At 41.8% G+C, this 144,179-nt stretch overlaps 2 protein-coding genes across 2 annotated transcripts; one reads left to right on the top strand and one right to left on the bottom strand.

Annotated features, from left to right (window-relative positions):
• The first annotated feature begins 17,719 nt into the window (after positions 1-17,719).
• On the top strand, positions 17,720-46,078 carry LOC147458054 (uncharacterized protein At4g37920-like). Its single transcript, XM_086512808.1, has 6 exons — positions 17,720-18,008; positions 18,235-18,593; positions 44,098-44,266; positions 44,892-45,136; positions 45,332-45,519; positions 45,607-46,078. The coding sequence occupies exons 1-6, from the start codon at positions 17,834-17,836 to the stop codon at positions 45,764-45,766; spliced, it is 1,296 nt and encodes a 431-aa protein (XP_086368934.1). The 5' UTR covers positions 17,720-17,833; the 3' UTR covers positions 45,767-46,078.
• Positions 46,079-69,461: 23,383 nt separating this feature from the next.
• CXIP2 (CAX-interacting protein 2) lies at positions 69,462-116,003 on the bottom strand. The gene is made up of 2 exons (XM_086512807.1): positions 115,562-116,003; positions 69,462-70,209 (listed from the first exon to the last, which is right to left on the bottom strand). The coding sequence occupies exons 1-2, from the start codon at positions 115,952-115,954 to the stop codon at positions 69,697-69,699; spliced, it is 906 nt and encodes a 301-aa protein (XP_086368933.1). The 5' UTR covers positions 115,955-116,003; the 3' UTR covers positions 69,462-69,696.
• Between the last annotated feature and the right edge of the window lie 28,176 nt (positions 116,004-144,179).

Raw genomic sequence — 144,179 nt, 5'->3', positions numbered from 1 at the left:
ATATGCATTTCTTAGATGATAAGAAGTGTGGGTCTAATGCGGGACTTTATGTCAAAACCAAAGATACTATGATCTTCAACAAAAATAATGATGAGTATTATTTAGAGACTCGGTGGAATGTTTTCAGAACTTACCTTCAGTGTGCATGTTGCATCCTGGATCCTAAGGCTGCATGTGAGTCGAGCATCATTTAGTTTGACCATGCCACTTGGTATGCTCTCAACAGCTTGGAGAGAATATTGACGCTTCAGAGTTTCATCTTTCCCTCTTGTGTTTGTGGCTGGGAGGGCAAGCCAAGGAGCTTGTGTTAGCACAGATTTCTTTTATTCAATATCGGTCATTAATATTTGACATTCTTAAGGAGCTAGGGTTTGATAAATGTGGCACTATTCTCACATCATATGGAGGCTACAATGGGATTAAGAACATGGTGAGTCTCATCAAACCGAATATTGAAGATGAGGAGTCACAACGCCTCAAATGCCCCAATACGCTTATCTCATTGTCCTCTTCTTTTACTACCCTCTTTGTCTTCTGAATTTGTATTTGGGAGAAGCAAATCTAAAAGCTTTACGAGGGGCAGAGGTAGAGGTTTCCCAGTCAAACATTTACTAGATATGTGAATGTGCAGGTTTGGAGAAAGGAAGGTGGATGACTATGCCTCCCCGAGAAGGATGGTGTAGTTGATGGGATGTTTATTCACTGGCTATTTACTAGCAAACTTCTGGAATTTTTTTCACTTAGAAGTATTATGACTGAGTGCTTTGATGTGGTTTTTGGGACTCACATTCTACTTCATAAATTCACCTTCGGGTGGAAGTTTCATGATTTGATTAAATCTATTGTGTCCTCCAATGAATTTCTTTGTAGGGATATGGTTTTTAAATGTCATTGTCATATGTTTTGAACTACTGTTGTTGATTTAGGTGAACATGTTTGCAATACTGATTTGAAGATTATTGTGGATTCTACAGCTAGAGGCCTTCTTAGTAAGGGTCTTAATCATATTCTTCTCCACCCTCTTAATCCACATCTAGCCTTTGCGGCTTTACTGGATTGTCTACCAAACTTGGGCTTAAAGCTCCAACTAGAGAAAGAAGTTCAATAGAACTTAGCCCGTACACTGGGTGTTGTCTTACCCAATAAAATTAGTAATATACCTCAAAGCTGGCTCAGCACTGAAACAAGTTGGCTCACACCTGAGGTTATGAGCTCATTATCTAAACTCATAGATGATTGGTTTGTCGTTGGCTTAGATAAAGCACCTAGCACAGCATCTATTATATGCAAACAATTGGCTTGTTGTGGCAGGTAATTGCCCACTTAACAGAGATGAATTTTATAGACTCCAAGACTCACTTGGACAGACTACAACCCTTCTCAATGAAGAAATGAGGGGATTGGACTATGAGTTGGGCTCGGCTAAACTTCCAATCCTATTCCCTACTTATGAAGTTCACAAACATAAATTTTGCTAGATCTCAGATGCATTCAAGGGGGAGTTTACTAACATCACAAATGACGTTACGGAGTGCTTAAATTTAGTATTTCTTAAACTTGAAGAAATTTGTACTACGAAAAGGAAAGCCTTAAAACGGTTTTAGAATATTGAGTATTGTCCTTTTTGGCTTGTAAAAAGCTCAGGTGACGTGTCCATTAATCTACCACAAAACATATTTAGTATCTTCATTGCGGACATCACATGGTGTTATGAGAATATCCCACTTACATTTGCAATTGGCCTTCCTCAAGTTCTTCGTGAATAAATCTTACTAGCCTTTACATGCAAGGAATCTCTAGGTTACAAGAGTATTTCACTTTGCAGACAAGCATGCTGGGTCAAAAAATCTAAGCTCAAACCACCTCGTAATTTTGATGAGGCTAATCTTGGGCAATATATTGTATGGATCATTAATCACTATTTCATTCAATTAGGTGGGACTTGCTCTACAAGAAAATTATGGGCATTATTATGGGTTTCTCTTGCTCTCCGATAATGTGTAACCTATATCGATTCTTTTTTGAATATAAATGGTTATTGAAAATGATGGCTGATGTGGATAGGGTAGGACTACTCTCTAATTTTAATCACACATTCCGCTTCATGGATCTGTTGAGTATTAATAATCCTCTGTTTTTGGAGTATCTTAGTGACATATATCCTACTTTCCTAAAAATTGAGCCAACTCGGCTGCATAAGGAAAGAAGGAATGATATGTGTTTTGTCACCCATTATTACCAATTACTTAAATATTGATTTCATTTTATCACCACCCTTTATGGGAATCTATTCCAATCGTTTTTTCTGGAAACGAGATAAATTGGGTCTACTGGCATCTGAGTTCGTCAAGCGTAAAAGTAATCGACCCTTTAAGAATGCCTTGCACACGTGTCTTCGCATGGTTTTTCTATTTGTTTACTCTTCCTCTAACATATTCACTGCATATGAAGAGTTGTGCACTCTCATATGTAAATTTAGAGGTAATGGATTCAAAAGAAGGGACTTAATTTAAATGCAAGTCTCTAATTACTCACGATGACTAGCCAGGAGTCAAGTTTGATCCGGCTAGATTATGTACACTAATTAGGTTGTAGGCCCATACTCTATGGGCCTACTACCTATCAGAGTATGGTGCCTAGGAATGGGTGGGCACACACACACACGCACACACACATTGCCAGATTTTGACCTCATGATATATCTATGCATGCATGGAATCACTAAGCACTATGCTATTAAAGGACTTTCAAATGGTTCCTTTACAAAGTGAGATAGCAGCTCTCTCTTCTTTGTATCAGTTCGTGAGATACAAGCTCTCTCTTCTTTATCAGCTCTTACCCATTGTCCCCCCACATAAACACCCACATTATGTTGTATCAACACTCTATTCACTACTGTCAAACCCCTACTCATTTCTGACACAATTCTAGCGAGCTGCTGAGCAGTTTTTGGATTCTATAATATTTTTCAACGCCTTTGTATCATTTTTTTGATATTCAGACACTTGATCAGATTCACCGTAGTGTAACTTCTAGGTCTCATGAGTCATTTTTGGTCTTTTGAAGATGTTAATGGTATATAAGTATGAAAAACACACCAAGTGTGGTGATGGCGATTAATATTTTTTTGTCTAGAATCTGTGGGTTTGATAATTGAAGTAGTTTTGTTATACTGGGAATGAAAAACTACTTATTGTTGGTAAATAGCAAAATGTTAAAAATGGTTTTTTTGGCTTTGTAGTATCTAATAGATTATGCAGGCCTAGGAGGGCTGATGATATTATGGACTTGTTGCTCACAGAGGACTCGAGGTGATTACAAGCAAAGGGTACACTATTCTATGTAGGACTCTGGTGCACTTTTAGGTTCTCTTGAGATTACCTGTTCTAAACCCAAATTATTTGTGTGTTTGTGGCTATATATCAACTCAAGGTGCACAACAATGATGCCTATTGGGTTTTTCTAGGCTAAAGCTTACATGTCTATTGGTGAATCAAGTCGTTATGTTATCAATAGTAGGGGACTGATCTTTGTCAAAAATAGACACCTGGCGTTGGGTCGATCTACTGGTCGGGCATTAGAGGGGCTGAAATAAAATTTTATTCCAATTACCTCTTGAAATACATTGCAGATGGTTCACAAAAGGTTTGAAAAGTGACTTGTGATACAACTATTTGTCTAAAGTCAAAGGTTTGATAACTGATGTGTTTTTGTTATAATTGGTTATTAAAATCTATTTATTGTGGGTCAAAAAGATGTTGAATAAGGTAATGTTGAGCTTTGAAAATCGCCAGATAGAAGAGGATTATCTAACAATTTGAGGGCTGACTGCCGGCCCATCAAGACTAAGAGTATTGAAGTTTTGTTGCTCACGAAGAACCTAAAGTGAATGCGAGTGACGGATACAATCACCATGATATGTTTTTTTTTTTCTCTTGAGATTGCATGAACTAACCTGTGTGGGCTTAGCGGCTCATTAAGCTATACAGGTACAAGTGGTGAGTATGAGATTATTCAATTTTTGAGTACATATCTGAGTATAGCTTGGGATCTTCTACTTGGCTCAGTTTTTTCCTGACTAAAGCTTCACTATTCTTGGAAGTCAGTCTAACATTGGGCAATGTAGGTGACTCCTCGTGACCTTAGACCCTACTATATATAATGGTTATTCAAGTCTTTACTTCGCTAACGATAGAGAATTTAGCTTTGACTAATCGGGTGAAGAAATCAGTGCTGGAATAAGTAAATTGCAGATGATTCAAAAGAGGTTCGTAAGATGATTTCTAATATGGATTAATACAAGTTTCATGGGCTAAATTTTGAATTAGATATGTTCAAATTGGGACACATGCTTAAAAAGATTTATTTTTTGGTTGCTTTTTGCTTTGAACCACTCAGGTCGTGATTGACGTAAAACATCCTATCACATTTGTGGGTGGCTTTGTAAAAATACATATATTTCATAACAGTACGCAATTTGGTTTTTCGCTGCATTGGGTGACATGAATAACAACTGGGATGCCCAACATCACATGCGTATAGTCACTTGCTAACATATTGTTTTCTTGTGGCTATGGGTGCAAGTGAGGGCGACCTTCCTTGATGTGTGTTGAGATGGATTGTTGTTGTTTAAATGGTTTGATGCAAGGACGTCATTGGTTGTCATAGGGTGGGTCTCTATAACCTGTTTTAAACTGAGAGGTTGTTGTACAAATATTATTCAAGCAACAAGTGGTATTTGTACATGAACCCTATACTTTATTGGTAATGGTTTGTCTTTGAACATGTAATGTTCATTTGTGATATTGTGTATATATAATAACTTGAACACATACACCTTTGCCACTACTAAAATACTCATCATTGGGACACATGCATTAACATTAGTAATGACATTTGATCCCTTACCACGTGATAAGAAACGGCTTCTTTCCTACCCATGATTTGGTTTTCAAAATCTGTTTTGAGAAATGTGCTTGTAGATGTCACTTTTAATTCATAGAAAGCTTCTTTCTGCCATAGTAAAAGGACTCCAAATCTATCTGTTTTAGCATTGGAATGTAAGACACGTAAGTATGTGATTTTCTACTCACCTAATTTTGAAGGCACACATGACTTAACCACTTTGTGCCATAAAAATGACCACAAGGCATAATCTAAGGACAAACACATGATCAAAAAGTATGATAAGTTTTTTAATCATATAATACACCCAAATTTGGCCATAATCATTACCTTTCTCGCAATCACTCAACCATAGGCCCATGGGATATATGTTGTAGCACAGATAAGCATTGAATATGATGGAAAGATATTGGCACGTACTAGGAAATAATATGTAAGGTTTAGCCACTCTAATGACTGTTTTTGTAGGACAAGCAAGCTGCCACAAATTTGATTGTCAAAATGTCAATCGATACTAGCCACACTAAGATTGATTTTGTAAACCGTAAACTTGCTTTAGCTAGAGCCAACCTAACCATATGTAAACAAGCTCACACTAGAACCTATCTCCTATGTAAAGCCAAAAGCCCTAATTACAAATAATCATCGATGGATGTTTGTCTTGTTACGACATCAATAACACGTGGTGAGATAATTGTGTACTTGTCTTCCCACATTAAATGGTGAATGTTCTAACAATCTCGTTTTTGTAGATTGTGGTAGGTACCTTATCTCACTTCAACAATTTTTAGGGCCCTAAAATCTATGTAATGAGGAATTTATTGGTTGTACATGGATACGGAATATAGTTTTGTTATCAAGAAATAATTTAATATTTTTTCTAGCATCAAATGTTCTATAGTTCCTCTTTATGTTTTCTGTTTAAATTTCAATTGTTTAAATACCATAACACAATGGCATTTGTTATTTCTATGAAAGCTTTAATATTAGATTATAACTACTCATTTGTAAGTCTCAATTTGAGTATGGTTCAATTTGAAGGAAATTTAAACATAAAAACGCACATTTACGTCTCCGTGGTTACCTTTGGATGGGTAATCACCATACTGTTATTCAAAATTGTAGGTATAAGTATGGTAGCCTTTGAAAAAAAAAACTATCTTTGTTGTTCACACAGCTTCCTTTCGTGAATGATTGGATTGCCCTTTTGGTTAAAGCTAAAAAGAACAACTTTGACCTTATTTCTCTTGTTGATGCCTTTTTGAATTCTCTCTATTTTTAGACTGTCAAGATAATTCCAACCTGGACTTCTACTTCTCTTCTTTATTTACTATAGTTAATAAACTCTTTTTTTTATAATATCTACCTATTATTCCTCATGAGATAAAAGATCAACCCAAACTCATCAACCCTCTCTTAGATTTGGATCTTCTAAATGAAGAAGAAAGGGATGCCCTTTCCTCTGTAGTAGAAAGGGATTCGTTTGGCAAAGTAGAGAAGTGTGTGCCAGCCTCCCTTTTTGGTGTGATACCTCTTTTACCTCCTAGACAAGTGGAACTAGATGCTATCAGATTAGAGAATAAGCTATGGGACTTTGAACATATTAATCATTGTGTCCCTTTTCCTATTCATCTTGTAGGACTGTTATGTAGTGTTGCTAATGAAAGGGGTTGATCAATGCAAGACCTATGCTTCACAAGCCAAAAATTTGCTACCTACAGACTTTTTCTTTGATTTGGGGGGTATTAAATTAGATATTGACCCTAACAAATGTTCCAATAGTGTCGTTATTTCCAACACTGAAGGACTTTCTTTAATTGAGAAAGCTAAGGACCCTAAGCAGTTCCTTAGAAATTATTGGAATACTTACATACCTTTTATTAAATGCCAATGCAACAAACAAGACCCTCAATCCTCTTGCAATTTCTCTATCATTTGTTTTGACCATCTGCTTTGGTTTGTCTTTCAAATCCTTCCCAAAAATTTTAAGTTTTCCTCAGGCCCGTGCCCAACTTTATGCCTTAATAGCCTCGGTCGCTTCCATACCTATTGAGATTTGCCACGTTGTTATTGTATATTATGCTTTTCATGAGCATGTGATAGAGACTATTAAAAGCCTAATCTTATTTACTCTTGGATCTCCCCTTAATCCCAAGTTATACACCGTGCCTATTGCCAACACCATCCAGACTATTTTGAAAACCTTGAAAACCAAAGAGCCTAGAAAAAGGATCACCAATATACCAAGTACATTGTCTTGAGCTTCAAGAAAACGTCCTAGATAATTTTGTGGTTCTAAAGAGTTTGGTTATACTTCAAAACTGTCGACTTCCAAAAAGACACAAATGAGGTCCATCATTTGATTACTTATAAGAAATTCTTTGAGAAAGAAACCTATTAAAAAGAAGAGATTTATTCATTTGCTTTACTATAATATATTTTGGGTTATATTAATACTACCGGTTGTTTTCAAAAGATATTAGTGCATTTGAACATCCCAAAAAATTACAAGCTTTCAACATAAGATATAGTTAGAAATATGGAAAAGACCGTAACTATACACTTTATAAACCAGAGTGTTTTTGAAAAGTGGCTTTGATAGTAACTTTGAATGCATTTGTTGTAATTCAAAAAGGTTTGCATCCTTCCTACAATGTTACAAACATTTTGGAACACATATACTTACTCATGACTCAAACATATGTAGACATTCAATCCTAAGGGAGATGGTGATGAAATATCTTAATCATATTCCTATGGTCCATATTAACTCCAAACCTATCATTTAGGAATTTAAGAAGACTTGGAAAAAGACATGGCAACTTATATGCATCAATGTTTAAGAAACACACCTTCTTTATAGCAAGGAAACTATCATGACCACATTTCACGAGAAGTTCCCTAACCATAGAGTCAATTAGAAACCATGGTTTAAGGATAGAACCCTTATAGTATGAAATTAAGTACCTTCTTGAACATATATTCATTTGTGGCCTAGACAAATCAGCACAACCATCGTGTTTATATGTAAAAAACTACCCAGGATGGCGGCTTATGAAAGCGCATTGTCTCCTGAGTTTAAGTGGGTACTTGATTGTGAAGAAACATATCAAAATCATCCTTGAAATTTATGTATAACATAGATATCCCTCCTCCATACACAAGAACATTATTAAAACTTTTATAAGAGATGACCATTAAGTTGACATTAGGATTTTCTTACATACTCGTCTTATTGGGGTCCATACTCAATGAGCCTACTACTTCATTGAGTATGGTGCCTAGGAAAGGGTGGGTGCACACACACACACACAAACACACACACACACACACACGCACACATTGTCATTGTATTGGATCTTGCACTCGCTCCTTCTTGCAAAAACCTTATCCCTAATTTGACTTGTATAATACTAAGGAGTGCCTTTGGGAAAAATGGCTTCAAATATTATCAAACTAGGAACCCGTGATTTGGTTGTGGTGCCTTTGGGAAAAATGGTTTCCAATCCTATCAAATTAGGAACCCTTGATTTGATTGTGGGGCTTTTTTGCTCTGCTTGGCAACTAAAGGATGTCTTTTGATGGATACAAAAATATATAGACAAATTGAGGTTGAAAATATATACCTTTTAGAAATGAGACACACAATTTACCAAAAGCCCTAGAGGATGTTATGGCCTCTTTGGTTCTCACGTATGTTTATCAAAATTATTTATTTGACAAAATTACTTCTTTTAAGTATTAACATAGATAAAAAATGATGGGCCCTTTGACAATTGTAAAACATCTCCGAAGCTAGCAAAATCTGTTGTTTTGTGTATGAATACAAATGACATTTTTATCTTTGCTTAAAGATGTTTAGGTTTGCCACCAGTCCAATCTTGAAGATGAGTATGAGTTCATTTATAGACCTACTAATCTTGTTGTGATGTATAGGATAATTGGAACAAGTATTCATTCTGACTAAAATGTACAAAAATGTTTTGAATACAAGTCTGTTTTTTCTCGTCTGCATTGACTTTCTAATTGTCTCTAGAGCTAACTATCCTTTGAACATGGTGTTCTGTTGCATTCAAGTAGTTTAGTTGAAATTGCAACACACACACACGTGTGTGTGTGTGTGTCCGTGTGTAGTAGGTTGGCAAACCCTTGTGAGTTTCTCATAAGGTTCTAGCCTTGTTTATGAATGAAGAGTAACTATTTGAGGTGTTTGTTATCTTCTTCATGTATTGCAGGTCAACCTACCCCAAATGGCTATAATTTGACTTGAGTCTATGGGAGAGATTTATCAAAGAGCAAAAAAACGCAACAAAATAAAGTGGGAGAGACTTGTCAACTATCCACAAAACTATCTCACATCCATAAAACTATCTCACATGGGCATGATCATTATGGATCTTGGATGGAGGCAAAAAACAAGGTGCGTGTACATTGTGGGTTGAATCTACATTTACAATATTGGCACTCCCAAATACCATAGACTTTAACAATTGGCTGAATGTAGTGATTAGAGCACACCTATATTACTCTATTATGCATAAGCAAATTCAAGCATGCTAGTGGCAGTGTACGAGAACTCAAGGGCAGTGATGTTTCAGACTTGGGCACCCCAAGTCATAAATCTGGCTCGACACACGAGAGAATCATTTTAAAAAACTTCGCAAACTTTATCACAATTTTTAAATTGAGTCGACACGGCCCGGAGTAGTTCCATGCCCAGAGGTATTGGCCCCAAAAATTTGGCACCCCTTTCGGCATTTATTTTTATATTAATACTTGAGCAAAGTTACAAGGCCCAAGGGTCCTCTCTGCTCAATTGCTCCTGAACTCAGCACACTTAGTTCATGAGTGGCCCTAGGGTTCATATTGAAAGGCCCTTGGCTATCAAACTGAAAAGCTATTAAGTGAAAAGCTTGCAAACTCAAAAGCTACTGGCCCAAAAGCAACTAGCGGGAAATCACAAAAATCCGTACAGCCTTCCACGTCAGCATGTGAATGCTATTTTTGAGTCATCCGTACAATTTTGTCACGTCATCAAGGATGCCACATCATCAATTTGTGACATAGCCCCCTCTTGAAAGAATTGTAATTGACCTCAATTACGTCTGCAAAATCAACCATAAGCCATAAGCCATAAACCAGTTCAGTAGAGACTGACTCTAAGTACCGACGCACTAGACGACACAAATTTAGCACTAGTACAAAGACGATAGTCATGTCACATTCACATCACATTCAAGTAAAAATTCATCTAGAGAAAGACCATGATTCCTAGCAACGTATTCAGCAATCGAATCTAGATCCACACCGGACCTCATTGATGTCGGATTAACTAACTCTTATTGCGATCATGTCCATAGATTTCTCTAGACCAAAATGTTGTAGTCATTCGGTCTTTCAGTCCTACACTCAAACACAATCACGTGAGTGAATACTCAAAAATCAGATTCATTTCCAAGAATTCCAGTTCAAATCACACACTTAGTTCAAACTGAACAGATTGCTTCAATCATTCAGCCTAGTCATCTTATCCCTATGTAGCCATCTCATCCCTTGGGAACTCTTGATGCGCTTACCACAATATCCACTCATATCAATCATCATCATCATTCAGAATTCATGATTCTTATCATGATCAGGTTCATTCTAGAGCTGCCATTGCTCTCGATTGCATTCATATGCAAATTTGTCACCATCGCATTCTCAATTCCACCTGTTATTTAAACACAGATCTTCCACCAACATTAATTTCACACATAAATCATAGTCATCTTCCTATTTCAAACGTGTTCATTCATAAAATCATAAAGCGGAATATTGTCAGCACATCAGTATCCTTTCCAATATCTGTTCTAGAGGAAGTCTCTCCTTGACCAATTCTTTTCAGTATGTTGGTCACTCTCATGCTTGTGCCTTTTTGGGGCACCGCACAATATATGTCCTTGTTCCCCACAGTCAAAAAACTTCTCTGTTTTGAGGTATTTGTCTTTCTGTTCCTCTGTCACTCCTCCTCGAGTTGGAGCCAACCCTTGCTTTGTAGGCACATGACGTCTCGAGCCAGTGCGTAACAATAGCTAGACCTTCATTTGCAGACACCCCTTCTTGCACGCCAACAACTAATTGGTAGTGCCTTCTAATCGAGAGTGGGACTAGATGCCCTCACCACATGCTAGCAGTTCAAGAGCAGCCCATGCCTACAACTCAAGAGACCGCTCCTCTCTACCCTTCTCTATACATAAGCCCCCCCCACTATTGCAATCATCTTGAGTTTAGGGGGGGGGGGGGGAGAGAGAGAGAGAGAGAGAGAGAGAGAGAGAGAGAGAGAGAGAGAGAAGAAGAAGAAGAAGAAGGAGAAGAAGAAGGAGAATAATGGGGGTGCACTAGCTGAGAGACGAGGGATGGCCGTTGACTCAAGGTTGACCATGTCGGTGCGCTGGCTGATTAGAGTGTAGGAGATGCATGTGAGTTGCAACTCTTATGATGCTTCTCTTTCTCCTCACTTTGCTTGCCCACAATGCCCCTAATGTCTTCCTCTCCCACCCTTTGGCCCACCTCTTTGTCCCTCTCCTATCATCAGGTGGGGTGTTGCAATAGGGTGTGCCAATAACAATCTAACTTTTCTAACAAAAGAGCGTAAGGACACACTTAAAGTTTTGTTTTTAGGTTAAATTTTGAAGCAGTTGCCTTCATTTTCACTAAAGCCTATAAAATTTTCTAAATTTAGACATCGAATCCTGTTTTATTACAAACATTGGGCCAAAATCTATTTGATAACATAAGGGACAACTATTTTCAAGTCATTGATGTGGCAAACCTTGCGAGCTTAGGCAACAAGAGGTCGGAAAAAAATAAAATGGGTAGCCCAATCGTTCATTTACTATGGAAGCCACCTCACCTTGGATTCTTCTTGCTCTCTCTCCCCACCTGCTTCCTCTCACTTCTCTCTCTCTCTATGTGTGTGTGTGTATGCTCTTGTATGTTCCTTGTCCTTATTTCCATCTCTCTCTCTCTCTCTCTCTCTCTCTCTCTCTCTCTCTCTCTCTCTCTCTACAAATAGAGGTATAGTAGACAGTTGAAGAAGGCCTAGGTGGATGTTTACGACACTTTTCTGATAGGAGGAGGGTGATGGGAGTGTTTGCAAGTAGCAACAAGGGTCAAAGGGGGTTGCATCAGCAATCACAACATGCATGTGGCCAACAACAATAGGTGAAGTGATGACAGGCAGTTATGAACTTCAAGGGAGAGTTGGGTGTACTAGTGGGACTCATTATGAAGGAAACGCTGATGGGTTGTGCAGCTCAAAGAGAAGCTTACCTCCCAACTAGTCCTCATGCTTTCGGATCTCTCAAAGCCATTCGAGGTCAAATGTGATGCTTGTGGTGATTACCTTGGAGCAGTCTTGCTTCAAGAAGGGCATGCCATAGCATATGAGAGTCGAAGGCTCAATATGGATGAATGAGTTCTGGGCATTTATGAGAAAGTGCTTTTAGCTGTTCTACATGTCCTAGAACATGGAAGCACTATTTATTGGGGACTCCATTTCTCCTATGAACCGACCACCAAAGTCTCAAGTACTTCATTACGCAAACCAAGCTTTCCAACAAAAACATGAGGTGGACAAATTTTCTTTCGCAATTTAATTTCCATATTTCTCACATTGTTGGTAAGCACAATCAAGTGGCCGATGCACTTTCACGATGACCAAAAGTTAATGTGGTGTCTATAGCTACTCAAAATTATCTATCTTCTATGATAGATGAGTATGCTACTGAACTTGACTATAGAGATATAATATCAGCCCTTGCTTTGGGGAAGAAAGAGGAACCATTCACCTTGAAAGATGGTTATCTTCTCCACGACAATCGGCTATGTGTTACCCACTCCCTTCATGAGAAAGTCATGTATGAATCCCATGCTCCTCCCCATGCGGGGCATAGAGTCATTCAACCTACTCTACGAGGAGTAAGACGTATTTCTATTGGCCTACCATGAAAGTGGACATACAAGAGTATGTTTCAAAACGTGTGGTATGCCAAAAGACCAAGTATGATAGAGGGAAGCAACTTGGATACTCCAGCCATTGCCTATCCCAAATTCACCATGGGAGAGTATATCCATGGATTTAATCTTTGGATTACCCAAGTCTATCCATGTGAATACGAAAATATGGACAACAATTGACAGGTTTAGCAAGCAAGCACACTTTATTCCTGTCAAAAAGACTATTAAGGCACACCAAATGGCAACTTTCTTCATATCACAGATTTTCAAACACCATGGATTGCCAACATCCATCGTGTCAGATAGAGATCCTAGAATGACCAGTAATTTTTGGAAAGGTCTCTTTGAAAATCTAGGAGCAAGATTGAATTTCTCTTCGGCTTATCACCCACAAACGGATGGCCAAAGTGAGATAGCCAATCTTCAATACTCAATCTACTAAAGACTTATGTTACAGAAGTAGATCAACGCTCACAATGGGAAAAGTACTTACCTTTTGTAGAGTATGCGTACAATAATACTGTACATACTAATACAGGAAAAGCACCTTTCAAAATCATTGAGGGAAGACCTAAAAGTCCCTTGCTACTCAAAGTACATGGGAAGATCTTCTTTGCCAATGAGTATAGCCATGACCTACAAGAATCTTTTCAAAAGATTAAGGAGACTATATCCATCCCTCAACAAAGGCAAAAAGCTGTTGTTGACAAGCACATAACGGCCTTAATGTTTTAAAAAAATGATTGGGTCTTACTTAAGTTTCCCAAGGCTCAATTGGGAAGCAAATGATGAGCAAAAATCCTACGGGCCATCAAAAGTATTATGCTAAATTAGCAAAGAGATACTATGGTCCTTTTCAAATTTTGAAACCAATCAATGAGATGGCTTATTAACTCAAGTTGCCCAGCCATTGGCTCATACACAATGCTTTTCATGTGAGCCTACTTAAGCCCTACAAAGGAGAGCCACCAAGTGAACCAATTGTTGAAGACCCTCCCGAAATTGAAGACCAAGAAGAGGTGCTACACCCTAAAGCTATCCTTCGGCATGAAGACAAGGTACTATGACATGGTAAGATTATTTGACGGTATCTTGTTAAGTTTAAAAATTATCCTTTTGAAGATGCTAGATGGATAGAAGGAATACAGCTTAAGGATAGTATGAACCTTAGGATTTCTATAACCTACTATCCACTTGACCGTTGAGAATATCTTTCAATATGAAGCCCGATATGATGATGCAAGTACAATGCTATATATAGTGTAAGCTTTGAATGTGGGGGCTATACTGTAAATCATTCTCCTCTTCACGTATGTTTAGAAGTCCTTTGCCACATTCATGTAAAGATTTGTCTCATTGGTGCACTACCAGAGTCGTTGCTTGTTATTTTGCCTCTTCGACATAATTCTTCGATAACAAAAGGAGGAAGAGAGCATGGTCAAACCATTTCTGCAGCTCATTTGTAATGGAAATTGCCTATGAACTTTGAGAGTAGCGAAATTAGGAAATTAGATAAAGCACTTTAGTGAGATTACTTTGTGAGCATAGAGAGTGAACTTAATTGATGGTAGCAACATAAACATGGTACTTAATTAACTTGGCATGAACAATACTTTTGCAAGAGAGAGAGTTTAGAGAACATGACAATAGTTGAGGACCGGATTTATGTGGAGGCGGTCCCCCCTCCAGTAGGCATTTGTATTATAGGTTCTCCCATTAAGACATACTTGGTATAATACAATCTTCCTTTGGGACCTAGGTGATGCAATGAAGATGGAAAGCTTCATGCATCACGAGCATAACATAAACTTTGTAGAAAGCAGTAACTATCCCAAGCCTCAAACACCTTTGAAAGTAGCGGGGAATGAGGGTAGGGAAGAGGAAGAAGAAACATTTCATAGGAGAAAGAACTAGTTCCTCACTTATCATCACTCTTCTTGATAGCTTACATAATAGCATAGTAATGAAGATGGAGAAGATGACAAGCTTAAGCATTGAAGCATGGCTCTTGGTTGGATTTTTATTCCATAGCCAAGAGTATTGGTGTAGGCTCCCAGCTTCTCTACTAGCTTGGAGAAGGAGATGGAGCTCTTGATCTTTGCACTTCACACAATGAGAGTGTGTGTGTGTGTGTGTGGGAGAGTATACCCCTCAAGCATGCCCCTAGCTTGACCCCCCCCTTGTAGCACAAGCTTGAAGCTCATTAGACCCCTGCAAAACGGCCAATCACATGCAAGATGCATTACAAGCAACAGAGGGGACTTGATAAATGCAAAAACAATTAATTAATTCCACTAAATTATAATTGGACCCCTTGGGAGGCCAACCAATAGGCTTTAGGCACACCATGAGGGCAACATGAGAAGGAACTTGACAAGTGTCCTATATGATTTCTTTGTACCAAGCTTGCCTTGTGTGAGGGTGTGTGTGTTCTCTCTCTAGCCCCCTTTTGTAGGACTCGCCCCCTCCTTGTAGGGATAGTTGTTTACTTTGTGCACACCTTACCCTCAAGCACCTAGTCAGCAAGCATGACAAAGCACCTCAAGCTTGGGTAATGTTCCCACAAGCATCTCAAGCTCCCTCGTCGGCAAGCACAACAAGCACCTCAAGCACCGTATTCAACAAGCACGACAAGCATCTCAAGCATCTTAGTCATCAAGCACGACAAGCACCTCAAGCTTGGACCAGGTTCCCACCTCAATTTCATCCCTAGCTTACCTAAGGTCAAAGGACTTTTTAACACTAATTTTTGGAGGTCTTCAATGAAACTAACCCTAAGGTCTTTTAAGCTCCATTGGGTAGCCTTGCTCTTTGACAGACCATCCCTCATTTGGACCCCTTTACCATTGGCCCCATGGTGAGATAGATCCGTAAGCACATGTCTATATTCTAACCCTTGTTCTCGTTTATTCTCCCTCATTAAATGATCAGTTTATAATGAGAAAATCATTTGGGTTGGTTAGATATTAGATTTTATGACATTACCTCTCTCTTGAAATCATAGTCGTCCTCGACTATGAGGTAGAAGAGATAAAGCCTTAATCACTAGTCAATCTTGCTTATCGGGTAGAGTATCCCTTTTTACCCTACGACATCTTTCCAAGATGGATGACTAATCCATTTGGTGCTTGGGAGACATGGCTGCCGCAAGCACGTCTACTCTTTAGTCCATTTTATTCTTCTAAGTAGAGTGACAAGTTCTACTTGGTGTTTTAGAGACGCCGTCATCACAAACATGATTCTAAGTATGCATACTACTTAAATTTGTGCACAATAAAAAGAAAGAACTAGTCTTATAAGACAAAAACATTGATCATTCGAAAGAGATTTGTACATTTGCTTACTCTAATGTAGCATTGTAAGCATTGACATATATCTAATCTGCATCTATAAGTGGATAAGGCAAAAAACTCCATGAGTGCCGCGTCTCTACCCCAAGGATGTGAGCAAGAAGACTAGATCCGTAGAGAGAGAGAGAGAGAGAGAGAGAGAGAGAGAGAGAGAGAGAGAGAGAGAGAGAGAGAGAGAGAGAGAGAGAGAGAGAGAGAGTGGGTAGAAGATTGGCCATTGCAAAGTGTGCATTGCACTATGTTGGTAAGAGCGAGCAAGATCTGCTATATGCGGGTTACGCGAGCTCGTGGCTTATTAGGGAGAGGTCATGGGCTCAAGACAATCGGGAGGAGAAGTCCCGCATTTGCTTTTAGCACTTTGCAAAGTTTTTGAATTAAAAAATGTGCATCGGATGGCCCACATGCTCCAAACAGTAGATCCCATTTGAAACACGCCCATGAAAGACTCACTCTAGCCTAGGAGCCTAGCCTCAGGACTATATGACACGGGCAAAGGGGCATGGGATCTATGGTGAGAGTATCGAGTGTCGTAGATCTTGTCGGCACCGCAATAAATAATCTCGAGTACAGTAATCTCGGGTACCCAAGATTACTTTTTGTACACGAGATAACTTTCAGTCACATTTGGTATAAGAGTAATCTCGGTCCCATACCATCACAAAAAATGCGCGGGTGCTCTTGAATAGGACATAGGGGTCGCAAAGGTGAGATCAAGGGCTCGAGGCTTGGGTGTGAAGTAATCTCGGGTACAAAGTAATCTCAGGCACCCGAGATTTACTGAGCTTACTTTTTGTAATCTCGGGTACTCGAGATTACTTTGCCACGCTAGAGATTACTTTGCCATGATCTGCGTCTCTCCTTCTTCCCATCGTAGATCCCACCCGCTCAATGCCCGTGTCACTTAGTTCCCAAGCCACCCTGGGCTCCCTCCCCTCGGGACTAAGTGACACGGGCATGGGAGGGTGGGATGTACGGTGTGGGAATTGTGGATCGTAGATCCCACCCTCCCATGCACATGGTAGAAAGTAGCCATTGTAGGTAGTTTCTCTTGTTGTGGAAGTTAAAACCTTCTATAAATCTCCTGCTTGGTCTCGAGACTAAGTAACACAGACATGGGAGGGTGGGATCTACGACGGGGGGATTGTGGGCTGTAGATCTGGAATGCGAGTACCTTACATTACAAAAGTAATCTAAGATAAAAAGTAATCTAAGGTATCCGTGTTTCAAAAATAAACTAGGGTATCCCATTTTAAGGGCATGGGGTTTGAACTGGTGACCTTACCTATGAGAGAAGCAAGCCCTAACCACTTCAACATGCTCATGTTCTAAAACATGAGGACCCTAATTTACTTATAACATGTATGCAAAGCGACGATAATCGAAAATAATCCAAGGTACTTTTTGTAATCTAAGGTACCCTAAATTACTTTCGAAGTCGCCACTTAGATCTGTTACCCACAATCCTCCTGCCGTAGATCCCACTCTGCGATGCCCGTGTCACTTAGTCCCGAGGCCTGCTGGCCAGGGTAGAGATTTATAGAAGGTTTTAACTTCCGCAGCAAGAGATACTACCTACAATGGCTACTTGCTACCATGTGCTGTCCGTCTCGTCTCGAAATGTAATGTCTGCCTGTTTGGAGCACCTTGCTGCTTCAAATGATCGCACCCATTCTTCTCTGCTCTGCGCTCCATCCTCCTCTTCTTTCTCCCCTTACAATCTTCCAGAGAGTGAAGCCCCATTGCGCAGAACGGGTAACACACACACACACACACACACACACAAAAACACACAAAAGAGCTCTCTTGCTTGCTTGCTCACGATTTCAAGGTTACAGATTACGCACAACTCAGCAACTTTTGTTGATTCTCTTTGCTAGAAGGTTTTTTAGTCCAAGACCTTCTCAGTAACCTTGTTGATTCCATTTTCTGCTTTGAATTCAAGACCTCTTAACTGTTTGTTTTTCGTTTCTCTCTTCAGTGTTTCGTGCTGGGCAATCAAAATCAGAGACTTTGACGACTCCTTCCCCGCCTTCATCTCGCAAGACAAAAGCCAGGCCCTCTAAGAAGCAGGCCAAAGAAGAGGGTCTTCTGTTTGAGGATACCACAGATTTTGAGTTTGAACATGGCTACACAATGAGACAAGTGTGTGACAGGCTCATCGACATTTTCACGCAGGAGAAGACTAGTGAGGTTGAATGGCGCAAGCTTCTCCTTCTTGGTGATGATTGGGATAGAATAAAGCCTTACTTCTTCAAGCGCTGTAATTACAAAGCAAGTTTAGAGACAAACAAGCTCAAAAAAGCAAACCTTCTTTCTTTTTGCAGCAAAGTGAAAAAGGTACGGCTCTTTTTGTTTGAATATCTCAGTGAAGTGCACAAGTGTCTAGGGAAGTATTTGTCAACATTCCAATGTAGCGACTGGGAAATAGTAGTAAGAACCTAAATTTGGGGTTGGAAATAGAAAAAATAGTGCTTTCTTTGAGACGAGGGAATTGCTTCCAATGAATTTTTCACACTTATCTATTGGTTGTTTTGATATATCAAGTGAATGAAAAATTCAGTCAAAAAGATTCTTGGCAATTACATGAGTTTGCTTAAAGGGAGATGAAGTCATTAGTCATGGCATATGATACATATTCTCTCCTCATGGTAAGGCCTCCTTGGGTGGAGGTTCACATCACAATGTCACATTGTAAAGGAGGGAGTGCATTCGTACATAAGCTGCATTGTAAGAACCACATCAAGTGCGTGAGTACTCTGTGAGTAGGTGTGGGTGCATGATGCATGGTTTGCTGAGTGTGGGTGTGTTGTGTTTTTTCTTTTGTTTGTGCCCTTGTTTAGGGAGGATAAAATAGAGAACCATTTATGGTATTCACATGCTAATTACTAAATTAATCACTCAAAGAGATTGGAGTAGAGTGTAGATACAAATTGACTACTAGATTGAATAAAAGTGAGTACAATGAGACTCATGATATGGAGCTAGAGTAGGCATCTCATATGGTATCATATATGATATCATAAGAGGCTCCAAATCAATCCAAATTCTCTAGAGAACTCGTGGGTGCTCTTAAAGGCCTTTAATGAACCCTTTTACTAAGTCTTAAGTGAGTCCACACCCTCTAGAAATGGGTCCCATGGATATTTACACCCTTGAGGTGTCTTTTGCAAATGTTATCACACGATTTGTGCCACCTAAGCATTCGATAGATAAGAGGTGATACACACAAGCATAGGATAAACCATAAACCTAACAACCAACATCGAAGGCTTGTAACATTTGTGGAAAGAGAAGGGGCATCCTCCTTCCAAGGGCTTCAAGAAAGACAAAGGCAGTACTAGTAGCAGTCCGAAGCCTAGAAGATCTATTTGTTTAGCAAAAGAAGACAAAGAAGAAGATTAGGAATAAGCCAACAACAACCTTCTAGTTTCGTGCGACTACAACTAGGACGACATTCTCTAGCTTATTTTTTTGCCTTTACCTCCAGTGTATTTTGTTGGAGATAGCCTATATTAGTTTGGTCTCGGTCTTTATACATCTGTTCAAGGGGAGGTGTGCAATGTCTCTTTGATTAGAAAAGTTTTGTCTGCTAGATTAGGGATGGTTTCCTGGCTTCGCATTGTTATTTTGCTCTTGGATCAGAGTGTGTCAAAGTTGTTAGATATCATAGTCTACACCCCAAGGGGAGAAGCGATCTCTCAACCACTCTTGAAACAAGCTTTATTGCTATAACTAATTGCAAATGCTCATCCCCTTGAAGTTGAGTTGTTCCTTTGCTTCTTCTCCTTGGATTGTAAAGAGTTGATCACATCTTGCAAGTTAGGGCGTCGAGTCCTCTTCAATGATGGTAACTATTTGATCAAAGCTAGATGGCAAGGCTCCCAATAGGACGGTAGTCTTGTCCATAGGTGCACCACAATTTACCTAGGTGAGTTGTTTGATCATGCTTTTAAGGCGCTTGACCAGGCTCACTATATCTTCATCGGGCTAGCTTGGAGAGATCCTTCTTTAGTCTTACGCTACTCTTCTTTCTCCTAGCCCTAAAATTCTTCTCCAGTGTTTCCCATACAGCTGATAAGTTTCACAATCATCTTTTAAATGTACATAATTGTCATACAATGATTCGATTATCATTCCTAGTGCTTGCTTATCCTTTGCTTGGTTCTGTGCGCTTATAGCATGTGTAGGCACTTGTGCCCCATCAGTCAACGAGGGATTACTAATTGTTGGCTTGACTATTCTCCAGTGTTTCCCATACAGCTGATAAGTTTCACAATCATCTTTTAAATGTACATAATTGTCATACAATGATTCGATTATCATTCCTAGTGCTTGCTTATCCTTTGCTTGGTTCTGTGCGCTTATAGCATGTGTAGGCACTTGTGCCCCATCAGTCAACGAGGGATTACTAATTGTTGGCTTGACTATTCTCCATGACCCCTTCATTAGGTAGTCCTTCAAATTTTTTTGCCATGTGTAATTTTCTGATTGCTTTCTCTTCCATTGTGCAAATTAGAGAGGGCTTAGCTTAGGAGACTCTTAAAACGACAATGTCTATGTCAAGTGCAATAGAATTGAAAAGGTGAAGATATAGGTTTTACACTTTCACAAATCCCTTCTTCTTTCCTTGCGTTAGTGATTGCTTTTAACTTGAATGATGGTTCCTTTCACTTTCCTAAAGAGAGGGAATGAGAGAGAGAGAGAGGTAGAGATGTGTAGAGGGAGAGAGAGAGAAGAGAAGAGGTGAATTGACACCTAATGGGGTCCCAATCAACCCTTCTCAAGGGCCCCCCAAACCGTTGCTGATGTGGTATTTGCTTTTGATTGTGCAAATGGAATGTACACACATGAAATACCTCAAGTATAGACTCTATTGACTCGAACGGGGATTGTTGCCTCAATAACTCCTCAAGATGAAGCACCTTTGAGGCTGATTTGATGCACCTTTGGATTCGTCTTGATGTGGGATTGCAAATGGCCACCAAGGGGTAGATCTCGGGCTGAATTGCACTCCCGATGTGAGAGGAATGAAGGGCTGAAAACGCAGACCTCGACGATGCCGATGATGGACATCAATGGGAGCACTCGAGGCGGTGAGGAAATGGCCGAGGAGAGGCTTGTTGGTCTACCAAAGTACCGGATTGCAACGGGAATGCAATCGTGTGTAGATCCGAGCCATTTCCCGGTGATTGAAAGGGCTGAAATCTGAAATCGCTAGGGTTGATCTACTGGAGAAGCTAGTGCTAGGGCCAAACACTGGCAGAACTGGACCAAAAACGTTGGGGCTGATCTGGTCCAAAAACGCTAGGATGCTCAGCTGCTCGCACTAGGTCAAACTGATGCCAAAATGTGGGCTTGTGCTCTTACTACAAGCGGTTGATTTGAAAGTTTGCGAAGATTGCTTCTCGGTTACATATTTTGACACAGAAATGGGCTCCTTTTTCTTGGGGATCATCAGAGATTGCAGCTTTCAAAACTCTAAAAGAGAAGTTGACAATTGGTCTAGTGTTGGTATTACCAGACTTGCAAAAGCCATTTGAGGTTTACTGTGATGCGTGTGGTCGCAGACTCGGAGCAGTCTTAATGCACGAGGGCCATGTTGTAGCTCATGAGAGTAGAATGTTTTCGGTACCAGAGCGGGTTGTACAGATTTATGAAAAGGAGCTGTTGGTAGTCATCCACACTCTTACTCAGTGGCACCATTTTCTACTTGGAGCTGATTTTACAGTATTCACCGATCAACAAAGTTTACGATACTTCTTGTCTCATCAATAGCTCTTGGACAAACAGATGAGATTGTAAATATTTTGTCGCAATTTTACTTTCAGATGGTCCATTTAAGGAGAAGAAGAACTTGGTGGGCAGACACGATGTCTCGCAAGCCACAAATTTTGGCTATTTCGGCGATTCATCATTAGAATTTTGAGGATATGGTTGATCATACACCACAGATGGAGATTTTGCAGACATCTTTGATGAGTTGTAGAGTTGGGCGACAGTTGCGGGCTATGCTCTAAAGGAACGTTATTTGATGCGGAAGACTATGTTGTGTGTTGCTGTCACAAGACGGGCACCACGTGCCAATAGAGAAGAACAGATTGAACAGACTGTTAGTGTTGGGTTTAAGGCCTATGTGCCTTGACCGGTCGCCCAGGTCATGGGCGCCCGCCCACTGTTATCCTATACTTATAGTGAGTATACTGTATAGGGGGAGCTTCCACTTCACAGTCTCTCCACCCACATCGTGTGTCTCCTTCTCTCTCTCTCTCCGTCTGTGGTGCTCCCCGATCCCCTTCAATTGGTATCAGAGCTATGGTGACCGTGGAGAGCACGACGGCTTTGAGAGCTTCGAGGCGATAGCTCGCTCGCTCTCGACGGTAGAGAGATTAAGAAAGCTTGGAAGCTTTGTGAGAATGCAATGGGAGCTTGTGAGCTCAGTTGAGAGTGATGTATGCTCTTGTGGAAGCTCAGAAAGGAGTGTGGAAGATTGTGTGTAAGTAAAGGTGTTGCCCTAAAACTGTGTGCGTAGCAGCACTGTTTTCAGATTCGTTTTTCTCCTTATAGAATGCAGATCTGAGAATTCTGTCTTGTGTGCCTATCCGTTTCGACGTGGTCTACATCTTTGCAGAAGAAACTTTTTGCAAATCCTCACCGTTTTGCTGATATTCAGCTCAGACTGACTGTATACAGAAAATTCCAGATTTTTTGTTGTCGCATTGTGTGCGAGTTTGATGCACTTTTGGAAGCACGGGAGATGCTTGAAGTTGAGTGCATAAATTCTGAGCTGAAGATGCAATTGCAGCTTGTGTTAAGCTTGTGGTTTGAGGGTTTTTTGGTAGACTTGTGCAATGAAGTACGGAGGCGTTTACACACCACCGAGGCGGTCTCTTGAGAGACGCATTTTTTTGGAGCACACAGGTGGAGCTTCTTTCACTGGTTTTCACAGGATGTGATTTTGTGCTTGGATTCATGGTCTTTGCGGATGGTTTGCATATGGTTATGGCGCATGGTTGATGCCCAATATACATGCATTTTGGCGAGCACTTTCAAGTGCCGGTGAGCTCTCTTGAGAGCATTGTTTTCGCATTGATCAAGTTTCCGGATTGCAAATCTTTTGGCGCTTGCTTATGCACGGTCACTCCGTTGACGTACGTTGAGTGCGGATTGCCATTGTATGTGAAAATGTGGAGCCATTTTGGCATTTCTACTCATTGGCATTGAGTAGTGTCATGGTTTATGGTAGAGATTGTACTTGAGTTTTTTGCTCAGTTTTCAGGGGAAATTCTGTCGGATTTTTCCCAGATTCTCGCCATAGTTTGTGATCGAGTGTTTACTCTCACTTTGACAGGTTTTGTCAGTTTGGACACAGTTTTGTGTTTTTGTATCCACTCTCGCAAGAGTGAGGAGTTGTGTATCTTTCTTTGCTTGAGACAGTGGTTTGCTCTCGGATGGGAGAGTCTTGTGATCTCGAGCATTGTTTGCCATAGTTTTGCAGAGCTTATGCATGTATGTTGAGTGTAGTTTGATGCGCATTGATTGCTCATTGTATTGAGCTTGCAGAACAATGGTTATTTTGTGTTGATAGCCATTGTGCGTCGAAACTTTGGCGAAATTTTCCCAGGAGTTTTATGCGTATCATTTATGCGATCTAGGTAGAGATTGCAGGTTGCACTCAGCATTTGCGTGCGGTGTTCTCTGCATGTGGGAGATTTGTGCGTGTGTATGCATTGATACCGCACAGTGTGGGCTTGGTGATTAGCTCACAGAATGCAGTGTGATACTAGAGCATGCGAGGCTTGTATTGACATTGCGGGAGCTCTATTTTGGAGTGTGTCTCACAGGTTTTACATTGTGTTTCTTGCCATATTTGTAGACAGTTTCCAGGTGTTGTTGGTGAGGTGGTTTTGCTTTCTAGTTTGCTACATTGTGCTCATGGCAAAGACAGGTGATCGCTCAGATTATGATCTCTCCGAAATGTGCATGTTTGATGGGTCAGACTTTGCAGCATGGAGAGAGTGTATGCTTGATGCATTGACACAACGAGGGTTGCATCGACCATTGAGTGGTGATGCAGGTAGACCTTCAAACATGTCTGACGATCAGTGGCAGGAGCTAGAGGAGATGGCACTATCTACACTCTCTTTGCACCTTGCGGAATCTGTATATGCTCTTGTTATGTATGAGACTACTTTGAGAGCACTTTGGCGCAGATTACATGATATGTATGATAGATCTGAGTCATCACGGACTCGTGTGAGACATGTACATTCACGAGTACGTCGACAGGTGATATGTTGGTATTGTGGTCATTCTGGACACGTTAGACGGCGCTGTTTTCGTCGTATGCGACATCGTAGGAGACATGGCAGTCTCAGAGATGTATGTAGTGATGCCATGGATTCAGTTCCTTTGACAGTTGAGGCAGATGTAGTGTCGGAGTATACTAGTGACGGGAATGTCACTTTTACCTCGAGCTATGCACGAGATGCTATACATGTGGACAGTGCACTCCCTTCGCAGTGGTTGCTAGACGCAGATGCTATGTTTCATGTCACGTCGCATCGTGAATGGTTTTGTAGCTATTCTAGCGGGATGCTTGGCAGTGTACGTTTGACCGATGGATCGGTGCATGCGATAGCAGGTGCAGGAGATGTGAGACTGCTATTACCGAGTGGTGCATCTTACTTGTTACGACATGTGCGCTATGTACCAGATTTGACAGTGAGTTTGATCTCGATTGGTCAGCTTAGAGATTGTGGATGTCAGATTTCGCTACGAGAGCGAGATTTTGTGATGCATTTGGGTTCGCTAGTGATTGCGAGAGGTGCCAGGAGTGGTATAGGTTACCCATTGCATGTGGATCACGGGAAAGACAGTGTTGTCTCTGTGATCATGCAGCCAGGTAGAGAGCGAGAGAGCAGGCGTGTCTCTTTTGCTTGTGGGTTGCAGGATGCTTTACATGGAGTGCAGAGCAGTGACCTTGTTGTGCAGGTTGCGTCTACGGATGCACAGGTAGAGCGTGACAGCTCTAGTGAGTCACAGCAGGATGAGTCATCAGAGGTGATGACAAAGATGACTCACATGGATGTTGAGATGTCGGCTATAGTGGAGTCATTTCTTGATATGCTTATGCCAGAGCTTGATGCAGATTCAAGACAGATGGATACTCTTGGTACACATGTGATGTGGTGGGCACGAGGAGTCACTCCAGAGCTCGGAGTCAGAGTGCCATGGTCTCTATGATAGGGGACAGGATTGCCATGAGTTGAGTTCTGAGTTGGAGGTGGCAGAGGTTGCCAGGGTTGCATCAACGTTCGGTGTCCTCATGTACGAGATGTTGATCTCGAGGCCCGACATAGCAGCTGCAGTGGGAGCATTTGCAGCAGGGTTGATTAGTTGTTCGATGACAGATCTCGGCATAGAGCATAGGGGAGGTTTACAGGTATTGAACCGATACTTGCAGGAGTGCATGAGCTCTTGTAGACTCTTTGCAGAGCTTGGAGCTAGCTCTGTGTGGCTTCCGCAGTGGGATGTTTGTCTATCAGTAGAGCCGGATGCACTAGCTCATCGAGAGTCAGTGGGAATAGGTTGAGAGAATCTCTCACCTTCTATTGGGTGTACACTAGTAGATCTTGCTTAAAGGCACATTGGCCTTTAAGTGGGAGGTTGTTGGGGTTAAGGCCTATGTGCCTTGACCGGTCGCCCAGGTCATGGGCGCCTGCCCACTGTTACCCTATACTTATAGTGAGTATACTGTATAGGGGGAGCTGCCACTTCACAGTCTTTCCACCCACATCGTGTGTGTGTCCTTCTCTCTCTCACTCTCCGTCTGTGGTGCTCCCCGATCCCCTTCAGTTAGCACTTCAATAACAACTGAACTGAGAAAGAGAGACGACACGCGACACGGAGCGGCGGAATTCCACCCCAGGGAGTATTGGCCCCAAACCTTGGCGCCCCTTTCGGTATTTCTTTATATTACATCAACACAGTACAAGCTGGTACTCCAGACTTTGCACCTTCTCCAGGAAGCATGCCAAAGAATGAGCCCATGGCCTCATATTTAAAGGCCCTAGGCCCTAAAAGGAGTTTACAGTGAAAAGCCTTCAAATTCAAAAGCATCTGGTCCAAAAGCAATGCCAAAAAGCTGCCAGCGTAAATCACGGAATTCCGTACAACTGCCACGTCAACACTGTCAGCGGGTTTTGCGAAAATCTGCCACGTCAACATTGTCAGCGCTAAATCCGGGTTGTCCGTACAACTGCCACGTCATCAGTTTTTGGCACAAGTCTTTCTTTGTGTTAGTGTGTGGGTCCTGCTTTATTTTAATTCTTTATGTCACTTGGGGCCCCATCAGATGGGTCCCCATAAGTTGGTAGGACTTCTTCTTTTGTTACTTGTTCTTCTTAGGGTTTAGGCCCCTCGGCTGGCATCTGTAAGTTGGCTCCATTCTTGAGGGCTTTGACACGTCAGCAGTTTGTGACATCTCCCCCCTTCTTGAAAGAGAGTAATCGTCCGTGATTACAGCATATTTGCAAAACTTTAAACAACTCAAGTTAGCTCAAAAATTTCCGAGGGACAATCATTTCGCTCTTTTTGTTAAGGAGTTAGCTTCTCCTTTCGGCTCTTTTGATCAAGGAGTTGGCTTCTCCTTTCATCCAGATTAGAACTCTTGATATTCCGACGTAGTAAAATTAGCCATCACACCCAGACCGTACTGATCTTCCATGGGTGTCTTGATGCACTAAAATTACATACCCAGGCAATCTCATCCAATTAGAAATATTCAGTGGTTGGCACATCACAATGCAACACAAATGCTCACATATGCATGTTACAAGACAAAAACATAAAGTCGCCGACGAACACTCCTCTCGCATAACCTAACAAGGTTCGGGGCGGGAGATATTCAACGAGACCCTCATCACTCCTCCCGCATAACCTAAAAAGGTCCGGGCCGGGAGAGAGAGGCCTTTTACAACCAAACGCCCCCCAGACCGCAGCCTGCGTCTTTTGGAGGTGCTGAGAGTAACCACTGCTCAGACTTTTTAATACTCCTCCCGCATAACCATCCAGGTTCGGGCAGGGAGTCACAACAACAATTATTTTACAAGCATACAACCAAACGCTTCCAAGCATCGGCCTGTGTCGTTCTGAGGTTTTCTAGCATACAATGAAACGCTCCCCAGGCATCGGCCTACGTCGTTCCGAGGTTCAAACAATACCAAAACAATATTTCTCACTTATCCACCCGGGAGTAAAATCACCAATCAATGAAACCAGTATTAAAACCAGAATCAAACATTTCAAATCGGCACCAAATGTAACAGACTTGGACACTCCAAGTCAAGAATCTACCACGACAACACCAAATAACCACTTCAAAACAGTTCACAGTTCACAATTTATTCGACACTGGTCCGACGGAGTTCCGAGCCTAGAGATATTGGCCCCAAAGATTGGCGCCCCTTTCGGTATTTCTTTTTGTATTAATCTGTGTTCAAAGTACAAGAATGCGGGCATGCGCTCATACTCAGCCTCTGCGCAGTGCGTCCAGATGCTCTGAGTTGTGAGTGGCCTACCCACTTATTTAAAGAGTACAAGGGATGCCAAAAGCAGAGCCCCAAAAGTTGAAAATCAAAAGCTCATAAAGCTTTGCAAAAATAAAGCAGTTTCTTTTTCTCTCTCTTGCTTAGTAAATTAAAGCAAAGAGGCTTTCTCTCTCTCTTGCCAAAAGGCGTAGCAAAAAGCAATGCTCAGAAACTGTCCAAAAGCTGAATTGCTGCAGGTGCTTTTTTCCGGAAAATCCACTGCGTTTTGCGGGCTGCCACATCAGCAGATGTACGGAAACTACCACATCAGCAGGTCTGATTTTCTGCAGCCAGCCAATTAGGGTTTCTGGCAGAATCAGGGTTTCGGTTTCCCTGCATTTAGGTTTAGGGTTTTTCCGAGCTAGGGCAGCCACGTCATCACTTTGTGACATACCCCCCTCTTGAAAGCATTGTAATCGCCCTCGATTACGCCTGCAAAACAGACAGAGGCCATAAACCGTCTTAGCAGACACTGACTGTTAGTATCTACGCACTAGAAACACACATCTAGCACATGTATCAATTGATAGTCACATCACAGGACATCACTCGACATCACGGGACATCACATGACATTCAACATTCATTCGGATCTTAGACCATGATTTATCGGCAATGTAGCTAGCAATCGCATCTAGATCTAGTCGGGACCTCATTGATGCCCGATTGCCTAACCCCTATTGCAACCATGTTTATTCGAGATCATTTAGACCAAAATGTTGCAGTCATTTCGTCTATCAGTTCCTGCACTTAAAAAACAAGTCAAGAACAAATCAGTTTCATATTTCGGAATTTCATTTCATAAACTCATACACCATAATACTCTCAGCTCTTAGTATCCCTGAAGCTCAAAGAGACATCAGTGACTCTAGTATTGTAAAATCAAGGCATGTGTTGACAAAGGAGCGGAGTAACTCCCCTCTTGTGCACCCCACTGCACCAGATCTGTGGCCAAGCTGAATTCTGGGTTCCATTTGGAGTAGACTATGCTAAACCAAAAGCTTCGAGGTAAAGTTTCTCCTCCTCCATCCACTTCGCATCCAATGCAGGATAGTTCTTGAACTTAACCAAGAACCGCCTTCGGACTTTACCTTTATTCTTTGTGTCCTTATGTGCCCAAATCTATTCAAGAACAAGGCTCTCCTCGTTTTCCTCTACTTCAGGTTGCCATCGGGCTCCCCATCATCAGGCACATCACCTTTGAAAGGTTTCGAGAGACTCACCTGAAATGCATTGTGAATCCTCCAAGTGTCAGGCAGTTTCAGTCGGAAGGAGACATCATTGATCTTTTCGGAGATCTGGAAAGGTCCGTAGTATCTCATACTAAGCTTTGGAAAAAGCCTCTCCTTTCCCTTCTTCTTTCTCAGGCGTGCCTTCTCAAAACGTAAGAGCACCCAATCATCCTCCTTCAATTTCAAATCGCGACGATGGCGATCCGCTGCCTTTTTCTGTCGTTCTTGAGATTTCTGCAAAGCCTTGCGAACTTTGGCAAAAGCCGTATCTAAGTCGCGCATATACTCATCCGCTTCAAAAATCTTATCCTTCGAGCTTAGGAAGGGTGGAACCTTTGCAGCACCTTCAACAATCTCAAATGGCGCCTTTCCCATCGAAGAATGTATCGTGTTATTGTAGGCTAATTCCACCAAAGGTAGATACTTTTCCCATGGAGTCTTTTGATCTCTGAGATATAAGACTTCAATAAATCTAAAACCACTGAATTGGCAATCTCAGATTGCCCGTCAGTCTGCGGGTGGAAAGATGACGAGAACTGCAACCGCGTGCCAATGTTCTCCCAAATTGCCTTCCAAAACAAACTCGTAAATTTGGGATCCCTGTCGGAGACAATCGTCTCAAGCATGCCATGTAATGTGAAAATCTGGGCCACAAAAGTCTCGCTAAGTGATCCGGCTTGACTGTTTTCTTCACTAGAATGAAATGAGCCTGTTTGCTAAATTTGTCAATAAGAGTCCAGATACTAGTCGTGACCTCTCTGTGTTCTCGGGAGATCAAAAATGAAATCCATTGCAATATTTTCCCAGGGGCGGGTGGGTATGGGCAAAGGCTGTAGCAATCCATGTGCTTTATGCCCGTCAAACTTGACCTTCTGGTATACTAAGCAACTGCGCACAAACTCTTTCACATCCTTCTTGAGTCTTGGCCAAAAGAAGTATCTCTCTACCCCTTTCATGGTGGTAGCAATGCCGCCATGACCCGTAAAAGGTGGATAGTGGCATTCAGTCATAACCTTTTTCCTCAATGGCTGTGTAACGCACAACATGGTTTTTCTCATCAAGTAGCCATCCCGAATGGAATATCCTGCTACTGTCTCCCCATCCCGTATCCGTGTGAAAACGTATGCAAAATCCAGATCTGTGGCATACTGGTCGACCATATCCTCGAAGCTCCTATGATGTATCGCGGAAATAGCTAGAACCAACGGCTTCTAAGACAAAGCATCTGCCACCACATTCTTCTATCCTTGAACATGGACAATCTGGAAGTGAAACTGTGACAAGATGTTCGCCCACCGCATCTGCTTTTCCGATAGCTGCTTCTGTGACAAGAAGTAGCGTAAACTCTAATGGTCTGTAAAGACAGTAAAATCCGCTCCGAGGAGGTAATGCCGCCATTGAGTAAGAGCATGGATAACCGCCAAAAGCTGTTTCTCATAAATCTGTGCTGTCAATTCCGGCCTTGAGAACAATCGGCTCTCGTAAGCAATGACATGGCCTTCTTGCATTAAGACCGCACCCAAACTACGACCACAAGCATCACAATATACTTCAAATGACTTCTGCAAGTCCGACAAAGTCAAAACTGGTCCCGTAGTCTATTTCTCTTTCAATGTCTGAAAGGCAGTCACCTTTGTGGGTCCCCACGAGAAAGGGATTCCTTTTTGTGTCAAGATATGCAAAGGGGAAGCAACCTCTGCAAACTTTCGAATGAACCGCCTGTAGTACGAACACAATCCCAAGAAGCTTCTAACTTCATGGACATTCTTCAAATCGGGCCAATCTCGGATAGTCTCTATCTTGACCGGATCCATTTGCACTCCCGTTGCTGAGACAATGTGTCCCAAAAAGTGTATCTCTGGTAGGAAAAATTCACTTTTCTTTGCATTAATCACTAACTTGTGATCTCGTGATGCCTGAAAGACCTGAAGCAGATGATCTCAATGTTATGCCTCATTCTTGGAGAAAACAATGATATCATCAAAGAAAGTGCCAACAAATAGTCCGTACTCTCGAAAAATCCTGTCCATCATCCGATTAAATGTCGCAGGAGCATTGGTTAAGCCAAAAGGCATCACCAAAAACTCAAATAACCCAAAAGTCATCCAAAAGGCTGTATTGTAGACGTCTCCCGGTGTGATTCGGATTTGATGATATCCACTCTTCAGATCAATTTTGCTAAAGCAAGAGGATCCTTGTAATCTGTCGAGTATATCATCGATCCTAGGAATCGGAAATCTGTTCTTGATGGTGATTTTGTTGAGAGCCCTATAATCAATGCACATTCTCCAAGGTCTGTCTTTCTTCAAAACCAACAACATTGGAGAGCAAAACGGTGAAGTACTAGGCTGGATAAGACCCTTTTCCAAGAGGTCTTTCACTTGGTTCATAATCTCTTCGTTCTGTGCTCGGCTCACACGGTAAGGTGGTCGGTTCGGTGGCGTGCTTCCAGGAATCAGATCAATGGTATGATCTTCAGGACGAGTAGGTGGTAACTCGCCTGGTAGGCCCTCTAAGAAGCAATCGGCATGAGAGTGGAGAAAATCTTGACGTTCTTTATCAAGTTTAGACATATTTGTCCTATCCTCATCACTCAACTCTTTCATAAAGATCGAGTAATCAAACAGACTGGATTTCATTAAATTAAGAAGTGGCCGAAGCCGATACAATAGGGACAGACTCGCCCTTCAGTTTAATATTAAGTACAATGGTTCTACCCTTCTCTGTAGTCAATGTCGCTTTCCTCGCCCGATAGTCGACCACAACGTTGTTCTTGTGGTACCAGGGAATTCCCAAGAGAACATCACAACCTTCCAAAGGCATTATGTAAAAGTCCTCATGCCCCAAATACCCCTGACAATGCAACCGAAGTTTGCGAATAACAGGTGTGATGGCTACGTCCTTGTCGGGTGCCACTAGAACTGCCTCCGCAAGTGGTCCCATCCGATCAGGAGTGATCTCGAGCCGCGCCGCCAATTCCGGTGAAATGAAGTTGGCCTTGGCTCCTCCATCAAAGAAGATCAGGGCTTCTTCGTCTTTCGCTTTGCCCCAAGCTCGGCAAAGTTCTGTACTCTCGTCCATCGTGCTAGGATCGGTACCCACGCAATCTGGAACCAGTCCTGTTTTCATCTTGCCTTTTCTTACACGTTCCTCAGCTGCTCTTGAGCTCTCAGGCCTTTCGTCGTCCTTGTCATTCTGTTCTTTCTTTGCCTTTTTAGGGCACTTCGTTGAGATGTGTCCAGTTTCCCCGCATCCAAAGCACTTCCCCTCCCTCATGAAGCGAGCCCGCTCCTGAGGAGTAAGCTTGGGTTATGCATCTTTCTTTTCTGAGTTACTCTTTCTCTTTCTACTTTCATTTGTCGAAGTCTGCTCAGCTCTTTGTTTCATGATCTCATCGGTGGGGTAAGTCAGACTGCCAGAGTGAATGGCAAAACCCTGTTTCTCATGACTAATCAACTCCCGAATAGAAGCTGACTTCTTTTCCAAGCAGTGATCTCGGATCTCTGTAGGAAGACCCAAGGTAAACCGCTCAATCTGCTCCTTGAATGAGATCTTCTTAAATGAAGAGGCGGGTAGAAAAGAGCTCCAGAATCTCTCGCAATAAGCGTCCATTGTATCTTTCTTGGTCATCCGAAGATGGTTCCAAGCAGTTCGAATATCCCGTTCATACTCTCGAGTCAACCAAGAAGAAATAAAAAGCCTCCTGAATTTCAACCATTTAACTGGCGTGGTCTTGCTTAATAGAAGCGTGGACCATCAAGTTCGGGCATTCCCCTTAAAGTAAGAGGTAGCTCTCTGAATCTTAGAGTGCTCTGAGTAACGTCCTCCCGCGAAAGCGATGTCAAACTGTTGTACAAAAGACAAAGCCTTTGAAGCATCTCTATAGCTAGAAAAGGTGTCAAATTTAATTGACTATCCTCCTTCCTTAAATTCTCGGACTTTCTTGCTTTTGTCTTCGAGAAAGTCATACTGGTTGGCTTTGTAAAAATTCTTCTTCTTTGCATAAAAGTTGCTCTCATCAGAGTCCGAACTGTCTGAAGACGAGTCCTCTGTAGAATTGTCACTCATGGGGCGAGATTTAGACTTCTTTGTCTTTTTCTTGCCCTTTCCGAAGCGTTGCTTCTTGCTTCGCTTTTTGCCTTTTCTATCTTCTTCGCTCGAGTCAGATGAGCTAGAAGAACTGTCAGAAGAAGAAGAGGAAGAAGATCTGGGTACTCCTTTGAATCGAACACACTTCTTCTGTTTTCTTGCTTTTTTAAAGGTAGACTGATGACCCAAATAACCCGGGAAGTCAACGCCTTTCTTCTGCTTTTTGCCGTGCTTTTCAGCTTTGTTTTACGCGTCAAAAAGCTGAGCAAGTCGTGCATCCACCACCTCTTCTAATTCCTTCTCTGTATACTTCTTGGGAACAGGAGGTTTCTTGAGAGCGGGTTTTTGGGATGGTGTTGTGGTTTTCTACCACTGCGTGTGCACCTCCTCTAGAGAGGTCTTGCTCATATATTTTGCCATTTTCGGGTCCTTGGCAAAATCATCATCTTTGTTCCATCGCCGATCAATTGTCGGCGCTCCATCTCTTGACGCTCCACCTGAGTAGGCCGAGGCGGGTCATACTCATCGCATGAATCTTCGTTGTGATCCCTTCCCGCATCTTCGGATGCAGAGGGAGTCGACTGATCCTTGCTTGAAGCCATAGGTGCCGCGGAAAAAAAAATTAGGGATTGGATTTTCCGTAGAAGGGAAATCGGTCGTGCTCTGATACCAGTGTAATAGACTTGGACACTCCAAGTCAAGAATCTACCATGACAACACCAAATAACGACTTCAAAATGGTTCACGGTTCATAGTTCACAATTTATTTGACATTGGCCCGACGAAATTCCGTGCCTAGAGATATTGGCCCCAAAGACTGGCGCGCGTTTTTCGGTATTTCTTTTTGTATTAGTCTGTGTTCAAAGTACAAGAGTGCGGGCAGGCGCTCACACTAACCTCTGCGTCCAGATGCTCTGAGTTGTGAGTGGCCTACCCACTTATTTAAAGAGTACAAGGGATGCCAAAGCAGAGCCCCAAAAGCTGAAAATCAAAAGCTCATAAAGCTTTGCAAAAATAAAGCAGTTTCTTTTTCTCTCTCTTGCTTAGTAAATTAAAGCAAAGAGAAAGCCTCTCTTGCCAAAAGGCGTAGCAAAAAGCAATGCTCAAAAACTGTCCAAAAGCTGAATTGCTGCAGGTGCTTTTTTCCGGAAAATCTACTGCATTTGCGGGCTGCCACATCAGCAGATGTACGGAAGCTGCCACATCAGCAGGTCTGATTTTCTGCAGCCAGCCAATTAGGGTTTTTGGCAGAATCAGGGTTTCTGTTTCCCTACATTTAGGTTTAGGGTTTTTCCCAGCTAGGGCAGCCACGTCATCACTTTGTGACACCAAAACAGGTTCAAAACAGATACTATCCATTTCAAACAAATTCCAATAGGAACACCAAACAAGTCCTCAAACAGATTTCAAACTTAAATAGTAATCTCAACATCAGTCGAGCTCGAAAAGTCGACTGACTTTCCATCCTGAAACCTGCACCAAAAATTAAAAATTAGGGTTAGGTTCATTCCATAAGGTCGTAGACTATGCGAACTGGAAAGCATTATATGCTTTCAATTAGATATTGTGGTCCGTTCTTAATCACAAAGAAAATTGGCCAAGTTGCCTATAAACTAGCTTTTCCTTCAAATGTTAGTGTACATCCAATGTTTCATGTCAGTCGCCTCCTTGATGAAAAATCAAGCGAAGCCGACATAGTTGTGCCTATCGAGGAAAATGTATCGCAAGATATGCAAACTGAGTATATTCCTCGAGAACTAGAGGCTGCTTTAGATCATTGTACTGGTCATTCGCGCCAAAAAGCGTATGAAGAGTACTTAATTAAATGGAAGGGTCAATTTGAAAGGTTTGCTACTTGAGAATCAGTTAGAGCTTTGAAAGCTCAGTATCTCCTCTTCATTGATGATGACATCAATGGTTCTTAAGGGGGGAAGTATGTTATGTCCCGCTTATAGGAGAGGGGATCTAGCCTAGATGTCTAGTGGTTAGCCGAGGAGGCTAGGAGTGCGTGAGGTCACCTCGAGGAGGTGAGGCCATGCGGTATAGGACGCTCGGTCCTATAGGTGCACGCCTACGTCCTCGGACGTTGGCCCTAGCATGGAGGTGTTGCCGGATGGTGGCTATGGTTGGGTGGTTCGTCCGACGCGTGTCAGTAGGCGGTCCGTGTAGCCGAAAGATCCTCTCCGCGTGTTTGTTTCACACATCTACCCTACGTGACCCCTCTACACTTCGTTCTAGCTTGCTTCTGTTCATCGTAGCCTTTGAGGTTCCAAGCCTAGAGATTGTTGTTGTCCATCATTGAAGAGGTTTTACACATGATGCCGTTGTTTTCAGCATTTTCTCCGTTGCCACTTCTGTCATGGTATCAGAGCGCTCTCTTGGTGGAACCAATCGTGCAACTTGGTTTGTGTTGTGTTTTGGTGCTTTTTTGGCAGTTATGGAGAGGAGATAGCTTGCTCTTTTGCAATTGATAAGCAATGACATGGCCTTCTTGCATTAAGACCGCACCCAGACTACGACCACAAGCATCACAATATACTTCAAATGACTTCTGCAAGTCCGGCAAAGTCAAAACTGGTCCCGTAGTCAATTTCTCTTTCAATGTCTGAAAGGCAGTCACCTCTGTGGATTTCACGAGAAAGGGACTCCTTTCTGTGTCGAGATATGCAAAGGGGAAGCAATCTCTGCAAACTTTCGAATGAACCGCCTGTAGTGCGAACACAGTCTCAAGAAGCTTCTAACTTCATGGACATTCTTCAAATTGGGCCAATCGCGGATAGTCTGAAACTGGCCTGTTCAATCCAAAAAGGGCGGTAGACTTTACTTCAAACCTTGATTTAGCTTTCACCCATTATTAGTCGTCTATTTTACCTGCGCTATAGTGACACAAGAGAGGGGAATGGGATACAGACGCTAGAATGCACCTGTATGAGAAGACCAACACCAGATTGGCCCCTAACTTAGGCGCCCCTTTCGGTATTTCTTTATTGTTTAAAAGAGGGAATATACGCTGTGGTTCTTTCCAAGCTGCCCCGTACAACCTTGGCTGAATTTTGACTGTTCTGGCTTGATTTCGGCAGCATAACTGTACTAGAACCCTTCACAGTCAGTATTCCCACGCATTGGCCGACTTTCCTGACGCATATGGGCACTTTGCAAAACCTGGCGAGAATCTGCAGCACGCTGAATTCTCTGTTTTCAGCCCTGAAAATGCGCCAGATCACCTGTACAGCGGTCCCCTTGCATCCCCGAACCACCTAGGGGTATTAGGGTCCGTTTAGGGCCAAAACCCTAAACCTGCAAAAATACACAGCAGGCTGTAATTTACTGTTTCGGGCTCCGTTTCGCGTGCCGGTCGCATCCGTAGCAAGTCCTCAAGCTCCCGCACCTGTAGGGCTACTTGCCCTTTGAATCGGACGAGATTTTTGGCGTGAAACCTCTCCGAATTCACCTGTACCTGCGGGGGGATTAGCCGCTAGCTAATCCAGTACCTGTGCAAGAGGCTCTTGCCTCGGCAATCGCGCATGAACCCACACAACTGTACATTGGTCAAATGAAGAGCCCACTAGAGGGGCATAACATACTGCCAAAGGGGAGAGAGAGGGCAGTGCGTAGCGTGCAGGGCATCACTCTTGGCACCGCACTGTGCATAAGAGGGAAAGCAAGCACTCCATAGCTCTTAACCTGTGACAAAATCTGAAAATGAGGCTCTCTCTCCTTCAAATCAGCGCCACTTCTTGTTGCATGAGGAAAGTGCACCAGAAGGTGCCACTTGGCACATTTACAAGCATTTTCCCGTTTCGGGGTTGCCGCCTAAAAATCTCCCAACCGGTTGCCCAGTTGACTTCACGACAGAGTAAGAAAATGTTCCCTTTGTCATTCCGAAGGTAATGACGCCAACACATTTTCAGGTCTCAAAATAGCAGTTCCCTAAATTTTAGGAGATGCTGCCATTGTATCTTTCTAGGTCATCCGACCCTCTTTGTACACTGTGGCCACATCCAGAACTGAAATGTAGCCTCTGTAGCAAAGGATTCCACTTTGGCTAGTCAATGACCCCACTTGGCTAATCATAGTCCTTGTTCAACCTTAGTGCTCTCTTGCCCTCAGGCCTGGACTCCCTCTGGACAGTTCCACACTAGCTATGCAATGCAGGGCAGGTAGATTTCCCGAGGGGTGTTTCCAAAAAGTGAAAGTAAATAGATAATAAGAAAGAAATCAACGAAAAGGATAGATAGTAGTCACACGTTGGTGACATAGTCTCTATCTTGGCCGGATCCATTTGCACTCCTGCCTGTTGAAACAATGTGTCCCAAAAAGTGTATCTCAGGTAGGAAAAATTCACTTTTCTTTGCATTAATCACTAACTTGTGATCTCGTAATGCCTGAAAGATCTGAAACAGATGATCTCTATGTTCTGTCTCATTCTTGGAGAAAACAATGATATGTCAAAGAAAGTGCCAACAAATAGTCTGTACTCTCTAAAAATCCTGTCCATCATCCGGTTAAATGTCACAGGAGCATTGGTTAAGCCAAAAGGCATTACCAAAAACTCAAATAACCCAAAAGTCGTCCGAAAAGCTGTCTTGTAGACGTCTCCCGGTGCGATCCTGATCTGATGATATCCACTCTTCAAATCAATCCTGCTGAAGCACGAGGATCCTTGTAATCTGTCGAGTATATCATCGATCCTAGGAATCGGAAATCTGTTCTTGATGGTGATTTTGTTGAGAGCTCTATAATGGATGCACATTCTCCTAAATTCGTCTTTCTTCAAAACCAATAACACTGGAGAGCAATACGGGAAGTACCAGGCTGGACAAGACCCTTTTCCGAGAGGTCTTTCACTTGGTTCATAATCTCTTCATTCTGTGCTCGGCTCACAGGGTAAGGTGGCTGGTTCGGTGGTGTGCTTCCAGGTATCAGATCAATGGTATGATCTTCAAGACGAGCAGGTGGTAACTCGCCTGGTAGGCCCTCTGAGAAGCAATCGGCGTGAGAGTGGAGAAAATCTTGGCGTTCTTTATCAAGTTTAGACATATTTGTCCTATCCTTATCACTCAATTCTTTCATAAAGATCGAGTAAACAAACATATTGGATTTCATTAATTTAGAAATGGCGGAAGCCGATACAATAGGGACAGATTCGCCCTTCAGTTTAATGTCAAGTACAATGGTTTTGCCCTTCTCTGTAGTCAATGTTGCTTTCCTTTGCCCGATAATCGACCACGGCGTTGTTCTTGTGGTACCAGGGAATTCACAAGAGAACATCACAACCTTCCAAAGGCATTATGTAAAAGTCCTCATGCCCCAAATACCCCTGACAATGCAACCGAAGTTTGCCAATGACAGGTGTAATGGCTACGTCCCTGTCGGGTGCCGCTAGAACAGCCTCCGCAAGTGGTCCCATCCGATCGGGAGTGATCTTGAGCCGCGCCGCCAATTCTGGTGAAATGAAGTTGGCCTTGGCTCTTCCATCAAAGAAGATCAGTGCCTCTTGGTCTTTCACTTTGCCCCAAGCTCGACAAAGTTCTGTACTCTCGTCCATGGTGTTGGGATCGATACCCACACAATCTAGAACCAATCCTGTTTTCATCTTGCCTTTTCTTCACGTTCCTCAGCTGCTCTCAAACTCTCAGGCTTTTCGTCGTCCTTGTCATTCTGTTCTTTCTGTGTCTTTTTAGGACACTTCGCGGAGATATGTCCGTGTTCCCCGCATCCAAAGCACTTCCCCTTCTTGATGAAGCGAGCTCTCTCTTGAGGAGTAAGCGTGGGTCGTGCATCCTTCTTGCCTGGGTTGCTCTTTCTATTTCTACTTTCATTCGCTGAAGTATGTTCGGATCGTTGTGTCATGACCTCATCGGTGGGGTAGGTCAGACTGCTAGAGTGAATGGCAAAGCCCTGTTTCGCATGACTCATCAACTCATGAATAGAAGCTGACTTCTGTTCCAAGCAGTGATTTCGGATCTTTGTAGGTAGACCCAAGGTAAACCGCTCAATCTGTTCTCTGAACGAGATCTTCTTGAATGAAGAGGCGGGTAGAAAAGAGCTCCAGAATCTCTCTCAATAAGCGTCCACTGTATGTCTCTTGGTCATCCGAAGATGGTTCCAAGCGGCTCGTATATTGCGTTCATACTCTGGAGTCAACCAAGAAGAAATACAAAGCTTCTTAAATTTCAGCCATTTAACTGGCACAGTCTTGTTTAAAAGAAGCGTGGACCACCAAGTTCGAGCATTCCCCTTAAAATAAGAGGCAGCTCTCCGAATCTTGGAGTGCTCGGAGTAGCGTCCTCTCGCGAAAGCGATGTCAAACTGCTGTATAAAAGACAAAGCCTTCGAAGCATCTTTATATCCTGAAAAAGTGTCAAATTTGATCGATTGTCCACCTTCCTTAAACTCTCGGACTTTCTTGCTTTTATCTTCCAGAAAGTCATACTGGTTGGCTTTTAAAAAATTCTTCTTGTTCGCATAAAAGTTGCCGTCATCAAAGTCTGAATTGTCTGCAGACGAGTCCTCTGTAGAACTGTCACTCACTGGGCGAGATTTATACTTCTTTGCCTTTTTCTTGCCCTTTCCAAAGCGTTGTTTCTTGCTTCGCTTTTTGCCTTTTCTGTCTTCTTCCCTCAAATCTGAAGAGCTATAAGAACTGTCAGAAGAAGAAAAAGAAGAAGAACTGGGTACTTCGAATCGAACACTCTTCTTTTGTTTCTTTGCCTTATCAAATGTCGACTGACGACCCAAATAAGCTGGGAAGTCAGTGCCTTTCTTTTGCTTTTTGCCGTGCTTTTTAGCTTTGTTCTGCACGTCAAAAAGCTGAGCAATCCATGCATCAACCACCTCTTCTAATTCCTTCTTTGAATATTGCTTGTGAGGAGAAGGTTTCTTGAGAGTGGTTCGGGGGTGGTGTTGTGGTTTTCTGCCACTGCTTGTGCACTTCCTGAAAAGAAGTCTCGCTCATATATTTTGCCAATTTTGGGTCCTTCACAAAACTGATCATCATCTTTGTTGCATCGCCGATCAATTGACGACACTTCATCTCTTGTTGCTCCGCTTGAGTAGGCCGAGGCGGGCCATACTCTCTACCGGAATCTTCGTTGTGATCCCTGCCTGCATCTTGGGATGCAGAGGGAGTCGACTGATCCTTGCATGAAGCCATAGGTGCTGCGGAAAAGAAAAAATTGTGATCGGATTTCCCGTAGAAGAGAAATCGGCCGTGCTCTGATACCACGGTAACAGACTTCGACACTCCAAGTCAAGAATCAATCACGACAACACCAAATAACCACTTCAAAACAGTGCACAATTCACAATAGATTTGCACTGGCCCGGCGGAGTTCCGTGCCTAGAGATATTGGCCCCAAAGACTGGCGCCCCTTTCGATATTTCTTTATGTATTAATCAATGTTCAAAGTACAAGAGTGGATCGGGTCTCACTCTCAGACTTTGCGTCCAGATGCTCTCCAGAGTGGGAGCCCAACTCACATATTTAATTTACAAGGGATGCCAAAAGCAGAGCCCCAAAAGCCTAAAATCAAAAGCAAAGTTTTTTTTTTTCTCTCACAAGCTCTCTTGAGCTTTAGTAAAAATAAAGCAAAAGTATTCTCTCTCTCTCTCTCTCTCTCTTATCTCCAATTGCGTAGAGCAAAAGCAGATTCTGCCGCAGCCCGTATACTGCACCGCAATTTACGGAATCATGCCACGTCATCATCACGAAATTCTGCTCTGCTGCCCTTTTAGGGTTAGGGTTTCTGCTGTTTTTAGGGTTTCTGGCAGATTAGGGTTTCCAGAATTAGGGTTTTCAGCAGCAGGTTTTAGGGTTAGGGTTTCCAGAATTAGGGTTTTCAGCAGCAGTCAAGGTTAGGGTTTCCCGCATGCTCTCGGGCAGACACGTCATCACTTTGTGACAATTCTCCCGCTCATTGTAAACTTCCACATCCTCGACTTTGACATGGTATCAGAGCGCACGGAACTTTGATCCCCAGAGAAACCACACGAAGAAGAGGAAAGGAGCTCGTTGAAGGGAGGAACTTTGAGCTAGTGAAGGAGTAGGGTGCCGGCTAATTGCTTCTCCAAATGCTGGCGTTTTTGGAGTGTCTTGGCGGCAGATCGTAAAGTTTTCAAGATCCCATCTATGCGTTTCAAAACGCAGTCGGACGGGGTGGTCAGGAGAATCTTGGGAACGACAAGGCAACATCAAGAAGTGTTTTGAGAGAGCCCGTTAACTATAGCGTTTTGAGATGCTGTGAAAAAAGGCCGTTTGCGAAGCAATGGAAAGCTCCAACAGTTGGCGACTTTGCTAGCATTTTGAGATGTAATCAACCATGAGGTTCCTTTGGTAGCTCAGTTTCTTTGCAACGTCTTGAAACGGAGAGGGATTATAGCCGCTGGCAGTCGATTGGTGTGAAGAAAAGCCTTCAAAACTGTGGCGTTTTGATATGTTGAGGAGATTGTCCTGTTTTTGGCCTACCTCTATGGGAAGCATTGAAATGCTACCCAAAGGAGACTGGTTACACAACTAGTCAAAATGGAGATTTCCCGCTTCAATGACTGCCACAAAGAGCGAAGATCAACATGGGTATGGAAAGTGGATCGACGAGTATCCAGTTCGACCTATGCACGGATGAAGTTCTCTAGGAAGCCGTCAATTTGTTTGGCTTGGGATTGTGAAGCCAAATGCAAATGCACGAGCTCGCTAGAGGACAAAGGCAAAGGCAAGCTTGACAAGGATGGCATGGCTAATAATGACTTAGCTGTCTCGGCTCAGTTGGTGTTCTCAAGGGGGATTGAGACGCTTTGTTTGGCTTTGGAGTTTGAAGCCAAAGACAAAAGCAAGAATTCATAAGAGATAAAACGCAAAGGCAAGCTTGACAAAGATAGCAACGATAAGATTTGACAGAGGAGATCGGCATGGCACATGTGGTGGCGCCCATAGTGGCCGCGATGCCAGATTTCTAGCCAGGTGGCAGTTGCCACAACTAGCTTCAACTAGGAAGAGGCTCGTGAATGGCAAAGAGGGGCAAAGAAAGCTCCCTACAAATGCTTTGGACCCATGTGTTGGAGTTCAAGTTATCGGTGTTTGAATCCATGGGTTGGAGTTCAAGGCACATGCATCTAGCAAGGAATCAACGCGACATATAAAAACACTATGGATGACTGCATCAATCCATTTTTATAGGCCGGATTATGGACATGATGTGTTTAAAAGTTCATTGTCTAGGAATGTTTGGACGTGATGTTTCACAGTTCACAAATGGGGATTCTTGGACATAGTGTGGTCCACAATTTAATTTTCTATAAGGCAAACGGTGCTCAAGATGGCATTCTTCTAAGGTAAAATGTTGGAGGTAGCATAACCGAGGTGTACCTAGTATGAGGCCTCTTCTGGGGTGTTCATGGTATCTTCTTCATCGACTTGGTCTTCCTACATATGTCCACTATTAGCTGCAAAGAGGGTGTCAAAGTTATAGCATCTCAAGTGAGTGGCCCAATGTGATCCCAATATTTATTTTGGCTTTAGGTATTTATTCTGCTTGTTTGTTAAATCTTGGGTAGGGGAATTTGCTAAGATGAGTACATAAGCACCACCTTGCCCCCAATGTAAATAATCGATTCATTGCCCAGTTGGTTGGTTCAGTAGACTCTCTCTCTCTCTCTCTCTCTCTCTCTCTCTCTCTCTCTCTCGTATTCTCCCACTTGTTGTACGCTTCTGCATTGTTGACTTTCATTTATAAAGGCCTCAAAACCAAAAGCAACTGATACAGAAAAGTGGCGCTATGAATAGCAATTGCCAAACATAGCGCCCAAAAATGATGTGGGGTTTTTTCTTGTCCAGATTTGGTCCAGCCGGCGGCCTCTTACTGGCCGTTTAGGTGGGCGCCCAATTATTTTCCCTTTCCCCCCCATTTATGGGTCCTATGGTATTTCATGTGGCTTAGGCATTTTTGTAGGCTCCCTATATAGGGAGAGGGGAAGCCCCCATTTTGGCAGTGTTCAGAGCCTTGTACTCTCTTGTTAGCAGCATTTGTGCCTTAATAGGTTTGCGCCACTCTCTCTCTCTCTCTCTCTCTCTCTCTCTCTCTCTCTCTCTAAAAACACACACACACACACACACATCCCCATGTTCCCTTGTCACCACATCTTCTGCTGCACTTTGACAGTTTATAAGCGAAGAAAGCTTTTGTTATTTACCTTGTCTATTTCTGTCTTATTTCATAAATTTGAAGTCGTTCTTTGTATGAATATTATGTGTCTCTTGTTTGTACGTGTGCAAGAGTTCTAGTCTTTTTAGACCCTTGGGTCTTCTTAGAGTTTGCATGTCCAAAAAGAACATTGGACACTGTCTTTGTCTGTGTATCTTCTTCTAAGTTGTACATTTATGGTTTTTCTAGCATTCTTACCCAATGAAGTTTTGGCAGCTGTTCTGTTTTTTCAACTTTCTGTCAATGAGGATTGTTTCTTTCAACGTTATTGATCATCTTATTTTGACTGTCGATGACTGAATGTGGTCAGTAATGCATGATTTTGATGGTCTTAACATTGTCAGAATGGGGTTTTAAAAGGAGCCCTTAGTTGATCTGACAGCCTTAAATTTTTGAGTACTTAGGCAGGTTGGCAATGCTGGCTTCGCCATCTACATTACATGGAAATAAATTTCTCAATAAAGAATATCTTTAGAATGCACATTGAGCTCATTCTGTATTTAGATGCTCAAACTAAAGCTTTTCTTTCTTTAACCTGTCTCCTCATTGACAACCTGATGCTCTTGCTGGTAAGCACTTTGTTGATTTCTTCCCTCCTTTTGAGCTGCATGGTTCTTGTAGTCTCCAATCTTGTTTTAACATATTTTTTGTTTCCTCCTGACATGGGGGGTCTAATGTCGGGGTTAAATTTGATACCCTTGTAGAGAAACTAACTTCATTGATCAGCTCTCAGGTGGATGCAGAGATGGAGAAATGCAAGCAGCTGTTTGATTATGTGAAGGACAACTGGCCTGAGCTGGATGTTGTGGTTGCTGGTCGACGCAAGGAATTCACTAATGCATTTTTCCAGCATATGACATTACTTTGTGAAGCATCTAGTAATCGATTGGACAGACGTGATGGTGAGATTTGAAATCTATGTAAAGGAAAGCTTTTACATCTGGATATGTGTTTGGATCTGCTCTCACATTAGAAGGTGCTATTTCAAGCACTCGGTATTGCTAAGGGGACATGGCAGCACTGTTAATTTTGGTGTGACTAGAATTCTATGTAGGCTGAGGTATAATTTCTGAATTCTAAACTAAAAATCTTTTCAGGTTTTGGGCCCTTGATATGAGCATATCTATTGATTTGAATTTGTATCCTGAGATTTTGCTTTGAATGTTCGAAATTATTGATCAAGTACACAACAAATTTCATCTGCCTGATTGCATCAACATAAAACATAGCTAAAACTTTAGTACCTAGTTGTCACTTGACTTTTTTGCAATGCAGACTCATGGTTGAACAGATCATGAGTCTTTCTTGTCTTTCTGACCATAAATTTCACTGAAAAGAGGTCATTTGGTTTCTTTCCTACTTGAGTGGGTGGTTGAACAGGTCATGAGTCTTTCACCTCCTCTTTTCGTCTTTCTGGCTGTAAACTTCAACTCAAAAGAGGTCATCTAGTTTCAGTGGTACTTGCTAATGCAAGCCCTGGTTGTAAGCATGACTTTCCTCTTGTGCTTATTCCACATTCTGCTGCAGATCTCGCAAGGATTGCCGCCAAATGTCTTGCAGCAGTGGAGGCTCATGATAGGGCTTTAGAGGATGTTGTAGCAGTCACTATAGCCCAACAGAAATTCGACAAGATTTTGGATGCTTCTTCCCTTGATGAGGCCTGCAGCAAACTTGACAAACTGGCTGAAAAGAAGCAGCTTGATTCCACTTTGATGCTGCTTTTTGCAAAGGCATGGGCTGCTGCAAAAGATTCAAACACAATGACAGATGAGGTTGGTATATTTTGATCAAGTTGTTTGCTTGGTTTTGTGTTTTGCACAATTGTTTTAGTCCCGCTTATAGCTCATTTGTCCAGGCTTTCCTGATTTTTTGAAGATATATATATATATATATATATCTACCTACCTACCTACCTATCTATCTATCTATGAGAGAGAGCCAATGGTTTCCTCCTGGAATGAACACAGATCAAAGATTTGATGCATCATCTCTATATGGTGGCTAGAGGACATTTACAGCGACTGATACCAAAAGAGATAAGAATCCTGCAAGACATTCTTGCTTGTGAGGATCCAACTTCGCGTTTCAAGGCCCTTACGGAATGCTTCTCTCCTGGAGATGAACACACCGAAAAAGAAGCAGATAAGCTGTACACGTAGGGTGGCTACTCTTGACACTACCTTAGCTTGTGAAGTTTTCAGTTGGTGCTCAAATAGTCAAGAAGTTATGTGGTGCTGAACAGGAAACCGGAAAAGCTTCTAAAATGGATCAAGCTTGTGCTGGATGCTTATCATCTCAACAAACAAGAAACGGTCATGGATGCAGCCCGTCAGCTCATGACCCCGCAAATTATAGATCGATTACTCCAGCTCAAAGTAATTGTGGAAGACCAGTTTATATGATTGTGCCAAGGACACTGCCATTGTTGGAGTTGGACTACAGCCATAATGATGGCACATTCGACTCGAATGCTTATAAATTCTTGCTTATGTTTCCTAAAGTCATCTATAGGTTCTTTCAAGGTGTGTGTCATGCTTATACCTAAAGCACAAAGTTGCATGTGTAAGCTCTTCTATGTAATCATCCATGTTGTGCTTTCTTGTTTTTGGAATCCTAAAGGGGAGAAAGGCATACAAATTTTTGTATGCTTTTATGTAGTTTGTAAATGGGTCGCTTCATTTAAGTCCTCAATTGACTTCCTTTTCCTTTCTTGGTTTTAGAACACCAATGTGACCCTTCACCTTGTTCAATTTTATGGCCTTGTGCAGAGAATCTTTCTAGAACTCGACTTACGGACTCATGCACGTAAGTTGCATGTGTATTCCACCACTTGCGCTTTTTCTTTTTGGGTTCTTTGGATAAAATGGCTTTATGTCAAGGAGAAAACTCTGTGGGAATTGATGTGAAGGGGTATCTCTCTTCTGAGAGGATTTTCTATTCAGGGTACCCCCTTATTTAAATTTAGTAGTATCTATATGGTTTTCAAATTAATAGAAGGTAAAGTGGGTGCCCTCAAATTCACTGAAGAGCTCGACATTGAGGATAAAGGATGCTCTTTTAAGGAATCTCTACCCCTGCCAACTTTATGAAGGACAAGAGCTGAGTTGATTAAGGCAAGCGCAATTACAGTCTTCCTTGAGGCGACTTGGATCCAAATGGACATCGTCTTGTATGAGATACACACACCTCTATACTGAATAATTGGATGATATTTGTTTTGAAAATAAGTGATACATGTATCTTGCCCTTAATGTCAAAGATAGCAAATAGAAGGAAAGAAAAGGGACTACCAAGTATCCTCACTCAATACTTGTGCCAAACAACCATCTTCCTAAGACCGCGAAGAGGTTATAATAACGATCTTGCAACCAAGATGCGATCAGAAAAGGAACTACTTCACAACTGTCTTTTCAAATCACTAAAACTTGGAACTTGATATCCATTTAGATTGAATTTCTAAGACCATGGGGAGCCCCGTTAAGGAGGTACTCCTTACTTGTATTTGGATTATGAAATCGTCCATTTCTGCAATTTTGCACAAGAGGGGCAATTGGTGATTCTATTCAAAAACACACTTCTAATACCACCAGTTTTTTTTTGGCATAACGATTTGTTTGGAGAATCATTCAATTGTAAGGAGAGAAAAACAAGTAACTAAATTGTTGAGGACAGGGTCCATTGGATGCTACTAGGAGCTTGTCATTAGGACATAGGGCAAAGTCTCTTATTGGTGGTGGCACATGAGAATAGTGCAGATGAGCCACCAAGGGGGGGCATAATGCCTACAAGTTGTCCCCGAAAGAAGCTTTGAGACGGGTGAGGGAATCTAACCAATGTCTTTCCTCCACTACAAGCCTATGCATGTACTCACTAGCAATCCTACATGTGCCATTTTTTGCATGAAGCAGATAATCCCTCAGTAGTTGACACGAAGTGCCCAATGGAGCCCAAACGTGAACACGGAAAGCTACGGAAGTTTGTGGCTATGCCAATGGTCCGTGCAAGTCGGCTAGTGGTACTAGCTATGGAGGAGTATATCTCAATCTTGAACCAAGATTGATTGTGTACTCAAGGGAGACCGAAGACCTCAGCACATTTGCTATAGATAAACACCACTCTCTTGGTCCCAATAGATTTGGGACAACGGCAATCTATCCTACAACTATGATTCCAACTACAAACATCATCCTTCATGAATATCACTCTCCAAATGATGGCTTCAAGCATTTGGAGCAGCATCATCACAAGGCAATACATGGGTTACTCGTGGATTCTTTGATCATAGAGGGGAATGATTGGGTGAAGCAAAGTATCATGTCTGATGTAGCAAGCTCCGTAGGAAGCAAGCATTGGCAAGTTGAAGTAGAAGATATTATGACAAGGATCTAAGATCGTTACAAGCATTATATTGTTGCATTAGACACCATTTATCATGAACATATATTTATTAGCACTATCTTGCATACTCTAGCTGGTTGATTATTACTTTTGGATAGATGGGGGCCTTCCATCATGGGAGCTCCAAAAAAATCCTTGAATCCTCTTTATGTGGTCTATTATGATGGACGCATGTGACCTTCAAGGCATCCTTTTTCAAAATCCATAGTTTCTTTGCATAATAATAATGCACCACTTACTGATGGTCCCAAACCTCTACCTACTCATAAATAGAGAATGACAAACTCAAAGCAAAAACAAGGGAAAGATTTAGCACTATTAGTGCTATAGGTGAGTTGAATTGATTATATCTTGAATTAGAAAAAAAGGGCACCATCTTTAAAACTACCACGTAAGGCCTATGGCAAGTGATTTTTCTTCTTTAATGCAGATTAAGAATAATGGATTAGGTGGTTGGGTCCAAAGATAATGAACTAGAATCTGTAAATTCTTTTGTAAACAAGCAACTCAATACTCTCGTGATGACACTTCTATATACAATTTCTCACAAAACGATTAACTTTCAACTAGAGCTCTTAGCCAATTAGGATTATACCTTTATAGTAGTTTTCATATCAACGGCAATGATGCCATGGCTATCAAATAGGAAACTTGAACTTTTTCATCTAGATTTGTGCTCTTGAAGATAGAAAAGTATTGTTTGAAGTATTCTTGTTTGAAAGGATATAGACAAAATTATGCACTTGATTTTTTTTTCCAATGTTTTGAAACAAAGTGTCTTTTCTTGGAGATCACAAAATTGCTTGTTTTTCAAAGAAAGCACACATTTTCCTTGATCGTGCAAGTATTTGTAGGTGAATGTATCAAATTGAATTCTTGAATCTAGTAAAGTTGCAACACATCATGGTTTGCACATTATGGGATGTGTAGTCATATCCTGAATATCATTAAAAACGTTCTAGCACGCAACACATCTAAATTTCTTGCTCTGCAATAGTTGTCAAGTGACGAGCTCATTCCATCTTAAGAGATAACATACACATTAGCATACTATGAGAGTAAAGATGTGCTCACAATGAACCCCATGCCCCTCCTTTGTAGGTCCACCCATAGAGGCTATCGACTATGTACCATAAGAGGTGATATCCTCGTAGTCTAAAACAAATTCTTTCTCTAAGATGTTACCTATAGGTCCCTTAGAAAGGCCACTCCCTTGACTACTTTGAGTAGAGGCTTTTGAAGGAACTTTTGAGCTTGAAGCATGGGTTATGCAAAAACCTTGAGTGTATCTAGAGCTCTTGATATACTGCTCCTTGCTCCCTAAGCCCTTGTACTGCAATATACCTTGATCTACTTTTGGTGCAACAATTTTTTGATGGCATCATGTTATTTTAAAATATTTTTGGATTTCTTTTAGTGATATTAGTGCATTGCAGTGGTTATTTACCTTCAAACGACTAATCAATAGGTTACGACCTACTTTTTTACCTTTAAATGACTAATAGGTTATTTAACTTTAAATGATTAATCGATAGGTTAGGACCTAAATTTTTAGGTGTTAATGGTATTTTTGACCCTTAGATTGTTTCCATTAATAAGCAACCTCTCATATCGTTATAAACTCAATATGTTGCTCATATCAAATTTGCGTTTGTCAAGCTCTCACCAAGACAGATACTATACCTAGTAAAGATAAAATTTGAGTGTTCACACCCCCTTGCTTTCAGTAGAATTTGGAGTTACACCAAACAATTAGAAATCCAAATTTTTTGAGCACCTTGTATATTTTGAATATGGGTTCAATAGATTGCTCCCCTTAGGGTCTCAAGGGTAGTTAGACCTAGCAAATTTTAGGGTTTCAATCCAAAAAGTGCTTAGTTTGTTTCTAAACACCTGGTCTCTAATTACATCGATCTCTAATTATAGCTTTAGGGATAACTTTGTGTCCCAAGGAGTTTGTAGAACCCCTATCCCACTATATGTTTTAATAATACCCTCTTTGCAAAGAACAAATTGAGAGGCCCAAAACAGTCTCAACAACAAAGAGTGATTTCAAGTTGTCCACAATTTACAAAGGTGTCAGGCAAGGAACCTGCACTCTCGAGTTCCTTCTTGCCTTCAAAATTCAACCTCAATCTTGTCCAACTCCTTGCTAAAACTTAGCAGTATTCCTTCGTTGTCTACCGATTGAAATATGAAATTTGTGCTTCACAAACTCTAGCTCCACTTTCCATCATCTTGTTGAATGTTGCAGGAGAATTCATGACCAAAATGAATCACCAAATACTCGTAAAATCCAAAGGATGTCCTTAACGCGGTCTTGTATACATCTATAAGAGAAATCTTGATCTGATTAAAAAAAAAAAAGATCAATTTGTTGAAACATGTAGAACCATTAATCTATCAAGTATCTCATTGATCCTAGGTATTGGAAACCTATTCTTTGTGGTAATCTTCTTATGATCTCGACTTGGTTGGTCACTCATTAAAATCTCCTTATATCACATGCATTTAAGAGATAATTAATGATACCCCAATATACATATTATATTCACACTATGTGCCTATTTTAAAATGTTGGAAATAGGGTTGCGAGGAAACACACATAGCTTGGAGAAGATGAAGAAGCTCAAGGCACACAACAGAGAATAATATTACTTAGTGTGCAATGGAAAGATAAGCTAGCCCTAGAATGATGGGCATATATACAATGCACACGGAAAAAAACCTCCAAGTGAGGGAAAAAATGCCTCGTTGGTCCTAAGTGTGTTCACACACATCATTACCCCATATATATGGTAACAAATCCCCCTTGGGAGTGATGCGGTCAATGAGAGCTGGCACGTAGGGTATAGGGAAGTGCCATGCTTGAGGACATGATCAATCCACAAAGGGCAGTAAGCCCAAAGATTTGCAAAAAGCTTTAAATTTCTCACAAGAGAATGCCTTTGTGAAAAGATCTACAAGGTTTTCCTGTGTTGGCACATAGGCCAAGCTGATCTCTCCTGATGAGAGTCTCTCTTTGACATAGTGGTAATGCACCTCAATGTGCTTTGTGTGAGCATGGAAAACTGGGTTCTTCACAACTGCCAATGTGCTCTGATTGTCAGTGTAGATGATGTTGGAAGTGTCTTGTCTAACACTCAAATAAGCCATAAGGCGTCTGAGCCATACACACTCAACCGTAGCTGTGAAGACTGCCCTGTAATCAGCCTATGGTGGCCACAATAGGTTGCTTCTTGCTCAACCACGATATGCACGAACTGTCGAGCATGAAACAAAAACCACTCGTATGTCATAACAACCAGCCCAATCCAAGTACAAAAAAGCATGTAAATCTGGTGACAATGATCCCCCCTTGGGATAAAACAAGCCAAGTTGTGTGAAGTGCTAGTCAAGTAGTAAAAAATCCTTTTGATAGCCTACCAATGCTTAGACCTTGGGCTATGCATAAGTCGATGACCTGTGAGACTGCAAATTGAATATACGCCCTTGTATTGCATACATAAATAAGGCATCCAATAGAAGTTTGATAAAGAGTGACATTGGCAGGATCACCAACATCATGAATACCAAAATTTAAACCTATTTTTATGGGAGTAGCAATAGGTTTGCAGTCCTCAAGTTCAAACTTACATAGCAATGTCTCTATGTAACATGTTTGACACAAGGAAATACCACCATCACACTACTTAAATTGTATGCCCAAGTAATGATGCAACAAGCCCAAATATTTCATCTTGAAAGTAGCACTCAAATCAGACTTAAATTCAACAATATGTGTCTCATTCGGACCCATGATCAACAAGTCATCCACATATAGAACAACAATGAGAAGTACATCACCCTCACACTCTACATAATAAGTGCTTTCTGTTGGATTGTTATGAAAGCCTCATTTAACCAAACCAGTCTCTCCTTTCTCATACCAAGCACGAGGAGATTGTTTCAACCCATACAAAGATTTCTTATATTTGCATACTTTATCCTCTTGTCCTTGGTTGACAAAACCGTGAGGCTGCATTACATAAACTTCCTCAAATATGTCACCATTCAAGAAATCAATAACAATATCCAAAAGTCTCTTCATAATCTATGCCTTTTTGTTGTGCATATCTTTTTGCAACAAGTCGAGCCTTATAGCAATCAATCTTACCATCCGGCTTACGCTTCAACTTATAAACCCACTTCGTACACGAATGGCCTTTTGTTTCAAGAGGCCAATCACACAAAGTCCATGTGTCATTTTCTATAAGTGCATCATATTTTGATTGCATGGTAGCCATCCAATTTTTAGAATTATGTGCTTCATCAAAAGACAGAGGTTCCTCAACATCACATAAACTAGAAATATCCAAAGCATAACAATTTGATGCATAAGATGCATAGCGAGAACCTGAACGAATATGACTAGACAAAGGGGCATCTAATTTACTATCACACAAAGTATGCACCGGCCATTTTGGCATACCTCTAGCCTGCTCATTCTCAACCCCTTCCACATCAAGTACATCATGACATCTGTGTGAGTAATAGGCTGATCCGTAGTATTTTTGGAAACCCCCACATGCTGTACATCTGCCTCATTGGAATTTACATTCTAGTTTCCACCACTGAAGAGGCAAAAAAGTTTCATAAATGTCATGTGAGCTTATATTACTATCTCTAGTACATGACAACAAAGGCTGAACAAAAGCTTCCACAAACACAACATCTCGTGAAACCAAGATATGCTTTGATTGTGGATGGTAAAACCTTTAAACTTTGCTTTCAGTAATTTAACCAACTTAAAAATGCATTTGACAGCCTTATCATCCATTTTTTTGTGCTGCATTTGTGGGACCAAAGCATAAGCCAAACAACCTAAAACGCACATGTGATGAATAGATGGCTTCTTATCATGTCATGCTTCATAAGGATTCATAGACTGCAAAGCTTTTTTAGGATACCCATTAAGTAAATAAGTAGCACAGAGGATGGCCTCAAGCCAAAACGAATGTGGCTTGGCATTGTACATTGGTGTTTTATCCCATGACTAGCCAAAGATGCTTTAAACTCATGAGACATATACACTCCCCCTCGATATGAATGGAGGGTGCCCATTGTATATTTAGAGACATTTTAAGTCATAGCTAGAAAATTTCTTGAAGCACACAAACACTTTGGGCTTAGCTTTAAGTGGATACACCCATGCATGCTTGGAGTAACCATCAATAAAAGTCACAAAGTAAAGGTAATTGCCCAAGGATAGAGTTTTCGTAGGACCACAAACATCACTTTGCACAAGTTACAATTTGCATTAGCCCACACTAAACCATCCTTTGGAAACTTTGAACGTTGCATCTTACCCAAAATATAGCCTTCACAAACATGCTTCATAGGTGCTTCAAGAGGCAGCAAAAAAGCAACCATATCAAATTTTTGCAAACATAGCAAACTGGAAAAATACAGATGCCCAAAACATGCATGCCAAAGTTTGCATCTAAAATAGCCTTTGAATCCACAACTATATTTGCAGAATTTTTCACACACTTGTCAACAAAGTGAGCTTATACAGCCCACGGCATAAAATGTCAGATGCAACAATTTCATCACCAAAACTGAGATCATGAACTGTATATCTATCATCCACAAATTTCACAACAAGAGCAAGTCTAGCAAGTGTAGATACAAACAAAAGGTTCTTTTTTATCCCAGGTACATAAAGTGCATCAACAAGTGCAAAAGAACTACCATTCACAATAGTTAATACAATCTTTCAAACTCTCTTGACCGGATAAGAGGCACTGTTGGCACAAGTGATTGTATTCCCATGAGGACAGCCTTGAGAGAGGTAAACAAGTCATGATGTCATGTAATGTCTTTGTAGCACCACTATCTAAGTACCACACATAAGAATCTGCAGCAATTGACATTCATGCATCATGGACATAAGGATCATAAGTGCACTCTACACTAAATTCCCACTCTGCATCTATATCCACATCACAATCTCCTTTCATAGAAGATTCTACAATAGTTGCACTTGTAGTGGAACTAGCCTCTTTTGAATTCAAGACACTGCTTAATCAAGTGATCATTGGCCTTGTAATAATGACGTCTAATTCTTAACCTTTTCACCAGAATTCTCAGACAAAGTGCTGTCAGTGGAAGCATAAGGAACATGTGATTTGCCACTTGCCGAAGAACCATGAGAAGTGGCTGCATTATTGTTACCACTTTTTCTTTGAGTAGCAACAAAATCCTCTTTAGCTGCACGTTGTTTAGCCATGTTCTTTCTTACTCTTGTAAGAACAATGTGCATAATGCATCAAACTTGACAACATTAGGATTTCCTTGGATCATAAGTCTCCAAGTACTAGCAAAAGTTTGGTAAGAATCTGGCAATGCATTAAGAACAGTCTGCACAAGGGACTGTCTGAAATGGCTTCGCCTGTAGAAATGAGTTGTTTATTTATATCGTTGATTCCAACAAGGAAAGTTTCCATGTCATCTTTCCCATGCATAATCTTTGATTCTAGCTCTTTATACAGTAATGCAATTTTAGTCTTATTGCAACTTGCATAAAGACCAACCAGAATATCCCAACACTGTTTAGCTGATTTAGTCGAGTGAATGTGAGGAGTAATAGTGCATGTCACAAATAATGCAATTAAAGCATGATCCTATGTATCTTTATCAACTCTAGCAACAACAATCTTGACACCAAATCATGCAACATGCTCAACATCGCATGTATCCACAAAATGAGGACGTACATCAATGTCTTGCACAACATTACAAATGCCCTTTGATACAAGAACATGTTGCATCATGTAAGCCCACATTGGGTAATTGTCCCCATCTAATTCATGCTTAGCAACAAACATTTTGAACACATCTGTGTTGTTGTTAGCCATGGCGAGTGCATCCACATGATGTGAACACTGCCTGAAAAGAGGAGAAACAAAGCGTGACCAACACGTGCTATATAACACAACCCACAAAAGACTATAAGGGACTTGATATGCAAAAAATGGCACTGAAAAAAATTTGCACAAAAGGACAAAATTGCCTGCATAATACTACTGCCTAGAGAGAAAACAAAGGCCAGAATGAGCTTGAATGGACATTCTGAGTAGACCAAGCTCTATGAGCTTACCCAAAGTATTTTTTGACCTATTGATGCTCATCAATGCTCACTAAAATCTGAGAAAGTGAGCAAGCGTGTGCTGGCGACTAAGCCCAGGGAGGACACAACTTGCTTTGATACCAATTATTGGAAATAGGGTTGCAAGGAAACACACTGAGATTGGAGAAGATGAGGGCACACAACAGAGAGCAGTATTACTTAGTGTAAATGGGAAGGTAAGTTAGCCCTAGAATGATGGAAATATATAAACTGCACGAGGGAAAAAACCTACTAGTGAGGGAAAAAATGCCTCGATGGTCCTAAGTGATGTGTTCACACACATCGCTACTACATATGTATTGTAACATAAAAAATCAACCCCTTTCTAATGTATATATAAAATGATACATTTCTAACTATTAAAAATTCTCTCCAATTAACTCACTTGATATGATACACATTTTGAAAAGTGACCACCCCGAGAGCCCGAGAATCTATATGCATCCTCCATGATCCGTCTTTCTTGTGTACCAGTAGTACTAGGAACAAAAAGGTGAAGAATAGTGCTAGATCAACCTTTTGTTTTCCAAATCACAACTTCTAGGGACTCCACAACTCCAACTAGGAAAAGTCTAGAAGATCCTTCGATGAATCTCGTTGATCCCCTCAATTGAGATGGGGGGTGACGTGTAAGAGAGTTCTACAAGTGTGAGATAGTTCTAAATGTGTTCTTTGCATGCCCTTCCCTTATAGCCTGTCAAACTTCAATTTTTAAGTTACACTATTTTCACAAGCGTAGATTGGTAGTGCGCAATCACTGATTGTCATGTGGATATGCACTTGGTTCTCAAAATCCATCTTAGGCTAATCACATTGTGAGACAGATTTTTGAAATAGAAAAAAGGGAATTTTTTTCTTTCCAACTTGCTCTTATGCATGGTATGTGGATAGTGCGACGTACATAAACTTGGTGTGTTTTTTTATGGAAATTGCCTATGTAGAGGTCTTTAGGTTTATGTAGAGGTCTTTAGGTTTGGATCCCTAGATGGGATCGTTTTTTGCTTGAGACGCTTTAGAAAATTGTTCTACAAAATTCTGATGTAAGTAATTGATGTGAAATGTTGCTCAATTGGCATCTCCCCTAGAAAGCTCTCCATATGTTGTCACTAACTAAATGTGGAAACTAGCACCCAAGCCTATTAAAAATACCATGAGAAGTGTGACCATGTGGGGTTTCATGAATTTGGAGCTAAAGTATGATTTTGAACTTGATTGAGGAGCTTATCCCATTCGTTGTGGATTTATTGGCTCAAAATGTCCATTTTCGGATGAAACTACCAAAAATAGCAATAGAATGGACTAAAATGATTCAAGAACAAGTCAAAAGTGGCCAAAATTGCCACATGATTCATAGCTCCATGATTTTCAAGCTAGAATAGTGCTTTCTTAGTTCAATTATCATCACTTTGAGTGCTTATGAAGAAAAAGACAAAATCTTTCAAGGTAGTGCTCCAGTGACGTCCTGTTTTTGGGTGTGTGAGGGAGTGAATTAGGGCTTCCTCTTTTAAAACTTATGTGTAGATTAGGGTATGAGAGTTCTCAAATTCTCAAAAAGTGTTTGTTGATGGATAATTGAACGAAGAGGCTTCGATTTTATGCAAGGAAAATGGGAGCTATGTGTGTCTTGTTAGAGGCAAGGCTACACAAAACGGTAGGAGAGATTTGAGTTTTGGGTTTTTCTTGGAGGTTTTTTGAAGGTGAATTTTGTTGGTTGAGAAAATTGTGTTTCTTTTCTAGTCTCTTGCTTGGCGTGTGCTCGTAATTCCAAGCCTAGGCCCTACAATTGGTTATGCATGGATGTTTTGGGTTGCTTGCCATTCCCAAAAGGCAAGGTTTAAGTTGGGCAAAAGGAGAACATCTCACGTATTTGGTTGATGTTTTGAGTTCAGAGAGTGTGTTTTCCATACTACAAGGAGGCTTAGCTATCGAGGTGCCCCACATTTCACTCTGCTTGTCAGTTTTTAATGCCCCTTGAGGAAGGTCTTGTAGTATGTGCCTGTGAGCGTGGTGTTGTATTAAAAAAATTTGGTTTTGTTTTTCATCCTTGAAATATATACATATGAAACATGTATTTCCCAAGTTGCATGGTCTTTGGCAAGAAGATGCAAATGGCTATGTGGAAAATTTTAAATCATTGTGAGGGATACATGCTTCACATGTTATGCTATGTTTATAGGGTGCTTGTGGAGAAGTTTTACAATCTCATGCTATGATTGACTATGTGTCAAAGTGCATAATTCTTCTTAGCAAGATTTGAGTATCTTTTGAAGTTGGACAAAACCAAGATGATGCCATAATGTATGATGAAATGAATAGCCAAGCGCAAGTCGATGAGGTTGGCATGGATGATTTTGATGATTTGAATGTCTTGGGTGATGTTTGTGATACACATGATACCGAGTTTGTTTATGCTACAATTTCTAATCTTCTTGCAGAGATTGTGATATGTCTGCCAAAGGTGATGCCCCTATTTGAAACAAATGTGATCAGAAGGTATCTTGGGAGGAGGAAGACTTGATTGTGGATATCTTGCTTATGGAAATGCATGTTCATATGGAGATGATATAGGCCAAAGTTGATGTGGAGATTGATGGAATGGCAAAAGCTTATGTATATGATGTTATGGTTGACTAGTCTCCATTTATAGTTTACATTGAGAGCATATGTTGCTCTATAGTTAATGGGTTTATGCATAAATCTTCTGCATTGGTGGTTTAAAAGAGTTGGTGATTGATCAAAGAAAATAATAATTTTCATGTATGTGGATGCTATGTGCTTTGGCCACTTGATCTTGGTGGATTATCCTTGTACATAGACTTGCTATTGAGCATGAAATGCTCTAGCAGACAAGAGGGTTGGCAAACTATGCGAGGCATTGTTTGAAATGATGAAAAAGAAAAAAATTTCTTTGTAACCTTGCCAACTTTCTCTTATGCATGGAATCTGGATAGTGCAATGTATGTAGTGTAAATAACTTTCTCTTATGCATGGAATCTGGATAGTGCAATGTATGTAGTGTAAATAACTTGGTGCGCCTTTTGATGGCAAATTCATGTGTACAAGTTTTTTGGGGAGTTGAGTTTCTGGCTACGGTGTTTTTTTTCCTTGAAATGCTTTAGGACATGAAAAGGTTTTTCTAACATAAATAAATGATGTGCTACCATATACATGTGGTAGTGATGTGTGTGAACACACTAGGATTGCTGGGGCATTTTTTCCCTCTTTAGGAGGTTTTTTCCCTCGAGCATTGTATATACGCCCATCACTCTAGGGCTATCTATCTTTCCATTGCATACTAAGTAACACACTCTCTATCGTGTGCCTTGAGCTTCCTTCGCCTTCTCCAACTTGTGTGCGTTTCTTTGCAACCCTAATTCCAACAATTGATATCAGAGCAGGTTGCGTCCTCCTGGGCTTAGTCGCCACCTGCTCTAGTACACGCCTGCTCACTTTCTTCCATTTCAGTGAGCTTTGGCGAGCGTTCGCAGGTCGACAAATATTTTGGGCAGGCTCGTAGAGCCTGGTCTACTCAGATTTTTTATTTGGGCTCATTTCGGCCTCCGTTTCCACTACCGGCAGTACTGCACAGGCTATTTCGTCATTTTGTGCAAAATTTCTATCAGTGTCATTTTTTGCATAACAGGTGCCTTATAGTCTTCTACAATTTGTGCTATATAGCACGTGTTGTTCCCGCTCCGTTTCTCCTATTTTCGAGCAGTTTTCACATCAGGTGCAGCATTTACCATGGCTGACAACAACAACACAGATGTGTTCAAGATGTTTGCTGCTGAGGACAGGTTGGATGGGGACACCTACCCTGTGTGGGCTTATATGATGCAACATGTTCTTGTGTCAAAGGGCGTCCGGAACATTGTGCAGGGCATTGATGTACGTCCTGGTTCTGAGGATGTAGGCGGTGTTGAGGATGTTGCAGGTCTTGCTGCAAGGATTGCTACTGTTAGAGTTGTTTTGCCTACGACAGAACAAGCTCGTTGGGATGTAAAGGATGCACAAGCTCATGCATTGATTGCGTTGTCTGTGAAGCGCACCATTGTTCCTCACATCCGTTCAGCAAAATCTGTAAACATGCATTGATTGCGTTGTCTGTGAAGTGCACCATTGTTCCTCACATCCGTTCAACAAAATCTGCAAAACAGGCTTGGGATATTCTAGCAGGTCTTTATGCAAGCCGCAATGAGGCTAAAATTGCTTTGCTGCGTAAAGAGCTAGAGTTGAAGATTATGCATGAGGAAGATGATATGGACACTTTCCTTGCTAGTGTCAAGGATATCAATGAGCAACTTATTTCTGCAGGTGAAGTCATTTCAGACAGTTCCCTTGTGCAGACTGTTCTTGATGCCTTACCAGATTCCTACCAGACTTTTGCTAGTACTTGGAGACTAATGACCCAAGGAAATCCTGAAGTTGTCAAGTTTGATGCATTATGCACATTGCTGTTGCAAGAGTCACTTTCTAGAAAAAACAAGACTAGGCAGCATGCAGTTGAACAGGCTTTTATTGCTTCTCAAAGAAAGGGTGGTAACAGTAATGCAGCCACTTCTTATGGTTCTGCTGCGAGTGGCAAAAATTCTGTTCCTAATGCTTCTGCTGGCAACAATTCATTTGGAAATTCTAGTGATAAGGGAAAAAAGAAGATGTGTTGCCATTATTGTAAAGCTAATGATCACTTGATCAAGTCCTGTCCTAAGTTGAAGGCCAAAGAGGCTAAGAAGAAAGAGGGGGTTCCACTGCAAATGCTGGTTCCACTACAAATGCAGCCATTGTTGAGTCTTCTGTGAAAGGAGACTGTAATGCTGATGTTGATGCAGAATGGGCTTTTAGCGCAGAGTGCACTTACAATCCTGCTGTCCATGATGCATGCTTGTCAGTTGTTGTTGCAGATTCACATGTGTGGTATTTCGACAGTGGTGCTACAAAGCACATTTCCTCACATCGTGAATTGTTTACCTCTCTCGAGTCTGTCCCTCATGGGAATTCAGTCACTTGTGCCAACAATGCCTCTTATCTAGTTCAGGGAGTTGGAAAGATTGTGCTTACTGCTGCTAATGGTAGTTCTTTCACACTTGTTGATGCACTTTATGTACCTGGGATCAAGAAGAATCTCTTGTATGTATCCGCACTTGCTAGACTTGGACTTGTAGTCAAATTTGTGGATGACAGATGTACAGTTCATGATCTCAGTTTTGGTGATGAAATTGTTGCATCTGGCCTTTTGTGCCGTGGGCTGTATAAGCTCATTTGTATGACAAGTGTGGACAAAATTTTGCAAATGCTGTTGCAGGTTCAAGGGCTATTTCAGATGCAAAACTTTGGCATGCACGTTTTGGTCATCTGAATTTTGCCAGTTTGCTGCGTTTGCAGAAATCTGATATGGTTGCTTCTTTGCCGCGTCTTGAAGCACCTGTCAAACATGTTTGTGAAGGTTGTATTTTAGGTAAGATGCAGCGTTCTAAGTTTCCAAAGGATGGTTCAGTTCGGGCTACATGCAGGTTGCAGCTTGTGCATAGTGATGTTTGTGGGCCCATGCAAACTCCGTCCTTGGGCAATTACCTGTACTTCGTGACTTTCATTGATGATTACTCCAGGCATGCATGGGTATTCCCGCTTAAAGCGAAGTCCGAAGTTTTTATGTGCTTCAAACAATTTCTGGCTATGGCTGAAAATGTCTCGAAATGTACTATGGGCACCCTCCGTTCCGATCGAGGGGGGGAGTATATGTCTCATGAATTTAATGCATTTCTGGCTAGTCGTGGGATAAAACACCAATGTACAGTGCCTTATACACCTCAACAAAATGGTATTGCTGAGAGAAAAAATAGGTCACTTACGGAAATGGCACGATGTATGGTCAAAAGTCAAGCTTTGCTGCATTCTTTTTGGCTGGAGGCCATCATGTGTGCCACTTATGTACTTAACAGGTGTCCTACGAAAGCTTTGCAGTCTATTACTCCATATGAAGCATGGCATGATAGAAAGCCTTCTATTGAGCATATGCGTGTTTTTGGCTGATTGGCATATGCTTTGGTGCCACAAACACAACGCAGAAAATTGGATGATAAGGCTGTCAAATGTATTTTTGTTGGTTATAGTGCTGAAAGCAAAGGTTGCAGGTTGTATCATCCGCAAACAAAACGTATTCTGGTTTCACGGGATGTAGTGTTTGTGGAAGATTCTATTCAGCCCTTGCTGTCATGTACTAGAGACAGTAATGTAAGCTCACATGACATTTATGACACTTTGTTGCCTCTTTTCAATGGTGGTTTCTGAAAATGTTACAGATCAGCCTATTACTGATGTAGATATACATGATGTACTTGATGAGGAAAGGGCTGAAAATGAGCAGGCTAGAGGTATGCCAAAATGGCTGGTGCGCACTTTGCGTGACAGTAAATTGGATGCACCTTTGTCTAGTCGTACTCGTTCAGGCTCTCGCCATGCATCTTATGCATCAGATTGTTATGCTTTGACTGTGTCTAGTTTACATGATGTTGAGGAGCCTCTATCTTTTGATGAAGCACAGAATTCAGAAAATTGGATGGTTGCCATGCAATCAGAATATGATGCACTTATAGAAAATGACACATGGACTTTATGTGATTTGCCTCCTGGCAAAAAGGCCATTGGTACGAAGTGGGTTTACAAGTGAAACGCAATCTGGACGGTGAGATCGATCTGACTACTGTGCGTTTTCTATGTGCATTGGCAGCTCATTTTGGTTGGGATGTACATCAATCAGACATTGTTACTGCTTTCTTGAATGGTGACATATTTGAGGAAGTGTATGTAACGCAGCCTCGCGGTTTTTTCATAAAAGGACAAGAGGACAAAGCGTGAAAATGTAAGAAGGCTTTGTATGGGTTGAAGCAATCTCCTCATGCTTGGTATGAGAAAGCTGACACTCATTTGGTTAAACGAGGCTTTCGTAACAGTCCAACAGAAAGCACATTGTATGTAAAGCGTGAGGGTGATATACTTCTCATCGTGGTTCTTTATGTTGATGATTTGCTGATAACTGGACCAAATGAGAAACATATTGCTGAATTTACGGCTGATTTGAATGCTACTTTCAAGATGAAAGATTTGGGGCTGTTGCATCATTACTTGGGTATACAGTTTAAGCAGTGTGATGGTGGTATTGCCTTGTGTCAGAAAAGTTACATAGAGACATTGCTATGTAAGTTTGGACTTGAGGATTGCAAACCTATTGCCACTCCCATGGAAACAGATTTGAAGTTGAGTCTACATGATGCTGGCGATCCTGCTGATGTCACTCTTTACCAAACTGCTGTTGGCTGCCTCATTTATGTATGCAACACGAGGCCAGATATTCAGTTTGCGGTCTCATAGGTCAGCAGATTCATGCATAGCCCAGGGTCTAAGCATTGGCAGGCTGTCAAGAGGATTTTCCGCTACCTTAGTGGCACTTTACATCTTGGCTTGTTTTATCCCAAGGGGGGATAATTGCCGCCAGACTTACATGCTTTTTCGGACTCAGATTGGGCTGGTTGTTTTGACACGCGAGTGTCCACAAGTGGTTTTATTTTCATGCTTGGCAGTTCATGTATATCATGGTTGAGCAAGAAGCAACCTACTGTGGCCACTTCGAGTTATGATGCTGAGTACAGAGTAGTCTTCATAGCTACGGTCGAGTGTGTATGGCTCAGACGCCTTATGGCTGATTTGGGTGTTGGACAGGACACTGCCAACACTATCTACACTAACAGTTAGAGCGCATTGGCAATTGCGAGGAACCCAGTTTTTCATGCTCGCACAAAGCACATTGAGGTGCATTACCACTATGTCAGGGAGAGGCTCTCAACAGGAGAGATCATCAGCTTGGCTCATGTGCCAACATAAGACAACCTTACAGATCTTTTCACAAAGGCATTGTCTCGTGAGAAGCTTGAAGCTTTCCACAAAGCTTTGGGCTTACTCCTCTTTGTGGACTGATCATGTCCTCAGGGCATGGCACTTCCCTTTACTCATGTGCCAGCTCTCGTTCACCGTATCACTCCAGGGGGATTTGTTACCATATACATGTGGTAGTGATGTGTGTGAACACACTAGGACTGTCGGGGCATTTTTTCCCTCTTTAGGAGGTTTTTTCCCCCGAGCATTGTATACACGCCCATCACTCTAGGGCTATCTATCTTTCCATTGCATACTAAGTAACACACTCTATATCGTGTGCCTTGAGCTTCCTTAGTCTTCTCCAAGCTGTGTGCGTTTCTCTGCAACCTTAATTCCAACATGATGGTCAATGTGGCTAGCTTGTCCACAAGAATAGCTAAGCACAAGACAATTTAGATAAGATAAGACATCTTCCTTCCAATTGAGATGTCACGTGTTGTGACAAGTTTGGGATTATCATTGTGGAATCAACCACATGGGCACATAACACTTTTCCAATGTCCATGTTGGCCACTAGATGCTCACATGATTGTAGGTTGATGTGGGTGGAACGTTATCTCAAGGATGCTTGCATACAAGGATTTACATATCCATGAGCGTAGTGTTTAAGGTGTCATCAAGGAAGATGACTCCGTGGGCCACCATAGTTGTGCACTAGAGTAATTAAAACAAGTGGACCATAGAGTTAGAGTTTGGTAAAGCTGTAAAATGAGCTTGTGATTGACTTAAATACCAACATTAATCTTGAAAATCTCTCAATGTCATCGGTTTAAAAATTCAACATGAACATTTAACATCACTGAGAAATGAATCAAAAACCGTTTTGTATTATTGTGGAGGGCAATCACCCCATCTTCAAAGACTTTATAGTACAACATCAAATTTTAGGCATCCAAGAAGCACAATGTCCTTTTAAAAATTTGATTTGTCCTTCCAAACTAGAGATATTTCATCCAATACTAAAATTTAAGCACTTGAAAATGTGTACGATTGATCATTGACAAAGACCCACATTCTCATGGAAGAAAAATGTGTAGACTATCATGCCTTGCAGGAAACAATATTGGAGTTCAATGCCTCACTTGATCCCATGGCTTGCTCCCACCCAGGAAAAGTCCATGACATACATTGTCTTGTGAGATGGTATGGGATAACCATCTTCTTACCAATCATAGTAGATTTGATGGTTTGCTCCACATGCTTCATTGATTTGGTTTCCTATTCACTTTTAAGAAAACCATTGATCACATCATCATCTTTGCAAATCCACAATAAGAGAAACACACAAAGAAATCCAACGAGAAAACATTGTAATAGTTGCTTTGTGTGAGCCATAATGTCACATAATTGCAAATTATAAATCTACCTATATTTGTGTTGTGGTTGCCAAACTCATGGCAATGTTAAGTCTAGGCCATTCCAAACTCACCTAGGCTGATGTTAGAAAGAGATACCCATCTCCCCACTTGTTACAACTTGGTGTTAAAGGGATGGACTCTATAAAATTGGACGGAAAAATGCATGCACACATCCTAGGTGTTCGTTAATTGTTTTTAGTCTATGCTTTGTTGCAAGTCAATGATGTTTTCCTTTGATCATGTGCTCGTGGAGACGTGTGTTCTTGACCATTTGTGTGCACCCCTTGTGCTTGGATGTATCATCGTCCACATGAACCACTATATTCAACTACAACCCACCTACCACTATTGTCTTGCATATTGTTGCTAGATATTGATTCAATGTCACTCCTAGGTTGTTGAGCACGTGGTTTGAACACTTTAATTTGACATTGGAGATTGAATAAAGAGAAGCTTCTAGACTTAGGTTAACAAAAACACTACAATGAAGCTCCATTGACGAGGTGGAAAAAAAATATGTAATTGTAAGGCCAACATTGAAAATGAGAAGATTAGGGATAAATATAAAGCTTAATGTTCTAACCAAGCAATGAATATTGTTATTGCCAAGCACAAAAACTCTACCTTGAGGAGAGCTCTAAGCTCCAAATATAAGTTACAATAAGAAGGTCAAGGTTTAACAATCAGATGGCAAGGAAGGAGCAATGATGGTGGCGACAAAAGCCATTCCATGTGAAAGAGATACTCTAAAAGCAGCCTATGCCTCAATTCAACAACTCAATAGAGAGGTGTGACTGTGAAGGCTATTGCAAAGAGCGATGGGGATTTCAAGAGCTAGGCATAGATGCCAATGAGTTCAAAAGGAAAAAGTCCTTGATTCAAGAGCGAGAAGCATAGATTCAAACTTAAGATGCAAATTGTTGAGCTAGAGTGGAGAGAGGGAGAAGATTAGGGCACATTGTTTTTAAGGGACTCTAGTTAGAAGAACAGAGAGAGAGAGAGAGAGAGAGAGAGAGAGAGAGAGAGAGAGATGACACACTTAAGAGAAAGAAGCAATAGGCTTTTGTCTACACTCTTGGAAGAAAAAAGAGATTTCCTCCCCCCCCCCCCCCCCTCCCCCGCCCCCCCCTACCGCCCTTGTGACACAAACAAAGAACTACTCCCTTGCTTCTGAACTTGCAAGTTTGACCATACATTTTGAGCTCTATCACACAAACAATTTGGTCACGTGTAAATTAACCGTTATAAGCCCTATCACACAAACATTTTGCTCGTGTGTGAACCAACAATTTGTCCCTTTCAAAGTGAAATTTGAGTCCCATGGCATATAAAGCAGCCCTCCTAGATCCCATCTCCCCATATAATTGGTGCACAATTCAATATTGTTACTAACGAAACAATATATGTGTTCAAGTGAGTCTATTCATTGTGGGATGATAGCTCACCGAAAATGGTTTTGGGCAATATTAATTTTAAGGCGAGAGTCATGCATGTTCCTAACCTAAATTTCATTTAGAAAGAAGAAAGATGCCTTCTACTAGCTACTATTTTGTGCAAGCAAAAGGCAGCAAAGTCATAACCTATATTGCAATTTTAAGAGCATACATTCTCTACACAAGACTAACCTATTAGTTAATGATGAAATATTCGAGTACTTGTAATAGTTCCCATATTGCACAGCTAGAGAGTACATTGTGGTGCAAGGAAGATTCCAAGGAGCAAGACAATTCTCACTTTGAGCATGTGTAAAGGGTGTCTAGATGTTCTACCCCCATAGCTTTTATTAGATTCCTACAATAGAGACATCTCTGACATGCTGCCTTTTATCCTACCATTGCCAGTTTGATTAAGGTGAATGCTTACTTCAATATTATCTTCCTTCCAAACGGCTAGTTTTGTCCCTATCATCATCGTCGCGTGTATGCGGTGAGGGCTTGCTAGAAATATGATCCCTCCCATAAAGGGCGAATTCCATTTTGTGTGGAATTTAGATTTACCATAGTTGTAGGTTTTAGGACCATTTTTCCATCCATCTTTCATTCTGCTAACATTAGACTGAAACGTCTCATGGTGAAACACCACATTTCAAGGGTCAAACGTTTCAACGTTTAAAGGCGGTGACGTGCCGCACATATTACTTTTGCCTTACATCACGATATTACACCAGAATTTCCAAACTTAAATATAATTAAGTTAAAACATCGACATATGTTCAGCTCGACCAACAACCATTCTTCTATTAAAGTTTAAGCATCTCAAGTGAATTGCCCAATGTGATCCCATTATTTAGTTTGGCTTTTAGGTCTTTATTTTACTTATTTGTCAAAGTCTTGGGTAGGGCAATTTACTAGGATTGTTATAAAAGCAACCCCTTGCCTCCATTGTATACACGTTCAGTTATTCATTGCCAAGGTTGATTCGTTCAAGAAACTCTCTCTCTCGTGCTCACTCCCCTTGGTCTCTACGCTTCCACATCGTCAACTTTGACATGGTATCAGAGGGTGTCGATATTGAAGCCCTTGGCGTGGAGGAGCAAACAAGAGAAGAGAAGAAGCCAGTGTTTTCCCTCCCCAACTCCCTGTGTCACTGCCCCCTTTTCCTGCTTGCATTTTAAAATGATGTCCCCAGTGCTGCCAAAAACACCCCTCTTCTCTTGCGTTTTGAGACGCTGCACCCAGCAGCACACTGCACCCCCCTCCTACGCATTTTGAAACGCTCATGTGCAGCAAGTGCCCTTCCCCCCTCTCCCGCCGGCGGTGTCGTCTCTTTGCCTATTGCATTTTGAGACGTTGCCCAGCAGTGCAACCTCTTGGAGCCGACGTCCCCAAGTGTTAAGCCAAGCGTTTTAAAACGCTGTGGTCTGTGGAGGACACCTTTTGAGAAGCATTGAGAGTGTAGAAAGCCCAAGTTTAGCTCGTGAGCCCAACGTTTTTAAATGCTAGGGGCTAAGAGGCATAAGGAGAGTTGGATGGTGAGGTTTTGTGCCCAATCTTCCAAATTTTGTGGTGTGGCTTGGGAGTAAAAAACAACGGGTAATTGTAGTTGAAGAGAGGGATAGCAAAGGGTGTGGAGCAGATTGGCATAAGCCGTGGAGTGGAAAAATGGCTTGGAGGAGGTGAGGAAATTGGAGATCTTGCGGCTTGGTTCATACGGCCACACTTTGAAGTGCGAGAAGGTTCCCAGAGTTCCAGATCTCGCAACTTCACCATGGCCCCGCCTTGCTCAAGCTCCAACGACAAATTGAACGGGAATAACTACACTCATTGGAATTTGATTATGCCACTCTGGTTCTCACGAAAAGGTTTATAGGATGTTGTCAACGGCTCGGAGTCTCGCCCCACTCGGAATTCCCACAAGTACACCCGCCTTCAAGATGACAAATATCTCAAATCGTGTGTCGATTGGGATGCGGCTAATGCGAAGGCAATGTCGGCATTGCGAATCCCTAACAAATGACCTTTCTCCAGCTATCGTGCCAACGAAATGTGGTTCGAGATCGTAGGTATGTTTGATCGGGATTCTACGATGCGAGCAGTCACCCTTCTTGGACAGTTGTGTGCCATCTGCTTTCCCCGAGGAAGTTCCATGTAATCATTTCTTATGAAGACTAAAGTTATTCATGATCAACTATTAGCTATGAAGAGTGCACTGACGAGTTACCCAATTAGCTGCTTTGGTTCTCACGAAGTTGCCTCAAGAGTATGAAACAGTGGCTAGGGCACTACAGCTACAAGTCACCAAGGAAAAGCTGGAATTTGTTGATCTTAGCTCTTTTCTCATTGAGGAGGAAGCTGTGTTGGTAACTCAAGGCAAAATTCAGATTTCTGAGACAATGGAAGGACATGGTGAAGCACTTGCTGCTTCGGATTCCAAAAAGAGGACAAAGTACCGTTGTTACAAATGTGAAAAGCGTGATCATTTGGCCAAGGATTGCAAATCCAAAAGCAAAGATAGAGATTCTACAAAGGACAAAGGTAAAAGCAAGCAATAGGAGGAAATCAGTGCTAGTGACTCAAGGAAGGACAACAAGGAGATTGCTAGTGTGGTGGTGACTACACTGGCATGGACTCCCACCTTCTAATCACATGAAGATCGGTGTCACCACTAGCTTCAACCAGAGAGAGGCTTGTGAGTGGCAGAGAGGGGCAAGCAATGCTCCCTATAATTAATTTGGACCCTTGTGTTGGAGTTCGAGTTATTGGTGTTTTAGACCCATAGGTCGGAGTTCAATGCACATGCATTTGGCAAGGAACCAATCACACGTCTAAAATACTATCCAATAGTTCATTATCTTGGAGTTTTATATATTGGATGTGATGTGTTCACAGTTCACGGATGGGGATTACTGGACGTAATTTCTACAAAGGCAACCCATGCTCAAAATGGCATTACTTTCAAGTACAAAGTTGAGGAGAGCAACACCGAGGTGTATCCAGTTGGTGGCCACTTTCTAGGATGTCCATGATAGCTTCTTCATCGACTTGGTTTCACTATTGATGTCCACTATGAGCTACAAAGAGGGTGTTAAAGTTTAGGCATCTCAAGTGAACTGCCCAATGTGATCGCATTATTTAGTTTGGCTTTTAGGTATTGATTTTACTTATTTGTCAAAGTCTAGGGTAGGGCAATTTACTGGGATTGCTATATAAGCAACCCCTTGCCTCCATTGTATACACATTCATTTAGTCATTGCCAAGGTTGATTGGTTCAAGAGACTCTCTCTCTCTCTCTCTCTCTCTCTCTCTCTCTCTCCTTGGTCGCTACGCTTCCACATCGTCGACTTCGACATCTTCACCCTCACATTACTAGCATCTAAGTAATCCACCATTAAAATCCCAGCTCATCTCCAGCAGGTTTTGTTGGCTCCTGTCTCACTTACTCCTTCAATAATTCTGTACACGATTTAGGTACAACCCAAAAGAGAGCAATACTCATGGCATACACACAAACCTCTTTATCCAAGCATTACAACTGCCATGCGGCTACCCTCGTACAGTTCACACCATCATCACATCTTCTCAGTATAGCAATAAAATTATAAATACTCATTTTGTTATTAATATGAGTCTTTGTCTTGAGTCTCATTACACAATAAAAAAAAAGATATGCAAATGCCTTAGCTCACTTCAAGTCTTGAACCACCGTGAGCTGTCTCATGAAAGGGCACCCTAGAGTAACATGATAATTCAGGTCCCTCCCAGAGTCACACAGAGAATTGGATGTAAGCACCCATCAGCATGCAAAACGTTGACGAACCAAATTAAAATATTGTGGTGGCAAGGCAGGTAAAACCCTGCTTACCGTCACCTCATTAAAAAAAAGAGCACCAACAGTTTTTCACCACCCTGTTGTAGTGCTAATTTGCTAACTCCCTTTCCTTACATTTCCCCCCAAAAAAAATTAACACTTTCCCACGGGTGGCTTATTAATACTGTGAAGGACATAATTTACACATAATGATAGAACTTTCACTTCAAGTAGTCTTTTGTAATACCTGCTTAATCTTCCCATTGCTGGCCAACTCATCAAGTATATCCGCACCGCCAACAAACTCGCCGTACGCATATATTTGTGGTATTGTAGGCCATTGGCTGTAGACTTTCAAAGCTTCCCTTAGGCCAGCATTATGCTCCTCATCCAGCACATTAACGGACTCATAGTCTATCCCATGCTCATTTAATATGGTTAAAACCCTGTGAGAGAACCCACATTGAGGAGCCGTCCTGGTGCCTTTAATAAAGGCTACAACTTTGTTCTCTTTGACGACTTTGTCTATTAGCTCCTCAAGAGGGATGTTTAGCTTTGTGTTAGGTCCAGGAGTTAACCGAACATCCTGTTTGCTTGGTTTGACCTTTCTCTCTGTCCAGGTTGTTACACCCTGCACATTACCTGGCGGTACCTTCCCTGTGACATTTATGTGTTCTTCCATCCATTGCTTCCATGCATCCAGCAGTGCTGCCTTTTCTGGGGCATTTATTATGGAAAACTGCATTCAACCATTCAGCTGTAATGTACTGTATCTAGCACCATTAGCTTCCAATCAACCTACATATACCTTCATAAGGTCAAAAAGCTTTGAATTTACTACTATGAGAAGGGCTAAAACACTCACACAGAACATACACTCAAGAGGCACGTTGAAACATACAGAAAAACTATTCATGCTGTGAAAACATACGGAAAGACGACCCAATTGACTTCAAATAGTCGCAATAAAGACAAGTCCAAGAAAACCTTTAAAAATGGTATCTCTGGCACATACCTAGATCTACAAAAACTTACAACAATCTCGAAACAATGCAAAACATTATGGATTGCCAGAAAGTGATGATGTGGCCAGTCAAATGGCCCGGGGGGGCCGGGGGGGGAGAGGAGAGAGGGAGAGTTGGGCTGATGACATGGCATGATCGTGCTGATGTGCAGCCCATAAAACCCTCCGCAGATCGCATATGATTTACGGAACGCTGATATGGCAGCTGGGCAGTAGCTTTTTGGCAATTGTTTAAAAGCATTGGGGGCGCCAGTTTTTAACAATGATTGATTTTCAGGGCACCTAGCTTTTGGAACGCTCGCTTTAGCCTATAATAGAGTGCCTATTAGCAGATTCAGTGCATTGTTGCACATTTGCAGAGCGTCTCCCTGGAAATTGTAACTCTACGGATAAAGACGTACCGCTACAGTTAGGGGCCACTGCATCTGGGTAGAGAACTACACTCTACCTTGTCTCTACTCAAGTTTTTTACAAGTTGAAGTGTTGATAGATTTTAAGTTCTGACGTGTTTGCTATTGATTCACCGGCTTGCCGGTTACAGTAATATCGGAGCTTAAGCAATCCTTATGTTAGAGTTTCATATTCCTATCTAGTGGTGGCTCCAGTATCTCCAAGAAGCAGATCAGGGAGTGGGGGCTGTTTTATGGATGTGCCCGGCCGTATCTGGGGTAGGCTTGGCTCGCATGAGGAACCCATGTTCCTAGGGTTACCTGGTCAGAGTCTCTAGTGTTCTACATTTTCCCCTGCTAAAAATGTGAGCATTATGTCACCAAAGTGTTTTTTACACATTCATCAGCATTTTCAACATGTTTTAGGGTCATGGGTTTTTCTAGCTGAGGTAGGGAAAATCCGTGATTTTCCTATATATGCAGACCTCCTCTTGTGTATTTGCATATCAGTTATAGTAGAGCTTGCCAGTGTTTGGGTCTAGAGCACTCTCTCTCTAGCGTTTTGTGCTATCTGACGTTTCCTCTCTCTACAATATTTGCTCACCAACAATTTTTTCTCTTGTGCTTGTTACCAACTCTCTCTCTCTCTCTCTCTCTCTCTCTCTCTCTAACACCCTACACTACAAGTTCTACTGCAAATAGTCCTTGTGCCCATTCTACGCAATAGGAGGTCATTCCAAGCCTTGTGCCCATTCTACGCAATAGGAGGTCATTCCAAGGACATCTATTGCGATAGATCTGAGATCCATTTGTTGCCCGGTCCAGGGGAGCAGGTTTGCTCGCGATTGCAAATGAGATCATCACCCTATTCACCCTTTTTTAATGCACCTTTGATATGGTATCAGATCTATGGTGTGCTCTCAAATTGGATTGGTGATCTATGCTAGTTTTTGGTGCTAAATGTCTCGAGGAAAAGAGATGGTTTGATGTTTTTCTGTTGTTTTTCACTCATTTGGGGCTGATTTCAACTGAAGTGGGCGTGATTTGAAGGTTTCCCTTCATCCACCTCGACCTAGCCTCGTCACATACCCAAGAGGAGTGATTTTGATGTTAACTTAGTCCATGATGAAGAAGTGCAATGAGAGGAAGTTCACGATGGAGCCTTTGACAACAAAGAGTAGGGAGATTAGTCCCAACTATGGCCACTTCTGCCAATAATGGCCCTTTTTCCCAGAACGATAGCAATGCCGATCCGCCTTCAAGGCATCCTTTTCAGCATCACTCTTCTTTAAATTGTTGTTGTTTTTCTTCTTACCCTTCTGCTTCTTGTTGTTGTTGTTGTTGTTGTTGTTAGAAGAACAGGTCAAGGCTGCAGACCCTTGTTCTTCCCCATATTGAACTGCTCCTCCTTGTCTAACACCATTGGAACAATCTCGTCCCAAGAAATAGTATTTAGCAGGCCACTTGCAATCAACAAAGAATAGAAATTGGTATATCGACGAGGTAATTGGGCAAAATGGATGGATGGCCATGTCCTCTGAACTAATAAGCTTCCTACATGAAGTATCTTCTGTTAAAGCTCCTATATCTTTTTGATGTCCTCACGGATAAGTGCTTCCCATCCAAGGTCCTCAACTGCACCTCTGGCTATCTGCATCATTGGAGAAACTTGATCATATAGAGAAGAAAGCCGAACCCAAATCGACTTCGTGTCCTTCATCAATCGGATCTAACTAATGGCAAATGGTGTACTATTGAGGATTTTGAAAGATCGGATTCAAGCATTCACACGTTGCCATAACTTCGCTCCCAAAAGATCCTTTGGCTTTTGAAAGTTGCTCGAAACAAAGCCTCCAAGCTTGTAAGAGTCAAAAACCACCATCATGGTCGCTTTCCATATGGCATATTGTCATGCCGATCCGATGGGAAGGTAGGGAGAGTAGGTATACCTACTCAGAAGTAGAACTCCAACCGATCTCCCCACTCCTTGTTGACGATGGTTCACCACCGCCGGTTGCTACCTTAGGTTGTACTTCTTCATCACGGACCGAAGTCATACCAAAATCATCACTCTCCATCGTATGAGAGAACTTGGGCATGTGACGAGCATAGGTCGAGGTAGAGAAAGGGAATCCTTTAAATCTGCACAATACAGCCAAAATCGATTCCAAATGACATCACAAAATTTCAGAACCAAAAACTTGCACAAATAACCAATCCGATTCGAGAGCAAGCTATGGCTCCAATACCATGTCAAAGGTGCAACGGAAAAGGGTAAATCACGTGATGATCTCGTCTCCTACGACGAACAACCCTCCTCTCTGGACTAGGCAGCCAATGAATCTCGGATCTATCGAGACAGATCTCCTCGAAAACGATCTCCTATCGCGTACCGCCCATCAAATGGGCACCGACAGTAATCTGCAAATGCAAACCTGCAAGTAGGCTGTCAACAAGGAGGGGAAGGAAAGCGCTAGAGAGAGAGAGAGAGAGAGAGAGAGAGAGAGAGAGAGAGAGAGAGAGAGAGAGAGAGAGATCGCAAGGAAATCTGCAATAGAGAGAAAATGCTGGTGGTTGAGAACGCTAGAGAGAGGAGAGAGAAAACGCTATAGCATCTAGAGAGAGAAAACAATAGAGAGAGCGATACAACCCAAACACTGGAAGCTCTGCTCACTAATTACAACATGCCATAAAGTACAAGGGGGGATCTGCATATATAGGGAAACTATAAAAGTGTCCTACCCAGCATAAAAACCCCACAATCCTAAAAATGGCAAAAAATGCTAATATACGTTGTCGTGCCGTGGCACGTACATAGTGTGAAATAAAAACATTCACCTCATTCTTGACACTTCTTGATGTATGCAAATAAAAGCAATCATGTACATATTGTGATATATGTTGAAGCGTCTACTGCGGTCATTATTATGTACATACCTATCCGGGGAGTCGTGGCCCTGGATGTGGCGCATTTGTGTGCTTTTCCACTTGATAAGATGCTTAATTTGGTTTGACAATGTATATATTCCAAGTGTTTTATGGTGGCACACTCATCTCGCCTATAAAGACTGATGCGGGCAAAAACTGCCAAAAATAGCAGCTAACAAGCGCCGTTGTAGAATTGCATGGAAAGTGACCCAAAATGGTATATTGATGAAAAATGATGCATATCTATGCTTTTTATGCTTATACGAGTGATCCCACAAATTTAGGGATTTTTTTGACTCCGTTTGGGATTTTTTGCATCAAAAATGACATTTTTTGGGTCAAAAATGACCTGAAAATGACCTAGAATTGGTCCGAAGTGGAAAAATGGCCCAAAAATTGACACATCAGCTGAAAATGTCGTGGGTAAGAGAGAGAGGGATGCTTTTTACAGAAAAAACCAGCAATTTATCACTACTGTGTAATGGCTTCCATGGTTGCTCAATCTATGTGTAGGGCAGTCCCGCCTCTTCGCAATCTTGTATCTGAGCTGGTGAGGGAGTGAATTAGGGTTTCCCCTTATCAAAATGGTGTGTGGGCTTCACTTTAGAAGCTCATAAATCTCTGCAAAATCAAAAAATTATCGTCATGAAGGTGGAAGCTCGAGCATTCCTTTCAACTGTTTGATGCTACGACTATGTAATTGGGGACGAGGCTACATGATACCATGAAAGAGGTTTGGGTTTTGATCGAGAATTGTGCTTGTATGAGCATTGAAGTTTCATGGCTGAAACTTTAGTGTTTTCAAATGGTCTTTTAAAGTGAAATTGAATGTGATTTGATGATCCTCTTATCATAATCTCAACTACGAAAACAAGCAATTTCCAAGCACGATAGGAAAGGGGGTTTGTGACTTTGCTGTCACGAATGCTCTTAGATTCTTTATCACCCTTAGAAAGAGGGTTGGTGATTCTCCACAAACGCTTTTTCACAAAGTGTTTGTGACTCTTATCACGAACTCTCACAACCAAGGTTTTGCACCTTCCTAGCTAGACCACACACATTCCGACATTTCTGATGAACCCGACCTGAAGCAGATAGGGTGGGGGTTCAAAAAATTGTTTTGAAAGGTTTAATTACAAATAATTAAAGCTATGGATTAACAAGAGCAACAAGGTATGCGTTTTGATCAAGGCACAATGCAAATGTTTCAAGCATTCGCCATGTTTATGCAACAACAACAGGCTGCAGAAAGAAGGGAGGTGTCAGCAACCGAAGCCCTTCAAGCTATTGTGAACAAAATGGAAGGGAAGATGTCACAAAGTTTCTTCGTGGTTGTATAAAGGAGATGGAGCTACAATGGGTTCCAGAGGTGGACATGATTCGTAGTTTTGAGCTTGTGGTGGTCCCCGAGATTAGAGACCATGTAAGAGGAATCAGGGAGCATGGAGAAGGTTGGGAGCAATTCAAATTAGCCCTAGAGGAGGAATACTTCATGGAGGACTTTGAAAGGGTTACAAAAAGGACCTTCTTGGAATGGGTTGCAAAGCCAAAAGAAGGACTTTCCATCACTGAACTGTTGAGAGAGTTTGAGCGGCGCTATGCTCAGACAGAGCGAGCCAATTTGGATAGTGAAAAGACCAAACTGTTCCTTCAAGCTGCAGGTCATGAGCTCCAAGAAAAGCTAGAGCTACTCCTTGAAGACAAGAATACAGAACAGGGTCTAAAGGCTGAGTGGAAAGAGGTTGAAGACGCAGTCTCATTGCTTGCTAGGAGGCAACGTCGTAGGGACAACATGGTGGTGAATGGTACTACCTCTCCTAATAGCACGTCAGAGATTCCATCAAAGCCTATTGTTGTGAGTCCAAAAGGAGATAATTCAATGCTTGATGAGCTTGTTAAGGGCATGCGAGAAATGAAGTTAAAACTAATAAGGCTTGAAGAGAAAGGACAACCTGCTGACAGGACAAAAATCCCAAAGCAAAGAAGGATTTGTGCACAGATACATATGGTGTGATGGCACAGACCATGGTAGAAGGGATTGTGATAGCTTTAGTGATGCCTTAATAAGAGATCTTGTGTTTTTTAAGGATGGCAAGATCCATCTGCAGGAGACAGGTATGCCATTAGGAACTAACTTTGGAAAAGGAGGTATGCAAAAGTTAGTGGAGGATATGGCCACTAGTCATGCTATTTCTGCAGTGGAGGCTGCTACCTATGGGGCAAAGATAGAGCTAATTCCAAAGAAATTGTTAAAGTATACTCCAGATGATTTTGAGGAGGTTGATAGCTTGTGGCCATATGCAGTAGCCTCAGCCGAAAAAGGGAAGGTAACTAAACAGGTATTACATGAATCTGGTGATTGCATACGCCATACAACAGGCTGGGATGACCCTGTGGACTCTTTATCAGTGCATGACTATCTTGCAAAATGCTATAACAATGAAGCAATTGTGGAAGAGAAGCGCAGACGTGAGAATCGAGATGCAGGTCCTTCTACATCAAAGAGGGTTACAAGAGCTGGTGGAAGAAAGGATCCAGGACCTTCTTATGAGGCTTCACCACATGTGCCTTCTCCTCCTGAGATTCCTATGGAGGAGGCATCTACAAGGAAGAAGAAAGAGCAAGGAAAAGCTAAAGCAAAAGGCCCTGCATACAAGCATACAAACTACAATTTGACATTGAAGCTGCCACAAACTTAAAGCAGGTATTGGAGGAAAGGATTTTGAATAGCAAAGTTGAGTTTACCTTGGGTGAGGTTCTTGGCATTGCTAAACGCGAGTTTCATGAAGAAATTATAGACATCATAAAAAGAAGGAGGCAAACTCTCACCGAGTCTATTCCTCCACAGTCTGAGTATGAAGGGGAGTCACTTAAGGCACATGGAATACATGTCCAAGAGAGTGATTGCGATGACAGTGTGGTAGGATGCTACCAGTCTTCTCGAAGAGATGTACATGCTAGATTTACAGATGATGATGATGAAGATGAAGCCTCCTATAAAAGCCACTACTCTAAAAGTCGTTGGGCAAGAGCTACAACAGAAACCTTAGTCGAGGTGGCTGATCTTGAGGAGCCATATGTTGCATTGATAGATCATGCTCTGAGATCAATCTTATGTCCAAGAGTCTTTACATGAAGGGTAAGTGGCCGATAGACACAGACCATGGGTGGATGATTAGAGCTGCAAATAACTCATCAGGAGAGCTGTATGGGGCTTGTCCAAATGTGAAAGTAACGATTGGTAATGTGAAGGATGAGCAAAATTTCTTTGTGCAGGAGATGTCTACCTATCCTCTTATCCTTGGGCAGCCATACATCAAGGCCGTTCGCATGGAAACAAAGGTCTTGGATGATGGTTTTGCTTATGCTAGGGTAAAGAGCAGAGATGGGAAGCGAGTTGTTCAATTTTTGATTGTGTGTGTGAATCACGAGAGGAACCGCAATAGTCTTCGTGAGTATCCTCTACCATAAGCGAACAAAGAGTGCAGGGAGACAAGGGGTTTTGGCCATGTACCATTGTGAAGCAGGATTGCAATGGTACAAGAAGAAAAAGATTCTCGCCTAACCCAAAGCGAGAAGAAGCTTTTTCTACAGGTTTTCAAGGATTAACAGAGCATGGGTCAGTATGTTTTATGAAGCTTGAGGATATGAAAAGAAGTGCGCGACAACATGTATATAGTGTACAGAAATACGTGAAAGAAAATGGTTTCATAGAGGATAGTGAATACATTTCACGTTTCTTTGAACAAGTTTCTCATGTAGATACTATGCTTGAGCTTGAAGCTATAATGGATTCTAACATGCAAGGTGGATCCCACATTGTGGAAGTATGCTCTATGGAAATGTATGATGTGATTGAGGCTTTTGAAGATAAAAAAGATTTCAATGCTAATGAAAGACCGGAAGCGCGTGTGGAAACCAAGTACAAAATGGTGGCAAAGAAAGTGAGACCAGTGGCCTTACCTTTACCATCAGATTGCAGGAAAAAGCTAGAGCAAGCTTCTTTGCAACAGAGTCTCAGGGAACTGGACACAAGTTCACAATGGAATCCCTAAAAGAGATAAAAGTTGACTGTGAAGAGTTTTTAACAGAAGAAGAGAAGAAGAGTTTTAAAGAAATGCTTTCAAGACATGGTAAGGCTTTTGCTTTCCAGCCACATGAGATAGGGTGTGTTGATCCTAATGTTGTTGCACCTATGGTGATCTTCACTATCCCTCATGTACCTTAGAATCTACGCCCAATTCCGGTTCTGAAAGCATATTTGCCAAAGTTAATAGAACTACTCAATGAAAAGATTAGCATGGGTATCATGGAGCCTTCTTGTGCGCCATATTCAAACAGGTGGTTCACTGTGCCTGAGAAGAATGGAGCTTTGCGGTTTATACAAGATATGCAACCTGTAAACAAGGTTACCATCAGGAATGTGGGTACAGGACCTATAGTGGATGAATTTACAGAGGCGTTTGCAGGAAGGTCAATTTACTCAATGGGAGATCTCTATTCAGGGTATGATCAATTTCAGCTAGATGTTGAGAGTAGAGATCTCACAACTATGAAAACACCTTTGGGACTGGTAAGGATGTGTACCTTACCTCAAGGAGCAACAAATTCAGTTGCATATATGATGAATGGGATGAACAAGGTTCTACGTGACTTCATACCTCAAATCACAATGCCATTTCTTGATGATGTGCCCATCAAAGGATGTGAAGACAAAGATAAAGATGAAACTATGGATTCAAGGGGGTGCCGTAAGTTTGTTGCAGACCATATCAAAGTTTCTGAGAAGATTTTGTCAAAGCTGGAAGAAGTTAATCTTACCCTGTCAAGGTAAAAATCTGTATTTGGTATTAATGAAGTGTTGATTGTGGGGCATATGTATGGTCCTTACGGTAGAAGGCCTTGTCCAAAAAAGATGGATGCAATCAAAAACATGTACAACTATAACTGAAGTTCGAAGATTTCTTGGTGCTTGCGTCTTCTATCTTATTTGGATACCACATTATGCACATGTAGCAGATCCCCTTTATAGGTTGTTGAGAAAGAATCAGAAGTTTCGATGGGAAGAAGAGCAAAAGCCATGAGAAAGCTAAAGAAGCTACTTCTTTCATCGCCAACCTTGAGAAAGGTAGACTACGCATGTGAGAGACCTGTCAGTGTGACAGTGGACACGAGTCCTACAGGGATAGGATGGGCAGTAGGGCAAGATGATGAGGAAGGAAAAAGGTATGTTGTGAGATTTGGAGCCAAGATTATGAGTTCTTGCCAGCGCGATTATGCACAAGTAAAAAGGGAACTATGGGGGGTCGTTACAGCATTGAGGTGTGATGAGGAGTACTTGATAGGGGCATCAGTGGTTGTGGAAACTGATTGTTTGCTTCTTCTTGGAATGATCACAAACTGTTGGACTCTTGATATTGCAATGATGCGATGGATAGCCTACATAAAGTCCTTGAATCCCGAGTTCAAGCATATTGCAGGGAAAGACAATCCAATGGCAGATATGCTATCTAGGGCAAGGTATGAAGATGAGCAGGATATGATTATTGAGGGAGATGATGTAGGCGCAAAGTTTTACACTATTGATCATGCAAAGAGTAGTCATGCATATTTTGTGTCTTCACTTGAGTCCTTTTCAGAGAAACTATATGAGAATGAATGGCTCTTGATAGGTCGCTACTTAGGTATCCTGCAGAAGCAGGATGATTGGACTAAGCAAGAATTTAAGAGGATAAGAAGAAAAGCATATGGATACTTCTTGAGGGATGGCTACTTATGGAAGCATCCTAAACGAAGAGATGGAACACCATTGCGTGTAGTATGCGATAAGGTTACTCAGCAACAAATCATCAAGGAGTTCCATGAAAGTTTATGGGCAAGACATCGAGGTGTATGGGCAACATTTGCCAAGGTAAAAGAAAGGTATTGGTGGAAAGGGATGTATAAGGATGTGGCCGAGTTTGTGGAGTCTTGTGTGACATGCCAAATGTATTCAAATGTATGGCATCGTGATGGACTACATCCTACTTATCCATTAGCCATGCATTATAAATGGGTTGTGGACTCGGTTACAATGCCTTTGGGACTTTGGCAAATGAGGTATTTGGTGCTTGCAAGAGACGATTTGTCTAATCAAGTTGAAGGGTGTGCATTGAGGACAAAAAGTACACAAGCTGTATGTAAATTTCTTCTTGAAGATGTGATCTGTCGCTATGGGTGTGTGGGAAAGATAACTGCAGATAGAGGTGAATTGGATGCTCATGAAGCAAGGGAATTCTTCTCTAGAATGGGCATCAAACTAGCTTTAACTTGTGCTTATACCCAGAGGGAAATGGCGAAAGTGAAAGAGGGCATCCTCCAATAATCAAAGCTTTAGCTAAGGCTTGTGAAGGTAAGCTTGGAGACTGGCCAAGGTTACTGTGATTTGCATTGTGGGCTGACCGTACAATACATAGTTTAGTCACGGGCTATATGCTTGTTGAATTGATGTATGGTCAGAAAACTGTGATGCCAATTGAGGATGTAGTTCTTACATGGAATGTATTGCCATGGGAAGATGGAATGAGTAGAGAAGACCTTCTTGCATTGCGCATATGGAAATTGGAAAGAAGGCCTAAAGACATTGAGCTTGCAAAAGCTCGACTAAAGAATGCAAGGTTGAAAAACAAAGACAAATTTGACAAGATGCATAGGCTCAGACCAAAAGACATTGAAGAAGGTGATTGGGTGTTGGTGTACAATAGTAGCCTTGAAAACCAACACTCTACAATAAGGAAGCTTGCAAAGAGATGGTTTGGTCCTTATGTTGTCAAACATGTGCATGGAAATGCAACTTACACCTTGCGTGAACTGGATGGGACAGAATTGAAAATTCCCATTGCAGGAAAAAGAATTAAATTATTCAAAAGAAGAGGGAATGTTGATCCATTCGATGCACAACTAAGTGAAGAGGATGATGAAGCCAACTACATGCAAACTGAGGATGAAAGTGAGAATATGGCGTCTGACCATGAGTTTTAATGCTCTACAAATATTGTTGTGGCACATACCGGAGGATGTGCAGGTTCAGAGAGGGTGGATGTCGTGCCGTGGCACGTACATAGTGTGAAATAAAAACATTCACCTCACTCTTGACACTTCTTGATGTATGCAAATAAAAACAATCATGTACATATTGTGATATATGTTGAAGCATCTACTGCGGTCATTATCATATACATACCTATCCGGGGAGTCGTGGCCCCGGATGTGGCGCATTTGCGTGCTTTTCCACTTGATAAGATGCTTAATTTGGTTTGACAATGTATATATCCCAAGTGTTTCATGGTGGCACACTCATCTCGCCTATAAAGACTGATGCGGGCAAAAACTGCCAAAAATAGCAGCTAACAAGCGCCGTTGTAGAATTGCATGGAAAGTGACCCAAAATGGTATATTGATGAAAAATGATGCATATCTATGCTTTTTATGCTTATGCGAGTGATCCCACAAATTTAGGGATTTTTTTGACTCCGTTTGGGATTTTTTGCATCAAACATGACATTTTTTGGATCAAAAATGACCTAGTTTTGGTCCAAAGTGGCAAAATGGCCCAAAAATTGACACATTAGCTGAAAATGCCGTAGGTAAGAGAGAGAGGGATGCTTTTTACAGAAAAAACCAGCAATTTATCGCTACTGTGTAATGGCTTCCATGGTTGCTCAATCTATGTGTAGGACCGTCCCGCCTCTTCGCAATCTTGTATCTGAGCTTGTGAGGGAGTGAATTAGGGTTTCCCCTTATCAAAATGGTGTGTGGGCTTCACTTTAGAAGCTCATAAATCTCTGCGAAATCAAAAAATTGTCATCGTGAAGGTGGAAGCTCGAGCATTCCTTTCAACTGTTTGATGCTACGACTATGTAATTGGGGATGAGGCTACATGATACCATGAAAGAGGTTTGGGTTTTGATTGAGAATTGTGCTTGTATGAGAATTGAAGTTTCATGGCTGAAACTTTAATGTTTTCAAATGGTCTTTTAAAGTGAAATTGAATGTGATTTGATGATCCTCTTATCATAACCTCAACTACAAAATCAAGCAATTTCCAAGCGCGATAGGAAAAAGGGTTTGTGACTTTGCTGGCACGAACGCTCTTAGATTCTTTATCACCCTTAGAAAGAGGGTTGGTGATTCTCCACCAACGCTTTTTCACAAAGTGTTTGCAACTCTCATCACGAATTCTCACAGCCAGAGGTTTTGCACCTTCCCAGCTAGACCGCACGTGCACATTCTGACAATGTGTTAACTCATTGAAAGTGACCTGCAACACAACACACATTTAGTAGCACAAGTGCATAACACTCCAGACTTTGACCCCGGAAAACCCTAGAAACGGGGGGTCCTGCCTCATGCTAGTTTACCGTGTGGACAACATCGTGGATTGCAGCGTCGAGAAAAGGTAGATCTACCTCAGATACGGCCACGCACAACCACAAAACAACCCTCACTCCCTAATCTGCTCCTGTGAGATATTGTAGCCACCACCAAATAAGAATCTGAACTCTAACAAGACCAACCGCAAGAATTACGTGCTTTAGATGCCGAAATATGTAGTCCCCAGATTTGTACTCCCCTAAAGTGTCCACTGACTTCAAAAAAATACCATGGATAGAGTATGCGAGGAAGTTAATGATTGGACTACGCCTTGTGTCTATCATCTATCACGAGGAAGTTAATGATTGGACTACGCCTTGTGTCTACCATCCATCACATATGATGGTACAACCATACCTCTTCCACCTATATCTCACATGCCCATGATTTCTTTGGCAATCCATTTGACTTCATCTAGCAACTGCTTTCACGCAACTGATTGCAAGGAGGAGGCATGTAACTCGAACCCGCATCTTTTACTTGCTTGCACCATCTCTATAAAATAGAGGCTCCTCACTTTCCTGTCACGTGCGCATTGCACTAGAGGCATGTGGTGTCACAAAGTGATGATCTGGCATGCCCAATTGGAAGAGAAATGGCCGAGTGGACAAGAGAAACTGAGCCAACCAATTGAAAGAACTTATGAAGCACCGGCCGTGGGGTCCAAAACCCTAAAAAGACGAAAAGCTTGAATTCTGAGGACTTCCGTAAAAGGCGCTGATATGCTGATGTGGTAATCCGTGCAGACGATAACGTGGTAGGGTTGTACGGATTTTCTGCGTTTTGCACTGCTAGTGCCACATGGCAGGCTGTACGGATTTCCACAAATTTCGTTGGCTCCTTTTGGGGGAAAGTGCTTTTGAACCTCATTGCTTTTAGGGCTCTGCTTTTGCGTATACCTTGTAAGTTTATAAGAGCCCTTGGGCCTCTCGCTCTACAGAGCATCTGGACGCAGAGTCTATGAGCAGAGGACCCTCAGGAGTTGTACTTCATAGCAATCAATAATAAAGAAATATTGAAAGGGACGCAAGTCTTTAGGGCAAGTGCTTCTAAGCATGGAACTCCGTCAAGCCGTGTCCTCTCTCTCTCTCTCTCAAAGTTCAGTGATTTTGAAGTTTCTGGTTGTGTGTTGCTATTGATTTCTCGCTTGAAGTGTCCAAGCCGATTACACGTGGACAAGCCACTGTTACAGGTTAGCATCAGCCTTTGTATAGCTTAAGATCTAGTTTGGCACCCTTACGAGCCTCTTAAAAAACCTACATGCCCAGACAAGTCAATAAATGCTAATCCTGACTTGCACAATGCAGTCAACAAGTCATCTTAGCATGTGAACAGTCTCCAAGTCACCCAAGTCATTTTATTAATAAGTCGGCCAATCATAGGTGAAGTCGTGGGGTTATTATTACTGCTCGACTCACCCCCTTTCTACTATTTGCGTGAGCCTTGGGGTTCACCTTGGGGGATTGGAACAGAGGATCAGAACCCACTGCCCCTTGCAAAGGCAGTACCCAGTAAGTTCATGAACTACTAGTAAGAGGTGCATACAGGCTCACAAGCGTGCCAGAACACTTCCTAGGATGTCCTTAATCCTAGAAAATGTCCTAAATCCTAGAAATAGGAGTTACAGCTTGTCCACATGCACATAGGGTTAGATGTGCACGCGGCATCCCCCCTTTGCAAGGTGAGGTATTGGTACCGAGCTGCATGGCTTCCGTGTGGTCCATCAACAACTCAGGGGGATCTACGAAATTTTCGTCTGCCCACTCTATTGCGTGGGTGCCGCGATACTTGAACGCCAAAAAGGACTGAAGTGCTTGCTTCTTTGAGCCGCGCCAAAACTGATGCAGAATAATCTGCTTCGGCTCCATGTCTTCAACTTTGTATAAAATCTCGGATTTATCCTCTTCGAGAATCTCCTCCGAGGGATCTCCCTAAAACAACTTCAACCACAATTTCATATACACATCTTTTACTTTTTGGATGACTGAAAAAGTACTATGCTTCCTAAGTGACCCTGGATGGAATGCATATGAAAAATGTCACGAAGCACAAAACTTTTCAACAAGTATATACCAAAAATGTGATCTAAACTTTACTTTTCTACCTAAAACAATCACCTCAGGCAAACCATATAGGGAATATCAATGCGTGACGGACAATCGTGTGAATGCTTTTGTTGTGACTATGTCTTGCCAAGAAATGAGCATGTAAAATTGATTGACATAACCTGCAATGATGAAACATTGTGTATTCCCAGAATGCAAACTTTCTACCTTTCCTAAAGTGATCTTCATGCTTCTGAGCTTATCCGTGAGTGAATCATGTGCATCATGCAACATGGCTTTCCTATGACAACGTAACACACAAAGACAGTGACGAAAATACAAGAGACCGTCACGAATGAGACACTCGAAAAATGCATGCTGACTTTTTATGCGAACAAAAGATACATCCTGAAGAGGTATTGTGTCACAAGGACGTGGCAATTGTTACCTATGTCACGAGGACCTGAATCTACTAACCTTATTTGTTGGTTTCTTTCCAATGATTTTTGTTTAATTTTTGAGACCCTCTTTTTGAAGTTGCAAATGGTCAGACATTGTATGGCCAATGTGAACGGTAGTTTCATCCGTAGACAGAAAGTTGGTCGGCACTGGAACTAATATAGTAAAAGGATGTCTAGGCTCAATTCAAGATCACGTAGGTCCCCCCGTCGCACTTAGTAAGTCGGTGGATACTAGGAAGTGAACTCAATAAAGGCACAATGCTAAGGTGGGGTCACCAAAGGAAAGTACCCGACACCTGGGCTACATTGCAGTTTTGGATGCGGTCCCAGTGGGGATAGATGGTCAGATTGTCAGTGGGAGTCCAACGGAAGCATCCCATAAAATTTAGGGAATTGCTATTTTGGATCATGACATCTGTTCGCGTCATTACCTCCAGAATGACAAGGGGAACATTTTAGAACTCTACTGCAAAGTCAACTGGGCAACCAATCGGGAGATTTTTAAGCGAGAAGCCCAAAGCGGGAAATTGCCTGTAAATGTGCCAAGTGGCACCAGGAACATAGGCGTCACTTGACCATTGTGTTCGAAGAGCTGTGCAGTCATAGGTTACTGTCAATCCTAAGAAAAGTGAATTCTTCTTGGAAGAGATCCACTTTCTTGGCCACATAGTGTCAAAGGATGGTGTCAGAATGGATCCCGCAAAGGTCAAAGCTATTAAGACATGGCTAGACTTGAAGACTGTGCACGATGTTAGAAGCTTCTTGGGATTGTGTTCCTACTATCGAAGGTTTATCAAGAATTTTGCAAAGATAGCATCACCTCTTCACGCTTTGCAAAAGAAAGAGTTCACTTTCAGATGGATCCAAAAAGACATTTCAGCTTTTAATCTCTTAAAGGAAAAGTTGACTTCAGATCAAGTAATTGTTTTGCCAGATCTCAAGAAGTCATTTGTGGTCCAGTGTGACGCGTGTGGCAATAGCATCGGAGCAGTGCTAATGCAAGATGGACGGGTAGTAACTTATGAAAGTCGAATTTTGCAAGGGCCGGAGAAGACTATGCAAGTCTATGAGAAAGAGCTCTTGGCTGTGATTCATGTGCTCTCTAGTTGGAAGCACTACCTATTAGGTGCTGATTTTGTTGTCCAGACAGATCATCAGACAGTGCGATACTTCTTGACACAGTCAAAGCTATCCGAAAATCATATGCGATGGGCAAACATTCTTTCTATGTTTCACTTCCAAATTATGCATGTGGAAGGTAAGAAGAATGTTGTGGCTGATGAGTTATCAAGAAAGCCACAAATTTCAACCGTGTCAATTCCTTATCATCATGAGCTTAATGACATGAAGGAACAATATGCCACAGATGAAGACTTCGCAAGGATTTTTAAACAGTTGCAAGAGGGGCAACATCATGAGCATTACCTCCTCAGAGACGATTTTATAATGATGAATGGCAGACTTTGTGTCACTAAGCCATTGCGACATAGGGTCATGGTAGAAAGTCATGTCCCACCGTATGCAGGGCGTCGTGGTATTGATGCCACAGTTAAAGCGGTAGACACGTTCTTTCATTTAAAACTTATTGGCCTACTTTGAGGAGAGATGTGGATGCCTTTGTGCGAGCATTCGAGATTTGCCAAAAGGTCAAGTTTGACAGGCAAAAGGCACCACGGTTGTTACAACCACTGCCGATTCCGGATAAGCCATGGGAAAGCATTGCTATGGATCTATCTTTGATCTTCCAAGAACCCCAACAGGGGATGATGGTATATGGATCATTATCTGTAGGTTCAGCAAGCAGGCCCATTTTATCCCTGTTAGAAAGAAGATAAAATCTGATCAAATGGCACGCTTGTTCATGTACAATGTGTTTAAGTACCATGGTATGCCACAATCGATTGTCAGTGATCATGATCCTCGCATGGCAAGTTTGTTTTGGAGAGGATTGTTTGAGAACATGGCACTACGCTCAAATTCTCTTCTTCATTCCATCCACAAACTGATGGATAATCAGAAGAGGCTAACTCTATTATTTTGGATCTGCTAAAATGCTATGTGTCATATAATAAGGGCAAGTGGGAACAGTATTTGCCTATGCTTGAGTATGCGTACAACAATACGATGCATTCGTCGACTGGTAAGGCACCATTTAAAATTGTTGAGGGCGGCAAAAAAGTTCCTTCCGTTTTGCATACAAAGGACAAGATCTTTGAGGCAGATTGATATGTTGAGAAAATGGATGAAATGTACAAGAAAATTAAAGTTGCCTTGGAGAAGACTCAATCAAAGCAGAAAAAGGTTGTTGGTCGTCACCGTCGTGAATTGTTGTTATCACCTGGTGATTGAGTTCTATTAAGGTTTGATAAGGTGAGGTTAAAGAAGATGAAGGGCAAGGAACCGTTGTTTCCTAAGCTCAGAATGCGTTACTATGGACCTTTTCAAGTGCTTGATAAGATCAACAATGTTGCTTACAGGCTGAAATTTCCCGATGCGTGGAAGATTCATAATGCGTTTCACGTGAGTCTTCTAAGACCCTTCGTGGGTGATGTGCCAGAAGATATGCCAGATGAGGATCAGCCAGAAGTTGAGGAACTTGATGAGATCCTGGTACCTGAGCAAGTTTTGGCACATAAGGACAGAAAAGTTAAGGGACAGGTTGCAAGACGCTACTTGGTGAAGTTCAAGAACTGTAAGGTGCAGCGGAATGAATCTTGTATTTTCTCAAGATTAGTGATCTTTATTGCTCAAGGTTCCTTTTAGTTCTTAGGGAAGGAGAGAGCCTTCCGACTTATGGAGAGTGCTATGATCACAAACAAAGTGAGTGGATATTGTGCGTGCAAGTGAATGAGGCTGAGAGAAAGAGAGAGAAGAGATACGACACCGAGAGGTTGTAAAACCCTCCTCCGAAGGCCCCACTCTCGTCGGCGAGAGTGGTCTACTTTGATTGCACACAGCTGTACAATGCATATGCAATGGACTGATGCAACTTGGACTATGCCGATGACGGTGGTTGTGACGACGACGACTTGATGGCTGAAATCTGTGGTCTTCTAATTGCTGAATTTCGGGACTGTTTCGATGGCTGAAATTGACTGTTTTGGCTGCGTTTTTATGGCTGAAAATGGGGGAACATCTGCAACCAACTTGGGGCTGATCTGCTACTGTGTCGTAGGCTGAAAACACTATGGTTCTGATGCAATAAGGGCTGAAACTGAAAAATGCTGATGGTTCCTGCTGCTAGCCAAAAACGCTAGCCTGATCTGACTCTGCAAAGCAAAAACGCTGAAGTGCCTCATGATGTTGGCGTTAGTAATGGCTGAAATCGCTGATGATGACCAAGGATGGCTGGCGTTAGTGGAAACTTGATGCTGCTGCCGGTAAGGGCTGGAAACGCCAAGCACTGGAGGTTTATGGCGATGGCTACTGGAGATGGAAAACACTAGGGGGTCATGAGGGGGAGTACTGCTGAGAAGTTGCTTGTTGAGCGGGAAGCTCCTACTGCCTCTTCTGCCAGAAAGTGCTAACTTGGGTTTGCTTATATATTAACTTAGCAAAATTGCCCTACCTACTTTTGTTGGAAAGTCGCTTAAAAATAATAAGTGAAAATAACCAAAAATAGGAAAATAGGCTAAATGCACTGGAAAATTCCCCTAACTGATGCTAATGGATTCTGATGGGAATTCCGATAATCATGCTGTGTGCAACCGGAGGATATGCATCTATGCTAAGTGAATAGACTCACAAAAGTGCCAGATCACTGCTAATCTAGACTTGACTGAACTGACTGAACCCTACTGTGGTGTAGCTTGTCCACGGACACATAGGGTTGGGATGTGTAATGTGACATCCCCTCCTTTTCAAAGTGAGGTACTGGTACCGAACTGTATGGCGTCGAGAGAGATCGCCAACAACATCCGAAATCCTGGAAGGAACTCTTCGTTGGCCCACTTTGCTGTGTGGGTCGTGCGGTACTTGAACTTCATAAAGGTCTGCAACGCTTGCTTCGCCGAAAGCGACACAAAGTCTTTTGTAGCTCCTTCGATGCTTCAACTTTGTCTAGAGTCCTGCTTCTTTTGTCTTCAAGAATCTCCATGGCTGAAAATTCCTGAAACCATCTCCAACACAAAACCATGAACATCCCCATTCTATGTAAAGTGAAGGAAAAAAATCTTGTCTGCGCTAAAGATGGTGTATGCAATGTAGATGAACATAGAGACGGAGTGACAACCCGTTCATCAAACGCGTGCAAACAATGCGATCGAATCTTTTCTATTTGATCGAAATCAGTCAACTGTGGCAAATCACAATGGAAATGCCCATGCTTGGTGCTCATACAATCATATGCTCGTTCAGAAACTGTGTCATGCCAAGAAAGAGACATGGAAGGTGACTTCCTGACATACAAACTTGTTCAGCTTTTTACGAAAAATCTGCATACATTCGTACTCATCCATGATAGAAACGTGCTCAACATACAATATGTCATGCCTAGGAAAAGGGATCACATAACGATGCTGACTAAAATACAGGAAACCGTCACGAATGAAACACTCGAACAATGCGTGCGTATCAATCATGCGAACACATAATACTTCCTGTGAGGGTTCTTTGGACCAAGGCTCGAGAGCCAAGATCGGTTCTTCCTGAAGGGGTTCTTGGGACCTAGGCTCGAGAGCCAAGATCGATCCTTTGTGATTGATCGAATCTGCAACGAGGTTATCTTCGCTAGAAAAAGCATTCACTAACACATCATCCTTGTGAACAATCACATCATCTTCATGCAACGCATCATGCTTGTCTTTATCATCCAAATCATTATCATTCAATTCATCATGCTTCTCATAATCATGCAAATCCTGTGTGTCATGCTGTGGAGAAAAAGAGATTGAGAGAATCTCCTTATCCCGAATCCTTTCAATCTTGTCCTGCATATTAGCAATGAGAGATGGAGAAGGAACAATGTCCTCTCCATGAAAGACAGTAGGAGAATCACTTTTGGCATTGAGAGTTAAAGTGTTAGCCTCCCAATCAACGAGAGGGTTCAGTTCACGAAACCATTTCATACCTTAAATCATATCACATCCTGAGAGAGGAGAAACAACAAATCTTCTAGTGAAGGAAGTCTGTTGAATTGCAAACAACACATCAAGGCACTCCTCCGTGATGAGAGCGTCCATACCGGGACGAAAGCCAGAGACCTCGATAGGAGATCTCGGACTAACTTCGAAGCGAGCTCTCTCAACAAGAGAGGAACTGATCACATCATGCATACTACCTGGGTCAAACAATATGACCAAACGGTGCCCCGACGTACGACCATAACATTTAATGAGAGAATCATCAATGGGAGGGTCCTGAGAAACTTTGGGCACAATCGTGTTATCATTCATTGCATTGACAGATGTAGTGGAAGCTGTGGGTTCTTTAGATTCAAGCTTAGAACATGTTCTTTTTATGTGACCCTTAATGTGACAATGAGAACAACGACCTTCCTTAGAATAAGTGCTTTGTTCTTCCGAAGTCTTGTATCCTTCTACATTTCCTTGTGCTACCTTTTCATCTGGAGTAAGCTTAGGTTTAGCAGTTGTGTTAGCCTTACCCTTAGATTCATTGGAAAAATCCTTCGATGAGAGACAGTTGGAAGATTGGTTAGAAGAGTTATCATTCTTACCATTCTTACCGTTCTGCGGGTTCTCAGAAGTCTGCGAGGTACTTGTGGAAGTCTTGTTCTCCTTAGGTTTTCCCTTGTTGTGCTTCATCTCCTGTGCGAGAGCAATCGCTACCGCCTTGTTGAGATCGATTGGATCAAATACCTCGACATCGTACTTGATATACTCGTCCAATCCAAAGAGAAAAGCCTCTTTGCGCTCATCATCCGATATGCGTAATTAGGTACCTAGTTGCAAAACACGATTAGAAAAAGACATAACCGGCATACCATTTTTGAGAGCGCGCCAATCGTCCTTCAATCGTGCGAGGTACTGAGGTGGCATAAACCGCGCCTTGAGCTTGTCTTGGAAATCAGCCCAACTAAAAGAGAGGGGCGTGAAATCGTCGGCTGCCTCTAGGTGCGCGGCTAGCTGTGCCTCTTGCCATGCGTGGTACCGATTGATGGCATCATCGGTAAGGTACATAGCTGCCGTCAAAACTTTGCTATTTCCTGTCTTCTTAGTTGTCGCAAAATAAGCATTAAATTGATGCAACCAAGAATGAAGAACTATAGCATCCATCTTACCGTCATACTTACTGAAAGTCAACTTTTCTGTAACTGGATGGTTGGAATCTGCATCGTGGCTTGCGCCACTTGACGAACTCCAACGATGTTTGGGTGGTTCAGTCTTCGAGGCTAGCAATTGGGAAATAAATTCTTGATTGCGAATCTCCCTTTGAGCTTCTCCCTTGGCGTCCCTTTCTGCTTTGCTTTTCGTTCATCGCACTCGCGTTCGAGAGCAAGTCGATTTTCTTCTTGTTGTGCGGCAAATCTTGCGTTTCTTTCGTCACGCTCGCGGTCCTTGGTTGCTTGGTCTGCGGCCATTCTTGCAATTCTGTCGTCGCGCTCACGGGCTCTTTCGTCGCGCTCACAGTCCTGAGCAAGGCGCTCGCGTTCTAAAGCAAGGCGCTTGTCTTCTTGTCTATCCATCATGGCCATCATCTGCTTGACCATTGCCTCCATAGGGTCTGGTCCACTTGGTGGCGTAGATAGCGAAGGGGGAGGGTTGAAGAAATCATCTCTGGGTGGAGATGAGTCTTCGTCACCTCTCTCATGCTCATCACCTGTATGCAAAGTATCCATTCCGCTTCGGGTGACGACCATGCACTATGATCTTGGGATCTTAAGCTCGCAAGAAACTTGGGTTCTTGAGGGTCTTGAGGTTCTTGAGGTCCTTGATTCGTGAGAATCTTGGGTTCTTGAGGTTCTTGAGTCTTGAGGGTCTTGGGTTCTTGAGGTTCTTGAGGTTTTCTTTCGCTTGCAAATCGCGTTGGAGAAGGATCTTCTCTTCACCCGAGTTCTACTCCTTTTTGCGGGTGCACCCCTTGGCGGCCTTGCGCTCACACCAAGGTTGCTTTTTCCCACCTCACGTCGATTGGCCGGCCGCTAAGTGCACGGTCCGCTCTCAATGAGTGAAAAGAGACACAAGGGCAGGCTGGACAAGCCCTTCTTTCTTGGGATTCCTGTCACTCTTCAACCAAACACGATTAGGAATCGCCACGCCCAAGTAAACTTGGGTTCGTGAGATTGCAACAAGCAAAAAAATTCTTGTGGTTCTTGTGGTTCTTTCCTTGAGTAATGCAAAACACTTCCAAAGCTCTGATACCAATGTAAGGTGCAACGGAATGAATGTTGTATTTTTTCAAGATTGGTGATCTTTATTGCTCAAGGTTCCTTTTAGTTCTTAGGGAAGGAGAGAGCCTTCCGACTTATGGAGAGAGCTATGATCACGAACAAAGTGAGTGGATATTGTGCATGCAAGTGAATGAGACTGAGAGAAAGAGAGAGAAGAGATACGACACCGAGAGGTTGTAAAACCCTCCTCCGAAGGCCCCACTCTCGTCGGCGAGAGTGGTCTACTTTGATTGCACAAAGATGTACAATGCGTAAGAAATGGACTGATGCAACTTGGACTATGCCGATGACGGTGACGGTGGTGACGACGACGACTTGATGGCTGAAATTTGTGGTCTTCTAACTGCTGAATTTCGGGACTATTTCGGTGGCTGAAATTGACTGTTTTGGCTGCGTTTTTATGGCTGAAAATGGGGGAACATCTGCAACCAACTTGGGGCTGATCTGCTACTGTGTCGTAGGCTGAAAACACTATGGTTCTGATGCAATAAGGGCTGAAACTGAAAAACGCTGATGGTTCCTGCTGCTAGCCAAAAACGCTAGGCTGATCTGACTCTGCAAAGTAAAAACGCTGAAGTGCCTGATGATGTTGGCGTTAGTAATGGCTGAAATCGCTGATGATGACCAAGGATGGCTGGCGTTAGTGGAAACTTGATGCTGCTGCCGGTAAGGGCTGGAAACGCCAAGCACTGGAGGTTTATGGCGATGGCTACTGGAGATGGAAAACCCTAGGGGGTCACGAGGGGGGGTACTGCTGAGAAGTTGCCTGTTGAGCGGGAAGCTCCTACTGCCTCTTCTGCTAGAAAGTGCTAACTTGGGTTTGCTTATATATTAACTTAGCAAAATTGCCCTACCTACTTTTGTTGGAAAGTCGCTTAAAAATAATAAGTGAAAATAACCAAAAATAAGAAAATAGGCTAAATGCATTGGAAAATTCCCCTAGCTGATGCTAATGGATTCTGATGGAAATTCCGATGATCATGCTATGTGCAACCGGAGGATATGCATCTATGCTAAGTGAATAGACTCACAAAAGTGCCAGATCACTGCTAATCTAGACTTGACTGAACTGACTGAACCCTACTGTGGTGTAGCTTGTCCACGGACACATAGGGTTGAGATGTGTTAGGTGACGAGAACTGTCCACCTATCGATGCAAAGTGGATGGAAGAGTACGAATTGTCAGAGTCACCACGTATATTGTAGCTTTACCTTGAAGCCTTTGGGTTACAACCTACTTATGCCCCAACCCAACGTGTGCAAAGGATGGGTAATGATAAAGCTAGCACATCAAATGTACATATGAATTCAATGTAATAGATCGAAATGACAAAACTATGAAGCTCTCATTAAGTCATTTGTATCTATGTGTTACGACCTTTCTTGCAGATACATGTGATGATAAAAGAGTGCTAACAACACAAGATCATCAATGGCATGAATTTATGGTATGCAATCGAGGACGTTTGCGATTTCAAGAGAGGGGTATGTCACGAGGACGTGGCAACTGCTAACCTCAGTTTTTGGTTTCTTTCCAATGATTTTTGTTTAATTTTAGAGACCCTCTTTTTTAAGTTGCAAATGGTCGGACATTGTATGGCCAATGTGAACAGTAGTTTCATCCGCAGACGGGAAGTTGGTCAGCACTGGAACTCGTATAGTAAAAGGATGTCTAGGCTCAATTCAAGATCACGTAGGTCCCCACATCGCACTTAGTAAGTTGGTGGATACTAGGAAGTGAAAATAAAGACACAATGCTAAGGTGGGGTCACGAAAAAAAAGTACCCGACAACTGGGCTACATTGCATTTTTGGATGCGGTCCCAGTGGGGATAGATAGTAAGATGACTAGTGGGAGTCCAACGGAAACATCCCCCAAAATTTAGGAAACTGCTATTTTGGACCATGAAATCTGTTCGCCTCATTACCTCCGGAATGACAAGGGAAACATTTTAGAACTCTATTGCAAAGTCAACTGGGTAACCAATCGGGAGATTTTTAAGCGGGAAATTGCATGTAAATGTGCCAAGTGGCACCTTCTGGTGAACTTTCCTCATATAGAAGAGCTAGCGCTCGATTTCTAGCTAGGAGACTCCTCATTTGCAAGCTGTCACAGGTTAACACCTATTGACTGCAAGCTTTCCCTCTCATGTACAGTGTAGTGCAAGAAGTCATGTCCTGCACACCTTACACTGCTCTCTCTCCCCCCTACGTGCAGTAATGTGATGCCACTCAAGAGGGCTCTTCATTTGACTCATGTACAGTTGTGTGGTCATATACATTTTTGCTGAGGCAAGAGCCTCTCTGAGCAAGAACACGAGTAGATAACTGCTGCTCCAAAAGCAGGCACCAGTGAAGGTGATAACCTCACTGTACAGGTGCGTTCTCAGCGCTGGTTATGTGCTGAATTTGGACTGTTTTTCAGCCATACGGATGCCAGAACCATTGGGAACAATGCCCCACTCTTAGAGGACAGTTCAGGGATTGTTTAGGGCTCAATACAGGGCAAAAAACAGTAAATACAGCATGCTGAATTTACTGTTTTTGGGCAGAAAACAGAGGGTTTATGTCAGTGGAAGTGAGTTCCAGCAGGGGAATTGGTATAGGGCATGTTTTGGGGCTGTTATGCTGCCGAAATTTTACCAGAACAGGTGGTATCTAGCTGGATACAGGTAAAGAATTCCCAGGACTCTTCTTTGTGATTTACCCTCTTAAAGATTAAAGAAATACCGAAAGGGGCGCCAATTTTGGGGCCTACAGGTTGTCGACGTCATCTCGGAGCATTCTAGCTTCCGAGCCGTGTGTGTGCTTTAAGTGTTAATTCCCGTCGCAAGTTACCTTTGCAAAGTTCTCTTTGTGTGTGAAAATCTAAAGTAAAGTAAAGAATTTCGGGTGAAAGAGTCTACCGCCCTACGGGCCGGTTTTTTATTGTAGGGGGAGACTGAGGACGACGCAAGAAAGAGAAGTCTAGGGTTGCAATGTTGCAATCAAACCACCAAATTGCTCACAAGACTGGAACCTTCCAACTTGACGGTCGCTTCAAAATACAATGGCATGGTGTGCTTGAGCCAATTGAGGGCTTGATGACCAATACTGACACTAAAATCTCTAACATAGGCAAAATGCTTTCTCATGCTTTAGAGAATGAATGACAAAGAGAGGTTCCTTATCATGCAATGATTGATTCTTTTCTAGAACTATGGGATTGTGTACTAAGAGATACTACTAAACTGTAGATTAATGGCAAGAAAGGAATACTCTGCTCACAGTGAATAACCACGAGAGAAGCACCTTTCACGCACGCACATAGAGTTTTCTTTCCAATTAACTTGTGGATCAAACTCATGAAACCACTTCATGCCAAAAATCACACCACATCTAGAAAGAGAAGAAACAACAAACTTAAGACAAAAACCTATGTTTTGAACCGAGACTGTTACTTTAGGACATTCATGTGTAAGCGAGGAGTGCACGCAAGGAGCAAATCCAAAGACCACAATGGATATGATTGGAATAGCTTCTAAATGTGCGCTCTTCACAAAAGAATCACTATTCATATCATGCATACTGACAGGATCAAACAAGATCACAATGCGCTGACTATTCACATGACCATAACACTTCATGAGAGACTCATCTAGTTGATCGTTAGAAACTTGCGGCACAATAATTTCCTCATTTATGACACACTTAGAAAATGTGGGTTTTGTGTGTTCTTTGGTTCTTTCTCATGACAGCCTCTTTTCATGTGACCTTTAGTGTGACATTGAAAACATCTTCCTGCTTTTCCATACTCGGTTCGTTCTTCAAGATTTAACCAACCTTCTATTATTCCTTGAGCAGAATTTTCATCACTTATCAACTAAGGGATTTCCTGAGTTTTAGCCTTTCCTTTGTTATCATTGTTAGGTGAAGAATTCAATGCTCTAGGTGTAGTGGAAGATTGAGAAGACAAAGAATTGCTGTTGTTCTTACCATTCTAGACTTAGGGTTACCTTTGTTGTGCTTCATTTCTTGCTCAAGAGCGATCCTAACGGTGTCATTGTAGCTAGTGGGTCGTAAGACTTTCACATCATATTTGATATACTCATCCAAACCAAAGAAAAAAACCTCTTTGCGATCCTCATTCGACTAACGCAATTGAACACCAATCTATAAAATACGGTTAGGAAAATACATAATGGGAGTTCCATTTTGCTGAAGGCCTCGCCAATCCTCTTTCAACCGATCAATTGCGGTGGCATAAAGCAAGCCTTGACCTTGTCTTGCGCCAGCCGCGGCATGCTTGAGATGCTCAACCAATTGTGCCTCTAGCCACGCTTTATGCCAATTATTGGCATCAACCGACAAATACATGGCAGCTATCAAAACTTTATTGTTATTGTTCTTCTTGTTAGTCGCAAAGCATTAAATTGATGCAACCAAGAATAAATCACAAAAGCATCCATCTTACCATCATACTTACTGACAATCAACTTCTTAGTGACTAGGTGGTTGAAGTCGCATCTTTACCTGGGCTACGTGATGACTCGCCGACCTCTTTGGAGGGATCGATCCTTGAGGAGAGGAACTGATGGACCAACTCTTGCATGTGTTGATCTCTCTGGGCCTCATGCTCTTACTGCATAGCTACCCTCTTTTCTTCAACAACTATATGTAGAGCTTCGCATTCCCCCTCTAGAGCCATTCTTTCCCTTTCGACTGCGGCCAACTGAGTCACCTGGTGTAATATCATCTCCATCATGGACTTCATGAAAGTCTCCATAAACTTGGTGCAATCCGTGGCGTACATGGGGACGGAGGAGGATCTAGAAACGGTGGTTCTTGGGGGTACTTAGGTTAGCTCAGCTCCTTCCTGCGGGTGCACCCCTTAGCGGCCTTACGCTCACACCAGAGTTTCTTTTTCCCTCCTCACGTCGATTGGCCTGCTACAATGTGCAAGGTCCGCTCTCAATGAGTGGAAAGAGGAACGAGGGGAGGCTGGACAAGCCCTTCTTTTCTGGGTTACATATCACTTTTCAAAAACACAGATTAGAGATATCGACACGCCCAAGTGGTCTTGGGTTACGTCCAATCTCAAACAAGGAAAAAAAATTATGTAGTTCTTTATGGCTTACTTGCCCTTAAGATAGAGAGATGAGGACTAAGGGTGGGAGTGACTAATAATTCAGGAACAGGGGCACCAAGATTCTTTGAGAAAATGAATTGAAAGAGGTTCTTTTCTTGAGTGATGATACCGAACACTGCCAAAGAGCTGTCATACCAATGTAATGTGCAGCCGAAGTGATTGATGGTGAATGCTCAGGATGAATGCTTAGTGCGTACTCAAGGTTCTTTTTGCTGAACGGGAGAGTTTCTTTTACTTCATGAGAGATGTCAAATGTCAAAGACTAGAGAGAGGAGAGAGAGTAATACTGTGAATGAAGGTTTTGGGAGTGATAGAGAGAGAGAGAGAGGACTGACACCAAATGGGGTTCCAAACCCCCTCTCCAAGGGCCCCTCTCTCTATTGCTAGAGGTATTTGCTTTAGATTGCACAAATGTTGATACAATGGTCCTAGATGCTGAGATGCTCATGGAATCTTGCGGTAGATGCATAGGTCTGCAAGGCTAACGGCTGGAAACTGAAACGCTAGGGCTAATCTGGCCCGGAACTGCAATCTGATGATGAGGCTAGGGCTAAAATCTGAAAACATTGGCTAATCTGAGGCTAAATCTAGAAACGCTAGAATTATGGTACTTCTAAAAAACGCTAGGGCTGTAAACTGGCGATGCGAATATGCTACTGATGGCTGAAAACGCTGATGGTCTGCTGGTCATGGCTGAAAACACTGATGCAAAAACGCCATGTATGCCGATGGTGCTGCGAGTATTGGGTACTAGTATTGACTCCTGAGGATACTGACTTATGGTTGGCAAGAGGCCCCTAGGGTCACTTATATAGGAAATTTAAAGTTGGGTCAAGTAGTGTCACATTGAACCCCACGACCTAATAAAATGATGCTAAAATGTCACTTATGAATTAGTTGATGAATTACTAATAAGAGGTGCTTCGTATGCAGTTATTACCTAGGCTTGGTACTAATGCAACTGTATTGGAACACTCCCCCACACCTACGCCTAGCAAACATTGGTTATGCTCATGTGCAATCAGACGGTATGCAACTAAACTAAAGTGTCTGGACATGCACGTACTACATACAGGCTCACAAGGGTGCCAGAACACTTCCTAGATTGTCTTAAACCCTAGAAATAGCAGTTATAGCTTGTCCACATGCACATAGGGTTAGATGTGCACGTGACAACGTCGAGAGAGACGACACGACACGGCGAAGTTCCGCGCCCAGAGAGATTGGCACCAAAGACTGGCGCCCCTCCTCGGTATTTCTTTATTATTATGCTTCATAAAGTACAATGTAAGAGGGTCCTCTTCTCTCTGCGGTGCTCCCAGGCTAATCTGCGGAAGAGAGGCCCTGGCAATTCTTTCATAGGCCCTTGGTCAAAAGCAATACATGAGAAGCGTCAAGTCTAACAACGTCTTGCCCCAAAAAGCTAGCACCCTATTGGGCTGTCCGTACGCAGCGCCACGTCAACACGTCAGCGCAAATTGTCGCGTATTTCACGAAAATCCGTACAACCTATCTCGTCATCAGCTCACACGCAAATTTAGGGATCCCGCTTTGTTTTTAAGATTTTAGGTTTCTCAACAGGGGTACAATAAGCTAGAACAACTTTTACGTGAGTTTAGGCCACTCGGCAAGACTCTGTAAGTTGGTGAAACTTCTTCTGCCTCTTTTACGAGGATTTTGACCCCTCTCTGTCGAGAGTCCGTCCTTTAGGTCATGCCACGTCATCACTTTGTGGTATTACCCTGTGAGGACTCCAACCCCGAGAAGATTGGGACGACTTGATAGATTGCCTTCCTTTATTCTCTTTTTCCGTTGACGACACCCTACTCCGTTTTCACAAAGTAGAGATATGAGCAATAGAAGAGAGGAAGTCCTCTATCCATCGTTTACGTGGTTACAAAGATCATACGCCACAAGCCAGGTCGATAAATCTAAGATTCTAATGAAAGCTGTTTCTTAACATAAAGATGAAATCCCATTGATATATTTACAATCCATAAACGCCTTTTTCCCCACGTTTAAAAGGCACGGCCACCATCCATAAACCATAAATATGATATGAGACTTAGTTTAAACTAACTAGTAATCTTGTGGCCACATAGATTTGGGTTATCTCGACTCTTTGCACGATGAGTTTCTAATTCCACTTCTCTTAATAAGAGGGAGTGGAGAGTTTCTCGACTAATCCAGACCACCCATCCTTCATTGGCAACCTGAGCCAACCCCCACTTTCCACCCCACTCACACTTTTTATCTTATTTTCTAATTACTACCAAACAGTTTTACATATACAAACAGGGTTCCTTAATTAATTACAGACACAAATTCTTTTATACAGCCCTTCAAACAATATCAAAACAATTCAAACAAAGCCTAATGGAGACAACCCTATAATTCAAAAATAACGTTTCCAATTTCTCATGAGTTTACCGCTACCTTCGGACTTCCTCTGTCTAACCAACAGAACCTTTGCAAAGGATTTATTCACTAACCGCGAATTGCGCAACCTTCCTATCCCGCTACCCGCGAGGCATCTCCCTAACTGCCAGGAACAAAAAGAGAGCCGATAACCTCAGCTTAATCTCCACTAACCGCAGAATCATCTCGCTACCCGCGAGGAACAAAAGATATTTTTTCAACAATTCTTCCTTTAAATGATTCTTCAAACATGATCAATCAATTCTTCCTATCAATTAGTAACAACTTATCAAACAATAACAATTTATTAAGCAATAATAATTCAACAAACCATGACAATTTATCAAACAGTTCTTTCACTAATCTATGAAAACATATGCTTGTTTGTTGTGATAGAATCACGTTTCTTGGGCAGTTTAAGGGGTTCTCTGTGCTTGACTTCCTAGGTCAACATGAATAACAAAGCAGAATTATAAATTTATCTTATTGGATTAACGACATGTTCGATTACCTCCCGTGTTTAAGGTTGGACAACCTCGACTTCTTCGGCAACCAGTACCTCCGCTTGAGCAATGTTTGAAGTAGTTGATGCCATCCTCTGCACCTTTTGTGGAGGGGAAGCGACATGAACGTCCTTTGAGCTTCGAGTCACTCGCTTCGGAGCCATCGTATCGAGGTAGAGAAAAGGAAAAGAGAGAAAGAGAGCTCAAGAATCCAAAGGCAACACGACGATGGTAGAGAAAGACTCGGAGAGGAGATGGCTTGAAGGTAAGAGCTTGAGGGAGAGGTTTAGGGAGAGAAGGTAACTCCGACGTCAAGGCAAGAGAGCTTTCGCTTCTGAGAGTGAGTGCCCGTGTCTTCAAAGTGAAGGGAGAGGGGTCTTTATATAGGCTCTCAAGGCCAGCTAAGAATAGAGGGAAGCAAGGAGACATAAGTTCGCATACGTTCGTGGCTTCTATTATCTCTTTTTTTTTTTTGTGGACATGGATTCCGATACGCGAATTCGATTCTCTAATATTAGAAGAAGCTTGGCTTCCAAAATAAGAACTCTAAACTTAACTCCCTCCTTTTTCTTTCCTAAAAATACTACTCCTTTCCTAAAAATACCTTTCCTACTATTGATGTCCACTAGGAAAGGAGAATGTTTGGTCATACAGCAGAATACTGTCATCTCATCAATACCACTTGTGCAATCCGCACTGCACCAGATTTAACCTGTTGATTCATCCGTAACTCTTGGAATAGTCGGTGCTAGTGTCAAAGTCGACGATGCGGAAGCGTAGAGACCAAGGGGAGAGAGAGAGAGAGAGAGAGAGAGAGAGAGAGAGAGAGTCTCCTGAACCAATCAACCTTGGCAATGAATAACTGAATGTGTACAATTATAGGGAGCATTCATTGCCCCTCTCTGCCACTCACAAGCCTCTCTCTGGCTGAAGCTAGTGGTGACACGTGTCATTTGACTAGAAATCTGACGTCGAGGCCACTGTGGCCGCCGCCACGTGTGCCATGCCGATCTCTTCTGTCAAATCTTTATTACCATAATCTCTGTCCAGCTTGCCTTTATCCTTGTCTTCCTGTGAGTTCCTGCTTTTGCCTTTGGAATCAAACTCTCGAGCAAAACAAAGCGTTGAGTCACATTCATGACAATTGTGATCGTACCTCGTGGGTACCAAGGCAGCTAACTAAGCACTGGTACTGCCATCCTTGTCCAATTGAACTTTGTCGTTGTCCTCTAATGAACTCCTCCATTTTCTTTTGACTTCACAAACTCGAGCCAAACAAATTGTCGGGTTCCTTGAGAACTGTGTCGTTACATAGACCGCTAAATGGATGGTTGACAATCCGTTATCCATAGCTACTTGTTGCTTTTGGTCGTTGTCGTCGCGGGTGCTCGAGCAAGGGGGAGGCCATTTTGAAGTTGCGAGAACTGGAAACTTGCACTCCTCCTCGCACTCCAGGTGCCGTCATACTAATCCCAAGCAATTCTGCTCCACTTGCATTCCCAAAACACTCCAAAGATTGGATACAAAACCCTCTCTTAAGTTCCACTCTCCTCGTCTCTTTCTGAGCCGCTCCACAACTCTTCGACTCCCAAGTCTCTCCAATGCGAGGCTACCAAATCTCTCCAAATCTGCACCTTGAAACTTTGATGATCGGTCTGTTGGGTTAAAGGCCTAAATAACCCCTTTTTGTATATTTTTATACTTTGTCCAAGTTCATATTGAACCTAGACACATTTTTTAAAGGTCACTTATAATAAAAGTGGGAAAATCCAAAACTCAATTATTGAGTTTTCCCCAAAAACGTGAGCTCTCTCTCTCCCTCTTCTCTTGCAAGCACTTCCTCTCCTGCTGCTCTTCGCCTCCCCTCTCTGCACACACACTGCACTTCCTCGCGTGCTCTTTCACTTGCACACACCGCCGCACGCTCATCAATTGGTATCAGAGCCCGACTAGGGTTTGCCCCCAAACCTGCAAACGCTGAATTTCAGCCAAGAAGGTCAACTTTATCGCGAGATTTTGCAATTTCGTCGCCAAAGGACTCGTCCCCGGACACCAGAGAGCTCCCGGCAACCCAAATTGACCTAAAACAGGCTGAAATTAGGTTAAAAACAGGAAATTACAGGTTATGACAGCGAATATACAGGTTTTGCAAATGATGTATTAAGGTGTGGGAATACTTTTGCTAAGTCCCCGCTACTCGAAAACCCTGAAATTGCCGAAAAACAAGCCCTAAAACAGGTGTTTTAAGCAAATTTCAGATTTAGGCAGGTTTTTGCAAGTGTTTTTATGGTGCGATTACATTCGGGAAAGTGCAAATCGATGCAATCTACGCACATTTGACAAATTTTGTCGATGTATGACCATTTGTGGCTCAATTTCATGCAATTTTGATGCTACAAATTGGGGCTTTTGCCCTTACATGCTTCTAAAGGCTGTGTATTAGCCTTATGTATGTTTTTTGAGGCTAAAAACAACTAAATTCGTTGTTTTCGAGCACAAATTCGCTCGCCGAAATTTCCTACGCATAAATTTCAGAAATTGAATTTTGTGTCCAAATCGTCCTATTTTGCCCCAAATTGCTCCTGTGACCATTTGGAGCTCTAGTGCACATCTCTGTGAGGCTATACTCCGATTTTTGTGCATTTTGCCCAAAAATTCAGCGTATTATCCCTCTTATTTCGTGCAACTATGGCCTCATCTTCTTCAGATGTGAAGAACCTCTTCGAGATTAGGAGGTTTGATGGTACAGGTTTTGATCTTTGGAAAGACAAGATTCAGGGAATCCTATTTCTTAAGGATTGCGAAGGGACACTTGAACAGGTGAAGCCACAAAATATGACAGATGAAGCATGGGTTAGCATGAACAGGAAAGTTGTTATATACATTAAAATGGCCATGACAGATGAGACCGTCATTGATGTGAAAGGTCTCACGACTGCTTTTGAATCGTGGGAGAAGTTAAAGGGAATGTATGAAAATACAACACCTGTCAACTAGGTGCACTTGATGCGAAAACTTGTTGGCATACAACTAGATGAGTCCAAAAGCACAGCAGAGCACTTGTCATTGTTCGCAGGTACTTTGTCGCAGTTACAGGATTCTGGCTTGCCCCCTTTTGATGATAAGCTGAAAGCTATCTTCTTGCTTATGACCTTACCTGAGTCATGGGAAACTTTGGTGGTTTCGTTGTCCAATAACCCCAATTTGACCTTTGATGGTGTTGGGGTTCTATCTTGAATGAAGAAATCAGGAGGAAAGCAAGTGGAGAGAGAGGCAGCTCTGCCAACATGGTTAGAGGCAGGACAGAAAAGAAGAATGCTTATGCACAAAGGAGTAAGAGTAAGAGTAAAGAAAGGGGAAATGCAAGCAAAGGCAAGGGTGATGTGACTTGCTATCAATGTGGCAGGAAAGGTCACAAGAAACCGGATTGCAGGTACTATAAAGCTGAGTTAGAAAGAAAAAAGAATGGCGGAGACAAAAAGAAAGAGAAGAAGGAAGTCAAGGCAGATGCACAGGATAGCTCAAAGGACAAAGAGAAGGCCAATGTGGCTTCTAGTGTCGTGATTGAGGAGCTGTCAGATGTAGAGGACATCTTGTGTGCCACTTTGTCAGATGATGATGCTTATGACTATGATGCCTCTCTCAATGTTCATTCACAGGACATGCAGATCACCAAGAGTGATCTTATTGATGCTTTGTTGACTGTCAATGATGCATTGTCCCAGACTTGGATTGTTGATTCCGGTGCTTCATTTCATGTGACTCCTATCAAGGAGTGTTTCTCTACTTTTGATGCGGGCAAGCGTGGCCATGTATACCTTGGAAACAATCATGCATGTTCCATTGACGGTATTGGCACTGTGCATCTCTCCATAGATGGCAAAAATGAGCTTGTCTTGCATGATGTTCGATATGTGTTGGGAATCAAGAAGAGTCTGCTTTCTGTTGGTCAGATGGATATGCATGGTTACAGAATCTTGTTTGAGAGAGGGTCATGGAAAATGACTAAAGGCTCAAGGCTGATTGTAAAGGGCACAAAGAAAGGGACACTTTACTGCATGCATGGAAAGGCCGTGTTGGGCAAGTTTATTGCATTGGCTGAAATTAACTCTCACATGGAGTTGTGGCACAAGAGGCTTGGCCATATGAGCCAAAAGGGCTTTTCTAAGCTTTGTACTTTGAACAAGCTTGATGCTAAAGGCACAAAGCTTGATTTTTGTAATGAATGTCAATATGGCAAGCAAGTAAAGCGTTCTTATTACTCTGGTGTCTCTCGTAAATCTTGTGTGCTTGATCTTGTACATTCTGATGTATGTAGCATGCCTACTAAGTCTATGGGTGGTGCATGTTATTTTGTCTCCTTTGTTGATGATCATTCTAGGAAAATTTGGGTTTATTTGCTTAAGTCTAAGGATGAAGCCTTTGCTACGTTTGAGAGATTTCATGCATTTGTGACCACCCAAACTGGTAGAAAGCTAAAATGCTTGCGTACAGACAATGGGGGGGAGTACACAAGTGCTGAATTTAACAAGTTTTGTGAAAATTTGGGCATTAAGAGGGAGCTTACTGTGCCATACAGCCCCTCTTCTAATGGTGTGGCTGAAAGATTCAATAGGACACTTTGTGAGAGGGTGAGATGCATGCTATCCACAGCTAATCTCTCTCATGGATTTTGGGGAGAAGCTTTGAAAAGTGCAGTGCATATATGCAATCGATCCCCTCACATGTCTTTGAAAGGTGACATTGCCACAAAGTGATGACGTGGTGGACAGCAGAAACACTAATTTCTGCCAAAAACCCTAAAATTCTTGCAAACCCTAATTTCTGCCAGAAACCCTAATTTCCGAAAATCGAGGAGGCAGAATATTTATTAAATTTTTGTTTTTTATTTTTTATTTTTTGGGGAAATTTTGAGCGACGTAAATCTCAGCTTTTCGCTTTGATTTGGGAGAAAGAAAGAGAACTTGCTTTTTACTGACTCTCATTGAGAGAGAGAGAATCTGCTTTTGCTTTCAAGCTTTTGGGGCTCTGCTTTTGGGCATCCCTTGTAACCTTTAAATTAGTGGTGAGGGCCTCACTTCTCAGAGCATCTGGACGTAGAGTCTGAGAGTGAAACCCTAACCGCTCTCTTGTACTTTGATGATTGATTAATACAAAAAGAAATACCGAAAGGAGCGCCAGTCTTTGGGGCCAAGATCTCTAAGCACGGAACTCCGCCGGGCCAGTGCAAATCTATTGTGATCTGTGAATTGTTTTGAAGTGGTTATTTGGTGCTGTCGCGGTTGATTCTTGACTTGGAGTGTCCAAGTCTGTTACAGTGGTATCAGAGCACGGCCGATTTCTCTTCTACGGGAAATCCAATCCCCGAAAATTTTTTTTCCGCGGCACCTATGGCTTCAGGCAATGATCAATCAACTCCCTCTGCGTCTGGAGATGCGGGCTGAGATCACAACGAAGATTCAGACAGAGAGTAAGGCCTACTCAGGCGGAGCAAAGAGAGATGGAGCGTCGTCAATTGATTGGCGATGCAACAAAGATGATGCTCAATTTTGCCAAGGATCCAAAGATGGCACAATATATGAACCAGACCTCTTTGGAAGAGGTACAGATGGAGTGGCAGAGAACCACAACACCACTCCCGAAACCCGCTCTCAAGAAACCTTTTTGCCTCCAAGGAATATACGGAGAAGGAACTGGAGAACGTGGTTGATGCACGGATTGCTCAGCTTTTCGACGTGCAAAAGAAAGGCAAAAAGCACGGCAAAAAGCAGAAGAAAGACACTGACTTCCCGGGATATTTGGGTCGTTGGTCGACATTTGACAAGGTAAAGAAACAGAAGAAGCGTGTTCGATTTGAAGGAGTACCCAGTTCTTCTTCTTCTTCTTCTGACACTTCTTCTAGCTCCTCGGATTCGAGCGAAGAAGACAGAAAAAGCAAAAAGCGAAGCAAGAAACAAAGCTTCGGAAAGGGCAAGAAAAAAGGCAAAGAAGGCTACATCTCGCCCAGAGACTGACAGTTCTACCCAGAGACTGACAGTTCTATTGAGACTCGTCTACAGACAGCTCAGATTCCGATGACGGAAAGTTTTATACGAACAAGAAGAATTTTTACAAAGCCAACCGGTATGACTTTCTCGAAGATAAAAGCAAGAAAGTCCGAGAGTTTAAGGAAGGTGGCCACTTGATCAAGTTTGATACTTTTTCAGGATACTCGGATGCTTCGAAGGCTTTGTCTTTTTTCAGTAGTTTGACATCGCTTTCGCAGGAGGACTCTATTCAGAGCACTCCAAGATTCGGAGAGCTGCCTCTTACTTTAAGGGGAATGCTCCTACTTGGTGGTCCACGCTTCTATTAAGCAAGATTGTGCCAGTTACATGGCTGAAATTTAAGAAGCTTTTTATTTCTTCTTGGTTGACTCAAGAGTTTGAGCGAGATATACGAGCTGCTTGGAACCATCTCCGGATGACCAAGAGCGATACAGTGAATTCTTATTGTGAAAGATTCTGGAGCTCTTTTCTACCCGCCTCTTCATTCAAGAAGATCTCGTTCAGAGAACAGATTGAGCGGTTTACCTTGGGTCTACCTACAGAGATCCGAGATCACTGCTCGGAACAGAAGTCAGCTTCTAGTCAGGAGTTGATGAGTCATGCGAAGCGGGGCTTTGCCATTCACTCTGGCAGTCTAACCTACCCCATAGATAAGGCCATGACACAACAAGCCGAACAAACTTCTGGGAATGAAAGTAGAAAGAAAAAGAGCAACCCAGAGAAAAAAAGATGCACGACCCAAGCTTACTCCTGAGGAGAGAGCTCGCTTCATCAGAGAGGGGAAGTGCTTTGGATGCAGGGAACAGGGACATATCTCCGCGAAGTGCCCTAATAAGGCACAGAAAGAACAGAATGATAAAGACAACGACAGGTCTGAGAGTTCGAGAGCAGTTGAGGAATGTGGCAGAAAAGGCAGATAGAAAAGCAGAACTGGTACCACATGGCGTGGGACTTGCACCGAATCTAATGAATGAAAGTACAAACTTTTGCCGCTTTTGGGGCAAAGTGAAGGATCAGGAAGCTCTTTTGAAGGAGCCAAGGCCAACTTCTTTTCACTTGGAATTGGCGGCTAGATTTGGAATTACGCCCGACAGATTGACGCCACAGGCGGAGGTAGTTCGACTGGCACCCGGATGGGATGTTGCCATTACACCGAGCATTGGCAAACTTCGTTTGCAATGACAGGGGTGTTCAGGGCACGCGAGTGACGTTCTACTCGGGATCCCTTCGTACCACAAGAACTACGCCGTGGTTGACTACCGGGCCGAGAAAGCGACTTTGATAAATAAAGGGCTTAGAGATTGTACTTGATGAGCTTCAGTTTTCTTACTCATTCTTTTGGGAGAACTGAATGATGAATAAAGGTTGAATATGTTTTGACCTGAAGAAAAGAACGCCAAGATTTTTCTCCACACTCATGCCGATTGATTTTCAGAGGGCCTGAAGATCAAACCATTGATCTGATACCTGGAAGCACGCCACCGAATCGGCCACCTTATCGTGTGAGCCGAGTACAGAATGAATGTTGGTTTTGAAGAAAGACGGATCTTGGAGAATGTGCATCCATTATAGCACTCTCAACGAAATCACCATCAAGAACAGATTTCCGATTCCTAGGATCGATGATATACTCGACAGGTTACAGGGATCCTCGTGCTTTAGCAGGATTGACTTGAAGAGTGGATATCATCAGATCAGGATAGCGCCAGGAGATGTCTACAAGACAGCTTTTTGAACGACTTTTGGGTTATTTGAGTTTTTGGTGATGCCTTTTGGCTTAACCAATGCTCCTGCGACATTTAACCGGATGATGGACAGGATTTTTCGAGAGTACCGGGTATTTGTTGGCACTTTCTTTGACGACATCATTGTTTTCTCCAAGAATGAGGCAGAACACATAGATCATCTGCTTCATGTCTTTCAGGCATTACGAGATCACACATTAGTGATTAATGCTAAGAAAAGTGCATTTTTCCTACCAGAGATACATTTTTTGGGACACATTGTGTCAACAGCAGGAGTGCAAATGGACCCGGCCAAGATAGAGACTATCCGTGATTGGCCCGATTTGAGGAATGTCCATGAAGTTAGAAGCTTCTTGGACTGTGTTCGTACTACAAGCGGTTCATACGAAAGTTTGCAGAGGTTGCTTCCCCTTTGCATACCTTGACACAGAAAGGAGTACCTTTTTCGTGGGGACCCACAAAGGTGACTGCCTTTCGGACATTGAAAGAGAAATTGACTACAGGACCAGATTTGACTTTGCCGGACTTGCAGAAGTCATTTGAAGTATTTTGTGATGCTTGTGGTCGTAGTCTTGGTGCGGTCTTAATGCAAGAAGGCCATGTCATAGCTTACGAGAGCCGTTTGTTCTCTAGGCCGGAGATGACAGCACAGATCTATGAGAGAGAGCTTTTGGCGGTTATCCATGCTCTTACTCAGTGGCGGCATTACCTACCCGAAGCGGATTTTACTATCTTTACAGACCATCAGAGTTTGCGCTACTTCTTGTCACAAAAGCAGCTTTCGGAAAAGCAAATGCGGTGGGCGAACATCTTGTCACAGTTCCACTTTCAGATTGTCTCGGAAACCGTTGGTTCTGGCTATTTCCGTGATACATCATAGGAGCTTCGAGGATATGGTCGATCAGTATGCCACAGATACAGATTTTGCAGATATTTTCACATGGATACAGGATGGGGAGACAGTAGCTGGATACTCCCTTCGGGAAGGCTACTTGATGAAAAAGACTATGTTGTGCGTTACACAGCCGTTGAGGGAAAAGGTTATGACTGAATGCCACTGTCCACCTTTTACGGGTCACCGCCGCATTACTACCACCATGAAAGGGGTAGAGAGAGATTTCTTTTGGCCGAGACTCAAGAAAGATGTGGAAGAGTTTGTGCGCAGTTGCTTTGTATGCCAGAAGGTCAAGTTTGACACGCATAAAGCACAGGGATTGTTACAGCCTTTACCCATACCCACCCGCCCCTGGGAAAGTATAGCGATGGATTTCATTTTTTATCTCCCGAGAACACAGAGTGGTCACGATGGTATCTGGACTGTTATTGACAAATTTAGCAAACAGGCTCATTTCATTCCAGTGAAGAAAACAGTCAAGCCGGATCACTTAGCGAGACTGTTTGTGGCCTAGATTTTCAGATTACATGGCATGCCTGAGACAATTGTCTCCGATAGAGACCCCAGATTTACGAGTTTGTTTTGGAAGGCAATTTGGGAGAACATTGGCACGCGGTTGCAGTTCTCGTCATCGTTCCACCCGCAGACTGACGGGCAATCCGAGATTGCCAATTCAGTGGTTCTAGATTTATTGAAGTCTTATATCTCAGATCAGAAGATTCAATGGGAAAGATATTTACCTTTGGTGGAATTTGCCTACAATAACACGATACACTCGTCGACGGGGACGCCATTTGAGATTGTCGAAGGTGCTGTGAAGGTTCCACCCTTCCTGAGCACGAAAGATAAGATCTTTGAAACAGATGAATATACGCGAGATTTGGATACGGCTTTTGCCAAGGTTCGCGAGACTTTGCAGAAGTCTCAAGAACGATAGAAAAAGGGAGTGGATCGCCATCGTCGCGACATGAAATTGAAGGAGAAAGATTGGGTGCTCTTACGTTTTGAGAAGGCACGCCTACGAAAGAAAAAGGGAAAGGAGAGGCTTTTTCCAAAGCTTAGTATGTGATACTACGGCCCTTTCCAGATTACTGAAAAGATGAATGATGTCTCCTTCCGATTGAAACTGCCAGATACTTGGAGGATTCACAATGCATTGCATGTGAGTCTCTTGAACCCTGTTAAGGGTGATGTGCCTGATGATGGGGAGCCTGATGAGCAACCCGCAGTGGAAGAAAACAAGGAGATCCTTGTTCCTGAACAGATTTTGGCACATAATGATACGAAGAAAGGTAAAGTCCGAAGGCAGTTCTTGGTTTAGTTCAAGAACTTTCTTGCATTTGATGTGAAGTGGTTGGAGGAGGAGGACCTAGCAAATACTCCTCGGATTGTGAAACTTTACCTCGATGTTTTGGTTTAGCATAGTCTACTCCAAACGGAACCCAGAAACTCAGCTTGGCCGAAGATCTGGTGCAGTGGGATGCACAAGAGGGGAGTTACTCCGCTCCCTTGTCAACAGATGCCTCGATTTTGATACTAAAGTCACCGATGTCTCTTTGAGCTTCAGGGATACTGAGAGCTAGCAGTATTCTGCTGGCTGACTTTATGAAATGGAATTCCTGATTATGATACTGATTTGTTCTTGACTTCTTGTGAGTGCAGGAACTGATAGACGAAATGACTGCAGCATTTTGGTCTGATTGATCTCGAATAGACATGGTTGCAATAGGGGTTAGTCAATCGGACATCGATGAGGTCCCGATTGGACCTAGATGTGATTGCTAGGTACATTGCCGATAAATCATGGTCTAAGATCCGAATGAATGTTGAATGTCATGTGATGTCCCGTGATGTCTGGTGATGTCCTGTGATGTCGTGTGATGTGAATGTCGATTTTGTACATGTGCTAGATGTGTGTTCCTAGTACGTAGCTACTAACAATCAGTGTCTGCTAAGACGGTTTATGGCTTTTGTCGGTTTTGCAGGCGTAATCGCGGTCGATTACAATGCTTTCAAGAGGGGGGTATGTCACAAAGTGACGACGTGGCGGACAGCAAAAACCCTAATTTCTGCCAGAAACCCTAAAATTCATGCAAACCCTAATTTCTGCCAAAAACCCTAATTTCCGGAAATCACGGAGGCGGAATATTTATTATAAAAAAAAAGAGAACTTGCTTTTTACTGACTCTCATTGAGAGAAAGAGAGAATCTGCTTTTGCTTTCAAGCTTTTGGGGCTCTGCTTTTGGGCATCCCTTGTAACCTTTAAATTAGTGGTGAGGACCTCACTTCTCAGAGCATCTGGACGCAGAGTCTGAGAGTGAAAGCCTAACCGCTCTCTTGTACTTTGATGATTGATTAATACAAAAAGAAATACCGAAAGGGGCGTCAGTCTTTGGGGCCAATATCTCTAGGCACCGGGCCAGTGCAAATCTATTGTGATCTGTGAATTGTTTTGAAGTGGTTATTTGGTGTTGTCGCGGTTGATTCTTGACTTGGAGTGTCCAAGTCTGTTACAGACATCCCTGAAGAGGTTTGGTCTGGCAAGCCTGCTTCATATGATCACTTGCGCATTTTTGGTTGCGAAGCTTTTGTGCATGTTAGACCTGAGTTGAGGAGTAAACTAGATGCGAAGTCCATTAAAGGCCTCTTCATGGGATATGGTGAAGAAGGCGAAATGGGTTACAGGATTTGGTTACCTCAGCTCAAAAGGGTTGTACGCAGCCGAGATGTTGTTTTTAATGAGGCAAGGCTGCTTCAAAACAATTGTGCCTCAAAGCATGACCATAAAAGGGTGAAATTTCAGCATGACCAGCCACCTGTGAGGCCTATTTTTGACCCTCAGGATGCACCACAAATGGCTGAAAATGTAGATGATCCAGTGGTGTTTGAGCCAGATGATGTTGGACAGCAAATTGAGGCTCCTGAAGGGCATTTGCAGCCAAGAAACAATGCTGAAATGGTGCTGAAAATGATGTACAGCAGCCCATTGTTGATGATTTTGTAGTGCCACCTGATGTAAACCCATTGCCGGATAATGTGGATCATTGGGTGAGGCGGTCTACTCGTCAAAGACAGCCTGTGAGTCGATACGACCCCTCTTTGCATTACATTATGTTGACAGATGAGGGAGAGCCTCTTACGTATAAAGAGGCAAAGACATGTGAGCACAGCGACAAGTGGAAGCTTGCTATGCAAGAAGAGATTAAAGCTTTTCATGCTAATCATACTTGGGATTTGGTTGAATTGCCCAAAGGAAGGAAGGCTATTCCTAACAAATGGGTGTATAAAATCAAAACTGTTGATGCAAAACCCAAGTATAAGGCAAGGCTTGTGGCAAAGGGATATGTTCAAACCAAGGGCATAGACTTTCAGGAAGTGTTCTCTCCTGTTGTGAAGATGACCACTTTGCGTGTATTGTTTGCCATTGTGGCTGCTCTTGATTTGGAAATGGACCAAATGGATGTACATACCGCTTTCTTGCATGGTGATGTGGAAGAAGAGCTTTACATGAAGCAACCCAAGGATTTTGTCACCCTGGCAAGGAACATTTGGTATGTATGCTCAATAGAAGCTTGTATGGGCTGAAACAATCATGTAGACAGTGGTACAAGAAGTTTGATCGCTTCATGCTTAAACATGGTTACAAAAGAAGCCATGCAGACCATTGTTTGTATACCTAACGTGATGAGGATGGCAGCCCTATCATTCTTGTGCTCTATGTAGACGATATGTTGATAGCTGCAAAGAAAAGAAGCATTGTTGATGCTCTTAAAGGGCAATTGAAATCTGTGTTTTCAATGAAAGACCTTGGGGCAGCTGAACATATACTTGGAGTGCGTGTTACACGGCAAAGAGACAAGCGTCTATTGTATTTGTCGCAAGAAAAGTACATTGAAAAGGTGCTGGACAGATTTAACATGGCTGAAGCAAAGCCTCTTGGTGTGCCATTACAACCATATGTTAAAATCTCCAAGGATGATTGTCCCAAGTCAAAGGAAGAAGCCAATGACATGCAAAGTGTGCCTTATGCTTCAGCTTGCGGTTCACTTATGTATGCTATGGTTGCTACTAGGCCTGACATAGCCCATGCAGTGGGAGTTGTGAGCCGATTTATGGCTTATCCAAGCAAGTTGCATTGGGATGCAGTGAAGTCCATTATGAGGTACTTGAAAGGGACTAAAAAGAAATGCCTCTGCTATGGTAAAGGACCAATGGAGTTGAAGGGATTTTGTGACTCTGACATGGCTGGTGATGTGGATACACGGAAATCCACAAGTGGCTATGTATTTACTCTTGCGGGAGGCGCTGTTTCATGGTGTTCTAGATTGCAAAAGATTGTTGCATTGTCTACTACAGAGGCTGAATATATTTCAGCCACTGAGGCTTCCAAAGAAGCTATTTGGTTAGCACGCCTATGCAGTGAGTTTGGTTTGCCTGCCAAGGCACCTATGCTTAGTTGTGATAGCCAGAGTGCCATATGTCTAGCAAAGAACGCCATGTTTCATGCACGCACAAAGCATATTGATGTGCGGTATCACTTCATACGAGAAGTGCTTGAGGATTGCCTTATTACATTGGTTAAGGTCCATACATCACAAAATCCAGCCGATGCTCTCACTAAGTGCTTACCCAAAGCACAACATCATCTATGCATAGAGATGGTGGGAGTCACGTAGCTTAAAGGCGCCATTTATGCCTTTAAGTGGGAGGTTGTTGGGTTAAAGGCCTAAATAACCCCTTTTTGTATATTTTTATACTTTGTCCAGGTTCATATTAAACCTAGACACATTTTTTAAAGGTAACTTATAATAAAAGTGGGAAAACCCAAAACTCAATTATTGAGTTTTCCCCAAAAACGTGAGCTCTCTCTCTCCCTCTTCTTCTGCTAGCGCTTACTCTCCTGCTGCTCTTCGCCTCCCCTCTCTGCACACACACTGCACCTCCTTGCGTGCTCTTTCACTTGCACACACCGCCGCGCGCTCATCACGGTCAACACCGTAAAGTCGATTCCGCGTAGAAAATGACGCCATTGAGTAAGCGCGTGGATAATTGCTAAAAGCTCTTTCTCATAAATTTGTGCAACACGTTGTAGGCGTGAAAACATTCTGCTCTCATAAGCTCTAACATGGCCCTCCTGCATTAAGACCGTTCCTAGAATGTGAGCGCAGGCATCACAGTAAACTTCAAATGGTTTTTGCAAGTCTGGTAACATCAATACTTGATTAGTAGTCAACTTTTGTTTGAGAGTCTTGAAAGTTGCAATCTCAGATGCTCCCCGAAAGAGAACAAACCCAAAAAGCTTCGCACTTTGTGGACATTCTTCAAATCTAGCCAATCTCGAATGGTACCATCTTGGCCGGGTCCATTTTCATGCCCTCCGCACAGACAATGTGTCCCAAAAAGTGTATTTCTCGCAAGAAAAACTCGCTCTTTTTTCCCTTAACCACCAATCGATGTTGTCGCAATGCCCGGAAAACCATGTAACAGATGTCGTAGAAAAAAGGTGTCCACAAATGATCTATACTCTCAAAAAATCATGTTCATCATCATATTGAATGTTGCAAGAGCATTTGTGAGACCGGAAGGCATTACCAAGTACTTGTATAATCCAAAGAACGTCTTGAACACAGTCTTCTCTAGGAGCAATCCTGATCCGATGATAGCCACCATTCACTTCGATTCTACTAAAACATGTAGAACCCTATAGCTTGTCTAGTATATCATCGATCATCAATATTGGAAACCTGTTCTTGAAGATGATTTTGTTGAGAGCCCTGTAGTCAATGCTCATTCTCCAAGATCCGTCTTTCGTTAAGACTAACAACACTAGCGAACAATAAGGTGATGTGCTAGGCTGAATGAGACCCTTCTCTAAAAGCTCTTTTACTTGGTTCATAATTTCCTCGTTTTGGGCTCTACTAACTCGGTAAGGTGGCCAGTTCGGTGGTGTGCTGCCGCTGATCAAATCAATGGTATGGTATTCAAGACGCTGAGGAGGTAACTCTCCTGGTAAGCCTTCAAAGAAACAATAAGCTTGAGCTTGCACAAAGTCTTATCGTTCTTTCTCAAGGTCAGACAAATTTGATGTTTTCTTGTCATCTAACTCATGTAAGTAGATCAAGTAAACAAAGAGACTGGATTTCATTTATTTGAAAATGGTCGAAGCCGATAAAAGTGGGATGGACTCACCCTTTAATTTTACATCAAAAATTATATCTCTACCCTTCTCATTCTTCAAAGTTGCTTTTCTCGCCAAGTAGTCAATCACTACGCTGTTGTGACAGCAACAATGCGGCATTGGTCCTCCAGCCTGATCCTAAGGAGGCAGTCAGAAGAGATTGAAGGTTGTGGGCCTTCGAGGCTCGACCTCTAGCTCAGCTATAGTGGAACCAGGATTGTGGCTATGGCAAGATCCTTTTTCTCCTCCTAACCACCCTCAATTCCTCTTTCCAATACACTACACGGCTTGGGCAAAACATCTTGATGGCTCGCTCCGAGGTCATCCCAACAACAGCTCAGCATTGGTGACGAGGCTCACTAATGAGTGCCTCTCATATTTTTGGCCTTTGCTTTGGGGCATTTGTAGGAACAGACATAAAGAATTGCTTAAGGATAGCCTCCATCCACTTGCATCCTTTCTGGTCTTGCAAAACAAACCCATAAAACATCTCTCTTGGCTTTCTTGAAAACAGAAGTGCATACAAGTTACCGTCTCTCTGCAGAGCTTTTAGATAGAGATAAAACTAACCTTTGTAGAAGCACAAAGCTCTGGGAGGTCATGGACATGGTTCTGAAGGCTTGACGAGAGCCTTCGCGTGAGCCCAATGTACTGTAAGTCCCCAGCCTTGTCATAGATAGCGTAAATTCCAGAAGAAGCAGGAACCTTGGAAAGATCGTCAGTAAGAGAGACCGCTTCTATATCTGAGAGCTTTTGCGCAGAGGCAGAAATTAACAAAGATGGTGGTGATGATGACGTTAATAGATATGCTGAGTGCTTGTCTCCTCTGTACTTGAGAGAGGGCAGCTGAGCCTTCTTCGCCCTTACACTGAAGGTGTGAGCACTAAGGTCGTGAGGAGCTCGAAGCAGGCGTGGAGACAAAGCAGCACATCGTACTCCATTCACCACGCTAGCCATTTCCATTTCATGTGTAGAATGACTAGTGTGATTGGTTTGCCATCGTAAGGCAATTTACACACTTTCCGAGAGTTTGATTGGTTTGCCATCCTAAGGCAGTTTATACGCTTTCCTATAGCTGTGATGGTTCTGATTCTGAGCTTTAATTAAGCCGTTGAGGATAAAGACAAGCTAGAGGCGGGCCACCCACCAGAGAATCCACTGGCCGATCGGCTTGAAGCGCTGCATTTGCACACCACTAGAGAGAGCACGTGAGAACACACCTCGAGGAGGATTGCCCGTTGAAAAGTTGCACCGCATAGGTTGTTTGCCACATTGGAGACATGTGGAGGCCAGTCGGCTTGAAGCATTGCATGTGCGCACCACAAGAGAGAGCACATGAAAGACGTGCCTCGAGGAGGTTTGCCATTGAAAAGTTGCACCACATGGATGAATGAGCTGTCAGGTTATTTGTGAGACACATGGATGCCTTTTAGAAATTCAAAGTAAAGATCCCTACCATCAAGTGGGGTTTGCCCTCATCCTCAAAGCTTAAGGAATGTTGCAAGGATCTCTCTCTCTCTCTCTCTCTCTCTCTCTCTCTCTCTCTCTCTCATACAATTAACTTCAAAATTTTGCAACCACGCATAACCATTATAATGTATGTCACAATTATCTGTATGTCAGTATTATCTACAAGGATATGCTATTGTACGGAGTCCAAACATTGGACTTGGACAGTCCCCAAGTGCAAAAACTGCTCAAAAGCACATCAAGTGGTGAGGAGAGAAACCAAAAGAGAGATTGACCTTCAGGGTACGGGTATTAGCAGCACTAGTATATATTGCATTGGTTTTATTTAGCATTGCATTTCGATTCAATAAAGCTCATGAGAAAGCTAAGGTCACAATGCCGCATTAAGAACAAAACAACACTAAAGTTAGAAGACGAAGACAAAGTAGAAGGGTGGACAATCGGTGGTAGCGACAAAGTTGAAGTTTCCTCTTTCTCTTGCAATAGAGTCACATTTGGATGAGCTTGGATTATCTTGGTCCCAGACTTGTTGACATGGCTCCACGAGAGGCATTTTTTGGGGGATCTTGGATTAGAAACTTGTGGTAGCTCGTGGATTGGAGTGTTTCTCTTCTTGACTCCTAGATTGGGGATGTTTGCTTCTGGATTGGACTGTGTGAGAGTTTTCAATTGTCATGGTCTAAACCCCAAGGGGAGGGTTGTTGGGGTTTGGGGGCTATGACCTTTATCTTGGTATGTATCATCCATAGTCTACTAGATTCCTAGGTGGGAGAAATCATGTGCTAGCATATGGAAAAGGTACCTTGGGTGTATAGTAACAATGTGGGACATTTCTAAACAGTGTGGACTCACTTAGACTTAGTAAAAGGGTTCATAAAAGGGGCTAGAAGAGCACCCACAAGTTCTCTAGTGATTTGGGCTGATTTGGAGTCTCTTATCATGTCATGTATGATGCCAAACAAGATTGGTTAGCTCCATATAATGCACCTCTATGTACTCACTTTCATTCAATCTAGTAATGATTTTGTATCTACACTCTACAATCTCTATTATGAGATTATTTAAGTGATTCGCATGTTAATGCCATGAATAATTCTATGTGTTATCCTCCCTCTCTACAAGTTTGGTCAAATTTGGATCGCTTTAGGTTACTCAAAAGCAAAAATTTTAATTTGGTAGATTGTTTGATTTCAATTTTTGGTCTCTCATGATGATCAATGTTTTCAAATTTGGTTGACTTTAGCTATGGGCTTTACTAAGCATGTATATACTCTCTTGTATAGTGGAAATGAGAGTGTATCGTTCATAGTTGTGTTAGTGTGCTAATTACACAAGATTAGAGAGACAAGTTGACACTACTGGAAGTAGCAAATCATGAATAGATTGATAACAAACTTATATGTAGTGATGGATACAAAGTGGGCTAGAATGATGGAGTAGTGACATATCCACACCACCAACTAGTGAGAACCCCCTCTAGTGAGTGATCATCCAATGGCATAAGTAGTGATGTCAAATGTGTAGGCTTCTAATGTAGACGGGGTTCTCACTAGCTGGTGGTGTGCATGTGTCACACACCCCAACATCTTTGTGCCCAAAACTTGGTGAAAATGTTGGTTCCAGACCTCCAAGTCTAGAATTTCAAGATTGGGATTCTATCTCATTTTTTGGCCAAACTTATCGGTTTGATTGTCCTCTTCTTTGTAAGCCTAATCGTACCTCTTGTGTGGAATTTTGGAGTTTTTTCCAAGTAATATTACCGATTTCTTGATCAGTCTGCACTTGCTTTTCAATTTTACTCACTTGGTCTAAGATTTAATATCCAAATTGGCCAAAATTTGATGTGCACCATGTAGACAATATGTACAAGCAAGTTACAAAGTCTTTTCCCACTTTCTATGGTTTGGTATCACGGTAGTGGCCTACAACATAACTCTTTTGCTTTTCATATTTCTAATGGTTTTTGGGCTTCTTTATAGTGGTTTTACAGCTCTGGTTTTGGCCAAGAGGAAGCTTTTTGACAGATGAGCCATGTACCACTATTTTCTCTAGCTTAGGTGGCTACATCCTCGATAGTGGGGTGACAAATGGTTACCCAGCCTGTTTTAATTTTATTGTAGGATTGATGAGAACCTCACATTAATTATGAGTAGAAGGGATGTAGTAGATGTGATAAAGGCATGGAGGCAACAAGTATAAGTTAAATCCCTAGAAAACCATATCTATGCAAGCTACACTCCACTACTCTCACTCAAGTGATCCTAAATCACCAAAGGCTAAGCTCGGACCACTATTATCATTCAAGAAACCCTATGATTTAAGAATGAAGAGAGCTATCTGATACCAAAATCTCAAGATATAGCAGCTTGTAAGTGCTCATCAAAAAACTTATGAAATAGTGCAAGAGACTTTCAACATCTTGAAGAGTTTTTAGCTGGCAACATCTAGAAGCAACTAGAATTGAAATGCAACAACAAAAGAGGGAGTAAAGATCAGATAGAACTCACCTCTACGTAAACGTAGTGTAGCAAACTCAAATTTTCCATTAATCAACTTATCTAAAAAGGTTACAAAAGTGATCTTTACGCTTGGTCGAAGTTTAGGATTTTGGTTCTTGTCCATGATTGACTTAAGACTCAGAGAACAACAGATGATAGTTACATACTGAAATCTTATAGCCCAAATTAATGACAAATGGCTCATGGATACCTCTAAAATAATCAAAATAAAAAAAGTTAGGTGGACAAACTATCATTTGGGGATATCCTAAAATAATGAAAAAATTACAATGGGTGATACAAAAAGTGCCTCTTGATCTTTTATTAGGTTGTATCTTGTTAGCTTTGCCTTCTAACAATCCAAATTATGCATGAATTTTTTTTTAAAGCGACTTGAATTATGAGATTAACATAAGATTGGACACCCAAAAAATATGTACATTCTTGGTGTTAACCTACAGATTCACTTTGGATCATAGCTTTGCACTAAGATTAAATCGACTCTTTGCTATGACCCAAAGTTTGTCCCCTTATCAACATTTTCAAGATTGTTTTTTTTTTCCTTGCTCCGTTCAGTAGGCATAAAAACTAGGCTTTTTAAGTTAATTTTCATAGTGATTTTCTATTACAAGGAGTTTACAAACTTGATAAATAACTTTTTTTCAAAAATTTATAACCCTTTCATTATTTTTTTCAAAAAGTAGCTCAAATTTCTAGTAAAAATTTTAAGTTCAAGTTTATGATCAATCTTGAAAGAGAAGATGCAAGCAGTGCAATGCAGGAGCCAGAGAGAGAGAGAGAGAGAGAGAGAGAGAGAGAGAGAGAGAGAGAGAGAGAGAGAGAGAGAACGAGTACGTTGTTTGGAAGGGGGAGAGCCAAAAGATTATTAGCCCCCAATTATTATTATGCACATATATAATAAGTGGCTCAAGTGTGTATAACTATACACTTGGGTTAGTAACAGTTAGATGGGCGGCTGGACATGGCTAGCATAAACCTAACAATCTCCCACTTGATGGCCAATGTGGGAGGCCAAAAGAAAAATGAGTGAGGAAGTATACTTCTCACGCAATGCCCATCAACTCACGATAGTGTTGAAATTGATGGTTGAAGAGACTCTTGGTGAGTGCATCCGCTGTGTTTTCTGACGTAGGAATCTTCACTAAGTCAATGCTCTTGTTTGCCAAGCATTCCCGACTGAAGTGATAACGCACATCAATGTGTTTCGTTCTGGAATGAAACACTGGATTCTTAGCCAAGGCAATAGCACTCTGACTGTCACAATGAAGAACTAGTAAACACTGCTCTAGTCCAAGATCCTTCAGTAGACGAGCAAGCCAAATAGCTTCTTTGCATGCTTCACTCAATGCAACATACTATGCCTCTGTAGTGGAAATGGATGTACAGTCTTGAAGTACTGATCTCCAAGAAATAGTAGAACCGAAAAATGTCTAAATCCAACCTGTTGTGGATTTATGATTGTCAACACAACCTGCATAATCATTGTCTACATATCCCTTAATGGATAACTCTGCACCACCATAGCATAATTGTCTATTTGCTATGCCACTCAACTATTTGAGAATCGACTTGATAGCATCCCAACGCTTTTTACCAGAGGCTTGTGAGCTTAATAGTTTGCTCACTTTGTCTGATTGAGATAGTGGTTTGCTCCAGGTGCGAGAGTTTTGTGATCTCGAGCATTGTTTTCCATTGTTTGGCATAGCCATGAGAGGTGATTTTTGTTCACGGCGACTGGCATGTTGGTATTGTGGCCACAAGGGGCATATTAGGCGCCGTTGCTTCAGGCGTATGAGGCAGCGGAAGAGGCAGATGCATGGTGCTACTATGAGGACATATGCTAGAGAGTATGCATGTGACGGGCATGTCACTTTTGAGTCTAGCTTGCCTTCAGACTACTTTGTGTCTTGGGATAGCACTTTGTCTACGCGTTTTCTACTAGACGAGCATGCAGTTTTTCATGTGACGCAACGTCGTGATTTGTTTTTCTCTTTCTCTAGTGGGAGACTTGGTTGTGTGCAGTTTGTTGATGGTTCAGCATATGACATAGAGGGTGCTGGAGATGTATGCATGTCTTTACCTAGCGGTGCATTACTTACTCTACGAGATGTACGTTATGTACCAGGACTCAGTCAGAGTCTCATTTCATTGCATCATTTGCAGAGTAGTGGACCTTATGTACTGCTTGGAGAGCGGTCATTTCAGATGCATAGGGGATCACTGGTGATAGCCAGAGGTGCTAGGAGTGGTCTGGTATACCCATTGCATATTTATGACACACGAGGCGGTGTAGTCTCTGTTTATTTGCAGCCATGTTTGGAGCGAGAGACGAGGCGTGTCTCTTTTGCGGATGTGCTGCATGGAGAGCAGGTTGTGCATTTGTCTTGTGGCGATGTTCACGCAGACAGTGGTATCTCTTGGGATGCACAGCTTTGCCAGTCATCAGTTGAGGTGACATCAATTGAGCCAGAGATCGATGCATTGTTCTATGATGCGTCTGATATGTTTGAGGGCGACATTGTCCTTCAGATATCTGTGTGTGATTGCAATGGTGCTGATTTTTTGGTTTTGCAATCATTCTCAGCATATATGCCTTTGCTAAAGGATGCTGGCATGGTGATGCATAGTCAAATGGTTCCTGATGAGGATGCATATGGCACTGAGGTTGCTGACAGGGATAGGTTGGCACACATGGTTCATGTTTCATCGGCTTTCGGGTCTCTCATGTCTGACCTTTTGGTTTTGAGACCTGATCTTGCTTATGCGGTTGGTGCATTTACAATGGGAGTTGTCAGTCGTGCAATGACTGACACTGGCATTGTGCATTGTGGAGAAATGTAGGTCGTCACTCGATACCTGCATCATGAGTGTCATCGCAGCTTTAGTCCTAGTGGTATGCATGTTGCATCTACACTAGAGCATGTTTGGAGTGAGTCAGTGGGCATAGGTTGAGAGTCGTCTTCTCTCACCTCTTGTATATACTAGTTGTAGGCTAGTCTTCTCGCCACTTATCGACACACAACCTTTAGTGGGAGAATGTTAGGTAAAGGCGGTGTGCCTCACCGTGCTTTGCCCATGTCCGTCGGCCAGTGTCCGGATGCCCACATTTATCTCCTTATTCTTTATACATACAAAGAATAAGGAGCTCTCACTTACATTCTCACATGGTGCTCACACGGTGAGATTTGGGAGCTCCACCCCACATCCTGTGTCGTGCTCTCTCTCTCTCTTTCTTTCCCCTTTGCACTCTCTGCGCACACGCACCGCATCTGCGCACTCACAAATCTCATAGTACAATGCTCTTTTTTAGCTAGAAAAAAGTCTTCAATTTTCATTATCTCATAAGTTAACTCCTTGATGAGAAATAGTTCGAGAGTTACTTTCTAGCTTCACAAATTAAATACAAAAATTTGGAAGGAAAACAAGAAACGTGTAAGTATAAGATATTTTCCCACTCATTGTACCTATGTGTTTTTGGTTCAGTTCCATTTCCAAATACGTTTGGTTAAGCTCTATAAGAGGAATGCATAAGTTAGAAGGCTTTCATCCTTTTTTCCTCAGCCACATGACAAGGTCATGTAAGAGCACAACATTTTGGGAAAGTAGTGTCACTTTCTCTCTTCACTACAACAGGAAACCATGACTCGTTCTTTCCCTATTGAAACAATTACAAACCTACATGGTAGGGTTTTGTTTGGTACATGTTGTTAGTCAAAGGATGTACAACATGGTCTAGGAACTCATGGAGTTTGGTTTAGCTGGTGTGGAGAAAAGTATGTGAAGACCCTTCTCACTCATGTTGTTGAGTATTTACAATTATCTCCACACACAAGTACACCTCGTACTTGATGGATGTCATTTTTTAAAACATCCTTTGATGAGACATATTCCACATGTGGAGAATATGAGTCTCTAAGACTGACACTGGCATCTGTTATTTCAATTATGTGTCGTGACAGTGTCCCTAGGTACTAGTCGCTCTGTTTGTTAGACTATTTTGAGCATATTGTATCAGGAACAATTTTAGTGGCTAGAAATTATTGGATATCTAGCAATGCTTGTTAAGGTTACAAGTACAATTTAACAACTTTAACGGATGGTTGTTTATACACGTAGCAAAATTATGTTTTGTTAATGAACAAGTTCATTTGGTACCTAGATGTGATGGATATTCACATTCTATTATGGTCCAAATATGTTAGCACCGTTTTCACGTGGAAAGCATTTAGTGCTTTTTCGATGATCCGTGAGCATAATATTCACTAGCATTGGCAAGTACAATTATGGATATACACGTTTGGATCTACTTTTTGTTAAATGCATGCATACTAGGTCTACCCTAGTGTTTAGCAAATGTTGATTTGGAGCGGCATGCCCATTGATGACATTAGTAGCTTCTAAAGCATTTTGATATATATGTGCAATATCTCTATAAAATTAATTGTAGATCTACCAATCACCAATAGAGGTCATGGCTTGGTTTGAGTGCTTGTAGATGATCTCACTAAATCTAACCAAGATGGTTGTTCCTAACATTGTTGATTAATCAATGGTGTTGCAAGGAATTGTGATCCCTATTTACCAGTCATTTTGGAGGACTTTCTATAAACGGTGGGGTTACACATATCAGTATTGCCTGTCATCCGGAGAGGATAGGCAGAGTACAAGTGGTAATCTTGTGCTAAAGGATATGCTAAGCACGTACATTAGCACCAAGAAATCCAATTGAAAAAGGTTATCTTTCTCGTTGGATTTTTCTTCCCATGAGACAAAGAGTGTTGACTAAATTTTAACCTCTTCATTTTAAAATCATGTTCTCAACCTTGAACACTGGTTATCATCGGGTTGCAAACTAATGAAGAATGATATTAAGTCAAGGACTTCTACTTTGTTGATGAGTTACGTCAGCCAGTTACTTTCATGGAAAGTAAAAAGAGGTACTCTTTTAAATACATCTTACTTGTGATAACTAGTTTAGCACACTCAAGTGAGTTCTAAATGGAGCTTATCGCTATGTTGGTGGATATGGGTTGGTTACACAAGGCTGTTACAAAGGGACAACAATGTGAAAAATCAAGATGCTCTTCTTGATGTCATTGAACCTCCTACTGAACCTTGTTTTGGTTAAATGTTTAATCCATGGAGGATGCCACTACATGGGGATGGAAACTAAGGGAGCTTTTGGAGAGAGCTTTCAAGGAAGCTTTTTCTAAGCTTTTCATTGAAGGAGTGTTTGCAAGAAAAAATCTCTCCAAGCCTTGGTTGAAGAGAGCTTTTTGGAGGGAGCTTTTTTTTTGTTAGATTCCAATATAACTTTAAATGATAATAGAACCTTCAAATTGATCTCCACATTTTTAAAAAAATTGCTTCAGATCAATGAGTAGAACAAAAAGACAAAAATCATCATCACACACTGAATTTCAATATCAAAATTATAATATCAAAACAACAGCTACAGCTTGTGCATTACAATTACATATCAAGAGTAGGAGATGTTAGTCATACAACTCAATTCCACTTCTTTTCTATGTCGTCGTACAATGAGAGCTAAACACACGGAGTAGATCCTCATTTATTAGCTTGCTTTGATGGATAAACATATTGTGGTTAAAATCCAAGCCAAAGTAGCAAAGAAAGATGAAGTAAATATCTTTGCAGGCCATGTAGGGTTTGCTTTGTGCCACTCGTTCTACAAAGTCCCCACATGTACACATCGGGCTACTTGCAATATGAACTTCATACCTCTCACCCCGCACTTGCTAAGAGGATGTTTCCACCATGAATTTTTCATGCATGTTCGTCTTGTCGCATTCTATTGACCAGCTTGACACCAAATCCGGGTCCATTGATCGACATTTTGAATACGTGACATCTTTTGTTAGAGTCCATGGATTGTATTCAAAATAGTACTCCGTAGAAAAAATTATACCCGCAATTTTTTTCCAGTGGAAGCAATCGAGACTCTTCCCCAAACCCAATTCGTGTAGTAGTTTCTTTTGTCATCCAGTGTTTGAACCTGAGAATAATTGTAGATACAAGGATGTCAGTCAAATTTTTTTAATACTTTCGTAGTCAAGAAGCCGAAACAACACCTTTGCGTATTGATCAATGACCACATCTCTTCCAAAATAGGGAGAAGCTCATTGATGTTCAGTTGCTCCCCATTTTCTTGAACCACCGCTCCCATTATCATCTGCTTTGCAAGATTTAATTGCAAGTGCCTAGGTCGAGTCATTGGAGATTCGGACACCACACGAGACATAAGTTCTCTCGTTCGCTATATTGTTGATCGCAAGACTCCCTTTGCAACGGGGTGGTTATGGATTCCGATGTGGATGAAAAAATGGCTCCAGTTGTTCTATGCTAGCAAGTAGCAGACACTACAGGAACCCTCTAAAGCAGAACTGGACTTTGACCACAATGAAAGCACCTTAGTGTTCCGTTTTCTCAGCTCAACATACAAACTTACATAATTGATGTTAGCAACTTCCCTGTCCAAGAAGTCTCATTTGGCTGTCCTTTTATCACATTGATTGAGCACGAACCCATTTTTGCAGATAAGATGTCTGCCACATTTAACTTCTCTTGATTAGTGTGCAATACCTCATCCTGGAATGAACAAGCTTAACCCAACAATGGCTGTCATACTTTTGATCCATCCCTAATGTTTTTGGAACACCATTTATCATAGTATCCAACTCATAAACACAATCCCCATTGTACACCTGAGGAACTTCAACAACCTTCTTCTTAACCGAACGCCTAGAAATTATTTGGCTCAATCTAGGGTACTTGTGGCTATTCAACACAATGTGCTCTAGTGTACTCTATGTTTTCTCTACCTACTTTGAACCTGAAGACTTATTTTTGTCTTTCTTTTCTTCTTCTATCCAAACATCTTGCTCTGATTCTTAGCGCAAAGGAAAGTTATCTTGAAGTCTTTTGGTTGAGGTTCCAACAACAAAACCTTCTTCATCAAAGGAGCTGTCAGACAACTCCACCATTGCTACATTTGATCTTGAGGATATTACCACATCCATATTGGTGACCAAAAGAAATTTTGTAGTCAAGGTTGAATCCAATATAAATTGAAATTGGTCTCCTAATGTTACACCATCTTTCACCTGAGTCTGAATGTTGCCAGCAAAAGTGGAAATGATCGAAAATATCTCGCTCTTGCTATTGCCCCCATAATCTCTAGGATTGACCATGGAAAATCTTGTAGGGCAATCAATTAACAAAGGCTCCCCACAAATACTGTTCAAGAACAAACTCACCTTGCAGCATGAGGAGAAAGCCATCGCCAAGAGAAACTTCTCAATGTTGATGGCTAGATATAATGTAGCTGACACCCAAGGCTGTATTTATCGACAAGCAACACTCTCATATCCAAACATTAAAGCTCTCTCTCTCTCTCCTTCTCTTTCTCTCTCTATCTATACCACTATCTCTATCTCTTTTTATCTCTCTATACCTCCCTCCCTCTCTCCCTATCCCCCTCCTCTCTCGCTATGTCTACCTTTACCTCTCTCTCTCTCTCTCTCTCTCTCTCTCTCTCTCTCTCTCTCTCTCTCTCTCTCTCTCTCTCTCTCTCTCTCTCTCTCTCTCTCTATCATCTCTCCCCTTCCTACCCTCTCTCTTCCCATCTCTCTCTGTCTCTCCCTCCCTCTCTATATATCTCCATCCTCTATCCTCTCTATCTTTCCCACCTCTTATCTTTGGATCTCTCTCTACCTCTCTCTCCCTCTCTGTCTATCCCCCTCCTCTATCCTCTCTATCTTTCCCACCCTCTCTCTCTCTCTCTCTCTCTCTCTCTCTCTCTCTCTCTCTCTCTCTATCTATCTATCTATCTCTATCTTTCCCACCCCCTTTCTTTCGATCTCTCTTTGTCTCTCCCTCCTTCTCTATCTATCCCCCTCCTCTATCCTCTCTATCTTTTCCACCCTCTCTCTCTCTCTCTCTCTCTCTCTCTCTCTCTCTCTCTCTCTCTCTCTATATATATATATATATATATATATATATATATATATATATATATATATATATAATCTTTGTCCATCCACCTCTCCACCCAATATACCTCTTGTTCTCTTTCTCTCTCTAGAGCATTGTCTCCCACTCTCTTTGTCTTTCCCTCCCTCTTTAGACCATCTCTCTCTCTCTCTCTCTCTCTCTCTCTCTCTCTCTCTCTCTCTCTCTCTCTCTCTCTCTCTCTCTCTCTCTATGCCCCCAATATTTTGTCATAAATTCCCAAGATGCCCTTCAAATTTTCCAAACATCCTAAAGTATCCTTGGTTTTGAGATTAAATTTCTCCAAAGATAAATTTTGTAGCTTTTCATAAGAAAATTGTTTGTCTATAGAATTTGAGTTGGTTATGGAGACGAATTGCTTTATTATTGGCCCTTGTTTGTGAGGTAATTTGTGATAAATTACATGCTAAGAACTAAAATATGGATCTCAATTGTCAAAAAGGAATAAAGATTGGAAAATCTCGAACAATCCAACCAAAATAGATAATGTTAGGTTTTTCAAGCCCAGTATTAGCCGTGGGAACATCCTTTTGTGATAAAGAGTTATGCACCAGTGCTTTTTTAGGTGCATGCAACCACTGTAGTTAGTTGCTTTATATGTAAAGAGGTTTTAATCATATTAGTTGCAAGCGTGTGTTTCAATTTGTGTCGATCTACTTTTCTCGCTTTCTCTCTAGTTACCCTCACCTCTGCATGCCATCTCTTCGCCATAGCTCTTTTACGCCATCACCCACCACAACAAGAAGCCTTACAAATGGTATCAGAGCCTAGGCGGGGCTTTTCAAGATGCTGGCGCAAGTCAACAGGGGTCGTCGAGGCCAAGGTAGTGTAGGCACACACAGGCGCTTCTGCGTGCATCTCAAGAGGAGCTATTGAAGTGCTATAGGCGGCGAGCTTGCAGGCGCAGGCAATTGTTGAGGATGACGTCGGCCCTGCAAAGGGCGTTCTAAAATGTTGTCAAGTACATGCGGTTGTTCCGGGCAGACAAGGGCGGCATCGCATATTAAAATTTTGCGTAGAAAGTGCATCTCGAAACGCCATCCGATAGCAAGTTTGCCCCATAGCATCTTAGATAGCTACTCATCCGACAACAGGCCAAGGTTTTTTCAATTGCTTCTCAAAACGCTGCCTAGTAAGTAGTTTTGATAGTTTTTCTTCTTAACATTTTGAAATGCTGTAAACAGTAGCTCTGGACAGATTTCGTCATATCAAAACGTTGTGTAGACTGGGCCTCTTTGCAAGCATCTCAAAACACTGCTATAAAGCAAAGCTAGTGAACGAGCAACTTTTCAGAGCACTATGTATACTTGGCCAAGTAGTTGGCACAAGTAAGGGAGCTTGTTTTTGAAGCATATCAAAAGGCACATTCTATTAACCAAAGTCGACGATTGTAATTCGCTCGCAAGCATAGCAAACAGGACCAAGATATCCTTGACATATCGAATATGGCCTCGAAGGTGGATAAATTCAACGGATCAAGGCTTCCACACCTGGCAAATCAAAGTGAAGGGATATCTGATGAGGAAAAATTTGTGGAATGTCCTCAAGCCGCCATCAGTCTCGACGAATCTAGTACATCCGCTGTAGTTACCAGAGCATTATATGCCGAGCAATAACAGGGCGAGCAAGCATTAGGTATAATTCTGACATCTCTTGAAGATCATTTTATTCATTATCTGGATGACATGCAATCTGCCAGCGTTGCTTGGATACAGTTAGAGAAGGTTTTTGGTGCTAAAGATAAATATTCAATGATGAGTCTAAAGATGGAGTTGTATTCTCTTGCTATGCGTGCTGATGAAAATATTACATCTTTAGTTAACCGGCTGAAGAGTATATAAAACTCAACTTGTTTATGTCAAAGCCCCAGTACCATAAGAAGATCTTATAGCCGTTCTATTAAAAAGTTTTCCTGATAAATTTCATCAGATTGTTACCGTGTTAAAGGAGAAAGATCCGTTGCCCTCCTTGGATGCTATCATCAATTCATTGCAGGAAGAAGAACGAAGGGTACCTAGCACCAATTCTACTATTTTTCCCAGTGCATATATAGTCTCCAATGCAGTATCCCCCATCAGTTCTTCTAATACTTCCAGTACCTATGCAGTCACTAAATGTGCTACTACCTCAGCTTCATCTCAACCATTCAGTGGAACCAGATCTTGTGCCATTTGTGGGTGCAACAATCATCAGACAAAAGACTGTTTCAAGAAGAATCCTTGTGTTCACTGTGGTAAAACAAACCATCCATCAAATAGATGTTTTCAAAAAAGGTAAAAATCAAATTCATATCATTGAGGGAGACACCGAGCCTGCAATATGTTCTGTTGATAATGATGTTCTTTAGTTAAACTTTTTTCATGTTTTTAGTCCAAATAAATCGTAGGGGCTCTAGACACTACCACACATCCAAATTTGCTTATCATCTCCCATACTATCAATCCCATCCAAATACTGTTTCTCTCTCTCACTTTGTCTCCCTTCTCCTTCTTCTTCTTCTTCTTCTTCTTCTTCTTCTTCTTCTTCTCTCTCTCTCTCTCTCTCTCTCTCTCTCTCTCTCTCTCTCACTCGCTCATTGCGCCCAATTCCAAATTCTCTTATCATCTCCAATGTTATCAATCCCATCCGAATACTCTTTTTCTCTCTCACTTTGTCTCCCTTCTTCTTCTTCTTCTCTCTCTCTCTCTCTCTCTCTCTCTCTCTCTCTCTCTCTCTCTCTCTCTCTCTCTCTCTCTCTCTCTCTCTCTCTCTCTCTCTCTCTCTCTCTCTCTCTCTAACTCAAGGAGGGCGCTAGCGCCCATCTAGAAAGAGTGCAGGTAGAGAGAGACAGAGAGAGCGAGCGAGAGTAAGGATAAGAGGGTGTAAGGAATGATAGATTCTGAAAAGAAAAAGTGATGAAATCATGAGGCCTGCCTGCCAATTTTGAGATTACAAGTAAATTCAAAAGCTTATACAGTTGGCAAAGGATGTGCACGAAGAGAGCTAGATCAAAAGCTCATGCTAACTGGGCTCCCATGTCAACTCGTAGGAGTAGGTAGCAATGCTAGTGCTAGCGAGAGAGATAAGCCACATCGGCTTTGCGCGCGCGCACACACACACACACACACACACACACAGAGAGAGAGAGAGAGAGAGAGAGAGAGAGAGAGAGAGAGAGAGAGAGAGAGAGAGAGAGAGAGAGAGAGAGAGAGAGAGAGAGAGAGAGAGAGATAGTTCTATTATCGAACTTGGAGGTCAAATACAACCTATGGGACCAAATGAACATGTCACGTGGTGTGAGTGCCGGTCATAAGTGACTCTCGATGCTCAAAAATTGGATGAAATGAGCGTCGCAATAGAGAGTCCACGTCGTGATTGGGAGAGGAAGGTATGTAGGGAGAGCTCACGGCTGAATATATGAGGAAAAGAGGACCTAATGTGGTCAAAAGCTGAGCACTCAAGTAGTGTGTGGTACTCACTCTCTCACACTTGATGAGGGCATAAGGTGCAAAGTCGATGAGACTCCTAGCCAGTGCCCCAATGTCCTGTCTCGCAGCGTAGAGAATGGGAGCTAAGACGAATGGAGGCAATGGTGCGGATCACACTCAATAGGATGGGCTCAAGGATGTAGGGATGGGTTCGGTTACCTTGTTCGTAGAAGAAGAGAGATTTGTAGTTTGGGGCAACTTGTGTGGTGTAATGGCTGAAGCGAGAACCTCCGGATTTCTTGCAAGTTGTGATACATTGGCATTGTAAGAAGGCCTCATTAACTTGGGAGTCGATCGATGCATCCTTGACCAAGTGACCAAGTGACATGCATCCCATCTTCCAAACCATTTCTTGATGTCAAGCATCCACCCCGAACTTAGTATTTTGCTCTTTCATGTCTTTTGGACCTTTTGATTTGCTTCATATGCAGTTCTAGGAAGTCGATGGAAAGGGCTATGTTGTGTCTTAAGCATGTACTCCACAACCCTTTGCATGCCCAAGACCTCAATGAGAAGCGATCCGGACTCAAGAAGAGAGAGAGAGAGAGAGAGAGAGAGAGAGAGAGAGAGAGAGAGAGAGAGAGAGAGAGAGAGAGAGAGAGAGAGAGAGAGAGAGAGAGAGAGAGAGAGACCTTCACGCGTTTCCTATACCTAGAGATAGAGAGGAAAAGAGAGCTAGAGATGGAGGAAGAGATGGTGGTATGGAGCACTTGGTTGAGTGAGGAAAAGACAAAGAGAGTGATAGGTTGGTATGGAGGAGAGAAAGAGAGAATGATAGGGGGAAGGAGAGATAGAGAGAGTGATAGGTTGGTATGGAGGAGAGAAAGAGAGAACTATAGGGGGAAAGAGAGATAGGCTGGTAGAGAACGAGTTGAGAGATAGAAGAAGAGAGAGAAATAGAGGAAAAAGAGGAGAGAGAGAGAGAGAGAGAGAGAGAGAGAGGGAGTGGGATTGAAGATGGAGGGAGAGGGAGAGAGAATGAACATTATGGCAGGAGAGGGATAGATAGAGGGAGTGGGATTGAAGATGGAGGCAAAATGAACATTATGGTTCTCTAGTTAGGTAGAGAAAATAATTGAAAATATATCATGTTTTATTGATACAAGACACGAAATATTGCAGGTCTTGTACGTGCCATTAATTACATACCCGTCGATCGATAAGTGGCCTTCTTGAATTGAAGTTGTGATGTGGATCAGGATCTTGCATGATCTGTTTGAGGGTATTTGCGTATAGCGATGGCAATCATATTTCGATTGTGCATTTCTACTCGGACAAGACAAAGGGTTACTGGAAGAATGCTTTGTTGAGCACCGTGAGGACACACATTGTGGAGAAATGCCTTCGTCCATTACGTGATGGATCGGTCGTTGATTCTGTAGTGAACACTTCTATTTTGTTTTTTCCATCCAATACTCCTGTGTATGGATATTTGATTCTGATGTGCCAGATTGGAACAAAATGGAAGTATGCCAGTCTGGACAGCTCGCTCGACTCGTGATGGCAATAGCCATCACGAATCGACTCGTGATGGCAATAGCCAATAATAAAGGCGTGTTTGTACTTGTTTGTCAATCAGATAATTATGGCATGGTTTGTGATATAGTTGATGTTGTTGGATGGCAAGAAGACCACCTAAACGTGGTTGTCTATAAGACACCAATATGCAAGAAGGAAAGTAGAATTGTACGCACAATGCTGGTGTTCACAATGAAGAAACAACAGACTTTGACATCAGTGGCATTTGATATACTGTCGGACGATGCCTAGTTATATTTTGCTAGAGGAGGATGATTGGACAAAAGAGGAGGATGGAATACTTGTGCGAGGTGTAATTGACACCCACTATCTTTAAATAATGTTTTTTTGTTTGCTTTGACTTTAGTTTGATGTGGAGGGTGTATGGAATGTGGGCATTGGTTTGTTTGGCAATTGCTCGTGTAGTATACAAAGGAGAACGATGTTGTCTTACAATATGGAGGTGATTGTGGAGCGTTGGCTTTGTTGGGGAGCGAGATGGGTTGTATGATGACAATATTTGAGAGCAACGAGGAGTTCTCCACCAAACTATGCACAATTTTGGAAATGCAAGCCCGTGGACTGAGAGAGATGCAAGAGCAAGATAAGAGACATGCAGATGAGGTGGATCACGTCCTGAAGACAACATCTCTATTAGAACTGCATCCAAAAATTGTGGAGTTGGATCCACGGGCCCATGACTTAGAGTAGACATTTCAAACAGCACTTCACATGCTCTTCTCTATGCTCTTCTTCAGTCATTGTGTTGAGGACCTAAGACCTCCAACCACCCAATCACCACTTTATAGCGGTGTCTATTGATGTGGTGGCACAATTTTGGGTGATGGATTGAGACACTAACCCAAACGCCATGAAAGAAGCACATTTCTTGTCATTTACCTCATCACAACAACAACAACCTTGCTTTACACGCTACCCACCATTAGATCATTGCTCTTTCATGCGTTTGACCCGCATCCAAACGTTGTGGAGTTATAAATTAATTGTAATTAAGGGGATTTTTTCTATTACTATAATAATTTTCGTGAATTGTAAGAGAGATATATGGACTTGATGTATACCAAAAATAGAAATACACACACACACACACACACACACACACACACACACACACACACACACACACACACACACAGAGAGAGAGAGAGAGAGAGAGAGAGAGAGAGAGAGAAGAGAAATTGGAAAATAGAAGCTACATGGAGTGTGTGATGAGAGGCTATCACTCATTTGGCAGAGGGATGTACATGTTCTCATTGCATATGTCGAATGAAGATAGCAAGATGAAAACAATCTGCTATTGATGCAGGATAAAGCAAAGGTATGGTTCTATGCTTTGGAGGGAGAACCCAACTTGATACGGTCGGCCCTGCAGGCTCGCTTCTTGCACGATTTTTGTAAAGAGGTGTCTCTGGTCAATTTTTGGATGCAAGATTGAAGGCTTTAAGCCAAGATGTAAATGAAGAATTTGACATTTTTATTCACCCTTATAAAGAGTGTCAGGCCTAAAATCTATTTTAGCTTACATAACCCTCAAATAACGTCCAAATTCAATTTTGAAAAGACCGTGATTAGGCTCCTTGTGATTGGATCTAGCTATGGTAAAATTCTGGGACATTGATCGTGATCCATGTATCTCAGTGGCAGAATGTGATAAAACTTGACACACAAATTGTTCTTAGTACCTTGACACCAGCTATATCCTTTTTGTGTGGTTTAGGCTTGATTAAGTCAGTTGAAAGTCAAGCCCTAGATCAAAATTGTGGTTTTTTTGCTTGCAAGCGTTCTGGCCTTTTTTAAGAGATTTTTGGACTCTTTTGTTCCATCACTTTTGAATTTGAAATTTGGTTTGCTGATTGCTTATGGTTTGTAGCCGACTCCCATTTTTTTTTTGGATTTGAATTATTTTTTGGGTTTGCTTTGATGATTTTTTACTTTGTTTTCATTTTGACTCTTTTGACCACTTGTTTTAACTTTTTTACCAATGTGTCTTTTTTGGAAAAAGCGTTTGTCTAAGTCTCAGCTACCTATTGCTCAAATCTCACTCAAAACTTTTGATGAGGTACTTGGATCATGATCCGTGTTTGACCTCATTTTGACTTGAAATTTGGTGTTGGTTGCCATGTTATTTTGAAACTATTCCACAAAACTTTTTGAGTTTGGATCACAAAAATAAAAAATACCCAAATTTTGGTCAACTTGACTAGCTTCTAGTGATTTTTTGAATTTCCTTGATTTGAGTGTGATTTTGGTTTCAATTTGACCCCAAATTTTGGTTTTAGTTGCTTGGAAGCAGTTAGTACTTTATGGTCTCTGTTCCAACTCAAACTGTCTCTGGGGGACATGAATTGCAATCCATGTTCCACCCCAAAATGAAATGAAACTTACCTTGTGAGTTTCCTAGTGCCCTTACACACCAACTTTTTGAGTTTTGATCAAAGTTTAGTTCTCTATCATTAATTTTTTTTAAATTTAGACTTAACGTATTTTTTACCAAAATATGGTTTCTAACCTTTTTGCCCTAATCTTTCCACCCCAATTTGATGGTGGTAATTTCTATTTACCCTACTCCTATGTGCTGGAAAGAAGCTAGGAACAAAAACAAACAAAATGCTACAAATTAAAGTCAAAATGGAAAGATGGACCAATACTTTCAAAGCATCAAGAAATTTAACGAATGGATTGCTTTTGGATCTCATTCACAACTCTCTTTTCCCCTCAAGAATAGATCTAGCCAGTCCCTTGACTGTAGACTCTATCAAGGACTAAACCCATGTCTACTGCTTCATTGCTAGATTTCGTGTGAACTCAAAAGACTATGCGAATTCATATCAACTACAAGTATCATTAACATGTATGATAATGCATAGACATGGTCATAGGATGTTTGGTCATTTTGTGCTTAATGGTCTATGGTCTGTAGATCCCAATGCTACAATTGGTTCCCTTGAATTATGCTTACAAAATTTGGAAAGAACAAAAAACCATGGGCTAGGAGATTTATGGCATGATGGTATGCCATGCTACAACGTAGCATTATTCAACGTATTGAACTCAAGGACGAAAGCCTTGTTTGACCAAATGAGTATCAGCTTTCTCATACCAAGCACGAGGAGATTGCTTCAACTCATACGAAGCTTTCTTACATTTGCACACTTTATCCTCTTGTCCTTTCTTGACAAAACCGCGAGGCTACGTTACATAAACTTCCTCAAATATGTCACCATTCAAGAAAGCAGTAACAATGTCTTGACTTATGTGAATCCCAACCAAAATGAGTTGCCAATGTACATAGAAAACGTAACAAATGGGAGCAAAAGTTTCTTAAATCTATGCCATTCTACGTTGCATAGCCTTTTGCAACAAGTCGAGCTTTATAGTGATCATCTCACCATCTGGCTTGCGTTTCAACTTGAAAACCCACTTTGTACCAATGGCCTTTTTGCTAGGAGGCACATCACATAAAGTCCACGTGTCATTTTCTATAAGTGCATCATATTTAGATTGCATGGCAACCATCCAATTTTTTGAATTATGTGCTTCATCAAAAGACAAAGGTTCCTCAACATCACATAAGCTAGACACATCCAAAGCATAACAATCTAATGCATAAAATGAAGAACCTGAACAAGTACAACTAGACAAAGGTGCATCCAATTTACTGTCACGCAAGTATGCACCAACCATTTTGGCATACCTCTAGCATGCTCATTCTCAGCGCTTTCCGCATCAATTACATCATGTACATGTGCATCATGTACATGTGGTCAGTAATAGACTGATATGTAACATTTTTTGAAACCCCCATAGGCTGTAGATTTGCCTCATTTGAATTTACATTTGAACTTCCACCATTGAAAGAAGGCAAAAAAACTGTCATAAATGTCCTGTGAGCTTACACTATTGTCTCTAGTACATGACAGCAAGGGCTGAACAGACTCTTCGACAAACACAACATCCCGTGAAACTAAGATACATTTTTTTTGCGGATGGTACAACCTACAACCGTAGCTTTCAACACTATAGTCAACAAAAATACATTTGACAGCCTTATCATCCAATTTTTTGTGCTACATTTGTGGCACCAAAGCATTTGTGAAACAACCAAACACATGCATATTCTCAATAGAAGGCTTTCTATCATGCCATGCTTCATATGGAGTCATAGATTGCAAAGCTTTTGTAGGACACCTATTAAGTACATAAGTGGCACACATGATGGCCTCAAGCCAAAACGAATGTGGGAAAGGTTGACTTTTGACCATACATCGTGCCATTTCCGTAAGTGACATGTTTTTCCTTTCAATAACACCATTTTTTTGAGGTGTATACGGCACTGTACATTGGTGTTTATCCCGCAACTAGCTAGAAATATATTAAATTAATGAGACATATACCCTCCTCCTCGATCGGAACGAAGGGTGTCCATAGTACATTTTGAGACATTTTTAGCCACCAAAAATTGCTTGAAGCACATAAACACTTCAGACTTAGCTTTAAGCGGATATACCCATGCATGCTTGGAGTAATCATCAATGAAACTCATGAAGTACATGTAATTGCCCAAGGACGGATTTTGCATGGGCCCACAAACATCACTATTCACAAGCTGCAACATGCATGTAGCCCTAACTGAACCATCCTTTAGACACTTCAAATGCTGCATCTTACCCAAAATACAACCTTCACAAACATGTTTGACAGGTGCTTCAAGAGGCGGCAAAGAAGCAACCATATCAAAATTTTGCAAAAGCAACAAACTAGCAAAGTTCAAATGCCCAAAACGTGCATGCCAAAGTTTTGCATCTAAAATAGCCTTAGATTCCACAACTGCATTTGCAAAATTCTACCCACACTTATCATACAAAGCGAGCTTATACAACCCACCGCATAAAATGCCAGATGCAACAATTTTATCATTGAAATTGAGATCATGTATTGTACATCTGTCATCCACAAATTTGACTACAAGTCCAAGTCTAGCAAGTGCAAATACAAAGAAAAGATTCTTCTTGATCCCAGGTACATACAATGCACCAACAAGTGTGAAAGAATTTCCATTCGCAGCAGTAAGCACAATCTTTCCAACTTCCTGAACCGGATAAGAGGGATTATTGGCACAAGTGATAGTATTCCCATGAGGGACAAACTCACGAGAAGTAAACAAATCACGATGTGAGGCAATGTGCTTTGTAGAAACACACTGTCAAAATACCACACATGTGAATCTACCGCAACTGACATGCATGCATCATGGACACTAGGACCATAAGTACACTCTACACTAAAAGCTCAATCTGCATCTACATTAGCATCACAATCTCCTTTCACAAAAGAATCTACAATAGCTACACTTGTATTGGACCCTGTAGTTAATCCAACCTCTTTCTTCTTAGCCTCTTTTTGCTTCAATTTCAGATACTCCTTGATCAAGTGATCATTAGCTTTACAATAATGGCAACGCATCTTCTTTTTGCCCTTATCACCAAAATTACCAAAAGAATTGTTGTCAGTAGAAGCATTAGGAACATGTGATTTACCACTCACAAAAGAACCATGAAAAGTGGCTACATTGTTGTTACCACCTTTTCTTTGAGCAGCAATAAAGTCCTGTTCAACTACCGCTAACTTTTAGATATCCTTGGGTCATAAATCTCCAAGTACTAGCAAAGGTCTAGTAAGAATCTGACAAAGCATCAAGAACAATCTGCACAAGGGGATTGTCAGAAATGCCTTCGCTTGCAAAAATCAATTGATCGTTGATATCCTTGACACCAACAAGGAAAACGTCCATCTTATCTTCCTCATGCATAATTTTCGACTCCAACTCTTTACGCGGCAATGCAATTTTAGCCTCATTGCGACTTGCATAAAGACCAGCCAGAATACCCCAAGCTTGTTTTGCAGATTTTGTTGAATGAATATGAGGAGTAATAGTACGCTTCACACACAACACAATCAAAAGCATGAGCATGTGCATCTTTTACATCCCAACAACAAGCTTGCTCAGTCGTAGGCAAAACAACTCTAACAGCAGCAATCCTGCCACAAAAACCTGCAACATCCTGAACATCGCCTACATCCTCAAAACCAAGACGTACATCAATGCCCTTCACAATATTCCAAATACCCTTTGACACAAGGACATGTTGCATCATATAAGCCCACATAGGATAATTGTCCCCATCCAATCTATCCTTAGAAGCAAACATTGTGAAGACATTTGTGTTGTTGTCAGCCATGGTAAATATTGCAAGATGTGAAAACTGCCCAAAAAGAGAAGAAACAAAACGGGAATAGCACATGCTATATAGCACAAATCGTGGAAGACTGTAAGGGACCCATTATGCAAAAAATGGCACTGAGAAAAATTCTGCACAAAATGGAGAAACAGCGTGTGCAATACTGCGTGTAGTGGAAATGAAAGCCGAAATGAGCCCAAATGAAAATTTTGAGCAGACCAAGCTCTAGGAGCTAGCCCAAAGTGTTTGGCGACATGTTGACACTCACCAAAGCTCACAAAAATAAGAGAAAGTGAGTAGGCGTATGCTGGAGCTTCTGGTGACTAAGCCTGGGAGGATGCAACCTGCTTTGATACCAATGGTTGGAATTAGGGTTGCAAGAAAACACACACAGCTTGGAGAAGATGAAGGAAGCTCAAGGCACACAACAAAGAGTGTATTACTTAGTGTGCAATGGAAAGATGAGATAGCCCTAGAGTGATGGGCATATATACAATGCATGGGGGACAAAACCTCCTAGTGAGGGAAAAAATGCCCCAATGGTCCTAAGTGTGTTCACACACATCACTACCACATGTACATGGTAACAATTTTGTATACATACACATATACAAAAATAGCTCTTTTCTTGATTTTGTGCTACCAAGACCTAATAACTAGTAGATTTAGTCTAAATCAGGGGGATGAACCTTGTTTTAGTGTTGAAGCATGTTGAAACATGATGTATAAACCTTGTTGAGTCTTTTAAGATGACGTTTAATTGAAAACAAGTCTTGTAGATAAAGGTTACAATGCCCTCGTTTCAAAACAATACCCTTGTTTTTCTCTCGCTTTCATACGATGAAAATATTTCCACCTTCCTCATCACATTAATCTTATTGGTCTATGATAATACCTAAAGTTGATAGTGGCATTTGGTTGCTACTTTATTTTATTCACGAAAGGAAAATATTTTGCACATGTAGGTCCATGTGGTGGCTTTGGAGAATCTTATTGCAACTTTGGTGCCGTTTCTTTCAACGGGGTTGAATGCTATAATGGGGTCTTTGTTTTTTGCTAGAATGATGGTAGATGAACAGTCAAATGTTAAACTCCTAACATTACTACACCATGGAGAACACAAAAGTAAATTGTTTTATAATATTAGAGTAGTGATAAATACAATTAGCAAGAAATGTGTTATGTATTGCAAATTGACAACAAAATAATGACGACTCAAGCTATAACATTGTCAAAGAATCAGTTGAACAACAAATTGCGCAAATCTAAGAAGGTAAAACTAATGAACATGCATTGCATGTGAAGAGAAAGAAGAACTATGATTGATTACCTTGTAATCTAAGAAGTTTTTTCAAATTAAATAGAATCAATCGTTGTTTTAGTTTAATGATGATAATTATGTGTTACTTAACGAATGTCGGCGAATGTATATGTCACTACATGTGTTGTTTTTATATTGATTTATCATGCTAGACTTGGAAGAGGTTGTCCCTTGTTCTAATGGTTGGATGTATCAAAAAATACTTAGGAAGTTACGTTCCCTAGAGATTCGCTCTTAGAAAAGGACATGTCACTTGCAAATGGAGGGTTGTAAATACCCCTACTTACGACTCATATAGAGTAACTATGGCCTCCTTTGTCTCTCTTTATAAATAATTAAATTAATATATCTATAATGAAAAACATTATTATCACACCACTATCTTTGAAAATGTGTGATGGATTTATATATGCAATGTTATTAGACAATCATTTTTTGACTTTTTGTCAAAATTCAGGTTAGTATTTGGAGATGATGGGTTTATTCTTGTTCTTAGGCCTCAAGATGCCCTCATACCACAAGATAAATTTGTGCGAGAATACCATAGCAATATGAAGAGGCAAGTCAAAGCAAATGGGGAGACCACCACTATTGATCCCCACTGCTAGAAACTCATTGAGTTATTTTATGCATGTCATGAACACCATAGAAGTTTTCCAAGCAATGATGGGAGTTGCCTTCTTGGTTAATGATGGGAGTTTCCTTCTTAGTTATTGATGCTTTTTTTGTTACCAAGCGTTCGTCATGACTCTTTGTTCTCAAAACTTCAAAGAGTCTAGATGGTTATTCCATTTGCTTTCAAAAGCAAATGTGTCATTCCCCTAAATAAATATTTGAGCATTGTTACATAAAGACTAAGGATCACATGTAATATTATAGAATGCAAATGATAGCTAATGCATGTGGGGATTGATACAAAGAAGAACATGTTCCCAAAAAAAGAGTGAGTGATGCTCCTAGGTGGAGAGAGAGCTAGGTGATGTCAATGTGAGGTGAAGAGAGCCTCATGATGCTAGGTAGAATCCTAGTGATGCTAAGTAAAAGAGTGTGGTGATAGAGCTGTTAGGTATTTGAACACGATGAAAATGCTAGGCAATAGAGCTCAATATTGTCATAGGAATTTTGCTTGAAGCGAAGTACATAAAGATGCAATTCACATAGCCTTAGGTAAAATGGATTCAAGGGATAGGTGATTATGAGGTGATCTCATCACTCGGACATGATTGCCCTCAAAGAAGTTGTCTAGAACCTTGCACAATTTGATTGTCCAAGAGACACGATCAACTGATATATTTTGAGTCATTCACAAATGTGTTGTGTTACATACATATTGAAATAAAAAAGAATTTGTGAGTGTTATTAAGAGATGGCGAGAATAGTCTTCTAAGCTGAAGAAGTAATCCTTGATCACCTTTCAAAAGGAAAAGCTTGAAAATCGATTCAAATCCTTCACCCAAGTTCTAGACTCTGGGACCTGTGATCCTTTCTTATCTTCTAAGTAAGTGAACTTGATAGTCGCTACAAGATTGAGTTTTGAGTGCTTCAGATTTAAAAAGAAAAGTGTAATATATTGTTGTATTTTTGGCACTATCAAGGATATGAAAAAGAACATCGTAATTGCTACCAATATCAGTCGAGCTAAGTCCTCGATAACAAGCTAGATGCTAGAGCATGAAAGTAATGGTGCAAAAGGTTCAATGTTGATATATAGAGTCTGCAAATCAAGACATTTAAATTAGACTTGTTCTTGAAGAGAATTGAAAACAACTTAAGAAGAAGCTTGGTCAATTGCCAAACTCGGGTGTGAAGTAAGGAACTAAGCTTGGTCGATCTAAGCTCATCCATTGAATCCGTTTTGAGGCCCTCTTGAGGTTGACAAAGAAGTTAATTGCTTATGTAGAGCAATGGCAAACGGTTTGGGGTACATAAATTGAATAAGTTGAAGGAATTGTGAAGAGAGCAAGGGCGGTGGGTTGTCAATTTTCTGTGTGGAAATTACATTGTGAGTTGAAAATGAGAGATTGGAGACTCACCCTCACAAAGGATGTAGTAGATGATCTACTTAAAGATTTCAATTGAAACTTTTAACCCTAGGTGTTGCCTTGACAATCTAAACCCCCTTAGCTAGATTCTAGAAAGAACTTATTGACTACCCCTTGGCAGGTGGTAAATTTCTTTGCCTTGACAATCTAAACCCCCTTAGTTAGATTCTAGAAAGAACTTATTGACTACCCCCTTGGCAAATGGTAAATTCCTTATTGACTACCCCTTGGCAGATGGTAAATTTGTTTCCTTGAAAACAATTTCTTTCAGTGTGAAGGTTTTGAATTGACTATCAACACTGATTGAGTGATTAAGTAGTCATATTTTGGGTCCTACCCCAAAAACTATGCTCCTATAGACACTCCTAGTGCTATAGACAAATCAAGCAATCCAATTAAGTTGGACTCTTATTTCATATGGATAGCCGTGCTATCAAAAATGCTTGCGACATCTATACATTGTGGTATAGACAAGCATGTACGAGTTTAAGATCGTCAAAAATTCAACTCAATCTTTGCACTAGAAACATGTAGTGCTAAAGTAGCACCCAAAAAATCAATAATGACAAGGCTTTTGCTTGTCCATAAAGTCGATGGGTACTCAAGTGGGTAGATATGTTTGATCTTGAGAATATTCACCCATGGATTAAAAATAGTTGGCTCTTAGCCCTTTGAAAACAAATGGCTCTTAGCCTTTGTGGCTCTTAGCTCTTATGCCATATTTAAATTAGTATTCACTTCATTGACCAATGAATACTAATTTGTGTGGTGACTAATTCTTGTAGTATCATTGCCAATTACTTTTGCTGAGATCCAAAGTACCCTAGCTCATGACTACGCAAAGCCCAAACATGTATCAAATTCCTACTAAGAAAATATATATGTATATATATATGTATATATATATGTATATATATATATATATATATATATATATATATATATATATATATATATATATATATATATATATATATATATATATATATATATATAAAGAGAGAGAGAGAGAGAGAGAGAGACCATGCTGAGATTGGGAAAATTCCCTAGCGTTAGCTAGCATTCTAAAATGGTATGTGGCGAAAGTGTGCTGAGGTGAGATCCACTGTTCCCCCTTTTTTTCACCAAGCGTTCCGAAATGCTGCAGGTTTCCCGGGCTTGGTGACAATTTGCCCAATAAGCCTTTGAGTGTTTCAAAATGCTGCTAACGCCAAATTACTCCCCTTCTCCCACTAAAGCATTTCAAAACGTTGTGTCCATTGTCTTGTGACCACCGCGAACCCAAGAGAGGGGCAACGGAGGAGACACTTGGTGCGGCTTGGGAGATGAAGAGGTAGGAAATTGGAGTTAAAGAGAGGGATTGCATAGGGTGTAGAGTAGCTTAGGATTAGTGCAGAGGAGTAGCTTGGGATTATTGCAGAGGAGTGGATCGATATTAGCTTGGTTATTTTTGCAACCTATTGGAGTGCAAGAAGGTACAAGATTATCAAGTTTTGCAACTTCAACATGGCACCCCCTTGCTTGACCGCCCGTGATGACATTGACCAAAACCAACCAAAAGCTATAGATAACGGATCATCAACCATCCATTTAGCGGCCTATGCACTGACACAGTTCTCAAGGAACCCAATCAATTGTTTGGCTTAAGTTTGTGAAGTCAAAATCAAATGGAGAAGTACGCTAGATGACAATGGCAAAGGTCAATTGGACAAGGATGGCAGTACTGGTACTCAGTTAGCTACCTTGGTACCCACGAGGTATGATCATAGGTGTCATAAATGTGACTCAACAATTTGTTTGGCTTGGGGGTTTGATGCCAAAGACAAAAGCAGGAACTCACAGGAAGACAAGGATAAAGGCAAGTTGGACAAAGATTATGATAATAAAGATTTGGCATAGGAGATCAACATGGCACACGCAGTGGTGGCCACAGTGACCCGGCTGTCAGATTTCTAGCCAAATGACAAGTGTCACCACTAACTTCAGCTAGAGAGAGGCTTGTGAGTGGCACAAAGGGGCAATGAATTTTCCCTATAATTAATTTGGACCCTTGTGTTGGAGTTCAAGTTATTCGTGTTTGGACCGGTAGGTCGGAGTTCAATGCACATGCATCTCGTAGGGAACCAATCAGACGCCACTATGGATGAGTGTGCCAATTCATTGTTGTTGGTCAGATTATGGACAAGATGTGTTCCAACAGTTCATTATCTTGGAGTTTTATATTTTGAACTTGATGTGTTCATAGTTCACGAATGGGGATTATTGGACATAGTATGGTCTACAGTTCAAACTTTCTACAAAGGCAACCAATGCTCAAGATGGCATTACTTTCAGGTACAAAGTTGAGGAGAGCAACACCGAGGTGTATCCAGTTGGTGGCCACTAATGGGGTGTCCATGGTAGCTTCTTCATCTACTTGGACTCACTATTGATGTCCACTATGAGCTGCATAGAAGGTGTTAGAGTTTTGGCATCTCAAGTGAATTGCCCAATGTGATCCCATTATTTAGTTTCTCTTTTAGGTATTTATTTTACTTATTTGTCAAAGTCTTGGGTAGGG

Source organism: Adiantum capillus-veneris, chromosome 5 (genome assembly GCF_014529385.1).
Source record: "Adiantum capillus-veneris isolate H3 chromosome 5, ASM1452938v2, whole genome shotgun sequence".
In the NCBI taxonomy this organism is placed as follows: Eukaryota; Viridiplantae; Streptophyta; class Polypodiopsida; order Polypodiales; family Pteridaceae; genus Adiantum; species Adiantum capillus-veneris.
This window is presented reverse-complemented; position numbering and strand designations above follow the sequence as displayed.

Bases quoted from the DNA above. Each gene is read 5' to 3' on its own strand.
- LOC147458054 (XM_086512808.1), top strand. From the start codon at position 17,834: ATGGCTACTTGCTACCATGTGCTGTCCGTCTCGTCTCGAAATGTAATG. The intron at 18,009-18,234 runs GTAACACACACA...TTCTCTCTTCAG, and splicing joins AGCCCCATTGCGCAGAACGG to TGTTTCGTGCTGGGCAATCA. The intron at 45,520-45,606 runs GTAGGGTGGCTA...GGTGCTGAACAG, and splicing joins GAAGCAGATAAGCTGTACAC to GAAACCGGAAAAGCTTCTAA.
- CXIP2 (XM_086512807.1), bottom strand. From the start codon at position 115,954: ATGGAAATGGCTAGCGTGGTGAATGGAGTACGATGTGCTGCTTTGTCT. The intron at 70,210-115,561 runs GTTAGTTTTATC...GGTTGAATGCAG, and splicing joins AGCTTTGTGCTTCTACAAAG to TTTTCCATAATAAATGCCCC.